The sequence below is a fragment of the Clarias gariepinus genome, chromosome 22, assembly GCF_024256425.1.
Source record: "Clarias gariepinus isolate MV-2021 ecotype Netherlands chromosome 22, CGAR_prim_01v2, whole genome shotgun sequence".
NCBI classification, from domain to species: domain Eukaryota; kingdom Metazoa; phylum Chordata; class Actinopteri; order Siluriformes; family Clariidae; genus Clarias; species Clarias gariepinus.
The window spans coordinates 23,895,326-24,039,504 of NC_071121.1; the positions used below are offsets into that span (position 1 = coordinate 23,895,326).

The 144,179-nt window shown below is 38.3% G+C and overlaps 7 protein-coding genes and 1 pseudogene across 16 annotated transcripts; 1 reads left to right on the forward strand and 7 right to left on the reverse strand.

The window, feature by feature from the left end:
• Positions 1-867: 867 nt before the first annotated feature.
• On the reverse strand, positions 868-12,909 carry selenoi (selenoprotein I). The gene is made up of 10 exons (XM_053483366.1): positions 12,779-12,909; positions 9,772-9,840; positions 9,177-9,285; positions 8,673-8,747; positions 8,097-8,359; positions 7,120-7,228; positions 6,974-7,022; positions 6,716-6,896; positions 4,184-4,366; positions 868-3,712 (listed from the first exon to the last, which is right to left on the reverse strand). The coding sequence occupies exons 1-10, from the start codon at positions 12,833-12,835 to the stop codon at positions 3,599-3,601; spliced, it is 1,209 nt and encodes a 402-aa protein (XP_053339341.1). The 5' UTR covers positions 12,836-12,909; the 3' UTR covers positions 868-3,598.
• Positions 12,910-14,008: 1,099 nt separating this feature from the next.
• On the reverse strand, positions 14,009-20,264 carry iyd (iodotyrosine deiodinase). The gene is made up of 5 exons (XM_053481880.1): positions 20,025-20,264; positions 17,875-18,069; positions 16,584-16,743; positions 15,776-15,932; positions 14,009-15,572 (listed from the first exon to the last, which is right to left on the reverse strand). The coding sequence occupies exons 1-5, from the start codon at positions 20,200-20,202 to the stop codon at positions 15,390-15,392; spliced, it is 873 nt and encodes a 290-aa protein (XP_053337855.1). The 5' UTR covers positions 20,203-20,264; the 3' UTR covers positions 14,009-15,389.
• A 10,912-nt stretch (positions 20,265-31,176) lies between these two features.
• On the reverse strand, positions 31,177-47,360 carry ppp1r14c (protein phosphatase 1, regulatory (inhibitor) subunit 14C). The gene is made up of 4 exons (XM_053483089.1): positions 47,096-47,360; positions 34,770-34,853; positions 34,628-34,660; positions 31,177-32,780 (listed from the first exon to the last, which is right to left on the reverse strand). The coding sequence occupies exons 1-4, from the start codon at positions 47,327-47,329 to the stop codon at positions 32,706-32,708; spliced, it is 426 nt and encodes a 141-aa protein (XP_053339064.1). The 5' UTR covers positions 47,330-47,360; the 3' UTR covers positions 31,177-32,705.
• Positions 47,361-55,060: 7,700 nt separating this feature from the next.
• On the forward strand, positions 55,061-87,822 carry map7b (microtubule-associated protein 7b). Of its 7 annotated transcripts, none has more exons than XM_053483177.1 (19): positions 55,061-55,129; positions 70,936-71,058; positions 71,181-71,255; positions 72,184-72,347; positions 72,704-72,818; positions 75,877-75,987; positions 77,426-77,515; positions 78,312-78,428; positions 79,197-79,369; positions 81,924-82,066; positions 82,873-83,153; positions 83,239-83,395; positions 83,481-83,652; positions 83,762-83,866; positions 83,949-83,990; positions 84,110-84,167; positions 84,827-84,959; positions 85,537-85,751; positions 85,964-87,822. In XM_053483177.1, the coding sequence occupies exons 1-19, from the start codon at positions 55,084-55,086 to the stop codon at positions 85,972-85,974; spliced, it is 2,331 nt and encodes a 776-aa protein (XP_053339152.1). In that variant the 5' UTR covers positions 55,061-55,083; the 3' UTR covers positions 85,975-87,822. The 7 variants fall into 7 exon arrangements, with proteins under 7 accessions (XP_053339152.1, XP_053339153.1, XP_053339154.1 ...); XM_053483178.1 differs by having other exon boundaries at positions 79,221-79,369; XM_053483175.1 differs by lacking the exon at positions 55,061-55,129 and adding an exon at positions 59,388-59,505.
• Positions 87,823-92,946: 5,124 nt separating this feature from the next.
• LOC128510370 (chemokine XC receptor 1-like) lies at positions 92,947-93,722 on the reverse strand (annotated as a pseudogene).
• Positions 93,723-104,117: 10,395 nt separating this feature from the next.
• LOC128509900 (chemokine XC receptor 1-like) lies at positions 104,118-108,594 on the reverse strand. Of its 4 annotated transcripts, XM_053481767.1 has the most exons (3): positions 106,407-106,473; positions 106,112-106,220; positions 104,118-105,274 (listed from the first exon to the last, which is right to left on the reverse strand). In XM_053481767.1, exon 3 carries the CDS (start codon positions 105,258-105,260, stop codon positions 104,298-104,300), a length of 963 nt encoding a protein of 320 aa, XP_053337742.1. In that variant the 5' UTR covers positions 105,261-105,274; positions 106,112-106,220; positions 106,407-106,473; the 3' UTR covers positions 104,118-104,297. The 4 variants fall into 4 exon arrangements, with proteins under 4 accessions (XP_053337742.1, XP_053337744.1, XP_053337743.1 ...); XM_053481769.1 differs by lacking the exons at positions 106,112-106,220; positions 106,407-106,473 and adding an exon at positions 108,484-108,594; XM_053481768.1 differs by lacking the exons at positions 106,112-106,220; positions 106,407-106,473 and adding an exon at positions 106,499-106,892.
• A 4,262-nt stretch (positions 108,595-112,856) lies between these two features.
• On the reverse strand, positions 112,857-115,619 carry LOC128509899 (chemokine XC receptor 1-like). The gene is made up of 2 exons (XM_053481765.1): positions 115,478-115,619; positions 112,857-114,498 (listed from the first exon to the last, which is right to left on the reverse strand). Exons 1-2 carry the CDS (start codon positions 115,479-115,481, stop codon positions 113,453-113,455), a joined length of 1,050 nt encoding a protein of 349 aa, XP_053337740.1. The 5' UTR covers positions 115,482-115,619; the 3' UTR covers positions 112,857-113,452.
• Positions 115,620-133,856: 18,237 nt separating this feature from the next.
• On the reverse strand, positions 133,857-135,845 carry LOC128510795 (chemokine XC receptor 1-like). The gene is made up of 2 exons (XM_053483313.1): positions 135,678-135,845; positions 133,857-134,855 (listed from the first exon to the last, which is right to left on the reverse strand). The coding sequence occupies exons 1-2, from the start codon at positions 135,679-135,681 to the stop codon at positions 133,867-133,869; spliced, it is 993 nt and encodes a 330-aa protein (XP_053339288.1). The 5' UTR covers positions 135,682-135,845; the 3' UTR covers positions 133,857-133,866.
• Between the last annotated feature and the right edge of the window lie 8,334 nt (positions 135,846-144,179).

Genomic DNA, 144,179 nt, shown 5'->3' on the forward strand with positions numbered 1-144,179 from the left:
TTCAACACTTTTTTAGCACCAATCCTATGTTTCGTCTAATAGCAAATGGTGACGCCTAAATGGTTAGCGTAAATTTGTATATTACTGTAAAAAAAATTATCGGAGACAATGTCCAAAAAAAAGTTATATTCAGCTTTAAGACATTCAACATGACATTTTTTTTAAAGTTTTAAGGGTGACATTCTAATAGAAACCTCTTTTTTCCCATTCATCTTCTATACTAATTCAATTTTATTTGTATAGCGCTTTTAGCAATTTTCATTGCCGCAAAGCAGCTTTACACAATCAAAAATAATTATTTAAGTTTGTAAGAAATCTTATCTTATCATATACAGGGTCGCAGGAAGCCTATCCCAGGGTACACCGGACAGCACACACACTCATTCACACATATGGACAATTTGGGAAAACCAGATATCCTAATCTGCATATCTTTCAACTGTGTAACCCACCAACACACGGGGAACATGTAAACTCCACTTACACAGACCCCAAGGCGGGAATCGAACCTGACCCCAGCAGTGCAAGGCTACTGTGCTAACCACTAAGCTGGCCTCTTTTCCAACGGTTCAGAGAAAATGTAAATGAACTATTTGGGAGATAAAGGAGTCCATTAAGCCTTTTGTGTCGATTCTTACCCATTTTAAGGGAAATCGAATCATACTGTACAGTTTTTAATATATAATTTTAGGAGCTGAAACAGATTTAGACTCATTGTCTGGGATAATTTTTTAAAGTTTAGGAGTTAGGACTTTTATGATCTAAGAAGATTGAATATTTTAAATGGTCAAAAAAAAGAAAAAAAAAAACTTTGGGCTTTTACAAGCTTAGGTGAAAAAAAATCCCACACATCTGTACAGCAACAGCCATGTTTGACAATCTGCGATCATTTAATAGGGCTTTGCAATATTGAGGGCACAATACAGTACATCTGCATTTCATCACACACTGAATATTTAGTGGTTCATACTGAGCAGTTTGCTTAAGTTAACAAAAAAATCATAAAAATAAAACTATTTGATTATCCATTTACAAACACACAGTAAGATTACACATTGAGTATTTTTAGCGATTAAAAAAAAAAAAAAGAGAGAGAGAGAGAAATGATCTCTGGTGCTCCCTGATCCAGTCATATAGAAAGGTCACATTTGCAAGGGACGATCCTGAAACGTAATGGGGGACCGCACTGACAGATCCAGCGCTTACAACCCTGTACAGAGTAAAGAGCTCCCTGTTCTATTCTCAGCAGTACAGAGTAATAAACATCGAGTTAATACTCAAGTGATGTTTAACTTGATGTCATATAATGAATCTGTAGTGTATCCATGTGACTACCATGGTTTAAAAACTTAAAAATATGAATATTTGTGTTGGGAAATAACCCCGCGGGAAAAAAAAAAATATATTACTCTCATCTCAATTTTATAGAAAGTATAGAGGCAGATATTTTCGCCTCCACTTTGAATAAAAAGTATTTCAGTGAATCGCTTTTGTGAACAATTTCGTTCAAGGAATTTGACACGTCAAGCTTTAAACCTAGAGTGCTTCAAAAAGTCAAACGCATTGTGTTCCGTGTGATCTAAACACGAAGCAATAAACGATGCGTAACATAATAATAACAATAATAAATAATAATAATAATTATTATTATAAGTGAGTAACATTGTCACTAATAAAAATCTCTTCATACGTTAATCTCATGCTTAAATTTCAGAATGTGAAACTATTTACTGCTGGACTAATTTCATATTTTTTTTTATTTATTGACTACTTTTTGACATTTTGGTGAAATTTCACATCTGCCCCTAGACTTGATTTTGATTGAGTTTGAATATATATGCGTCCTTTGTATGGGGGGAAACAAGTTTGCTAAGTTTGACATGTATAAAATTCACATACATGCTACAGATCTGCAGATGTTGCAATGAAAAACACCAAAGTTCCTGTTTAAATATGTTGCATTACATCCTGACGTTAGAACAGCTGTTTAAAAAAAAAAATCTATAAAAAACCTGACTAATGTGTGAGTAAAATAGAAAAATGAAATAATCATTAGCCGGGTATACACTAAGATACTGACCAATGTCTATGAAATAGTTGTTTAGAGGTTATACAGGCAACGTAAATGAACACAACTATTTAATCATAAATATCTGGAAAAAAAAAAAGTTAGGCTACGATTTGAGTTTGGAGGAAAAAAAAAAAAAAAAAAAAAAAAGAGAGTTCCTGCTTGTGCACTCTGGTAGGCAAAACATTTACGGTCATGCCCTCTGAACGATCTCAGAGGTTTCTCGTCACTGAATTTCATTTAAAAAAAAAAAGAAGTAATTGTGGTAATAACACATTACATTATTACATTATCAATAACAAGTATTAATTAGCAGATTTTCACAGACTGGCGCTGATCCCATGGCGACTGTACCCATTAAGTGTCCAGAGCTAACAAGATGCTCTCTCGCCCTTTTCTCACACACACATTACGTACATTATAATACACACATATCGGACACTTTGGACGTTGAGGAGTCAGATTAGAAATAATAATGATAAACAAAGAGAAAGAAAAGGCGCGAGAGAGAGACTAGCGCTTTTATTGTGTTTAGAGGACGGAGCGAGGTGCCACTCGCTCACTCCGAGTGCGCCCTCTCCTGGACAGGCTTTGAAGCGCACTCTTCATTTAAGCGCAAATAAACTCAATAAAAGCTCACTAGTGAAGTAGGGAAGAAATAGAAAAACAGAAACCATAAAAGCTCAACAGGCTGACACGCCATCACCAACATAGCACAGTAAGCAAACTCGAAAAAACAAAAAAGGAAAAGTAGGAAGAGGTGGATGAGGTTTATAGGTGATGCCGGGTCAAAGTTTAGGCCTCGTAAACCATGTGTTGATCAAAGGAGCTTCTGAGGTCTACGAGTGGTTTGTTGAAGCTGATGCTCTGCCTGATGCTCTGAGGCAGATGTCTGATAAAACACCACAGGAAAGTGTGGTTAAAGATCTAGATCAGATTTTCTTAGGAAAGATAATAATAATAATAATAATAATGTCCACTACTTTCACTTGTAAGCTGGTACACTATGATCCTGTAATGCCATAAATTAGAAATATCTTTTTTTATCAGAGTCTCTAAATCTTTCAATTCTAAAAATATGCCCGAAATAAATCCAAATAAAATGGCCCATGGCAAAAACGTACAAAACATTCATTAATGTGTTGCGTATTAAACACGTTGCTTGCTGTATGTGTTAACAAGCATGCCTCTGTATATGTGTGTGTATGTGTATGTTTTTGATAAGGCTGAAGTATGTGGATGCGTGTTTATCATTCCAGGCTCCTGCGTCTCAGCTGAAAGTGCGTTTCCGTAGGAAACAAGTGAATCTGTTCAGCGGACACTGGAAAACCCAAACAGCCTCGGCCGATCTCGTCACGCAGATCCACGTGAGACGAGGAAGAGACACGGCGTCTCCCTCTCGTCACTATGTCCTGCGTGTCCGGGCGGGAGAAGGCGTGTTCAGTCAGCAGCTTTTGGTTTCCTGGTTCGAGGCGTGTCTCGGCGGTGATAGGTTCAGTGTCGGCCGGTCGAGGAGGGCGCAGTGACTGCTTAGACCTCCTCCTCCGCCGCCGTCAGACCGATCTTCTCCTCCTCCTGTCAGTCTGAGCTGGGCTTCTTCAGTGAGAACGCGTAGATCTTAAAGTGACTGCTCAGCTGTTGCACCTGCGGAGAGACGCACAGGCGCACAGAGTGAAAAAGAGAGATACAAGAAAGATGAAAGACATAAGGACGAAGAGAGACAGGCGTGCAATCATGGGGGCAGGCGTGCAGGCACGGGGGCAGATATACATACGAACACGAAGACAAGCAGACAAAAAGACACTATGGGTAGGGAAACAGACAGATGTACGGGTAAAAAAAACAGGCATGTAGAGACCAACAGGCAGGCAGATGGAGAACCAGATAGGCAGATAAACAGAGAGCAGCATATATGGTAGGAGACATATGAGTAGATAAAATTAGAGATGGTAACACACACACAAAGACACACTCATTTCAGACATGTTGTATGTGTGATCACGCTGTAGCAGTAGCCACGTGTTACAAAGCTGTAACACAGCATTCTTTTCAGCACTGTTGGGAGTTCCTGTTTGGGGTGAAGTAGAGTGTGTGTGTGTGTGTGTGTATACGCACCACTGACACTCCATAATGTATGTGGGCGGTAAGGACCACAGCTGTCCAGACGTATAGCAGCAGCGTCTCACTCTCCTGCACAGCGCCCGAGATGACCAGCAGCACCACCAACGCCATTGGCACCAACAGCCAACTAAGAGGCTGGCAGCGTGTGTTACTCATCTGACACACGATCAGCTTACACTGCAGGGAGAAGGAGGGGGTGGGGGGGAGAGGGGGGATCAGTACAACTACAGCCTTGTATGTCTACCATGATTATGCACATTTATGCAGACCAGAGAGCACACGAAAACATGCCTACTGTAGAACCAGTGCATAATGGGGAATTACATACACTACAACCGATTGCTAAGGGGAAGAGAAAAAGCCTAAAAGTCATATTAAATATTTGACACTGTAAGTTTACTTCAAATGAGACATTTGACAGCCTACAAGTCACGTATGAGTAATTTAACTTGACCCTTTTGATCTTCCAGTTTAAATACATATAAAAGCCTAAAATGTGTAAGAACTAGGGCTGAAACGATTCCTCGAATACAAAAAAAAGCGTAAGGAGACGCAAACAGTTAGCTGTGTATTAATTTGATGAAGGGTTCTGTTGGGGGCTGCAAAATGGAAAGGAGCAATAAAAATATCAGCGAACCAAGAGAAGAAGAAAGCAGCAAGAGAAAATGGCAGAAATTGTCAGTAAAGGCTTATGTTATGCCTGAGCTGTAGATTTAAAAAAATTTAGTTCTGAAAGATAAGTTGTACAACTTAGAGTTCATGTATAATTATTTATTTTAATGTGTGCCTTAGTTTTTTTGATACTTTTTTTTTAGGTTTCTGCATCTGAGAAAAGGTTTTAAAATGAGAATGTATGAAACTGTAATGCACTTAATTTATCTTAGTCAACTTTAAGCTATTCCTTGTATTGTGAATAATGACAGTTTATTTTTAATAAAATGCTGTATGCATTTAAAAAAACTTAATCTTCGTTTCTCTTATATATTTTACATTGCTGTTTAATTAAGCAAAAGTAAATTTTATCTAATTAATTGATTACATTTTTGGCAGAATACTTCATTACTAAAATATTTGATAGCTACAGCCCTAGGAAAAACATTCTAATGAAGTAAATGAATAAAAGTGTTGCATCCAAATCCTGGTTAACATGAGGATAAAAATTCACATGAATGATTTGCCTAACAATTAACTCACGCTTCATTCAATTGCTGACCCTTTCTCGTTGAAAAACCCTCTGCAATATTACAAACCAACTTAGATTGAACTGGATTAATTTCATCTGTTAAAGCAACAAATGCATTTTTTTGGTTGAAAGCATAATCATTAAATCATGTGTCTAATTTCATGGAGGTATTTTTAAATATGAAAACAGACAGACTACAGTAGGGGAAAAAAAATGATTGAGTTACTGTGTAGGATACAGCGCCTTCTGTGTGTGTGTGGGGGGGGTGATATTTAACAGTGTAGAGACAAAGACACACTGAAAAAGAAAGCGATAAAGAGAATGGCCAAGACAAAAAGAGAGAGAATTACATAGAAACTGACAGACAGAAAGGGCCAAGTAGAGAGATAGAGAAAGGGGAAAAAAATTAAGAGGAAAATAAAAATAAAAGTCATTCACACAGAGGAAGTCAGACATAGAAAGAAAGACAGATAAAGAAAGACAGAGAGGCAGAGAGAGACAGAGCAAAAGGAAAAGACAGACAAGGGGGAGGGACAGACAGGCAAAAAGAGAGAGATACAGGGAGGCAGAAAGAAATTATTCTTATTATTATTCTTATTATTACTGTTGCAATTCTGACCCGTTTTTAGGACACTCTCCCATCAAGGCTACTACAAGCAGTCAGCGAAGGCCGAAGTAGGATGCCCTAATGTTTTCTCCGAACCACGTGACGCCAGCCGACCGTATCCTAACGAACTGGTCGCTCGTGCACCGTTGGGAGTGGCGTACCACATTCGAAGGACAGTGCTATCCGCTTCTTCTGCTTGCATGAGCTCACAGACGCCTTTGATTGGCCTTGAGTTGCGATTGATGCAAGAGCACAGAGTTTGTGTTAATTTATTTATTCTTGTTGTGACGTTGGGAGTGCCTCCCGTCCTACCCCTCTCAGAGAGATTGGTCCCCCCAGAAGCCTCACCCGGAAAACAAACTAGCAATCTCTAGATAATAGGTGGAGCACTTTACTAATCAAATGTCGACATTTGTCATGCTAATGAAGCACCTTTGAATCTTGACCGAGAGAGAGACTGGAAAAGACAGAGACAGTAGAAAAAAAGGGTCGCTGCTTTTTATGCCCTTCTACTGCTTAAAAACTTTTTTTCATTCATTTGAACTCATTAGGTAGTAAACCCTGCTCTTATGCTCTGTCCTGGAATCTGCTGAGGCAGTAATGTAACGTTACACTCACGCCAGGAAACATTCCCGAGGCTGAGAGAAGAGACTGACGGAAACCAGCAGACACACAAGAGGTCCCTTTGTCTATATGACTACGACTGTGTGTGGGGGCATGCGTGTGTTGTACTCACAGTAACATTGGCAAAGGCTGTTCCCACCATCAGGTAGAAGATCCTGGGCTGCAGCTCCAGGACGTTGCTGGGAGATAAAATGGCCCACAGGGTGGCGAGGATAAAGAGGAGCATGGGCGAGAAGAAGGGCAGGAGGGCCTCGTACATTGAGCTGTGCTTCAGGGTGTTGCTGCGGTACGCCCTGCGTGACACCAAAGTTTTAAACATCTATCTGAGACAAAATCGTAACAAAACACATTCAGAAGGTGTGACACTTACTTAAGGACGTTGTAAAGGCTCATGGGTAACGTCACAGCAAACAAACAACCTGTAAGGCAGACCAGAGAGACGCAGCGATGAGATTTTCCCAAGCTCTGAAACGCAACACGCTAAAGAGTCACGGTGAAGAGAAAGCGACATCTCACCCAGGATCATGACGATGAAGAGATCTCTGTAGAGAATGTTCCAGATCAAAGGTTTGTACCACGTCTCCACTCCGACCACGGCGGTGACAATGTACACGATAGAGATTGTCTGATAGACAGATAGTGGAAGAAAAAAAAAAAGGGAGTAAAAGGTAGAAATAAAAAAAAAGAAAAGACCAAAAAATATTAAAACATTAGTAAATACAAAGACTTTATTTATTACTGAATCGTGTTAGAGAATAATACGAGTGAACGGAATCACGGTTTGGAGAAACAAGAAATGAGAAAATCACGTTTGAGAATCAGTGACATAGCAGGCAATCTCATCAAAGATCCATATCAGAGACTTATCGGAGGAATATCAAAAAAGTTTCAAAACTAGTTTGGTAACAGAGCAGAAGGAACATCACGTCAAGGTCTTTCAAAACCTGTCCTTCAAGTCGAGGATCATTACCGGGGATGAGACTTGGGTGTATAATGCTTAGAGAGTCGTGTCATTATATAGCATCAGAATCACATTAAGAGGGGGCGGGGGGGTAATGACACAGGAAATCACATCAGAAATTTAAATGAGGGATTTATTGCAGGGATTTGCATCAAGGAATCAAATCCATGAGTCATTTGAGGTATTTATAGCTGGGAGTCACACAAACAAAACCCCACCAGGCGATCATTTATAGCAGAGAGGCACAACGAGAGATTCACCTCTGTAAATCACATCAGGTGACACAATCATGGACTCGTATTAGAGATTCATAGCAAAGAATCACATCAGGGATTTATATGCGTGAGTCACATCAGATAATCGGAGCCATTTCTCGGGAGATTCACATCATAACACCTCTGCATTGTGCAGCAGCTCCTCTACACTCTGCCTAAAGCTGTACACCTGAGCCCGTCTCCGCTGGGTCCAACTGCTTCATTTGCAATTTGGTGTGTATTTCTGCGTGTGTGTGCTGCAGCCGAGCAGCTCTTACCACTTGGCTAATGTCGTAGCCCCAGGGCAGGAAGAGCACGCCGGTGTTGTATTTCTCCCAGTGAGACAGGATGAAAGAGAAGAGGACGACCCAGAGCAGGCCGTAGAGCGTGAACACGCTGACTCCGCTCTCGCCGCGCCCGAACACGGAGTACAGCGAGCTCACAAAGAACACACATGCCCAGCTGTCCAGGCCGTGGTCGAACAGCTCGCCCAGAGGAGTGCTCGAGTTTGTCCTGCGGGCCTGCTTCCCGTCGACACCATCTGCTCACACACACAAATACACACACTTGTATGTTTCATTCCTTGAAAGTTACAAAACATTTTAAGACTGCTAAGATGCTAATCATTAGCGAGCACAGTGTGTGAACATTCATACCATCATACAGAAATGTGCGCACACACTCACACCCGCATGACAGGAACATTCACACACTGCTGTTACTATTTTCACCTCCAGCATAGCTAATACAAACACATTCACATGACATACTCTTAACAAAAGTATGCCTGTTTCTTTTTAAAAAGATCATCAAAAAGCTTTGCATTAGTACACAAACAAAACACACACACTTACCCAGTGTGTAGGCCAGAAAATTGAAGAGGCCCGCAGCAATCCAAACCCAGCTTGGCACATGTTCATGACCCTCCGCTAAAACACACACATAGAGGAATGAGTCACAAAACACCGGTTCAGTTACATATTGACTTTTGTAAGCAAAGCGAGACAGTTCAGGGTGTGTGTGTGTGTGTTTATGTTAATAAGAGGAAGATGATTCACAGGGTGTTACACTTTAGTCCGGTTCCTACAATGAACACGTGTCTCAGATACTCAAGATGAAGAGAAGGGGAAAAAAAGGAAAAGAAAAAAAGAAAAAAAGTGAAGGAGTGTGTGTGTGTGTGTGTGAGTGAAAGAGAGAGAAAGAGAGAGAGAGAGAGAGAGAGAGAGAGAGAGAGAGAGAGAGAGAGGACTTATTGTGTTAACTAGGTAGAAAACTTAAGGTAACTGGGTAGAAAACGTTGGACTTTGAAGGCAGGACTTTGTACTTATATGCCAGCCTGCACTACGTCACTCGCTCACCTGATGCGTAGAAGTCAAAGTCGTAGAAGGATAAGATGGCAAAGTTGAGCACCAGGAACATAAACCCAGTGAAGGTGATGAGGTTAGGTGCCAGCCACGTGGGCAAGATCTGAAAAAAAGAGAGACAGAGAGAGAGAGAGAGAGAGAGAGAGTTAATGTTAATGTATTGGGTGTGAGCTCTTTTGTAATTGCAATAAGACCTAAGTGGAAAACTCATTAAAGTTGCATCTCTGCACATCTATAGATAAAAGATATTAACATTGCTTAAAAAAAAAAAGTTTAGCCAAAAAGGTATGCTGGAAAAACTCAGCAGTGTGTAAACTGCCTGTTTTTACATTAACACAGAACTACAGAACAAAACAGAAGAAAAAAAAACGAGTGCCACCGGATACCAAGCGAGTCCCTGTGATTAACAGTTACGTAGAAACATTTCTTTAATGCAAACGTGTTTCTTTTAACTGTATCCAAATTAATATTAAAAGACCCTGAGATGTTTAGTGGAGAAAAAAAAGGGCACATTTGCATCGATCAGTGCATTTTTTGATGTGTATAGACAGGTTGTGGAAGCGATGAGAGGATGGCACGAAGGTCTCACCTTCACCATAGAGTTCCAGAAGGGGTGCATGATGTAGATGGAGAGTGGGTTGGTGTCCACCGCGCTATACTAAAAACACAAAGAAAAACAGAAGAAACAGATGTGAGTAGTCTTTCAAACAGACAACACACAAAAACAGCCACATAACTCACAGTATGACTGCAAAACGATTCCAGTTATCTGTTATTACTCAAATGATGATGGGTTCCCTGTTGAGTCTGGTTTCCCTCAAGGTTTCTTCCTATTGCGCTCTCAGGGAGTTTTTCCTCGCCACCGTCACCCTCAATTGGATCATCAGGGACAATTCTATCATTTTGATTCAAACGTATTTACTTACACATTTCACACTAATTTCCAGCTGCTTTGCAACAATGTTTGCTTAAAGCGCTATATAAAATTGAACTAAATGAAATCGAACTTGAAGCAACTTGAAAACAGTGGCTGTGCTGGCGATTGCGGTTTTTGCCGAGGATCGATGGCGTAACCCAGCGTGAGCTAATCTATCACTTCTGTTTAACATAACATGTTAGCGAATTTGCTTTGAATGGCTGTTCATAATATAGAACGAGCAAGATGAACATTTTCTGAACTTTTTTAAACGTTCCCTGTGTACACATCATATCTTATCTCATGCTTTAAGGTGTCTAGGTGACTTCTAGTTAGTTTATTTGTGTGTAGCATAGTGACAGTGTACAATCTACTGTATGTGTAGTGAAAAAATATATATAATTTAATATATAAACAAGGCATTCATAAGTTCAAATCTGATGAGGATGAAACTTCACTTGCATGTCAGACTGGGATGTGTGGAAGCTCTCAACAGGTACAATAGACAATATTTTGGAATTGATTTCCAGTATAAATAATTTTGTAAAAATAATTAAAAAAAGATTATATAGAATTCATTAAAAAACAAACAAAACAAAAACACGTTTCTCCTCAGAACATGTACATTATTAGATGATGGAAATAAAATTTGCTTTGAAACTTTCAGTTTGACCTTCCAGTCTATGCAAGGGAGATGAGAAAGCAGTAATGAAGCGATACAAAACGTTGGTATGATCCAAACTGCATGCAGGACATTTTATAAGCCACGTGATACCGTCTAGGTACACCTAAATAATATTTATAAAAGACAGCAACATATAATTAAGCAATACTAAGTGTGATAGTACTTTTATACAACAGTTCCACAAACACCAATTACTAACAATAGATTATGATTTGTTTCTATATTTAACTAGTTATTTTTTTAGAACCAACTAACCGCGATTGGAGGAGCTTAGGAGCGACAGGCAGTGTAATTAACAGGGTTGAAGGTAGACTCTTTAAAACTCTTACCAGTACTATGTAGCCAAAAGGTGAGGAGAATAAACCATGCAAGTGGAGGCAAGTCGTGAGAAGCTTATAAGATTTAGTTTATATTTTCACCCATTTCTCTACATTAACCTCCAGGTTCTGAGGTTGAATCCCAAATAGCGTTAAATAGAAAGCTAGGGCACTATGTAAGGTCTACAGCCCCTTGATCAAGGGTTAGAGAGCAATTTGGGATTTAGCCTTGGGTTAAGAGCCAGTTATCTTTGTAGCGGGAAAAAAATAAAATAAAAAATAGCCAGGACAAAACAATTCAGAACGACTTAGAAGCAGTTTCTAAGTAAGGAAACAGGCGGTGTGTTGTTTAAGATGACATGAAGCTATCAGATGAAGCCGTTCTTGCTGAAAGTGCTTCCGTGACTGGTTTTGAATGTGGGTTTGGAGGCAGTTGCTTTCTCCTCAGTACTGCGGATCATACAGACCTGCTTTCATCCATGCTGCAACCAACAGTTAGTGTAAATAACAATTATTAGAACATCTGGGACACAAAGCGATGCATATAGTTAAAAAGCATGGTGCCGTTACTGTCCATTATCAGCACTCGTGGAATGCTTCTCATCCAATCAGATCACTCAGTCTGAACTAAACCTTGGGCATGATCTGTGTATAAAACACAGATTATGCCCTGAGCTGGAAAATCTTCCAACTGGGCCGAAGGCTTATTGACAGTGTGCTCTAAACAGAGTAAAGATCAGGTGATCATCCTGCACAAACAACCCCCAAACACGAGAGATTCACCGTGACCGATTAAATTGCATGCACGATCACTCTCAAAGACAGAGATTAGCAAAAAATAATCTTAGTGCATAAACAAGGAGATGTTGGTCTAGTTTTCTACATTATCCATAAGTCTCTTCAAAAAAAAAAAAAAAAAAAAAACAGTTGTTGGATTGATTTATATTTAGTTAAGACATGACAATAAGGACAAAGATTTCATACATGATACTTAAAGGCATTTCTACAACAGGAGTCTCATGTTAAAAGAATAAACTGATAACACTTAGATGTAATTAAAAAAATAAATATAATACGAGTTACTGTAAAAATTAGGGGTAAAAATATGATTACAAATTAAAAAAAAATACAAAACAAAATACTTTAATGACACCCAGGATATCGCAAAAAACAAACCCTGTTGTACTAATATTACGATATCGAGATTTATATTCTTAAGGCGTGTTGCTTTCAACGAACAGGCTGTAAAGCCAGGGATGTATCTCAAACGCCTTGCTAAAGCCTACACAAGTGCCCTGCATACGACAAACAATAAAGGCTTCCACGCCCTAAGTAGTGCACTACAGTTCTACCCTTATGGATTTGAAACCACGCCCGGGGGTAATTCACTCGCGAGCGCCAGACCCAACCCAAATTTCTAACAGGCGATTATTTTTCATTTCTAAATCAATTCTAACCAAACAAACAAGCTCATTATCTACATATAACTGCTGGGGGGAAAAAATCACAAATGAACAATCGGTGCCTTTCAAAAAGCAATAAAGCTAACCGGTTAAAACGAAAGACATCACCGGGGCTCGCGCACCGTCCCATGCCGTTAAGGTTAGCATTATTAGCATTTCAGCCAACAGCTGTAGTTCAGTAATATGACATGAAACTAAGGGCAACCAAGCCTCACCTTATATTTATCAAAACCGGAGAGCTGGTCCTGAGTGACATACTCGTACAGAGCCATGGCGACGGCAGCACCGCGGTCCGGTCACAATCACCTGGAGTGTGAAGGAGGAGCTCGAGCAACACGGAGCTGCCGGCGTCACAACGTCATTTCCGGTCACGACTTACTAGTCAAGATCCGGAATTTCTCAAATAAAAGTCACGCTGCACGTGATAAAGTGTCGTGATTTTAATAATGGAAATGTTTAACGGGATCAATATATATTTCTCTAAAGCTGCTTTAATGTATTTTGTTAAAAGTGCAATACAAATAAAAATGTATAAAATTTCTCGTTCTCTTTCTGTCCCTCTCTCTTTACAGAGTGAGCTGTAAAAAAAAACTGTATACACACTTCAGGAAAAGAAAAATAGTATAATGTATAATATGTTATAATATCAATTATATATTGTTATTATATCATCATATAAACGTATATAAATAAATTTAATATATTATTTCCCCCTGTAGACTTCCCTAAAGTGTATAGAGTACGTTTGTACTAGTAGTTCAGTCACAAGCGTTCCATCACAGGAGTTCCTCACCGAATGTACCATTAGGCAGCGTCCTCACCGAATGTAACAGAATGCACCATCCCCACCAAATGTAATAGTGGTCAGCGTCCTCACTATCTGTAACAGTAGGTGATGGGGGCTAGGGGTAGCTGGGGGCTGTGTAATGAAATAAAAATGTAAGTCGCTCTGGATAAGAGCATCTGCCAAATGCCCAAATGTAAATGTCCTTAATGAAAATACTGTGTGGCCAAAAGTATGTGGACACCCGACCATCATCTCTGTATCTTTGTTGCCCCAAAATGGGAAGCATGTAATAGACAGATATCTCTGTTTGCTGTAACATTGCACCTTTTTTTTTAATAAAAAACAAACCCAAAGGTCCATAAAAGCTAGTTTGCCAAAGCTAGTACGGTAGAACTGGAGCAGACATGCACAAAATTATGTTAACAGTTAACATCTTTGAAACGGATTATAACGTGCATGAGACATCAGTGCCAGGTGTCTTGCACATGTATGACTGAAGGGACACAAATCTCCAGAGCCATGTTCTCAAAACTAGAGGCAAGCCTTCCGAAAAGAGTGAAGGTTATAACAAACACAGAGTGGGGAAGTTACTCAATAATATTTCATTGGTATGTAAAACTGTGATCTGTCTTGTGTATGAACATACAGTATACAGTAATGATTTTGCAAGTCACACATTTATTAGCATGTGATACACTTACATATTAAAGGCAGCTGTTTTATAAACTGTGTCTGTATATATATATATATATATATATATATATATATATAAGCACAGATACAGTTTAACAGATACAGTTCCAGAACCTTAGTGTTTTTTTCAAATGCAATTTTGCAAAACTCAGTTGTGTTCTTTTTAAACAGAAGAGGTTTCTCCTGGCAATCTTTCCAAACAAACCATACTTCTTCAGTCTTCTTCTAATTGTACTGTCATGGACTTTTACATTTAACATGCTTATTGAGGTCTGTGGGGTCTGAGATGTAGCTCTTGTGTTTTTTTGTATTTTATTTGCTTTTTTAAGACTATTGCTTATTTCTTTCTCTCTTAGCACTGTGTTAACATACACCTGAATGTTCCAGACCGGCAAACTGCCTAAACCTCACACATGCTGAGGATCAATTAATCACGTACTGATGATTTGCAGCACATGGCTGCATTTTCCCCTTTTAAATCTTGTAGAAGCAGTTTTTAGAAAAAAAGCTATATGTTGTTGTCCGTCTGGGGTAATCTTTGCCTAATACTGATAAGATCATTTCTATTGTGTTTTTCCACAAACAAAAAACATAGAGTAAAAAGAGGGGGCACTAACTTTTATACTTGACTGTATATATACCATTTAAGTAGCAGGATTTAAAAGGTAAGGATTAAGACTTGTCAATATTTGCTGAAGTTGTTTTTCTTTATCGGCTTGCATGGGAGATTAAGTTTAGTGAGGATATAGCCGACGTTCCGACCTCAGACGTAAGCGGTGTTCAGAAACTGCGTGAGAGTTGCACAGGTGGGAGCTTGACAAAAACAAAAGGCGTGTCTCAGGAACATTTACTTCTGAAATCAGACTTAAGCATATCAGACTTTTCCTTGCATGTTGTTAACTCAAGAGAAAAGCAGTATTAAGTATTAAGTCAGGATTTTCTATTGCAGATTTTTGGAGGCTTAGAGAAACAAAGTGTTTGTATTTAAAAACTCATACTGAACTTATTTCCACTCAAAACCAGAAAAATTTGGCAACCCAGAAGCATGAACTACACACTTTTCAGTGAGTATCAACTGTGAAACCTTTCTCTGGTCTCGCTCTCTCTCTCTCTCTCTCTACATACATATATGTAGAGAGAGAGAGAGAGAGAGAGAGAGAAAATGGTTAATCAATATATATATATATATATATATATATATATATATATATATATATATATATTGATTAACCATTTTGTTGTTTAATAAAGCAATTCTTTTTTAAAAATACTCCGCCATCACAAGTAATTTCAATCAAGTCTCCATGCCAGTCTGTACTCAGGAAGCCAGGTGGATGCTGACGATGTTACACAAACACCATGGTGTCCTGAAGTCCCTTGCGCGTGAGATCGGGCACGGTGGCGTCCGGAGCTGGGTAGCCAACAGGAAGCAGCATGAGCAGTTTCTCGTTGGCCGGGCGATGGAGGAGGAGCCGGAGTTGTGGCCCGCAGTTTAGAGGTGTAGAGGTCACCGTCACCAGACCCACGTTCTGAGGATTAGAGCAGCAGAATATCAACAAAAGCTGAACCTAGAGCAAAAAAAGCATGTTCCTTATTTCACTTACTGTGCACACATATCCCCAAAGAGGAGAGACATTTCCTCTTTCATCACAATGTTTCTGTTTAACACATACACGTAAAAAAGTGCACGAGTCCCACAGTGTAGACATTTTTGCCTAAGTGTTCTCCGCACCTGTAGAGCCGCCAGAAGGAGGCCGCATGAGATGGACACGCTAATCTCGTTGTAGTAGTGAGTCTTTTTCTTTCCACCAGGCTTTATTCCGTACGTCTGCTTAAAGATGAGGATGAGATATGGTGCTGTGTCAAGATACTCCTTCACCCAGTTAGTCCTGTAGAAGTAATTTATCGTTTAGAGCTCGGTGGATTTTTTGGAAACAGTGTCACTTTGTTAAAAATAAATACCTTGGCCAAAGAATATCTAATGAGAGTTTAGCCACAAGAGGGAGCTAGTGCTACAGGTGTACCAGGGGGAGTTCAAGTCAAACCAGGACTTTTGATTGCACAGAATAACAGAATATAGTATAAGAGTAAAAACTCCCTTTATTTATATCCTACACAGTTTTTCACTAGTGTTTGGACACCATCAAGGTAAAAAGTGTTCTCAGTCCGCTAAAGCCATGATCGGACCGCCTGTACAATGTCTGAAACGCAGGCCTCCCAGGAACTCCTTTAATGGCCCAAACATGTGGAAATAGCATGAAGTGAGTTCCTGTAATGTGCAATATATCTATCTATCTGAGTGAGACTGAAAAAAAAACATAGAAAAGGAAAAGAGAATACAAGCAGCAAGCAGAAAACAAGCAGAAGTACAAGCAGAAACCCAAGAGAGAAGGCAGACAAAAAATATATAAACCATAAGGGGAAAGAAAAAAAAGAAGAAAGAAGGAAATGAAAAAAAGCAGAGATATATGTACTAAGTGCATTCTGGCACTGACACACACACACACACACACACACAAGCGCAAATGCATTCCCTTTACCTGAGTCTGCGCAGGTCCTCAACCCATTTATCTCCCATCCTCTGTTTGTAGTTGATCTCTTCCTCCTCTTCCACAATCTCTCGGATTTTGTGTTTGGTCTCAGCGTCGGCCACCACCACGAACGTCCACGGCTCAGTGTGAGCCCCGCTCGGGGCCGTCCCTTACACACAGACACACACACACACACACACACACACACACACACACACAGAAACAACAAGCACACACACAAACTTAGCCTTATGGACTACTATAGGATGCCATGTGTGTACTCCAATTAACCTAAATATTCATTATAGTTAAAACTCTAAAACAATACATCATACATTATACCATAAAAATCCTTGTTTACTAACTGCCTGAGCAATTACTTTTGATTGCTGTCTTAAAGGGGTTTTAATTATTAATGCTAACAAATGTTATTTTTTAAACAGCAATACATAAAATGCGTTAGTTACAACTAGGGGTGCAGTAAAACTCACAATTTTGATTGCATCATGGTTTTTAAGTCACAAATAAAAGTATTTGTCAAATAATCCCAAAAAGGAGACAAATATAATTTTGCTTTTCTTTTATTAGTTTTAGAATTTATAGAATGCTTAGAAGAAGAAACTTATAAGACTCTCTGGTCTTACTGTATATGAAAACAGCAATCAAGATGTTTAATGTTTAAATAAAATTCTATTTAATGTTTAGATAAAATTCTAAATAAAAGTGCAATATGAGGCATATTACATTTACAATACAGTTGTTAAAGGAATAAGGTTTACACTTTGAATAATAAAGAATGATTAAAAAATAAGTAAAATCTTTGGCTGGAAAAATGTGTTTTGGTTTGGTAATAAAATAAGTTCAATTTTACTAAAATGAAGTAAATTCATATATAATCGAGCTGCAGTGTGAGTTCTAGTATTAATGTTATTATTGACCCTATTTTATTTTATTGAAATGGGTTTCACTACATCCTAGGCAGGATTTGTCAGTGTGATCTGGCAATCCTGGTGGAGTGTGTGAGCAAGCAAATATACAGTTTTTTCAATGCATGCAATAGAGAGAGTTTGAGGGATTCCTACTATCACTTACATTATTGCAGAATTTCAAAAAGGCTAAATAAACATTTCCTTACAGAACTGTGGAGTTTTTAAGCCGCTTATGTCGAAAGTCCAAAATTGAAATTCATGACACAAAATGACACAAGTCTTGACACAAAATACGACGTAAGAATGCGCACATAAACCTGGGTTTTGTCTTGTGGCTGAAACTACTTTCAGAGCTGTCGTGTAGTGACTACCTGCAGTGCGTATCACGTAATCGATCACCTCTCGTGGGACGGGTTCTGGGCTGATAAAGCGCACTGACCGGCGTGCGTTCAAAAGGGCATAGAACTGTTTGGAACGTTCCAGCATCTCTTCCTCGGAATAGCGATCTGGGGTGTACGGGACATGGGGGAGATCTTCAGTCCCTGCAACTGCCCAATCATCTTCCTCTACAGAACAGAAAACATTTTACTGACACATGGCCATTTTATCAGGTACACTTCCAATTACAGTATCAAACGTATTGTGTTGCTACATACAGATTATTACAATCCGTTACTGGAAACAGTAATGTTGTACATGTTTTGTACATTTCGATTAACTTGAACTTGAACTTGAACCTTAAATCCGTCTTGTAGCCGAAAGTATAAAAACAGGAAATTATTTAACAACGTATCTGACCAATCAGAAGCAATAATTTAACGATGCTGTTGTAAAAACACATTTATGACAATATGTACTCGGATGCACACATAAAAACAAATATCTAGAAAAAATGTCTATTCATGTACATAGTGTAACTGAATTAGTACTATGTACTAATTTCTGGGTATAGTGGGACTCTCTGTCTCATGGGATTAATAATGAACGATCCCTAGCGCGAAACATTTCATGGAGTCAGATTCCTTTTTTTCAGTCTGGATGACGTCTCCAAACAGTAATTTCATCCAACTTCAACGCAGTTCATTGACTTCAACTTGACTTCGGTCTGTAGTTACAGACGTCATTGTCCTCTCAGAGCTTCAGCATTCAGGTGTACAAAATTCAAGAGGTTTTGTGGCAAAAAATACTTCAGATGAACATACGGGATAGTCAGTCGTCCTTCATTCTATAATACAAACATTACTTTCTCGATTTGCAGGTCTTAAAATAAAGTGGTCAGTTTTCACCAATGGACTGCAACCATATAAATACATTTAGGATGTAATTTTATCCAAAAAGCTTTGGTGCTTAATCAGGTCACCGTGTAATTCTTGAAAAAGAAACAGCAATGACAGACTTAAAAGCTTCACATAAAATAAAATTTAAAAAAAGGACACTAAACAAATGAAGTGGGACATCTAACTTTTGCATTTGTCCAGTGCTCTTCATATAGTGACCTCTGACACAGGAAGAATTTTAAATGATCGAATGTATTTCACAATAAAACTCTTTTTGTGTAACAGTAACACCAATGACATAGTTTTGGTTTTATTTCATATTATTAATTATAATTTATTAGTGTGTAATGATTTTTGTGTGTAATAGTATTTATTTTATAAGATATTGATGTTATTGTAAATCAGATTTATTTCATAAAAAAATATCTTTAGATGAAACGTATATGGTCCCGCTTTGATGTATGATCAAAATGTCAAGATATTACTTTGAACTTGCCCTTAAAAAAAAAAAAAAACTTAAATATTGAACATTAAAGTAAGAAAAGGTATTTCATGATTGAAAGTCGATACTATATTTTCTGAACAGAAACAAGTAATGTGTTAATTAATGTTAATTAACAAAACACCTTTTTTGTAGAACGACCTGTATGCATTTTTACTTTTCTGTAAAAAAAAAAAAAAGCAATATATATATATATATATATATATATATATATATATATATATATATATATATAAATTACACAGACTCCATACAGTTTTCATTTATGTAAAACTGCACGAAAACCTGTATGGGTGGAAGCTTCATAACATATGTCGACTCTTTTTAGTGAGTCGGTTCATCTCCTCAGTACGAGCCGACTCTTTTGCGTTTAAATGAATTACTCAAAGAATGTGCATGGAAACAGCTGTTTTGAGGTAAATGAGTCGACTCCCTGTGTGTGTTCATTGAAAAGATCCGAATAAATGAGTCGACTCGTTCATAAAGGACACACTATTATGGAATTAGTTTTTCTTTCTTTCCTTCCTTCAAATTACAGGACGTGAGAATGCAGATTATGAGATTATTATTATTATTATTATTATTATTATATCTGAGTTTTTTTTTCTTTAAATGACAGTATAAAAGTCACTTAGAAAAAAAGTCACTATTTAATCACAGTTAATTATTTAATCACAGTTCCTGATCGTCAATAAGTATAAAGAAAAAGATGTAGTGCGGTTCAGGTCGGTTCGGTTCGCACCGTTTTCTCTGCCACTGATCTCGGTGTCGTCCTGCAGGTCCTCGTCCACCCAGGGCCGGGCTTCTGGAGATCTCTGCGCTGAGGAAGACTCCGACCCGCGCCGCGCTTTATACAGGAAGGCGATGACGACACACAGGACGGCCACGAACACCGGAGTCAGGGTGGAAATCAGAGCCATGACACTGAGATCAGGACACAGGACAGGACAGGACACAGGACTGAGGGTTGAGGAGAACTGGGGAAAGTAAGAGGCCTGCTGGACTGTGAGGGGGAAGTTACAGGGGCGGAACCTGTTAATGTTTCAACCTCCCTCTCTCTCTCTCTCTCTCTCTCTCTCAAGAGTTAAGACCTGACAGGGATGGACATTTGTATTGCCAAAGCTCAAATTAAATCAAAAGAAAAGAGTAATAAATCAAATAAATATAATAAAAAGAAAGAAAAAAAGTACAAAATAGTAATTTTTTATATATAGAGAGAATAATATATATGTAACACACACACACACACACACACACACACATATATATATATATATATATATATATATATATATATATATATAGAGAGAGAGAGAGTGGATATTAGTTAGCCAAAAAGTGTTCCTGAAGTATAGTATGATGTACAGGTACAGTATAATATTAATAATATTATCATATCATTATAATAATGTTCATAATAATCATATACATCAATAAAAAAATACATTTTGTATTAAAAAATATTTATAAAAGTTTTTCTTTACCTGAATAGATTTTTTGGCTCACTCTCTCTATTTCTCTATACACATCCACTCATCTAGGAACTTCTGTAGTCCAAGGAGAGACCGTGGAGCCCAATGTAATAAAATTAATAATAATAGTAATAGTAATAATAATAATAACAATAATAATAATAATAATAATAATAAGTATTTGTCTTGTGTGTGTCCTGTGCTGCTGGTGTACAGTACAGCTCTCCCTAGTGGGTGGGGCAGTTTGTGAGGGGCTCACAATAATGATATTTATAAAAGGAGTTCCAGCAATGATGAACTTGAAAGCTTTGCATAAAATTGTAAAAAAATAAATAAAAAAATAAAAAAGACACTTCTAAACAAATTTAAGCGGGGCATCTGACTTTTGCATTTGTTCAGTCCTTTTCATGTAGTGACCTCTGACACAGGAGCAATTTCAAATGATTTTTGTGTAACAGTAATACCAATGACAGTTTGAGATGACTGAAATTTGTTTCAAATTATTAATTATAATTAACTATTGTTTAATGATTTTAGTGTTTAATAGTGTTTTTTATAATTTATAAAAGTGGTATTTGATGTTATGAATTTTGTAAGGAATTCAGTATGAATGTGGTGATATTCAGGGCATTCAGTGAGGACGTTTAGCTCTATCTCTATTTTACTGAGTGTGCATGGCTGTCTCTTCTCTCAAGGCGGCCGGGACTGTCTGTGTCACGCTGTCTCTATGTCCAGACGCTGTTCACTGAGTCTGTATTTCGTCAGAAACACATTAAAACTTTTCATTTAGCTCCATAAACAGATACTGATGCTATGTATAGGATCCTCTAACGTAAATCCCTCACATCATATCTGAGAACGACCTTTTTTTCTTTATCGAGCAACATAATAATTGACTCATGTTTGATTCATGAGAGATGAGGATCAAGTCCGTTTTCTGATATAACTCCTAATCCTAATAATAGCCTTTCCTCTCAAGATCATTCCTCTTATCGGAAATGAGGTCTCTTGATACTGTGTGGTTATTGTGTTTACAATGTAAAACAATTTGACAGCTGTATAACACAAGAGCAAGGATTATATCTGTGTCTTTCAGTACAATCCAAGGATTGATTTTAGGTCTTCTATGAAAACACTGAACTATGTGGAACTTTAGTGCATGATAATGGTGGGATCAGGGATTTTAACATGAGAATTTTAACTATTTTTTTCTATAGTTCTATAGTTTTTCTATTTTTCTATAATTTGCTATAGTTCTGTTCACATGAAAGTGGCCATTATAATTAAATCTAAATTTGGTTCAGTCTGTGAAAATCTGTAAAAATCTGTGAGAAAAAAGATGTGGATGGCCAACATCCAAGTAATCTGTCCAAAAAAAGCATCTCTAAACTTCATCACCTGCATCTATCTTACCCTTAACCTAGTTTTCCAAAGACCGATGAAAAGCACCCACAGAATAAGATGCTTTCATAGCCATGCTTCATTTTTATGCGGCATTGTTCAAGTCAAACTGGGACTTGTGATGAAATTTCTGGTGAATGAAGGTGATGAGACTCTAGAGGCTCATGTCCATGTATGAAGATCCTTGCAGCCCACTGCAATCGTTTCTGTGAATATTCAGCCGGCGTGATGTCTGATCTTTGTCGGATAACTTGTGGAATAGACGCATCTGTCTGTGGGAACTGTACACACAATAACACCACTCACACATTACAGGAACTCGGCTAGAGTCATTGCTGTTTACCCCTTACAGTCCTGACCACGCTCCAAGTTAATTCCACATGTTCAGGCTATTGAAGGAGTTTCTGGGAGGCCGGTTTTATGTTGATTTTTTCTGCCTTGTCGAAAAAAATGCTACCGTAGCACAAATCGATAGCAGAGTCTATCGATTTACGCTACCGTAATTCGTACGGTAAACCTTTTCACCGGGGTAATGGCGCAGAAGATAGTTAGGAGTTCATTCACATTTATTGTTACTAAGGTTTTTGTAAATTAATAAATGCTTACCGAAATTATTGAAAAACTACACTATGGATGTTCAATGTTATTAGCAGAAGTATACAAAAAGATGTAAATGTAGTTTAAATGTTTCAATTTGAGTAACAAAGCTTCTCCACGATAGTTTTCTACTCTAAGTTTATATTTTCCTTACTGTTAAGGCTCATTCATGACAATTTATGCAGAAACTCAAATGTTTCGGTCAAAGTAAGCAAAGGAAAACGGTTTAAACTCACTGTCAACCGAAGTCTCAGCACCAAGGTAGCATGGATTTATAGGCGAGGAAACAGAGTGCAAACTTGTGGGACTGCTCATGCGCAGATACAGTATGTAGCACAACTCGATGAGTAGCATTTTTCGATTAAACACCCTGGCAGTTCAGATGTACTGTACAGCGTTTCAGGCAGTCTGATTATGACTTACTGTTTATGGATTACTCTTATAACTGTGTTCTGTTGTTCTGCACAATCAAAAGTCCTTGTTTCACTTAAACGCTCCTTATTGAATAGGGGTAAAGGGGCTAAGTGTTTTTAGCTGCGTCTGCAACGAGGATTTTATATGAAATTTCTATTCAATACTTGCTCTATTATATTAATATTTCTAGTCTCTTGCTCTTTTCTCCTCTATCCATCTCCATTTATTATTCCTTGTACCTCACCTACTGTACCTGTATATATCTTTCCATTCTTATTTCTTTACATTCTGCGGTAAATATTGGAAATTAACTATTTATATAGTATTTTACAGTATGTCCTGGACACAGAAACCGCGACATCCTGAGAGTGTCAGAGTATTAACAGCAGTTACGCTTGTATAACTGTGTAATGCTGTTGTGAAAATGATGTGCAGTCTGCTCAGCTTCAGCCCTGAGGGTGAGTAGCTGTCTGCCTGTGCTCGAGTTCATGTTTTGACAGTCTGGTCTCTCACTCATGTAGGAAGAGGCTGAAAAATAGAATGAGCAAGATGAGAGGAACAGGCTTGTCTCTGCTGTTTATGGGTTTGTAATGGAAAGCAGGTTTCTAAAGGGATGATGCACTGCGGTGAGCAGCTGCTCAGTCAAAGATGACCAAGTTGTGGTATTCAGTTTGCTTTAGAATACATGTAGAATGTCTGCATTATGCCACCATGCTATGTTTAAGCTTCATATAAGAGGTTCTTTTACTTTTTTTGTGCTTTATTTCGTTGCTTTCATGACCAAGCTAAATTATTTAATTCATTCTCTGTATAGTTCATCCTTTACAGGTTTATGGAAAGCCTGGAGCCTACACAGGAGACTTCGGCCATGAAGACGGGCGCTTGTCCACTGCAGGGTACAAGCACACACTGTAACTTTATTGGCATTGCATAGTACAGGCACTCGGCAGGACAATACAGTTTAGAACCTACTAGATTTTGGAATATTTGCATTGTATAAGTTAAATATGTAGATTTATATACATGTGTTTAATAATTAATTACTTTCTATTTATCATGCTTTTTTTAAGTTTGATATCTCGTCTTCTACAAAAAAAAACTGTGTAAATGCAATAAAATCAAAGGCTTTATTAAGCAGCAAATTTTAAATAATAACCAATTATTCACTTACATCTCGGATTATATTTTATATATACCGTATGTACACAATAAATGTTCTGTTTTAGTTTGTTAACCCATTAAGCCATTACATATTAAAGCTTTTAGCTCAAGCGGTTGATTTCTGCATTATATTATATAACACTAGGCACAATAATCATTATAATTTGGGATTAAAGGAGTTGTATACAGTTTTGTGGGCCCTCTGCTTCCCACAAGGTTAAATTGCTGTCACAATGAAATTATTGAAATTATATATACATACAATAGAACTGCAAAGTTGGTGTGTCTGTAAATTGAAGATATTAGCAGAAAAAAAAATTGGGGGGACTTGATCTTGATTGGGAGTAATAGAACACATCAAGATGTTTTTGTTTTTTTTGTGCAAATGGAAAATGCCCTTATATTAAAAAAAATCAACCTGAAAAAATAATTAGTCAATCTCAAAATTCAACAGGTGAAGCTGTAAATTTTTTTAAATATGAGTGTGCAATTAATTTTTATGCAAAGGAACATCTAGTTGATAATATGAGTAAATGATATATAAATAAATATATAAATGAGGTTCCTTTTAAGGAAAAAAGGCATGAAATTGATCAGCTTTGTTACGCACATATATGAGCTAGTTCATAAGCTGTAAACAATTAAGCAAAAATGAGATCTGTTGAATGTAAATGTTGTGAGTGCAGTTTTCTCTGATTATACAGAGTTATTAAACATTTAGTTTTGACGGTGTGATCTGATCAGACAAGAATCATTCCACGAGTGCTGATAATAGAACATAACAGCACTGAGACATGAACTACTGGATATGTAACCCTAAGTGTCACAGGTGTTCTAATAACCACTTATTTCAGTAACTGTCAGTTGCAATGCGTGTGAAAGAAGGTCGGTACAGTCCTGAGTACTGGAAAGAGGAGAGAGCAGCTGCCTGCCAAAGCACACGTTCCAAACCAGTCACAGGAGCACTTTCAGCAAAAAAACACATCTGATAATGTTACACCATCTTAAAAAACACTTTGTCTACTTAGTAACTTCTTTTAAGACTATGAAGATTTTTAGTCATTCAGGTGAGGTTATCTGAAAGTTGATTCATGTCAACTGGATTAAGAAGAACTTTCTGAATTGGTCTGAAGTTTCTCGTGTGTTGTTCACTGCTAATGCGAGGTACAAAGCTAACTAGCTTCTAACAGCAGGCCGAATTCCAAATCCCTCTGTAATCAAGTGCACTTGAAACAAGGGATTGTACACCCTACATAGTGTTCTAGATTTCCATTTAATGTTATTGAGGATTCCACCTTGAAACCCTTGGAGAAGTAAAATAAGTGGAAAAACAAACCTTTTTAGGACTGTCTAACACTTCCATTGTTTATTCTTATCACCTTTTAGCTACATAGTACCGGTAAGAATTGAAAATTCTTTTTGCACCTGTTCAAACCCCCTGCCCTCAATTGTGAGGCGCCAGTGCAACAATTAAGCCACCACCCTGCCCATGTAAACATCATAACACAAAACTACATATTGCACCTTTAATCATTAATGTATATGTCTGTCCTAGCTTCTGCACTGTTTGATTGGTTTATTTTGCCACTTCTCTGAATTGTGCCTCCAAAACTAGTTGGATGATCAGTAAATGACTTCTGGCTCACATTCAAACTTTAATCAAAGTGTTGTATTTGTGTCTGCCAATATGCACTATGACCTCACCCCCTGCAAATTAGAACAGTTTACAGACCGGTCAAATGTCCAAGGCTAGATGTCAATCAAACATTAATCACTAATAACATAAATGATGATGAATGTTGGTATTAGATGTGAACTCTATTTACAGATAAATCAACAGACAAAATGCATCTTTGATACAAATCCATCCAACTAAGCAGTGCGTGGAATATTAATTGACAGTTTCCCGTCATCTTTCAGTCTCCCGAGCGCAGCTTCAGAATAAATATTGAACCTGACAGTCGAACGTTGTTGTTGTGATGTCGGCCATTTATTAGCGATAATTAATTCACAGCCTCCGTCAGGGGATTTAATACGGCGCGTAATCTTGTTTGAAAATGCATGAGAGTTTCTGCCTGTGCACATCTCAGCGTCACATGTCTCATCTCAGCGGGCAATTTCACGCCCTCTAGTCTCAGCAAGAAGAAAAAAAACAACTACAAAAAAAGATTTAAAGTGTGTATCTGAGAGAGAAAGGTGTTGTGTGCATTTCACCGCCGCAGAACAGAAACAAGATAAAATCATTTACAGTGTGATGAGGTCATTAACGATAAACGATAATTAATTCACAAACTTATTTATTAAATGAACCAAATAATTTGTTTAAGGAATTTGTTAGCCACTTAGCCACACCAGCGCATCACAACGGATTCAAACCAGCGAATGGAAAAAACAAATAACTGCATTTATTATCCACATTTGGAGTTTTGTATGAGTTGCAGGTGAATGCTACTGTATGTTCCTGTTGTGTAGACAAATTTAAACTGTAAACTTGTTTGTATGTGTGTGTTTGTAAAACGCTGTCAAAAAATGATGGTGACCTTCCATGTGTCCTGCCTTTGGGCTTCACCACAGAACTGGGTTAATGATGGAGCATTAAATATTAATCACCAATAAACACAATGCTCTGGATTTTAGGATAGCTGCCATTGGTTACGCTCGGTTACGCCCTCTCAGGCCACAGCCAAACACACACTCACACACACACACACACACATGCATGCACAGACACAAAAACCTTGTCCGGTTTTGTAACCTGTTTTTCGCACTCACATATTGTGCCTTATGGGTTATTTATAAGCATATTTCTGAGGCCTACGCATATAATATAGACCAGTCAAAAGTGTGTACACATCTTTTAATTAAATGTTTTTGCTTAGTGAGTTGTTTTCTGCATTTTAGAATAATACTGGAGATTTTGAAACTATTAAATAACATGTCTTCAATTCCGATCTGTGTGCATGGAGTTTGCATGTTCTCCCCGTAGTTTCCTCCCACAGTCCAACGACATGCAGATTAGGCTAACTGGCATTCCCAAGTTGCCTGTAGTGTGTGAATGTGTGTGCCCTGCGATGGATTGGCACCTCATCCAGGAACCCACCTTGCGCCCTAAGTTAACTGGGATAGGCTCCAGGCCCCCTGTGACCCAAAATACGGGATAAAGTGAGTGAGTGAGGTCAGCTGTTCTGGAACAGTTCTTGCAAGAACAGTATTTTCAAGTGCATTTGCAAAACCCATCAACCACCATGATAAAGCTGGCTCTCATAAAGAGAGGAGAGTTTAGGGTCACCAGTTAACAAACATCACCAAAATTAGAGCCGTTATGAAGGCTTTACAGAACATACTGTAAGTAGCAGACACATCTTAATATAAACTGTTCTAAGGAGATAATTGCATAATAAGGGAAATTATGGACGTCCCTCAGTATTGTTTTTTCCTAAAATGTAGAAAAAAACAACAATCAGGTAAGACAGTGTAATTAGAAGGTCTAGCCAAACTTTTGACTGGTCATGTAGATGTATTCCCGTGTGTGAGTGTGTACACATGACCTGCACTTTCTGCGGATCTGAAAAGTAAGGATGGAGTCTTTTGTGCTCACTGGTTCACTTCCAGTTTCTTGGCAAAAAAATGCAATTTCCCTGAAGCGACCGTGTGCTGCAAACGTCCCACAATGCATCTGCTTCCCCTTAAGAGAGATGCCATCCCAGCAGGAAAAGCTGTTCAGCGTACAGCCAGATTCACTCCAGGCGAAATGAAAGAAACGATCGCTCGGAGTTGCATTATCTTCGCAATGTCTCACTGTCACTGAAAATGATTTCATATTATTTTGCTCGAGATTGCAGAGTATTATGCAAATTCATGCCCAACTTATCAGTGAAGTGTGTGTAGATTTATAGAGACCCTCAATCCTCCTGTACTCAGGTAGGTCCAAAATAATAATAAAATTATAAATAAATAAAGGCATGACAGATCTGAGGCTGGAAGAGTAGGGGGATGGGGAATGTGATGAAATATTGAAGGAAAGCAAGTGAGGATGGAAAACAAGACAAGAGAGGAACAAATAAGCACATTCTTCTTAGCACTGACATTAAACAACTAATTAGACTAAGACTAATAGGCTATATATACATATATATATATATATATATATATAATATACACACATATACAATATATATATATATATATATATATATATATATATATACCTGTATATTGTTATATATTATGTATATTTCTGTTTTTGGGGTCCATGAAATATCATCCCTTTTTATTTTCAGGCTGAAATGCACAGTTTATATTAACGTTTCAGTGGACAATTTGCTGATGTGCCTTTTATTACAGCGCGCATGCGCAATGGAATGCGCGTACCCGTCTTTCACGCTGCACATTCACCTTGCGGTCACAGAGCTTCGTCTCGTGAACGCGCCGATGCGCGCGCTGGAATAAGTAGGTCAAAAGATTTAAAGCGACAGCGTCCTTATATCCACACCAAGCACATTAAATTTCATGTTGGCTTTTGTTTTCACGGTCGCCTCGCACCTTCTGGGTCCGTGTTCGATTTCCACCGCCGGGTCTGTGTGCATGCTTTCCTCCGTTGTCCACCCACGGTGCAAAGAAATGCAGGTTAGCCTAATTGGAGTTCCCAAATTGCCCAGTGTGAGGCCACAGTGCTAACGACTAAGCCAGTCTGTAGTAAACATTAATAAATTACTACATCTCAACATCAGTGTTAGTCATTTAACTAATGATTTTATCAAGGTATTTTAAAATAAGAGTGTCATTGACGATAAGGATTATTTATTTTGTTAACTCTTGCCTAAGCTAGCAATTTAAAAACTCACCCAAAGTATAAGATCTTGAGAAAGCTTTGTGAAAAGATGTTTGTGGATTTTTTTTTTTGTTACCCATGCCCCTTTAAGGGACTTCACAGAAATCAATTCAAAATAGTGATTGATTTGGACAAACCTTGTAGGTGTACGTGTAGTTTAAATTCAATAGAAATTATTTTTGAGCAGTATATTTTTTCATAAAAAGAAAAAGAAGGGGGAAAAAACATTAGGACACTTGCTAAAGTTTTTCCATGAAAAAAACCCTAAGAATTAAGGAAAGAGACAATTTAAATACTTTCACACTTTGTCCATTTCAATGCTTGAAGTGGCCTTACATCAGTGTCTCAGCACTTTTTAGCCATTATAAAAACACAAGAAATGATCTCAGACTCGTCTCAAGTGACCGCCTTCAGATGTGGTCTGGGTTTGTCCCATTTGTGGTTGTTTTAGCGGCTTGTCATTTGTGCGCTGTGAAAATAAAGTCGTTGTCTCTGTCTGCTTTACATTTTGCTTAATACTTGATAAAGAACTTGAGAGTTGCTGTACTTCAGTTTTTTAAAAGAAAAAGACAAAAACTTTTCATGGCATCATGTGGTCTCTAAATAATGGCAGCGGTGTTCAGTAGCAACGACAGACAAGCTAATAGATCTACTGTAGCAGTAGGAGTCACGCTATAAAGATAAAAGTTGTTAGGCAGCAGTAATAATAGTAATGTGTCAGTGACAGGAACAATAGCTACTATCATCATCATAGTATTAGTATACAACATGTATGTACAGTAACATACAGTATGCAAGTGGTGTATGCTTGCATTTCATCTACCCCATCCATCCGCATAAGCTAAACTGTCAGTAGCAAGAGTTGATTTTAATGACTCTGAAGTTGTCTGAGGTCTCGTATGTGCTAAAATAGACTAGAAAAGCATTCAAGTTCCCTTTTGAGTCTACTTGTATTGTGAACACCAAAAGCACTAAGCAAATATGCAGCGAGGGGGATAATTCTAACCATCTTGTTTAAGCCCTGGTCACTAGAAAAATAGAAAAAGAACAAAAAGCAGGGAACATGATTTTTTTGTTTGGGAAGAAATGCACACGATACCCAAGTGTCTCAAAAAGACTAAACAGCCAACATCTGGACAATATGTCCTCTTTAAATTAAAGGATGCACACTACATACAGTACAATACACTCCATGTTAAAAGTATATACGAAGGGGCATTTAAAGTCAAACCGGGACTTGTGAATGAAGGACAATCATGGACTTGTACAGCTTATGAATGAAGGTGTAAAAACCTTTGACATTTACAAAAGACCTCAAGCACAGTACAGTGATGTGACTCTAGTAAAACATCTAAAATGGTGGAAACGTTTTGAAGACTACATCCGTGAATGACTATCCCGGCTACTGTCGTCGTTTCTATGAACATTCAGACAAGTACAGCACCTGATTCTTGAAAAAAAAGAAAGAAAAAAAAGAAAAAAAAGGCATCGCAGACTTGAGGGGACGAGATGCATCCGTCTGCAGGAACTGTACACATTTACCAACACCACTTGCACATTACTCATGTGGTCCTGACTTTGGAGTTCCTGGGAGGCCAATGTTTTAAACATGAAGCAGGCAGTCCAGTTCCGGTGGTGTGTTGATGGTATTCAAGCACTTGTGAAAAGTTGGGATAAGTGCATAAGTGTAGCAGAGGATTATATACAGAAGAAAAATAAAGTGAGTTTTTAACTGTTATCTAAAGTCCTATTTTGACTTGAATGCCCCTTGTAGTTCAACAGCCTTCTTTATCTGGAGAGTTTTAAATGGCTCGCTCCATCTCATCCACACACTTTGGTGCAGGAAAAAAAAAAAAAAAAGCATCCTGGTTACTTTACCACCAACTACTGTGCACTGATGAAAACACTTAAATTTTTGTCGTTGTAAAGAAAAAAAAAAAAAGGGGGGGGGGGTCACAACCTTAAAGCTTTGATAGACATGTACAGTATAGAACAAGAATTAAAATGATCAGAACACATCAGAATAAGACAGTCTGTGGGCTCGAATCTAAACCAACAGCATGTCCTTGTTGTTTTATTTTACTTAAAATGATGCAAATGACCATACACTACATAATAAAAAAGTACAACCATAACTCAGACTTACAGTTAATAAAAACCTTTATAATAAACATGAATATTAATAAGTATCTAAAAAAACAAAATGATATACATAATGTAAGTGTTACACTAAAGTTCCCTCCATGCCATTAAAACACATGCAGAAATAAAGACTTTACGTTTTCTTTAATGTTTACAGAAATCATAAAAAGAAATAATAGCCAAAGCCCTGAAAAACCCTGAAGAGTATCTAAAACACACACACAGAAGAGAGACCTTTAAATATTTCACTTTAGAATTAAAAACAGGCCCACAGACAGGCACGCGTTTTGTCGGATTCACAAAGATGCTCCGTCTCATCCGCTAATAAACCCCGACTCATGACTTTAAGGAAACAGGAAACACAGAACTCGGAGGACAATGGACATCTCGCTGATCCAGCGGTGACGAAAAAGGAGGAGAGGAATTTTAACCCAAGATCATCAAGTACAAACGATCCCACCATTGCTTGTTTTAATGAATTAAAAAGGGGAACAGTAACAGCACCATTGTTTCTCCATTTTTGGGGGAAAATCTGACAACTTGCGTATCGTTTCAGCAGGAATGTGACACGTGTAAAGGTGAAGACTAGTGCAAGCGTGTACGTTTGACGAGTTAGTTTGCAGTCACATCTCTTCATATAAAGTTCACCATTTTGCATTCTTTGGCAACCTACAGTACGTACAAAACCGAAGACATCAAACGAGCGTGGACTAAAATTTATATACAATGCTTAAAATATTCAAATGAAGTTAGTCGAAACCCTCCATAGCACTCGCTATACATTAGCTACGCGTCAGCCATAAAACAGGCCTTATCTCTGTGGTTGCTTTTTTTTTTTGTCTTTTACATCTAAACTGACCTACAAAAACATTTCTCTTTAGCTACAAGACAAAAGGTTTATAACAAGTTATGCATTACATAAAAAAAATAAATAATAATAAAAAAAAAAAAAAAAAAAAAAAAAAGTACACTGATATGCAAGCTGGATTTTAACATCGATGACCGCTGGGAAGACAAATCAAAATGCTCAAACTAAACAGCGCACCAAAGAATGAGGAATCCTTAACCCTTAAACAAATCCATTAACCTTTAACAAATGTTTGACATCAGTGTCCAACAATAGGGTCACAGACATAAGAAAAAAAAAAAAGACAAATTCGACTTTACAAAACACACAACGTCTCACCACATAAATGACATTATAGGCTGTTAAAAACCGCTGAGGTTGTGGTAGGCTGTGCTAAGTGAACGCTACGATCTATAGATTTCAGACGAGTCCTGTCTGGGGTCTGTGGTCCAGACAATGAGGAGGAGCTGGTTAGGGTGAACCAAGCATGGGCTGGATGATTGATTTTGAGACTTGCAGTCATTGCAGCTGGATTGTCGTTGCCACTTCGGGAGCACTTTAAAGGCTTTTTTTTTGCGGGGCGCCGAGTTTCCTCATTCCCCTTATCCTTCCGAGGAGCTCCTGTACGAAAGTCTACAAAAGAGAAGAAGAGAATACGCGAGCGAGTGAAGGGACGAATGAGAAATTTAGACAATTTCCATGAAACATTTTTATATGATTATACTACCATAATAAACCACAGTATTACCGTGGTACTTCAGACTAGACCATGTTTGACTTAAGGTATACACGGTCACTTATATATTGTGCCATTTGTTTTCTGGCATACAAATATTTGTCTTTAACTTTTTGTCTAAAATTTTTTTTTAACATTTGAAAATTAGAAATGTTTTTGTACCAATTCAATAATAAAATCATAATAGAAAAATCTAACGGACTTTTATTTTATGAAAAAAAAAAAAAAAAAAAAAACACAGGATGTTTACGGGTTTTGCACAGTACTTTTAGTCTGGTTTTGTGAAAAATCTCATGGTACAGGCAACACTGGACTATCATTATACAGACCTGCACCATGATCAAATTTCTTATGGGGCCTAGAGCTATAAATACCTTCTCTGACAGCTTGCTTTTTTTTTTAATACAGATGAATTTATATAGGCATTATACAAAAGATATATCACACAAACACGTTTCTAGTTCCATGTTTATATTATGACTTGATAATCACACATACTTTACAGAATAAGTAGATAAGGATTAGGTGGGTTAAAAAAAAACAACAACAACATTTCTGCAGAGTTGTAGATATCCAGGAGCATGGCTGGATGCCCATGACGTACACGCACTTCTAAAAATGGAACATTTTAGTCCTTGATTGCACTCTACCATACTGTAAAGTGGTATCTATCTATCTGCATGCAGGTCAGTGCTTTAGTGCATATTGCATTTAGATGGATCTATTAGGCAAATGTGGGTTTTTCTGGTCAGTGGGCTCGATCAGATTGACCCAAAATGTGTGTATTGGGGCACAAGGCCATGGCACTAGATACTGTACTGAACAAAACGCACAACTGGATGCTTTATAGCAGAAGGGGGAAAAAAAGGTGGCATGGAGGTGCATTTCTTGACTTTACCACTCAGGTCACAGTGCATAAACCTGTAGAACATCCAGGTATGTGTTCCATACTACCATATTACAGTACTGTACATGCACTGGTGTACCAATACTATGTACTATGGTAGAACCATGCACCATAGTGTGATATGCGTCAGCAAATACAGTACTGTGCAAAAGTCTTAGGCACATGCAAATAAATGCTATAGAGCCAGAATGCCTTCGAAAATAACAAAACCAAAAAAAAAGCCATGTATATAAGGCTTAGTAAACTGTGCTAGTGCATGTTACTGAGAAACTGGAAAGCTCAAAGTTCTATGTTTTGACGTCTATCTTTGGCATCAGCTCACTTTGTCAGATAGTTCATTCATTCATCTATAACGCTTATCCTGCACAGGGTCACGGGCGCCTGGGATCTATCCCAGGAGACTTGGGGCACGAGGCAGAGTACACCCTGGAAAGAGTACACAGACACAATGGGCAATTTGGGAACACCAATTAACCCAATCTGCATGTTTTTGGTCTGTGGGAGGAAGCGAAGGAGACAGACAAACACGACAGGAATCGAACCCTCGAGTTGGACGTGCGAGGTTGCGTCAGAGATGGTGTTCCAGAAGATTTGGACCGATCTCCTGACCAATCAGATTCAAGAAATCAACCATGCCATAACCTGAACAAGATTAAGTCTAGCTTATTGCAGATAATAAAATATAAATGATATTATTCAAAATCAAATGGTTCCTTCGGTTATCTTTCTAGAAAAGATAACGCTAAAATCATTAAACAAACCCAAGGACCTTTTCTTTTAAGAGAGCACGGCACAAACAGAACACACAGTAGGAATGCAAATTCGGGGTTGACTTACATCAGTAGGCTTATAGCAGTCTGTGAGGGATTCCTGGTGGGAGAAACAGAAAGATCTCAGCATGTTTATTTGAACAAATCGGAACATTTTCAGTCTATTTAAAACAAAACTAAATTCAGTCTGGGTGAATATTAGCACTCGCCTGTAATTTTACAGCTCTCTCGTCTTCACTGTTCACCTCCAGAAGGTCGTCAATGTCTATCTCGACCTCGGGCATCTCCTCGTCCTGAAAAACAGACATAAAGTAAGAGTAAATTTACTTTAGAAATAAACATCCCATTTTTGAATCATTCTTTTCTATGACTAACCAATTTCAGGTTCAGTGAGTTTAAAAAACAAAACAAGCCCAAAACCCCTCTCCCAATCGCCATTAACATGAACACACTGAGCCGCATGTGTACTGTTAGTCAGTCGCTGTGCGCCGCTCGTCTGGTGGTGTCGACAGTCAGAATGTTGCAGTTTGGTGAGAATTTGCAGAGGTGTGTCGTTACGAAACGTCCTGAACTCTTCAAAAAAAAAAAAAAAAAAACATTTTACAAGCACTGTGGAGGTGTTTGGGTCACACGGGGCTGAGATTAATTTAATACCTCATTAATCACCATAGTGATGAAAGAAGAAAACACACACATGCACGGTGAGATGAAGGCTATAAATATACGTTTTAAGTGATGTGTGGTGTTGGAAAGGGGTCTGGTTTCTATTTAGCAATCTCTCTGGAATGGAAGATTGACAAGTAGCTGTGATACTGAGAAGGGAAGAGAAAAGAACATCTCACACAGAGAAACTACAGCAAATACGCCTGCATTACAACAACTACTGTATCATAACACAGACTACACAATAAAGCACCTCATTAATCTTAACTATAACAAGAACAATAAACAGACGCAAACATGAACCCCCAGTAACAAATCAGCACCATAAACACCCCACCAACAACTTTAGGGTTAGTCCACACAAAGCCGGTGCGTTCCCTATCCGATCATTTTTTTCCCCTCGTTCTAAAAAAAAAAAAATTGCGTACACACGAAACCACTGAAAACGGTGTAGTATATATGCCGGACCAGTATGGGGCGCTGTAATTCTGCCATAGAGATACACTATACACGGAGAAGAAGACTTTGAGCATGCGCATAACCTTCACTCTGTATACGAACCAAGATGGTGTTGTCCATTATCGCTTGTTGCTCATAACAGTTGCATAGAAACAATAGATTTTGTTGTAATAAAGCTAGTAGGCTTTGTAGCAACACGAACACAATCATGTAGTCCGCCATTATTGTTGTTGCTGTTACGTGTGACGCAGCCGACACGTGATGTGATGACATCATCGTTTCAAAAAATATACGGATTGGCAGTACACTAAACCGCAAGGGTGTCGTTTTTAGATTTATCCACTTTGGGACCCGGTTTCAAAAATGGCGGTTTCAGTCTCCTAAAACGCCGGATCCGTGTGGACGAAACGCCAATACGATAAAAAATGTATACTTATACAGTGAAACGCGTCTCCGTGTGGACAGGCCCTTAAACACCAATGTGACAACAGCCACAACCTTAAATACCCCTGTAACAAACAACCATCAACACCCCATCATCAAAACAGCCACAACCATCAACACCCTTGAAACAAAAAACACAACAGCTACAACCATAAACACCTTTGTAATAATAAAAAACCCACAAACAGCAACCCCCCCCCCCCAAAAAAAACAAAAAAAAACAAACAAACAAAAAAACAAAACAAAAACCATAACACCTTCAAAAACGGCCAACAGCTACAACCTTAAACACCCCAAAATCTCCAAACCCCCAACCTGAGTTCATGGTAACATCGTACTGTTGTGTTAAAAACTGTAAAGATGGATTCACTTCATCTGCACTTTCAGACAATATATGGCAACTAGAACAACCCAGATTTAATATTTATAACAAAATATAGTACAGAGCAGCACAGTGGCCTCAGGCAGTCTCCATGTTCTCCCTGTGGTTGGTGGGTTTCCTTCAGGTGCTCCCTGTCGAACAGGCCAAAGACTCATGTATAGACAGACTGGCATAAGACACTGGCAGGTGTGTATTGCTGTGGAATAGACTCCAGGTCCCATGATAATGTAGGGAATTTTATATGCTGGTTTCCAATACGATACTTTCTTTCGGCTGCACAACAGGGTTCACGCCCTTCCTGACCCAACTCTCCCAAGGTTTAAAGATTAATCAATTGGAATATTTACAACACAGCAAATCATTGAGAATAGCATGTTAGAGTAAAAGCTTTGAGGCAATGTATAACTAATGTACTAGCCAATTAGGGAGGCGTGGCTTCTTTTGATAGGTGTCAATCAAGAAGCAGTGGATTCTGTTGTTGGGCTTTTCTGTCCGTTGGGTGGAGTTAGGGAGGCGTGGCCTCTCGGCTTTAGTGAAGACTTTGTACGTTGGTGGCCACAATCTAGCAACAAATAATAAGCAAAATTTTAGCAAATTGAAAACGTTTCTACAGTTTGTTTGACTAACCAATCACTGGATGACATACGATAAAATTCGCATAACTTGTTGAATTTCTCTTTGAACTCTGTTGCACTTGCTCTCGGGAATTCCAGGCTGTGTGTACACGTGTGCGTGCGAGTGAGTGTACACCCCATGGACATCTGCCAGATGGATATTTCCTTGCTCGTCCAATTTAATCTACACGCACGCACGCACACACACGACTGTCTCTCTAAAACAAAAGTGTCCTAACTAGATTTCAGGCATTCAAAGACAAACATTTTTAGATAAACTATTTTAACACTAGATACACAGATATACTATACAGCCGTGTGTGTTGATAAATTGAATTTACTGAGATGGAACTCTTTTGAAAATTGTTTTAGCCGAGCCAAAATAGCCTCAGGAGAACTGCCATGGTGCATTATTACAAAAAATAAATGTAGAAAGGCTGCCTTACATTTCTAATAAACAAATGTTGGTAAACCATCCTCTGGTTTTATGTAGGAAATGGGTGGAATTAAAAAAGAAAAAAAAAAAAGAAAGAAAAGTAGAGGGAGATGAGGAAGTGGGTCGGAGTAATTAGTGCCTGCATTAGTGAATGGTTAGGGGACAGCTGATAAGGGATGAGCAGGGTGGGTGGGTTGATGGGAGAGAGAGAGAGAGAGAGAGAGAGAGAGAGAGAGAGAGAGAGAGAGAGAGAGACGTGTGTGGGTGGAAAAGAAGGAAAAAGCACAGCTATGAAAAATGACCAATAGAAGAGAAAGTGAAAATCGTATAAACTCAACATCCTTTGTGGTCGAGTGTGTGTGTAGCTTACAATAAATCACCACTCCGCAGACTCAGGAGTTTTTAAAAAGTAAATGAAAAACCTTCCCCATTCATATTTAAAACATTTTACTCATGCTTTTGTCCAAAGGCATCTCGCTTCTCTACTCCACACAAGTGTGCGCGTGTTAAAGAAATAATTTATCATTTTTCAACCTCATCTCTGTGTTACAGATCCATAGAGTGTGTGTGTGATTGCAAGGAATTGCAACAACATTTTTTCTTTTACTAGAAAAATTAGCACTGTTGCCTTACACCTCCAGGGTTGAGGGTTCGATTCCCACTTCGGGTTGCAGTGCATGGAGTTCTCTGGTTTCTTCCAACAGTCCAGATTAGGCTAATCAACGTTCCCAAAATGCCTATAGTGTTAGAGTGCACGTGTGCTTCGTGATGGATTGGCATCCTGTCCAGGGTGTGCCCCGCCTCGTGCCCCAAGTTTACTGGAGCACTTAACATTTGATAGAAACACTGTCCATAGTGGGAGTTATTGTAATTTTTTTCTGTTCTTTGCTCTGTCGCTGAAAATCTTGGAGTATTCCAAGTCCAAGAACTAACCCAGCAGGAACCCCAACGTTGGCCGAGTGTTGTAATAGTTGTAACAACGTTGCGAAGACGTCCACTGTCGGGACAAAGTTGTTTTTGAAAATTACGATGACCCTTATAAAATGACGTCGAGACAACGTGGAACGAACGATCACAATGCTGCAAATATAAAGTTAAAACGATGAAATTGTAACCTTTTCTATTGGGTTTATGCCATATAACATAAAATAAAATCCATACAGCATGCGTATCCCATGCCATGCATGTCTTAGTGTTGTAATGTTACCTTTTTGGAGTTGCATCGTAGCTCTATAGGACAGATTTTCTCCAATATACAGAACTTTAGACATTTTCTACATTTCACCTACACTGAAAATATCGTGTATAATTGTAAATACTAGTCTTTGGGGGACTGCAGTGTCTTTTTTGTTGTTTGTACAATACACGTGAGCTACATCAGTGACTGAACCAGAAGTAAAACCACGGTTCGTTCGTACCTGCAGAAATTTGTAACTCGTACGTTCAGAAGTCGGGGGCTACCTGTACTGTTATTTGCAACACTGTGTAAGGAGCATCAGTCTTTCATGTAATTGTTGATAGGGTGGGTGACATCATCTGAAAAGAGTCTCCGTTGTCAGCAGCCACATGTTATGCAGTCGGTAATCTTTCCATCACAGAAAAATCATGACGTTGGGTTTATGAAGCTGCATTTCTGGCCTCATTAACCGCAACCGAAAGGAAAAATTAAACAGCGTCTGGCTTTAGTCTTCAGCTGCATGTGGATTCCTGTCACCGTTATCATTGCTCTCTCTAAGTAGTGTCAGATGTGTGTGCGTTTTAAAAAGGTCAGGTGTTTACTCACGTCTGCACTCTAATAATAACGGCCCAAACACACAGAGGTGCTGACACTTATCCAAGGCAGCTGTCCAAATACAACCCAGATGTATAAACAGAAAAGCAGGACACTTTTCACTCTCACATGCTTTGTATAGTGGTCCTGCATGTTCCTCCACCCAGAAAAACAAACCCTCGGGTCGTCCTGATTAACACCTCAGCGAGGGTAATAAATGCTCATCATGACAAAATTTCACGCACAACTTCACCTGAAGTAGAAGTGGAACATCTGAGCTTGTCATGATACTGAAAAAAGTTCTGTCCTAAAAACTTTTGCTATATAATAATTTATATACTATACTGTATAATAACTATAGAAAAGTTGTATATGTATATATATATATATATATTTTAAATGACCCATTCACATGCAAGCCTTTGAAGAAAGGTGGAGGAAACCTGGCTAACCCCGATGGACCGTTAGCAAGCGCTGTGGATCCTATTGAGAACCCTGGAGTAACGACGCTTAGACTAAAGAAATCAATCAGGGCGAGGCACATCCATCAAGATAAGCCGACACTGAAGGATTAGCCACGTGAAAGCAATTTGTTAAAGAATGTCTTACCAAGTAAAAGTCTAGATCTCGGCAACAGTCTATATATATTGGTCACGGTTAATATGTCGATGCAGGGCTACTTGTATCTCATCCCATCTCAGGGGGATTTGACATTAGTTACAGTATACACACAAATTTAACCATCTAAAACCTATAGGGGGTTGGCTTTTTGGCTAGAACTAAAAAAAACTTTAAAATACTGCAACATTCAACAGCGATTGTCAGCTTTTTACAAAAGGGCATTCAAGTCAAACTGGGACTTTTGATTGTGCAGAATAACAGAACACAGTTGTCCGAGTAATAACGTATAGACCTAAAGACCTATCCGTTTCTTGGGTATTTGGGGTAACGCCGCCCCATTAAAAAAAAAAAAAAAAAAAAAAGTGTTTAACTAATGGTACTTCTAGCTAGTAACCTAGTGAACCATTATAAGGATACAGTGAAACATCACATTTAAATTTTACATTTAAGGATTTTTCATATGCTTTTATATTTTGTGATGTAAACAAAATATACCAAAAGGTAAATTGTTCATAGTGATGAAGAATGGATTAATTATATTTACATGTACTCCCATAGAAAACTGAGTCTATGACCAAATTGGGTTACGACCAGAACTTTGTGGTCGTTAACCGAGGTTTCACTCTATATCCAATGATGGAAACAGATGGATGAGAGAGAGTTGACCAAATGCATAAATGTAACAATCCTCCTCTAGATCTGCCACACAGTCACTGCGTTTGGGCCATTAATGGAGTTCCTGGGAAGCCACCATTTCAGAAGTGAAGCAGACGGTCCGATCAGAAAACATTCCACCTTAATGGTGTCCAAGCACTAGAGAAGCCCTGAGATAAGTGCATTATATGCCACAGGGGATTATATAGAGAAATAAAGGCTGGTATATACTCTAAAAACTGTATTATGCTCAATCAAAAGTCCCGATTTGACTTGAATTCATACATCAATAGATCAGATCAAGTGTTGCTAATAATAATAATAATTAAAAAAAAATCCTACATAGGCAGAATTGACCCGATTCCTTTGTGCTGCCTCATTGTGCAAGCGAGCCGCGTTTTGTCTGCAGGCGCATAGCGGAGCAGACAGGTCAGCTTGCTAAAGGTTTACCATGGAATACCAAGCAGGCTTTAATCCTACTGAGAGAGCTTATGAGGAGTAAAGAAACCAGCTACGCACAAAGCCGACAGCAACCTTTACCTTCCCTCCCATGTAAAGCAAACACACACAGAATACCAATGTGCTTGAAAAACAGCCTGTAGTAGATAAAGTGGGTCGGGAAACCATAAAGACTCATTTTCTAGCTGACCTTGCTGAGCTTTCACCTTTACACAATGCGATTACTAGAGATGTCGTTTACTAGCGGTTCCTCTGCCTCCATCCTGTTAGTGCACATGATTTTGTTTCAGTAAATATTCATTTAGTGTTTAAATCCATTTCCTCCAATGTGAACAAATTAGCAGAAACATAAAGCAGGACAATCCTGACCAGGCAGTTACTAAGGATGAATAAATCAATGCTGTAAATGCATTGATCAATGTTAATGTTAATAAACAGGCACTTCAACTTCCTGCTTTTGAATGCTTTGTGAATCTTGGACACAAAAACAAAAGTTCACATCAGTACTTGGATCTGTCCATTTCAAATGACGTTTTCAGCAATAAACTCCACGTAATCATCCACATGCTTAAGTCTTGCATAGAGGAAGTCCCTTAGTGCTCACAGTGTGAAATGTAACCCCTCACGGCTTCAGACAGAGACAGACGCGGCCTTCGGGCTCAACCTCAAAAGACCAATCGATTCACAGTAGGAAGTGTGTGTGCATGCATGTGCCCGTGCAGACAAACCCACGATACCGAAAGCCCGCTGGCAAAGTGAGCGCACGTACGTGAAATACCATTGTGTTCAACCCCATCAGCTGCTGATCTCACTTCAAATTGTCGACCTTCTCAATGACAAGACGCACAGACCCACACACTACACACTCCTCTAGGACAAAAAAAAAAAAAAAAAAAAAAGTTCATTTCATTCAACCTTTACATTCCTCCAAAGTGGTGTTCTGTAAAATCCTGCACAGTTTGTTTTTAAAGCCCACGGGGCTACTAAAAATAAAACCTCCGAACATTTACCTTCTAGATCTGCGAGGATATGGACACAGATGTCCTTTAATCCGTCTAGCTCTGTACACCCTGCTCAAACAGATCAACTAACAAAGCTTCAAATTTTATGCTAATACAAGCATCAGCTTCATCACGCTAGTCATCTTGTAGATCAACAAACACTGTGCAGTAATTCAGCTGAACACAAGTTAGATACTTAAGACTGCAAAAAAAACAACAACAACAACAACAACAACTCTACAATAGGTGTGCTAGCAACACCGTCTCATGTGCGCATGGCTAACGTCTTACAGCTTCAAAACAACAAATTCACACCAGACTTGATTAACACTTAAACTTGCATTCAAAGTGAATACAAAAAAAAAAAAAAAAAAAAAAAGGGGTTTCCCTTGACCATTCAGGGAAAAAGATTTAGTTAAACAGTAGCTATATAAAGGGAATGGGAATCACCATACCTGGGCATCTGACTTGTATTACAATTCTGTTAATATCATGACACACACATTATACATATTTTTCATATTTCTATTGTTAAATTCCAAACAAACTCCAACCACAGTTTGCCACCAATGTGCGATTAGTTAAGAGTGCACCACCTGTAGGGTTTTAAGGGAACAAAAACACAACACCTCACAGGCTAACGTCTAAAAATTCATTTAAAAAAGAATTGCAATATTTTATTCAATATTATTCTTGAATTTGAACCATGTTGTATATGAGCCTAGGTTTCTGTCAAAAATCTACTTATGTTTGAAAACTTAAATTGAAATATAAATGATGTGGCGTTTCAGCCATTTTAAATGACCTCTATTGATTTGAAAAGCCAGAAACCATTTCCAAAGTTGTATTTAGCAAAAACTCGAGAACAAACAATGAACATTATTGCTAATAACCCAAAACCCAAACTGAAGAACATCCTTTGTCTAGCTACTGAAAAATATAGCTGGCTAGAGATGTTAGCGTGTTAGCAAAGCTAGTTTCTTATATGTGGCCATTGTGTGCCACATCGACTAAGGTAACCCTGTAGACAAATTTGCGACAAATTTCCTTAATTTTTGACGTGAGGCTCCGGGAAAATTTTTTTTTTATTTATATCATTTATATTATTTATATAAAATGTACTGTAACTGCAGTACAACATATTCAATTCATGCAGACCGAGATCAAGAGGTTCAGTTTATTGTAAATTGCGCCATTTTGTTAATTTGCCCGTAAACGTCATTTGGTTGATGCTAGAGAGGCTGGTTTGAGTACTGCCTTGCTAATAGACAGGAAAGTGATTAGAATGGTTTACACTGAAAGGAAGGCTAGAGCATCTTACACTCTTACACTATAATCACTCTTTGCAACCATGGTGAGAAGAAAAGCATCTTAGAATGTGAAACCCATCAGGCTAAGACAGGAGATTATACTATATGCTCCACTCCTGTCTATGGCTACAGGCTGACCTGATCTGGACAACGTAGATCTTCCAAAGTAAATTAGTTACTTTGGCTAGACAGGATTTGAAACATCTACATATGTACATAAAGGGGCGTTCAACTCAAACTGGGACTTGTGATTAACATTTAAACAATGTAATTTTGTCAAAGAAGGTCGTACATCGATGAATTAGGTGGCTTAGATCCCACTGCAGATGTTCCCTTGAACAATGGAGTAGAACAGGTGAATCCTTGGACAGAAAACTTGTCGCTGACTTGCGGAAGAGACATCTGTCTGCATGGCCTGTACACACAATCATTTACCAACACCACTTGCCTTGCACATTATGGGAATGACACTTGGAGTTGCATTATATTATATTATTATATTATTAGTTAGTATAATAAAGAAGTTCCTGGGAGGCCAGTATATTTCTGGGATAAGTATATTAATGTAGTACGAGATTTTATATTATATATATATATAAAAAAAGATAGCTTTTACTCTCAGAACATAAATCGAACGTTAACACCCCTTGAGTATGTGTACACAAAAGAAAAAAAAGAAAAGAAAAAAAAATCCTTTATTATTCATATCCAGTAATGAACATGATTCACCCTCATGGCCAACAATCACCTGGGGGACATTTCAGTGATAACTTGAAGCACATACAGCACCAACATCACAAACATCTCAGCATAAAGATGTCCGACGTATTTCCAGTAACTGCTTCCTTTAAACTCTATATTAGACATAATGGTTTTAACATTCATAATTAACAACTTATTCACTGCATTACACCCACAACCTTTTCAGCAGTCATGAGCAGCCACAATGGAGCGATCTCTCAGAGAGTGACCAGCTCTGGTTATAGAAGCCATTAACATAAATTCAACACACTCACACACACACCAAAGCTTCCTGCTTTGATATTTCTCTATGTGGATTTACTGGTCAGTCATCGTTACCTGACTAATGAGAAGATGAAGAGCCAGGCAAAACGGGGCAGAGTTTTGTTTCTGTTGTAGTAGCGTCGCTATTAAACTGTATTTTGATGTCAGTACTTAGTTCTTGCCGTCTACAATGGTTTGTTTGCTTGCTGTCTGTCAATTATGTGCCATGTTTCTCTCTCTCTATGCTAACGCCATAATACTGAGAACGGCACACACCTACACATCAGCGCTACCGACTGTCTAGACCTACTCAAAACAGACCTGCTTTTCCTTCTGTTCTTCTCCTTTTTTTAAACTCACCATGTACTCTGCGCTTGCTGAGACTACTGTAGCTTTGGTCAATATTCTTTAAGCTTACTGTATGTCCTCCCACCCTGTAATTTTTTTTTCTTGTGCATTTGTTCTCAGCACCATCCACCATTGCCACTAACATTCAACACAAATTTAATCCACAATCTGTTATTGCCCTCACACTCCCCCTAGACCTTAACCTCCTTCGGGAGAACATATCCCGCTGGATCTCTCGAGTGATCGCCACAGCACCCGAGCAAACACTCACGCTCATCTCCATAGGCAGCGGACAATACTTTCAGTATCTAGTATTGCAGGTGGATAAAGAACCTGTGATTACACCAGGAGTTAACCCTTCATTGGTTTACATTGTACTGCATGATCAGAACCTTTTAAGGTGAAAATAAGATGTAACCATGAATTAAAACCATATTTAAAGGCATTATATCTGCATCCAAAAAACGAAGGAAGTATGAGCAGCAATAAATCAAATCCACTGATGATGCACTGCATTAAGAAAGCACATAATACTGTACACAATACAATGGGGGTAAAAAGAATTAAAATCAGCATCTGGTTCGGTTTGAATGCGATTTTGTGCAAACGAAGATTCGCTGCCAATTCCTGACTCGCTCTGTAGATACACAGTAGAGACGCTGCCATACATATTAATTTCCTATAAAGTTAATGACCTGATGTGAGGAGGAAAAACAAAGCAAATGACTCTTTAATGAAGGCAACATAGAAAAAAAAAAAAAGGCTCCTTTAAAAGTAAAGCAAGATGCAAACTAATAACAGACCCAAAAAGCCAAGTCTGTAAAAAGCATACGTCTCAATTAAAGTCCTTTACTCTCTCAAACTGCAGATTTTCTTACTCTAACACAACCACTGATGGTTTCGGGGAGCTGATTAGTATGTGGTGGTTTGCAAACAATAGTAGGATTTTACGAAAATAATTAATTAAATCCCAGTTAGTTATGCTCATACAGGAGTTTAATTAGTAGCCCTGGGAGTCACTAAGGACTATTCAATACGATATGACAATACATACTGTAGGTGTCGATTCAGTTGGTATTGCGTAAATTATTTGCCAAGTTTGTTCATAAATAATCATTACATCGGATAACAAATACATGCTGCTCAGTTTAATGCTAAACTCTTAACATTAGTGATGGGTCGTTCATGAGCGAACAAGTAGTGTGAGTGATTCGTCCATTTTCTACTGTGCACGCATGTGCAAATCATCGCAAACCCGCCGTAGGTTATGTACAGTAAACGGAATGGAGTGGTTCTTTCTCAATGACTCTTCTACCCCGAGTCGTTTGTTCCTTTATCACGTGACTCCCATAGACGCCATGAGGTGCAGTACACAGGAAACAGAATTGAACGGTTCTCCTTAATGAGCCTTCAAGTCCCGAGTTGTTTGTTCCTTTGTCACGTGACTCCTATAGACACTATGCGGTGCAATAGATTCAAAAGCAAAACAACTCAGACTGGAAGATATAAGAGGTGAGCTACTCATTCTGTTTATTATAATATGTCCTTAGTTGCATTGAAATATTTTCATTACTGGAACTATAGGCAAAATTTGTGTACGTAGACGAATTGGGGGTCTGTTTGTTGAAATTTTGATGAACGAGATTCAAAGAACCGAATCACTAAAACGATTCAAACTTCCCATCATTACTTAGCATTTGAGGTTATTTTGTATTGTTTACAATGCTGCGCTTGGTTTTAAAGTGAGAAAACTTAATGTTAAAAGAAACAGGCTGCCTTTAATCAGTCAATCATTAAACGTTTTTTTTTAAGGTTTAAACTTGTAACAAAATCAGGGAAAATGTAATATAGAATTGGGACATTTATTATTTTTTTATCGTGATGCTTATAGAATTGGCACCGAGGTATCGTGATTATATCGTATCGGAAGATGACTGATGATTTCCATCCCTAGGAAGAATACTAACCTGAACAGAGCATCATTGTGAAATACTGCAGCAACAACAACAAAAGAAATGAACACAAAAACAATAACGTCTGCTACATTAAAATCTCAGCATCCCATGCTCATGATGGACAGTAAGGTTAAGCGCAGCCCTCTCATATTAGATAAATGATCATTTCCACGGTGTATCACACAGTGTTCAGTATTGTGAAGATGTTTGTGTTGTGATGCATGAAAGCAGTGCAAAAGGGACCTGACAAAATGTAGGTCAGATAACAAATCCTGACAATTGATGCGCCTGGAGACAGGTGCAGGATACAGCTGTGGATCTGTGCAGAGGTGCATGCAGATGTAACGCTACAGATGTGCAAAAAAAATGCGCACGCAGCTGTATCTCTCTCTCTCTCTTACACACACACTAACCTCGCAGTCGTACAGCTCGCTCAGCTGCTCGATGATCCACTCTTCCAGCACGAGCCTTTTCCGCAGCTCTTTCCGGTCGTACTTCACCGTGACTTTGCCCTGCTTCTTCTGCACCGGGTCGTCCCGAGGCACCGGTCCGTTCCCCACGCAGCCCACACCGGGGGACGTCTGGAAGAACACCCGAGCCGGGGACGTGGGGATCGGCGCGGACGGCTCGTGGCTGGCGGCGGACATGGCGCAGAGGTCACGAGCGAACAGCGGCAGCGGCGGCGGCACAAACACCTGCTATTTAAAGCACCGCGCGAGCTCTTAAAGTCACTGGGCGGGGCTTCACCGCTAAATTAGCGCTCTCAGCGCTGGTGATTGGTCAACGGTTTGGTCAACGGCTCTTATTGGCTGCCAGGGCTGTCGTTCATGAAGCATGCGCTCTAACAGGGATGCACTCAATGCCCTTTGTGGGTTTTTTTTTTATTAGTATTATTTTTCACAGAAAATTGTACGATTTTAGGAATATAAAAGCGTTTTGTGTAAAAAAAAAAAAAAAAAAAACATGAAAAAATATACATAAAAATATGTATATGTACAATACAGAGTGATAAACACATTTTATGAGAAAAATTTATAATTTCTTTTGTCCACAATACATGAATAGTATTTTTACCAAATAAACAAGTACAAAAACATAATAATAATAATAATAATAATAATAATTATTATTATTATTATTATTATAGTCGTAAAATGGGAATAGACACCTTGGTGTTCACCATACAATGGTAATAATCTTTGTCCTTCACAGTTGGATGTATTATTATAATTATTACTTCTACTATTATTATTATTATTATTATTATTATTATTAATATTAATAATTATTATTATTTATACTACTGTATATTATTATTAATGGCGACATGGTGGAGTAGTGTTTAGCACTGTCACCTTGCACCTCTAGCCACCGAGTTTCGATTCTGACCCTGGGCATCTGTGTGCATGGTGTTTGCATGTTCTCCCCATACTTGGTAGGTTTCCGCCAGGTACTCTGGTTTCCTCCCACAGTCCAAAGACAAACTGGCGTTTCCAAATTGCCGGTTGTGTGTGCATGTGCAAGCATGTGCATGTTGAAACACATGTAAACGTATGTAGAAATGGAAATAAACACAGTGGTAATCACCATTGGCCTCCACAGTTCTTAGTTGGACTACAAATGTTCCTAGATGAATGGATGATGATGATGATTAATATTATTATTGGCAGCATGGCGGCTTAGTGGTTAGCACTGTCGCCTTGCACCTCCAGGGTCGAGGGTTCGACTCTGTCCGTGGAGTTTGGATGTGCTTGCTGGGTTTCCTCCATGCACTCCTGTTTCCTCCCACAGTCCAAAAATATGTAGATTAGTCTAATCAGCATTCCCAAATTGCCTGTAGTATGTGAATGTTGTGACCGGAGGTATGAGGTGCTGTAGGACTTAAATCAAACATTTTAAAGTCCTACCGCGGTCGTACAATAGGAATAAATACAATCATCGTAGGCCTCCATGGTCCCTAGTTGGACTGCAGAGGTTCCTAGATGAATGGATCGATGTATTATTATTATCATTATTAAAGCCATGCAATTGCTTTTTACAGGTCCAGCACTCCATAAACAAGACATATAATTGCTTGTTACCACAAAGCAGTCTTCCCTTGACTGCACTGTCACGCTTGAGATCATTTTGCACTTCATTAATTCTCTCTCCACATGAACACCCTAAAGACTTGCACGAAATGAATAAATAAATAAATAAATACGCAGAGGTCCCACCCTGGCATCCGTGGACAATCTCTGCTGGATACCGGTGGATTTGTACTGCTGCTGCTGTTGCTGCTGCAATTATATGAATGAGAATAATGGTTTGTAATCTTTCTTAGAGATCTACATCTGGATTTTGTGTAGCGGGCTTTGTGTCAGAGTATATTGTTAAAAACACTATGGAAAAACAAAAGACAACAAAACGTATTTTATGGAGCTTTGAGTTTGTTCATTTAAGGAACTGTAAGGTCAAGAGTCAATAACAGAATCTGGTTAAACAGATATAATCAATGAAAAGGTGTATTCACTGGCTAGAAATCTATTTAGAGCATCATTTTTGCAAAGCTAATAATGATTTCTTATGATTAGCAAATGATATACACCTTATATAATTCATCATTATCATCACGTGCGCACACAGTCTAGCATGGCGACTGAGTAATGATGAGTGCAGCAGAGGTGTAATATTGTTTAGACGCCGAGGTCCTTTGTGTCCCTGGCTAACCTTCATTCAGTGCTCTTATCACCCAGCTGCACGTATTGATCCACACTCAGCATGATTTAAAAGAAAAAAAATAAAAAATCACACGGACACACACACACACGCACACACACTCTTGTTGAGTAGGTAAAACATAACAAGAGGTTTGTTCTTGGTCTGCACCATCTCATTAAAGGGAGTTTTATTTAAGCTATATAAGACCATACCCTTATTACTTTCTCTCTTTTCACACACACACACACACACACGTGTACACCAGGGGAGGCTTGTGTGTGAATGAGCTGGCTATACTAAGTGCCCTGTGTTTCAAAAGATATCAGTGTAGGATTTATTTTATAACATTTTCTCTCACAGATCAGATTACAATTATGTTGTTAATAAATGTATTAAAATGGATTATGTCGGATAATTCATGTGCAGCAGCACCTCCATCAGACTGCTGTAAAAAGACCTTCTAGCTCAGACTGTAGATTTATGCAGCAAGAGCATGTCAATCGTGTGCTTTTTCAGTCATGTACTTTTTTGCACCAAATACTCTTATAGCTCTCAAGCTTTTGGTTTCTATTAGACTGTTGATATACAGTAATATCATCATCAGTTGTCAGTGGTATACGCTATTCTATCTGTCATAACCACACAATATATATTTTTACCCCTTTTATTTTTATTTATTTTATTCTTTTTTTTCCTGGAGTGCCACGGTGGCTTAGTGGTTTGGACTGTTGCCAGGGTCCGGGTTCGATTCCTGGCCAGGTTCAATTCCCACCTCTGTGTGCATTGAGTTTGCATGTTCTCCCCGTGCTTGGTGGTTTTCCTCCGCGTACTCTGGTTCACACATCCTGTGATGCATTGGCACTCCATCCGTGGTGTACCATATCTCGTGCCCTACGTCTCCTGGTATAGGATCCAGGCCCCCCATGACACTGTATACAGGATAAAGCAGTATAGACAATGAGTGAGTAAATATATATTTCTACATTGATTCTATTTTATTCTGGAACTTTTGTAAATCTGCACATTTCTTAATTCCCAAATTTTTACATTTAAACTTTGATTTCATTTTTTGTAAAAAATTAATTTTTTTGTTTAATTGTATTCTCTAATGCATTTTTCTTTCCTTTTTGTTTTATTCATACATTCATTCATTTTCTATATAGCATATACAGTATAGGGTCGCGGGGGCCCTGGAGCCTAGCCCAGGAGACGTATGACACGAAGCAGGGCACAACATAGATAGGGTGCCCATCCATCGCAAAGAACACAACACACACACACACACACACACACTTTACAGGCAATAGGGGCCTGGAGCTTATCCCAGGAGGCTTAGGGCATGAGGCGGGGTACACCATGGATGGTGTACCAGTCCATCGCAGGGTGAACACATATACACGCACACTCACACACTACAAGCAATTTTGGAACTCCAATTACTGTAAACTGCATGTACTGTATTTGGAGAGGACAACCCACCAAGTAAGCACGGGGAGAGCATGAAAACTCAATGCACACCGACCCAAGGTGAGAATCGAACCCTCGACCCTGGAGGTAGGAGGCCACCATGCTACTTTTTAGTGAAATCTTTCTAATTTATTCTATATTTTTATTTAAGGTCATGAACAGTCTTATAAGCACTTCAATGAATATCATCCGGTGTATGGTTGTGTATGTGACTAGGTTTCTAGGAAAAAAATGCAAAACACACATTATATAGGTGTTACACCCACCAGTGTAATAACCAGTGTAGTTGCTATAATGTTTATGGGATATTGTAGGTATACTGTTCATTACACTTACATTAAAAGCTGCAGGTTTGTATAACTGTAGAATTGTGGACTGTTATTACACAGACGGGTGTTCCAGGCAGCTTTGCACTAATATGTGAGGTTGTGTGTGAGAAAAAATGAAAGGAAATCCAGTTTGTTTGTTTTTTCACTTTTTAAAGTAATTATCTTATCCATCTCACAGTCTGAGTTAGTGATCAGAATGCTGTCAAACCAAATCCCTTGCACGTTTATCGATTCCCAAAAACACCCCGAGATACAACACTATAACAGATGGTCTCATACGCCTAATAAATCACAGTCTTTTACTATCACTCTTACTGTGCGACATATTGGTCTGAATTAATCTATTTTATGACAGTGATCTGACAGCAAACTGTCTGTGTGATCTCATAATTTCTCAATTTTGGGAACAAAGGTGGCATGGGGGCTTAGTGCCACGTGTTAGCCATGTCGCCTTGCGCCTCCAGGGTTGGTGGTTTCCTTCTCATACAGTACAATATAGGCTTCCAATAGTTTATGCTTGGGTGTGTGAGTGTGTGTGTGTGTGTGCCCTTGTGCTCTAGGTTCCATAGGATAGGCCGCCGGCCATACATGACCCTACACAAGATAAGTGGTATATATAATGGATGAATGGATGGATAGATGGATCTAAAGTGGGGGCCAAACATATAAAGACAACATATCACTATTTAGTTCTAGCCGATCTGGTTGAGGAGTGGTGCTAATAAAAAAAAAAAAAAAAAATAGTGAACAATGTGACAATGATATTCAAACTCTACAGATATAGCCTGGGTCATCTCCAGACATAAAGCCTGGAGAAAACTGTCGTATATTTTATACCAATTTCTTTGCATGAAGTAACAAATTATTTTTATGATATTGATCATTTGAGAAAGTTTCCTAGAATTTTCCTTTCATCTCAATACTTTTGGCCATCATCTGTAGAATCTTAATGCATGGAAATTGTCTCCTAAAAGATTGTACTTAATTACAGCTTTTCGACTCTTATTCATACTGTGATCTTATGGAACATTACGCAAACACACTTGCAGTTGGAACCTACTGCTTGTTTTTACTCTTCTGCTAGTGTCCCGTAATGCTTTATAATCACATAGTTCTAAGAAATGCTAGCTAGAAACATCTTATGAGAAACTTATTATGAGAATTGTATGATGTCTTTTGTCAGACTGAGGGAGAAAGTCATGCACTAGTGCGTATGGATAACCTAGATAGAAAACTTTTGCTTAATCATTATTGTTGGGAATTATGGTTCCATTAGTGATCAGGGCAATTGGCTCTGCTCATCAGAGGGGCATTTTTTTGATTCCTTAATGTCATTTCCCCCAGGGTGATTGGTGTTTGGCTTGCCTGAGCCATGCCTTTTGGGTTTGGTGGGTTTCCTCCAGGTACTCTGGTTTCCTCCCACAGTTTAAAGACATGCAGATTAGGCTAATTGGCATTCCCAAATGTTTGAATGAGTGGAGTGTGTGTGCAGTGCGATGGATTGGCACACCATCCAGGATGTACTGCATCTAAAGCTGTATAGAGGATGAGTGAATGCTGATGGTTTGTCTGTTTTTTTTGTTTTGTTTTTTAAGCTACAGTAATTATGAGCCAGTGTTCTATAAATCCACACTGCCTATCATTTTTCGCTACTTCACAGTTGTGCGCATGCACTAGCTTGGGAACTGTTTTGTTAATTTTTTTTGATTATATATATATGATATATATATTGTCCAACAGGGTAGCATGAATCGTTAGAATTTATGAATCGATAGAATCGATAGGCCGCTGGGAAAAGTTTTTTTTTTGGTGCACGTTCAATCCCATCATGCTCTGCCCCATCGCAAGTCCAACTTTTGAGGTTACAAGGGTGAATGTTTATATCCTTAAACCCCAACACACACAGTTTGTCCTCTTAATGCATTTTGTGCCACTTATGGATTCAGTCAATTCATCACCTGCCATGCCGTCAATCAGCTTAATTTGTTGTGTCAAATATGGGACACACTGACCTAAGCAGAGACTAGATGTGTGTATTCTACTGTATGTGTACAATTAATTACAATTTGGTGGAGAAGTTGTGAACAGCATTGTGATGCAGCGCCCTCTGCTGGACACTAAAATTGTGCACATATAAAGAAATTCAGCTTAATAATGCAAAGCTCATACCTGAGGGAGAAAAAAATGACACACACACACACACACACATACACACACACCTAAAGACACACAATAACCTCATGCTAATCAACCTGACTCAGGTAAATGTAAGCAAAACAGGCGAAGCAGATGAGCACGGTGTTTCACTTTCAAAAAAGAGTCAGCATAAAGTTATCTCTAAACAGGATTATGTCTTTACACAACAAGAAAGCACTTCAAGTGTACAACCTTCAGCATAGAACATGTTATGTAATGCTTTGCATTAAAACTGGTAGGTCAGGTGAACAGTATTTTTGGTTAGAAGGATGTAGGGAAACAGTTTGGGTCACAGGGAACAAATAATGTAATCGATCAAGACATAAGTCATTTGTGCTGGAGCTGAAGTCTGCTTTGGAATAAGATAAGATCCTGGATGAAATGCTGGTCCTTGGTATAACTGAATTAAATTTCTAAAATAAAATAATGTTACCTGTTACTGAAAAAACAAACAAGTGTCATTCCATGTACAGTAGTGTTAAAAATTCATCAAATTACTGTCTTTGTTCATGTTCTCGGCGTGTCCATATGGGTTTACTAAGGGTTCTTAGGTTTTCTTCCATTTAAAAAAACAAAACACACCAGTGTGTGGATTAACAACTCTAACAGCTCTGAGCCAAGTTTCAGATCCACTGTGACACACCATGTCCACATCATGACACACACTGACAGCTTGGACACGGTTAATCTATTTTATTCATACTTTATTTTATCTGTAATAACGTTTTTTTTTTTTTTTTTACAGTATTTTCCAAAGATTATGGAATTCAAAGATTTCATTATTAGTGTTTCACAGAATGTATTAAAAATGCATTTTAACGGTTATGACCACTAGATGGCATCAGTGTTTGTTCATTCATTTATTTCTGCTCTTTGTATTTTGTGAATCGTCCTTGCAAATATTAATGGCATTTTATATAAATCTGCATTTATACAGTATTTGGCGTGTGTGTGTGTTTCTATAGCTATTTTAAAACTGTGCATAAATATGAGTTATGAATATATTATTTAGGAGAAAATGTTTTTCTCTTTAACTGCATCAATGTGGAATATTAAAACAACAACAAAAACAACAACAAACTAAAAATAAAGAATTGAAGTATACGGAAATGATGCAAGAAGGTTTTTCTGGAAGTATTTCAGAAACGCATTCAACACACATCAGTATTTAAAGATTATTTATTTGTTTTTTTCTAACCTATGTTTAAAATTTGTAAAACGCATTTAAATACCATTATAGACCTGAAAAAAACTGACCATTTTTTAGGAATAATCCTTTATGCAAACATTTATAAATGTAGTAAATAAAATAAATATAAAAAATAAATCTGCATTTTACATTTTGTGTGTGAATGTGCATTTTTATTTATTTTTTGGTATTGACTATTTTGGTGGAAAAGCGGCTTTGTTTCAACTGCACAGAGATTGAATATTATAAGCAACAACAAAAAACAACAAACTAAAATATTACCTCATCAAATTGTCTCATTCAACTTATTCATTTAAATATTATAATTATATAAAAAAAAAAAGAATTTAAATAGCATCATAGACCTAAAAAAAAAAAAAAGACTGATCAGGCTTTAAACCTGACTTTTTAATTTTTTTTTTTTTTCTTACACCTGTCCGCTAGGCGCGCGCGAGGAGCGAACCTGATGACCAGCTTTGCGCTCGCGCCCCGTAATCCATTCTCGTGACGTCGCGCGGACATGGCGGAGCGCGAGGAAAGCGGCGTCTATCGGAGCTCGAGCCAGGGTGAGTTTGCGATTTAACGCAGAACTTTCAGCCGATTATGTCAGTTTCTGCTAACGACTAAAAAAAAAAACCCGGTTTTAACCCGACTGTCTGTAGAGGCGGATATTTGAAGAACAAACAAACAAACAAACAAACATCGCAGGTGAATTTATCTCGAGCGCGAGCCGAGAACCGGAATAGCGATTGTTATAATGGTCATAATAATTATTATAACTTTTACTTTAAATGCAACTTTGTTCTACTTTACCATAAATCCACATCCGTGTTTATTTAAAGCTCTTGAGCGACTTGAAACACCTGTTTGAGTTTTGTTTGTTGTTGTTCCACTGAAAGAGGAAGCTGACACACACACACACACCAGAGACAGGTTACATTTAGTAATTTATTTTTTTAAAGCCATTTTATGATCTATTTCAGGAGTGTAATGTCCTCCACCTGACTGTATTTCCTCTCCAGTGTCAGTGCACCTGTTATTAGTGCAGCTCCTGGTTAAATAAACGCCCCAATGTCATCATCGTTTACACTGGATTAACAATAAAAGAGTCATATAAGAAGAGTTGACTCAATGATTCATTTATTGTCGCCATGGAATTGTGTGTTATCAGGCTTTGTTGGTGCCCTGCAGCCGTGGCCAAAAGTTTAGTAAGAATAAAAATCTTTTTGTCAGATGTTACTACAGTAACAGTAGTATAATGAAGTATAATTACAAGCATTTCATAAGTGCAATTAAGTTTATGCAAAGAGTCAATATTTGCATTGTAGACCCTTCTTTTTCAAGACCTATGCAGTTCGCTCTGACATGCTATCAATCAACTTCTGAGCCACATCTTTATCTGTTCTTGCATAGTCAATGCTTGGAGTTTGTCAGAAGTTTCGGTTTTGTTTATCCACCTGCTTCTTGAGGATTGACCACAAGTTCTTAACAGGATTGAGGTTCCTGGCCATGGACCCAAAATTACTGTATGATGTTTTGTTCCCTGAGCCACTTGGTTATCACTTTGGCCCTATGGGAAGATGGCCTTTTTTTAGCATGATGGATCATGTTCATTACCAAACTGTTCTTGCTTGGCTGTGAGAAGTTGCTCTCTGACGATGTTTTTGTACTATTTTTTAAATTCATGGCTGTGTTCTTAGGCAAAATTTATTTTAACATATTAAATGCTAAATAGCAATATTAATGCTAAATCCTGTCCTCCATTCCCCAATTTGCATCCAGTCGAACACTTTCCTGAACACCGTTGCCACACCCTAAAAAAACAACACTGGTTATGCTGTGGTCAGGTGTGTCTCAAGTTTAGATGTGGGGATTGTCATCACATACTATAGGCTATGCTCAAGTGGTTCTCACTCACTCACTCACTCAATTTCTATTCTGCTTTATCCTCACGGTGGGCCTGGAGCCTATCCCAGGGGCACGAGTGGAGGGAGTGCCAATCCAACACATACACACTATGGGGCAAGAACACAAATTAGCCTAATCTGCATGAAATTCAAGTGTGCTCATGCTGTACTTTCAATGCTTCTGACACTGCATTAGTCTCTACAATAGTACCAAGTTCTTACCAGACATTTTTTTTTTCTTGTCGACTCTGGTGTGGTATTCCGTATATCTCAAACCCCTGTACGCTGAAAGGATGGGTGGATTTCTGCTATTGTTCTCATCTGTCATCATTTTGTGTAATGTCAGCAAAATGTACTTTTTCCATTAAAAAAAAAAAGGAGAGCAAATCTAGGGGGTGTGTCGCTCTGTGTAACAACAAACTCTGCCACTGATAGGCTGCAATGATTCAACAGTCAGGGCTGGAAAGATAACAGCCCCAGCCTCGCTTCCTCACAGTTTATTTCACAGTTCAACATCATAGTCATGTACAGCATGACAACATGTTAGTACGTTTGTAATCAATTAATGACATAAAAATGCAACTATGTAGTGCATATTGTAAAATATGAAATTTATTCGTGCTGTCTCTTACTGGGGATTTGCACATGCACTTCTTTTCTCCTTGCATTATTGAGTTAAGTTACGCTTAAACTCTGGGAAAAGATCACGATTGCTTAAGTCACAGCCCTTACTCGCTGGTGTGAATGGATCCTGCGTGTGAGTGAGTGAGAGAGAAAAAGAGCGAGCCTGCACCTTTATTTGGGCGTGTGGATTTCTGTATGGTGTTTCTGCTGAAGGAAAATCCCCAGTGCTGAGGTAATGAGTGAGCTGCTGAGTTGCATAAACACACAGCAACCTTACTGTTATTTCACTTATACACACACATCCAGTATAGAACATTTGAAGGTGGAATCTTAGCATTTCCTTACTACAGATGTCCTGCTGCAGCCCACCCACTTCTCCACTGAGGACTGGCCTCGAACCTCCTTTCAGTTTTATTAACCTTTCGATTAACAACCTAGCCACCATCCACTTTATTTATTTATTCATCATTAGTTTGTTTGTTTATTTACTTGTCTATCATAATGTGCATTAGTGCAATGATACAGCTCCCCTGGAATCTACAGGCTCCTGCGCCCTGCTCACAGGCCCACAGTGGCATCATGGTGTAGCTGGGGTTCGAACTGCTGCCCTGCTGATTAATAACCCAGAGCCCTAACCTGTTGAGATACCACTGTTCTTAATGGCCTTCAAGACGCTATTGCTAAATATGACATCGTACTGTATTGCTGCAGATATAGTGTGTGTTGTGCACACTTTTGAAGTGTAGATGAGTGGAGATGCCCTGTCTAGTGAGATGTGAATACCTGGAGCGCCACACCCTCAAATCCGAGGCTGCCTCTTCGTCCTTGACGACATGTGATATTTAATAGCGGAGAGACTCGGAAGGCCATATGGCACACGCGGCGATAAACTACGGATGTTCGCTTGTTCAGCAGGTTTATGGTTTTATGAGGGACAGCAAACTAAAAGGTGTACTTCCTGCATGTGAAGATGAAGGTGACAAATAAAGCGAACACAAAGGCCCTGATTTAAATGGTACGATGGACGGGAAATGCTTTCAACAAAAGGCCATGGATGCGTTTTTGCATTTATGGCTTTCTGAGGAAAGCCACAGGAAGACCATAATGGAACCTGGTCTCTCTTTCTGTGTGTGTGTGTGTGTGTAGGATAACCAAAAGTGATTGGTCTCAGGAGTGATGAAATGCTCCTGTGTGCTGTTGAATTCTTATTGCCCCTGTGCTTGCTTACGTTGCTTATTTATACTACACACACACACACGCGCACACAGACTGAGGGATGTAAGAGAGGGCAGTGTGTTTGTGTGTGTCTTTCAGAAGAGCAGGAATAACTGCACTATATTTATTCCAATTTCTTCTTACTGTATGTTATAGTTTTAATGGAACTGTGTCACGGATCAGGAGCAAGTCTCGTGCGGTCGCGGCACATCCGCCTTGAAGCTCGACGTGTTTGGAGATGCTTTTCTACTCAGCACGATTGTAAAGTGTGGTTAGTTGAGTTGATAAACCTGTCAAAATGGACCAGTTGAGTTTTTTTTTGTCACAGCGTTGGTTTATTTTAAGAAGAAGCAGCTTAATCTATTGGACAGTCCGTCCATCCATCCATCCATCCATCCATCCATCCATCCATCCATCCATCCATTCATCCATCCATCAGTCTAGCTATCATTAGTCTTTTTCAGCCCCACACTGTTGTACAGCGATCATTAACCGAGTGGCTCAGCTTGCCCTGCTTCCCTCCGCACTGAATATTTCAGTAGGAAATAGAGAGGCGTGTGTGAGTATGTGTGTGAACCCGAGAGAGAAAGAGAGAGAGCGAGACAGACCGAGAATGAGCAGTACAGTAGCAGAACAGACCTTGAGAGAAAGTGGTAGCATCTCTGCGGCTTAGAGACCAAAGAAAAGAGGAAAGACTGTGGATTACGTGATCTCCTGTAACGTTCTGCAGCACGAGTTGGGCTGTTCACCTCAGGATCGACAGATTCCCTTTTTCAGTTGTTTTATCTATCTTTTTTTTTTTTTGATCTTTCTTCTTTTAGTGACTTCTTGTTCTCCTTTCTCGTCTCTCAGACACTGCGTCTTTCTGATCGCATTTGGATCAGACTTGCAGCCTGGGGGCTAGTAGTTAGCATTAGCGTGAGTAAGCGCACTGGACAGGAGTGTGCGCACACACACACACACACACACACACTTTTTCTCTCTCTCTCTCACACACACACACACACACACACACACACACACACGGACGCAGAGGAATAGGGAGAGCCAGGACGAGGGCTGTGCAGAGGGAGGGAGGATGCTGTTGCCCCCCAGGCTGAGGAAGGGGGGCAGCAGGTCGGTCATCACCTCTCTCACTACTATCACAGAGGAAGACGAGGAGCAGCGGAGCCGGCGCAAGAAACGCAGGAAAAGAGGTGAGGATGAAGTAGAGAGAGTGAGAGAGAGAGAGAGCACAAAGTGATGGACAGGTTGGGAGCAGGAAGTGGAAAAAATAAATTCTGTAGTCACCCAGGGTTCAGTTCCAGTTTCAGGTCTGATCCGAATAATCGAATAGAACGATTATGTTACCTGGATTAGAGGCATGAGTGAATTCTGGAGATTACAAGAAACAAGTTGGGGATCAGTGTGTGACGTAGGAGAAGGTCGGATTAAGTAGCCTGCTCCGGAGATACAGAAAGTTCCACAGTGAGACTCCGAATTTAGGCCAGTGGTTCAATCCTTTGTGTTTTCTTTTGGTTTGTACTGCTGCATTTATCATCTTATTATTATAAAGGTAGTGCAGTTTGAAAAGTCCTCAATAACCCGGTCACACTGTTTATAAAAACGATAATAACAGAATAGAATTGAATGCAGGTTAGATTTAGCATTTTGAATACGCACTTGTATACCCGGTGATGTGGTGGAAAAAACATGAGTGCTATCTCTTGTATTATTAGTTGAATGCCACTCTGTGCTACTTCAGTCTGCAGGCATGTAAAGACTCAAGTAGCACCTTTTCTTCAAGGTCCCTATTTTTTAAAAATGTGTTCAAGTCCCAAGGGGTGTGTGTGTGTGTGTGGAAATGCTAAAGCTAAATACACCTCAGATGATGCATGTTTCTTACATCTCAAACTCCCATTGTTTCACTTTTCCTGCAAATGCACTGTTTCAAGGGACCGGCAGAGCTAAGCATCAAGCAGGGGGAGGGGTTATTATACCTCTTATATGAGGTCACATAAGCTAAGTAGTTTAAGCCGAGTTGTTTAAAAATGGAAAGAGAACAAAAAGCAGATTTTTTTTTTTTTTTTTTTTTTTTTGGAGAACCATGTGAAATTTCAGATTTTTGTATAATAGGTGTCCTTTAAAACTTTTATTTCCAGTGTAACTGGTGTTTGGCTTGTTTTGCTGAGTGCACGCGTGTATACTGTGTGAGATATATATTTGTGTGCGTGTGTGAGAGAGCACATACCTATAGGCCTGAGGTTTTGTCTTGCTTGTATGCCACACACGCACAACCAAGACCCATTCTTTGTTTTTTTGTTGTTACAGTATGTGTCATGTATAATTTTCATTTTTCCAGGAAATGCCTTTCGCTGTAGTCTTTATCTGCTATTGTTAAATCGAACACTGGTGTATAGGACGGCACAAGGCAATTTTTTTTGTAAGTAAATCCGGGTTATATTTGGCTACCGGGAGCGGCGACGTGATCCAATAATAGCGGACACGCTCGTATGACCCGAAGGTGAAGAACGTCAGGAGTAATGACGTGACACATGCAGTCTCCCGGACAAACTGGATCGCTGGGAACGTGCCACGTGTCACGTGAATTCATGTGCATGCACCAAAAATATTCAAGCCTTCAAGCCATAGTGGTGGCAGGAAATGCTTTAATGTTTGTGAAAGAAAAAATAAAACATTTATTTCTGCATAATTACCTCCTGTCGCACAACTGAATGTTGCTGAATGGACTGTTGTTTGCTTGTAATTCTTAAATTTAATAAGTCTGAGTTTAATCGGTGCGGTGATGTCAAAACAGCAGGAGCCCATCTCGTGCAATAAGCTCATGCTGTTACGAGTTATGACATCACAGCACAGATTAAACTTATACTTATTAAATCTAAGAATTACAGCAACATTCTGTTTTGCGATATGAGGTAATTATGCAGGAATAAATTGGTGCAATGGTAACAAGTAGGGATGATAATCATCAAGGACCTTCTGATCTGTTTGAACACACCTTGTAACTCCATGGTCTTTCCTGGTTTTTATTTCTTTTTAAATTATAAAACAATACTGAACGCGTCCAAAATGCACAATAATCTCCTTTAAACAGTTGATATTGAGATGTATCTGTGCTGTTTTCTGCTCTGTAAATCCATCATAATGGCTCTAATCTGAGGTGCTGGTTGTTAATTGGTGATTTCTGACGCTGGTGACTCTAAATGAACTTCTCCTCTGCAGCATAGTTTCGTTTTAGTCTTGCTTTCCCGGCAAGGTCTTCATGAGAGACAGTTGCATCATGGAGCTTGATGGGTTTTGCAAATGCACTCGACAATACTGGTTTTGCAAGAACTGTTCCAGATCAGCTGACCTTCATGTCTTAAAATAACAACTGACTGTCGATGTTGTTACTTAATTACCCAATGCCATATGCTTTTTTATAGTTTTTAAAAATTCCAGTATTGTTCTAGAATGTAGTAAACAAATCTCCAAGCAAGAAACACAGAATTGTAGGGTGTATCCAAGCTTTTGAGTGGCACTGTATTATAAAAATAAAAAATAAAAAATTTTAGAGTACATGAACGACTATTAAAAAAGGAATTGCGATGCATTACAGAATCAGTTTTTTTTTTAGTCTTTCTCTGGAATCAAGAAAGCTGTCCACATAGCTAAACTTGGTGTATTTGGGGGTATTGTGGTACATTTAAAAGGTTTTTCTATTTAGAAATTTGCTATATTATGCATGTTCAAGTATCTGTGCATTTAAAAAAAAAAAAAAAAAAAAAAAACCAACAAAAAAAAAAACTTTTTACCCAAAAATGAGTGTTGTTTTTGGTAAATTTAGCATTTTCTCCATCTCCATCCGGGTTTCTCCAGGGTTCTTTGGTTTCATCCTGTCTCCCAAAAACAGCCCAGTATGTAAACTACATCTGCCCTGCCCCCAGGTCTGTATGTGTGTGTCTGCGCGTGATGCACTGCAAGAGCACCACAGGGTGTGGTTCTGTGTCACACCAAATACTCCCGGTGTATTCCCTCCACCCTCGTGGATCGAGTGCTGAAGGCGAGAGATGAATTATTGAGCCCTTTCATTTTCAGTCCGGCCCCAATGCCGAGTCATACACCAATCAGAAACACCACCTGACACTCTAGTGTTCTGGTTAAGCATGATTCAGTTCATGCACTTTTTGACTGACTGATTGATTCCCTAATAATTAGCTTTCAAGAAAGTGCTAAAGAGCTCAAATCATGGATTCTCAGGTGAATAAAAAAACTATAGTTGCTCGCTTTTTAAAAAACTAAACACTTAGTCATAGCGCGTGACGGCGTGTATGCGAACAGTCGGACTTCGTCCTCGATTGAGCAAGTGTTCCCCTGCACGCTTTCTCAGATTAGCACACGATGATGCTAAGCTGCTCAGATCCGGATTCTTATCCTATCCACGTCACACAACACACGTAGACACGAATCTCCAGCTCTTGTCTCTCTGGTCTCTTTCATACACACAGTACACAAACGCACAATGATATTAAGCACTCACTCTATGGTGGTCATGTGTTTGAGTTTAGCTAACACAGAGGCGGGAGAGAGAGACTCTAATCTGACCTTTGACTGTTGAACAAAGGCAGTGAGGTGAGAAGTACAGAAAAACATCATGAGGACATTTACAGTGAACCTTCTGTACCGTAAAAGCTCACTTAGTTTCCTTGTGCAAAGGTGTAATGCTAAAATGTTTCACAGCCAAACAAGCATCATGTCACGTGCATATCCAGTGCTAGTTTACACACACATGAGTGAGTGGTAAATTAGCTGCAAGTATTTTATTGCAAGTGCTATTTTATAACTTGTACCAAGAAGCTAAGAAGCTAAGAAGCTAGCCTGTGTGGCATAATAGTGTATCAGGATTAGCTCGATGCATTAGAGGTGTCCAAAAAAAAAAAAAAAATCTTGTTTGAGACATCAACAGATTTATGCATACAGTCTATCGTTTATGCACAAAAGAATTATATCCGTGAAAATCCTGCTTCTACGTGTGTGTACATTTAAACAAGTAACTAACTAATGTAAACCCTAATGTACTGCCTTCAAATAAAGGTTATGATCACATTACAAGCCACAGATGTTTGTTTGTTCATTTATTTTAGGTCAGATCGTATTTGCATGTCATGACTGTTTACATTAATAATTAGAAGTGGATTATCTGACTTTAATTTGACCTACAACTTCTTTGCTTGCATCAAGCTACTCTATGTTCACATTGCCAGCCTGAAGTGACTCGAATCCAATGTTTTTTTACCTTTTTGTGGCATTTATTTATTTATTTATTTATTTATCTATCTATTTTTAAGGGATGTTTAAATGCACAAATGTGCTGTTTTTAGATGGGATATGAGTTCTTTCATATGCGGTCCTAGATTTGGATATACAGTGGAACTTTGGATTGTGATTATAATTAATTACGGAAGCGTGCTCATGTACTGAAAGCAAAATAATGGTCTCATGGCGATTGCATTTCCATACTAAACATATGTTTGTTTTTTTATTTATTTATTTAATAAACATACTTACTTGCAAGGCTCCTTACATGCATAACTTATTGAAGAGTTTCATCTCTGTGATCTCTTTCATGGACACCAGGTTGACTTGGACTGCTTATGATCCACTTCACCATGCACTCTCGGTCACAAAACTGATTGCTGCTTTTTGTCAACTTACCATGCAACATGCAAATTAATGTTCTAGGCCCAAGTAAATAAGATTTTACTAATTCTACATAGTAAACAAACATAGGAAAGTTATATGGAGGTCATGATACTGTCGTACATGACAGTGTATGGTAAAAAAACTTAACCCGGTGCACATTTCTCTCTCATTTATTATTAATTAGTAACGATTAATCGATTAGTAATTGTTAACGTGTTCGACTGTCTAAAAATTACAGCCCTACATAGAGGAGATGCGAATGAATTGCGACACAAAACAATCGTGATTACATACTGAACCAATACTTATCTCAAATCTTATCATTTGTGATGCTGCATTTATTTCAAACAAACAAACACATTAAATATTTATTAGACTCGTTGTCCCATACAAGGAAAACACAGTGTGACTGTTTTTAGAATTTGAAGGTGTTTTTACACCTAACATCTGATTGATTACTTTTTATAAGCGATCTGTATCAGTTGTGTCCATTTTTATTTTTTATTTTATTTTTTTTTACGTGTGTGTAAGTTCACTGACAGCAATTTGAGCACCCTGAGAGAGGATGTTCTGCTTAATCCTCCTTAACCCAGTTACCCTGCACCAGGAATAGATCCCTAAATGTAATGTAATATTGGACTACATTTTTAATCTGGCACACACTTAGGGTCTCGTGTAGCGTCCCGTTTAGCCCTGTTTTGAGTTCTCCTATTTTTTTTAAACTGGCTTCTGTTGCTCTAAAAGTTCAGCTCATCATACAGACGTAACATCATTTTTTTATTACTTGAATAAATCGGTTGCTCCTGTACCTGAGTGATTGAGGGGAAGATGATGAGGCTGCAGCTTTTCTATTGATTCTGAGGGAATTTGAGAAGCAAGATAATATACAGTAGTGTTTCTGCGTTCATCTTACCGTTCTCTATTCTTAGAGAAATTTTAAACGTCTTCATTTAAAGCAAATCATTGTTTTTAAATATGAGAAGCGCAAAAGTTATTATATATTTTCCGTTGAAATCATTATTATTGCATCAGAGGCTGAAAAACTGTTTAACTACTAAAATGATTAAAGGTAAAGTTGCATAAAGGTCTTTGCATTGACATGAGTAAATGGTGACATTATCTTCCCCATAATACTTAACCTTGAATGATTCGCTTTTAATAACCTTCTAATGTCATTAAATCAATATAGATGCTAAAGATTGCCTTAGTTACATCAATACTGGCAATTCATGTATCGCCACTCTGAAAAAAATAAAAATAATATATATATATATATATATATATATATATTTATATATATTTTTTTAAATCTTAAAAATTTTAAATTTACTTTTGATTGCATTTGAGGTGGTTGTAGTTTCCTTATAATCCCACATCCAAATCATACAATGCAGCATCCTGTGTGGTAGGAACAAATTACTTGCCGAATTTGTTTGCAATAGTACCAAAATCCAAGACATTTTCATATCGAATCAGAATGTTTTTAAGATGGTGATATTTACAGGATCGCAATACGAATGAAATCAGCACCTGGGTATCGTGATCATATCGTATCCAGTGGTTCCTGGAGATTCCCATCCCTATCCCTAATAGATACCCGTAAACATGTTTTATTAATCGATCGATCAGTCAGTCAATAGATTTTATTTACAATTTTAAATTCTACCAAATTTAGAAACCAAGATAACGGGGAGATTAAACACTTATGGTGTCTTAACGATGTTTTTATTATTTATTTTTTGTAAATCAAGAAATTGCACTGTTAAAAACACAAGTCTTTTTTTTTTTTACGTTTTTAAAAAATGCAAGATGTTCAATGACTCAACAAGGAATTGTATTAAATAATCATGATCTCACAGTTATGTGGACCAAATATAACCGTGAACAGTTTGAACGACGCAGTTTAAGTACTCAGCTTATTTCATGATCGGATGACTTCTGGTGTAATACGACATTCTGGAGATACCGTCAGTCTTCCTGGCAAATCTGTAATAATACTCCGTACCCCAGTAACCCTAAACTTACCTCAGGAAGAGCTGTAGGGTACGCAGTATAGAGTAGTCCGTCATTATTCCTTACCCAGTAAGTCTCTACAGTGAATTAATGCATTCGGATTATATGTCTTGATGAGATCTGTGTGCTTTTATTATAAAGAAATTTCCCACAGGTGTTTCTTAGGTATAACCAAGACCAGGTGACATGAGAGAGTTTTCCTGCTTGTTCTCCATTTCATCGTATTTCTTAAGGGAGAAAAACTATTGTTTGTGGATATAAAGGGCTGGAAATTGATAGTAAGTAAATGGGTCAGATGAGATCAGGGCTTTTTGGGTTTCTGGAGCAGAAATGGATGTTAAAATTGTTCAGGCTGTAAGAAAAAAAAATATGCAGCAGGACCCGTGTATATGTATAAACCATTATATACTCACTGGCCACTTTTTTAGGAACATCTGTTCAACAATTTAATGCAAATATCTAACCAGTCAATCACATGGCAGCAACTCGATGCAGTTAGGCATGTAGACATGGTCAGGACGATCTGCTGAAGCTTAAACCGGTCACCAGAATGGGGAAGAAATGTAACTTCAAACGTGTCATGGTTGTTGGTGCCATCCGGGCTGGTCGGAGTATTCCCAAAACTGCTGATCTACTAGGGTTCTCTCACACTACCATCTCTAGGGTTTACAGAGTAAAGGAAAAAGCATCCAGTAAGTGTGGGTTCTCTGGGAGAAAATACACTGTTGGTGCCAGAGGTCAGAGGAGAATAGCCAGACTGGTTCGAGCTGGTAGAAAGGAAACATTAAATTTAAATTACATCACGTTACAACCGAGGTCTGCTAAAGACGATCTCTGAAGGACCAACACATTGAACCTTGGAAGCAGATGAGCTACAGTAAGAATAGGAAACTAAGGCAGTCATTTGCATTGATTCACCAAAATTGGACCATTAAAGATTGGAAAAATTGTGCCTGATAAGTTCTGATTTCTGCTGTGACATTCGGATGTAAACAACGTGCAGGCGTGGATCCATCCTGCCTTATATTAACGGTTCAGGCTGTGGCTGGTGGTGTAATGGTGTGGGAGATATTTTCTTGGAATGCCTTGGACCCCTTATCATGGTGTAAATGCCACAGGATCCGAAGTATTGTTGCTGAGCGTGACCATCTCTGTATGACCACAGGATAACGCACCATGTCACAAAGCTAAAATCATCTCAGAATGGTTTCTTGAGCATGACTGTGCGTTCACTTTACTCCGATGGCCCCCACAGTCACCAGATTTCAATCAAGTAGAGCAAATTGGGAGGTGGTGGGACGGGAGGTGCACATCATGGACATGCAGCCGACATATCTGTTAATAAGGACCAAAATCTCCAGGGAATTTTTCCAGCGCCTTGTTGTGCCTAAAGTGTTCGGTTGGTTCTGAAGGTGAAATGGGTTCCCTGCATAGATATATAGTATATATATGTTAGAGAGAGATTTTCATTATCCTACAAATGTTGGCTCATTCCAAATGCACTCATTGTTTGTTTGGATCTGCACGGCATGTGTGGCAACTTTCAAAAGAAAATAACATTACTCACATTACACTCCTGCAGGTTATTTTTGATTGGCAGCATAAAGACTTTGGACTTGATGTGGAACTTGGAAGAGTGTGTGTGTGTGTGTGTGTGTGTGTGTGTGTGTGTGTGATGACTTGCTCTCAACCATGGATTTAATAAACATGACATGACCACTTGAATTGTGCACGATTTATTAATTTCATGATTCAAATGTCATGCATGCCTTTTGATCCTATTTTATAATTACCGTGCTGCATTAAGTATTCTGGACAAAACTACAACTTTGTATAACTATTCTAGATTTTCTTATTATGGACTTTTTACTAATAGAAAGTATTACAAGGGAGAGAGGATACAACCTTTATATTGTGGGAATCAAAGGGAATAAGTCTAGATTTATATCTGACAGATTCTGACACTATGATGTCATTTGAGGAGTCGAGGATCAAATTTAATCTTAAGAGAAAACATTTTTTCAAATATTTACAACTAAGAAGTTTCATAAAATCTAATCAGGAGAATAATCTTGATAAACCCTCACTTTTGTCATTAGAACAAATTATAACAAGGGATAATTTGAGAAAGGGCATCATATCTGAATTTTATGAATTGTTGACAACTAATTCACCAGAAGGTTCAAAGTATAAGTTAAATGTATGGCAGGAAGACTTGCAATTTGAGTTATCAGATGAAAATTGGGAAAAAGTTTGTATTAAGGCTCAAACTATGTCCATGAATACGCGTCTCAAACTTATTCAGTATAAATGGATAATGCGGACGTATGTAACACCGGTGGATTAAATAAATAGAACAAAAGTATACCAGACATATGCAGAAAGTGTATGGAAGATAGAGGAACCTTTTTTCATTGTATTTGGCAACGTAGAAAAATCCAAATATTTTGACTCATAATTGAAAAGATAATCTCAAAAGAAATAGTACTGGATCCAAAGCTTTTTCTGTTGGGTTTATATCCAGAGGAACAAAATTATAGTAAAAAAGAGCATTTATAGACCTCAGCTCGCTTTATGCCAAGAAATGTATAGCTCTGTTGTGGATAAAAACAAACAGACCAAGTACAAACCAATGGTTAAGACAAATGTTATCAAGCCTTCCATTAGAAAAGATAACTTACATTTTAAAGACTTAACAGAATGTATTTGAAGGAATATGGAGACCATTTGTAAATTACATCAAACATTTGAATATAATGGATGCAGAAGAGGAAGATTAATCTGGGTGGACAGTGCAGCTCTGATTTTGTTAGTAATAATAATAAAAAAGAATAACAATAATAATAATAAAAGGATTTAAAAAAGTTTTATCCAGCTTTGAAACTAGTAAGATTACAAAAGCTTACCATGTGTTAAAACAAGAGGAACATTTTTCCTTCTTGTTGTGTTTCTTTTGTTTTTTTGTTTGAATATTTTGTTAAAATTGTTTGATGTGATCTTCTAGAATGCAGCAATTTCTTTGTTTATGGGAATTAAGAAAGTTGTGCATGATTGTATAAGGCTGTACTCCAAATGGTCAAAATAAAAAAAATAATGGGGGGGAAGAAAGTATTATACGATATTGTAGCATCATGCCCATAACCCCAGAGTCAGAGAGCTCACTATAATGATAACACTCATGTAAGATAGATGTGGTTGTGAATATATTTAATCGAGGTTGTATACACACACAGGGTTGTTGATTGCTTTTAAAAATTAAATCAATATGAAAGTCAGCAGGAGCAGCGTGACCTCAGTAACTGGTTGATAGAATGTCAATATCCAATATAGCGTGAAGTGGATCAGCAGTTTCAGAACAGGGTGGGTTTCTGACGGTCTGTATTCATGTTGTACTGTAAGTCTGTCATGAGTTGCATTAAAGCTGATTTAGAGGCCAGCTAGGCTCTTTTTAAGCTAAAGTTAGAATTCTTTGGTTTGGAGGATTATCAGATTGTTGATCTGATGTACAAGTATGTGACATTCAAGAGGAAAAGTAATACAGATTTGATCCAGAATGTGCACATTACTTATTTAGGCTAAAATAAAATATGGAACCAAAACAAAACATGCTGATCCGTGATTCATATACTGTATTTGGTTCAGCGCTCATTTGAACTACTGATTAAATCGAAAGGTTTAACAATTACGATACAAAATAAAAGTTTAATGCAGCTGTATGGTGTTGTACTCTCTCATCAGCATGCTGTGTTTAGGCCAGGGTTGCCAGATCACACCAACAAATCTCCCTATGGGGATTCTAACTGCTGAAATAATAATGATAAAAGTTCTAGAATTGGCACTGTTTTTTAATTATATATATGCACATAAAGTGTTTCACTAAAATTAGCCTAATGCTTTTACCAAGATGATAAATAGCAAAGAAATAATTGTTGTTGATTGTCCTGTTGATTATGCAGTAATTGTGCCACAGAAAAAACATATTCTGTTTTTTAAAACACACCTTCATTTAACGTTGTTCGTCCCTCAAATCCAGTGCAATGTTTAAGCTGGATCTTACATCATGTTGTAAAGTCATGATCTGAACAAGGCAGGGTGAGGCCCATGCAAATAGACTTCAGAGAGAGAGAGAGAAAGAGAAAGGGAGAGGGATGATTTTCCTAAGAGCTTAAGGCTAGTTCCTGACCAGGAAGCTCTCTGTAATCTGAATGGGTTTGAGGATAATGTATTGAACTGAACATGTAGTTTGATTAAGTCTTCACTCCATGTCTGTAATTCTCATTATGGACGACAGAAAATCTGTCCCTGTGTTGCTCCAGTGTCGCTCCAGACATGAGCAGCAAACACGACCGCAGCAGATGTTTTGGATCGTTTTTAGATCTGTATATGAACGAAAAATCTGGGTTTGTTAGCCAAAGAGGCATGGCAGGGTCAAAGTCAGATCACAGAAAAACAAGACAAGGAATTTAAACAAGGCATTCAAATCAACTGCATGAAAGGCCTCGCGATGTAAACAACATGCCGCATGTACACACTGATGACTGTCCGTCTTCTCTCTGAATCGATACCCTGTTAGTACAGTAGCTGTCTTTACTGGAATATTAGGGTCCACGTAATCATTAAAAATGCATCATGACCTGAACCGCACCGACCTGAATAAATACATTTTCCTCCAGTGGGCTCCGAGGCCAGGATCGTCATTCACGGACGTACAGTTGTCTTTATAAATCGTTGCACCATTCACATATTTTACTGCGGCTAAGAGACTATCGTACTATGCGTGAAGTCTTCTGTATGTGTCATTCATTAAGAGATTTCATCCCAAATCTCGGATTGTCTTAAGCACACCTTTCTGCGCATTTTTGCCCCAAAATTATATAATGTGAAAATTTTATTTTCATTCCTTCATTTATTTATTTATTTTTGTCTTATAGAGTCTGACCCCCATCTCCGATACGACGTGAAGAAGCCCGTTAGCAGGCCCGACTCGACAACCTCTGGAAACAGCACGTACATCATATCCAGCTCTCCAGATGTACACAATGCAGGAAGATCAGGTGTGAGACACACCCACATGCAATGCATTACTGAAATCTGCATTGAACAGAATATAACATTACACATTTTCCATTTTCTGTTGATCAACTAAACGTTGCTCTGTGTGTGTTGGTTTGTTCAGAGCCGCTGGTGCTCAAACTGGATGAGAGACAGAGACTGGCTCGAGAGAGGAGGGAGGAGAGACAGAAGCAGAGCGGTATGACACACACATTTGATCCCAAGTTGTTAGGATAATGAGCTTGCTGTCATTGCAGCTGCTAAGCTTTTAAAAAAAAAAAAATTATCCAAACCTTTTTAGCCACAACATTCCTCATCAGCGAATAAACCCTCTTGCTATTATCATTATTATTATTATTATTATTATTTTTCAGATTTATGATGGGCATTAAGTTTTATTGGAGCACAGTTGACTAGTGAGACTCGCAGGTTCTCTCGCCGATCATTCTTCTCTTGCCTGGACATAAAAGCCTACTTAATTGCTAAATGTGAAACTTGGCTTTGGTTCATGTCTACATTAGGAGCTCAGGAAAGGAATCGTTTTTCACATCGGTTAAATTTACTGTCTGGGAGGTTAACAACGTTTTATTAGAAATCCTTGTCCTGACTTCATCCCGAAATCAAGTCCCTCACACACTCACTCTAAATTTGCCTCCAGTTCTATTATAGGTGGTAGATGGAGTGTGCATGGTGTGGATTTGTGTGCATGTATGTGTGGTTTTTAGCAAAAAATCTAAATAATAAATAGGAATTAATAGTAAATTAATTGAAAAAAATAAGCGTAGAGAAAAACAGAACTCTTTCTAAGAATCACAGATTAAACCGCAAACACACACACTCACACACACTCTTTCTGCATGATTAGGTGAACGTGGCAGGTTGCTCTGGCGAGGTTTAGTCATTATGTAAACTTTTGGTGGCCCGGTTGCCATGGCACCCTCAAAGAGTTATGTAAAACCTGTGAGTCATCAAGCGAAAGTTTTGGTCTGATAGATTTGTTTAATTTGATTATTTTTCTAATAAATAATGTAAAGGCTGACGTTTTAAACCATGGACAGCAGCTCCGAGGTAGCATTTGGGCATTGTGTGGCTAGTTGAACCCGTAGGCTCTTTTTATTTGTGTGTAGCTGTACGAGAGGCTCAGCTGATGGAGCGTGATGAGAGGGCCAGGCTGTTCTATGAGAAGCAACTGGAGGACAAAAGGAGGCGTCTGGAGGAGCAGAGGCTTAAGGAGGACAGGAGGCGCGCGGCCGTGGAGGAGAAGCGACGTCAGAAGCTAGAGGAGGAAAAGGTGATGCTCGGATCTTCACCAAAACACTTTCCTTACTTTTTCACTGATATCTCCACAAATGAGCTACTTACAAATGTGTTTGTGATTACTGAAAGTGTATAAGAATGTTTGTGTATTTCTAAAAATACCACAGGATACAGAAAAATGTATGCAAATGTATCGAAAAGTTATGCAAAAGTGTATTTGCTTATGCTTTCAGATGTACACATGCAGTATACTTGCAGATTAATCAAAATGTATTTGCATTTGAGTATTTGCATTTCTCTTGACAAAATTTCTGCAGTGCTATTTTTAAAGTGTAGTTGTTTTTAAAGTATAAAATAAATTTGTGTTTTTTTTGTGTGTGTGATATCAAGGCTCGGTACGAGGCGGTGGTGAGAAGGACTCAGGAGAAGAGTCAGCGAGTCAGACCGAAGCAGAACCGCTGGAGCTGGGGAGGAACCCTGACCTCCAGCACCTCACACAATAGCGGTGAACATAACACGAAACAATAAATACCACACACTATAAACACTAGATCACACCACAATGAACATCACAACACGCATCACAGCAGAGTAAACACCACACAAGACCACACCACAATAAATGCCTCACATCAGGAAACACCACACCACAATAAACACTCTCAAAAACACACCTAAATAAACACCACAATGAATAATTCATCTTAATAAACACCACAATGAATAATTCATCTTAATAAACACCACAATGAATACTCCATCTTAATAAACACCACAATGAATACTCCATCTCAATAAACACCACATGAATACTCCATCTCAATAAACACCACAATGAATACTCCATCTTAACAAACACCACAATGAATACTCCATCCCAATAAACACCACAATAAACACCACACACCTTAATAAACACTACAATAAACACCACATACCTCAATAAACACTCCAATAAATACTCCATCTCAATAAACACCCCAATAAATACTCCATCTCAATGCCTCACATCAGGAAACACCACACCACAATAAACACTCTCAAAAACACACCTAAATAAACACCACAATGAATACTTCATCTTAATAAACACCACAATGAATACTCCATCTCAACAAACACCACAATGAATACTTCATCTCAATAAACACCACAATGAATACTCCATCTCAATAAACACCACAATGAATACTCCATCTCAATAAACACCACAATGAATACTCCATCTTAACAAACACCACAATGAATACTCCATCCCAATAAACACCACAATAAACACCACACACCTCAATAAACACTACAATAAACACCACACACCTCAATAAACACTCCAATAAATACTCCATCTCAATAAACACCCCAATAAATACTCCATCTCAATAAATACTCCATCTCAATAAACACCCCAATAAATACTCCATCTCAATAAACACCCCAATAAATACTCCATCTCAATAAACACCCCAATAAATACTCCATCTCAATAAACACCACACCCACCCTAATAAACACCACAATAAATACTCAATCTCAATAAACACACCCACCTCAATAAACACACCCCACGTCCACCACAATAAACACCACAATACTCCATCTTAATAACCACACCCATCTCACTAAAAACCACAATGAATACCCCATCTCAATAAACACCACAATGAAAACTCCATCTCAATAAACACCACAACGAATACCCCATCTCAATAAACACCACAATGAAAACTCCATCTTAACAAACACCACAATGAATACTTCATCCCAATAAACACTACAATAAACACCACATACCTCAATAAACACTCCAATAAATACTCCATCTCAATAAACACCCCAATAAATACGCCATCTCAATGCCTCACATCAAGAAACACCACACCACAATAAACACTCTCAAAAACACACCTAAATAAACACCACAATGAATACTTCATCTTAATAAACACCACAATGAATACTCCATCTCAATAAACACCACAATGAATACTCCATCTCAATAAACACCACAATGAATCTCCATCTCAATAAACACCACAATGAATACTCCATCTTAACAAACACCACAATGAATACTCCATCCCAATAAACACCCCAATAAACACCACACACCTCAATAAACACTACAATAAACACCACACACCTCAATAAACACTCCAATAAATACTCCATCTCAATAAACACCACACCCACCCTAATAAACACCACGATAAATACTCAATCTCAATAAACACACCCCACGTCCACCACAATAAACACCACAATACTCCATCTTAATAACCACACCCACTAAAAACCACAATGAATACCCCATCTCAATAAACACCACAATTAATACTCCATCTCACTAAACACCACAATGAATACCCCATCTCAATAAACACCACAATGAAAACTCCATTTCAATAAACACCACAACGAGTACCCCATCTCAATAAACACCACAATAAATACTCCATTTCAATAAACACCACACTCCACCACACACCATCTCAATAACACCACACCTCAATAAACAGCTCATAAGATCTGTATTACACTTCTTCAGTTATGTTTGCTAGCCTTTATAGAATTCTGTGCTCTGTATGTATGTGATTAGGTTTTGAATGATTGTGTGTCTGTGTTGAGTGTGTGTGCAGAAACACATCCAGTTTGTTCTCTGCATCTCTCTCCACGCTCTTGCTGACTCAGGGCCCTGGTTCATTTGCCACTCCCTATTGTTTCTTTCTGTTATTTTGTTTTTCTCTCTCTCTCTCTCTCTCTTTCTTTCTCCATATCCGTGTCTGACACACGAATATTTCCCATCACTCTCTCTCAGGATTTGATGACTCTGCTCTCCTCGTCACACTGGACCTGGCTGGACTCGAGCGTGACAGTGTCCTTAGTCTGGCGCGTCAGCACACGCAACGTGAATATGACTCCGAGTAGAGCAGTTCGCTTAGCCATCAGCGTCCTCTGATGTAGCACGTAGTATCAGGCTGTAGTGCATCACTAGTGACATGGTGAAGGGGATTGCGTAAGACTATTTGATTTAGTTCTCTAACTTTGTGCATGTTCACCAAGTCATGTAGCGGGCTAACTGATCCTCCAGTGTTGCCAACATCAGTGGTAGCTGCAGCTCTGTATCTGTATCTGACACACCCTTATACACCTTTATTATAACACTAAATCAGTGGTGTGGTCTAGTTTGACGGATTCTGTAACCAGTTCCCATACCATACAGTTAATTAGCCAATGCTGGTTTTACATAACTGACTTTAAATGGGGTGCGCTCTTAAGCTCTACGCTAGTTTAGCCTGCTTTTTCTTTTACCCAGTGTTATTTCTCAACAGATATATTTTGCGTGCAAATCACTGCAAATCACTGCACAACTGAACATACTGTAGTGCAAGAGTAGAGAAAAAAAACCCCACAACTTTCTGTCCTTCCCTCAGTCTTTCCTTTCGTTCAGTAACTCTGCACTCGATTAATCCTGCCCGTCAGTGTTTCTTTACTGGGCTCTCTGTTCATGTTATTCGTCTTTCAGTTTTGTGTCTAATGTTGCTTCATGTGTCTCTGTGTTGTAGATGCTAATAGAAAGTCCGTCTCCACCATAAATCTGTCAAAGCACATAGACCCGGTCATAAACAAACGTCTGTCTTCATCTTCTGCTACACTGTTAAACACGCCAGACCGAGGTAAACACCCACAACTACACCCACAACTACACCCACAACTACACCCACAACTACACCCACAACTACACCCACAACTACACCCACAACTACACCCACAACTACACCTACACCCACACCCACACCTACACGCACACCTACACGCACACCTACACGCACACCTAAACACACACACCTACACATGCTTGTCCATCACTGTTTTTACCAAAACACACATTTGTACCTGGTGTCCTGGGTGTGTTAGTTTGACTTGCACTTGCAATATACACTTTTAAAACTTTTGTAGTGTTACACCCTGGAACTGGCATTGTTGGGAAATATACTGTATATGCAAGCACAGAACATTATATAGACCAACAAGCTATCATAAGTCATATAAAAGTATTTACAATTTGATTATAAAGAAAGTCAAAAGTCAGAAAAGAAACCAACAAAACTGGAGTCACTTCAAAGGCACCGGAGAGATCCACCGCCCAAATGCATGAATCTGGTTACTAAACAAATACAGACTTAGTTAATCCACAAAGCTGGATAAGAAAATCGCCAAAACTTATATGTAAGAAAGACATATTGGCCTGTTATGACAAAATGAATGTTCTAACCCCTGCAGGGAAGCATGGTGTCGGATACATCATGCTATGTAGATGCTTTTCATAAGCATGGACTGGAAAACTGGTTGGGGTTGAGGGTAAGATAGATGATGAAGCCATACAGTATGTAGAATCTTATGCAGAAAAACCTGTTCCCGTTTTCAGATTTTGAGTGTTTGCTTGGTGCTGCACAAAGTAAAATCAGCTCATACTACCCAGTACATGATCTGTCTATCTACCAGAATTATCACTTGTCACTTGTACAGCGGCCACTATGCATGATGCTTGCATCACTTCAGGTGCTTCCCTTCTTACCCTGATGTGCCCATCACTCTGGAATAGGGTCAGTCTGGCCTCATTTAGTTTTTCATTGCTCCAAAGTCCAATCTTTATGCTTCCTAGCAAGGTAAAGAAGTTTTTTCTTGATTAGTCTCACTAACAAGTGGTTTTCTTATGGCCATACAGCTGTTTCGTCCCAATCCTAGGAGTTCTCATCACATTGTGGATGTGTCTGTGATCTGGTTTATACTGGCCATTCTAATTCATGATTTTTTTATTTATTATTATCATTTTTTTTTTTTTTTTTTTTCAAACCCAATCTTCGGCAAAGTTGATGGTTCAGCACCATCAATGCAGATTTTAATACTGCATTGAACAGTTCATAACCCAATCCCAGTCTTTTTAAATATCCTTAGTTGTCCTCTTTGCTTCTTAAACGGTGACTTTTTTTTTTTTCGCCAGTCAATAAATAACTGTAGGAGGAATTTTTAAACATTTGTCTCCGTCTCAGTCCAACACAAAATGCAAGTTTAACACATGTCCGGTTTTCGTTTTGTACTTTTGTGGCTTAGGCTTACAGAAGCAGACGTCCCTCTCCTCTTCTTGCTTAGTAAATAAAGCTCGAGCATCCAGAGAGAAGATCCATCAGGACAGACCTGCAGGTTGGGTCCGCCGCACAAGACAAGGATTTTATTTTTCCCTTCATTTCTTAACAGGAAACGCATTCACTGTATGCTACTACCTGGAACCTTGAGGCTTGAAACACACTTAAGTTTAGGTCTGGTGGAGAAATAAATAAGCTAGTAGACTTGAAATTGTTTTTGAGTAGACCAACAAACCCAGTCCTCAGCCCGGGTAGTGTGTGAGTGAATGTGTGTGAGGAGTTAGTTCGGGGTGAACTAGCATGGTTTGAAAGCCTGGTTTTGGGGTCTTGAAAGTTTGCTAGAACTCATTCCCCTCTCGTCTGGATATAATTTATTACTTTACTTTCTGTTGCGATATTTTAATCTGAATGCGTTAAAGGAGCGGTTTGTATTTATTTCAAAACCTAGATGAAATGTTGTTTCAAAGACTCTCTTAATTCTTAACATTCTTCTTTCCCCTTGCTACTGTATCAAATCCACACTTGCCTAATGCCTCTCTCATGAGGTAACTTGAGTAGCATTATTAGCACTGTTCCAGGTGACTTTTTAAAGACTTTGAGACACTTTTACAAACTGCACCTTTAAGAGTAGTGACTTGAGCGGCGCATGTATCCCTACGGCATGCTAATGACCTGAGCGGTATGGATTGGCACGGGAACAGAATCGTTTCTGAATGTGCGTGCACTGTCACTCTTCTGTGGTGTGTTTTGGCTTTGGCTCTTCGTGCTTGTCATTATTAGTGAATAATAAGAAACTACAGCAGTTAAGAACTCATAAGGTGTGGGTGGGTGTGTGTGTGTTTGTGTGTGTTCAGGTATGCGACGTTTGCCTCTAACTCTATGGGAGAGCAACATGGTCAGTCGCTTACAGACACCAACGCACTCGTACCTGGCCAGAAGCCGAAGTGCTGTATCTTTGTCTGGAGACGCAGGTAAATCAGTGTGTACACACACACACACACACACACACACACACACACACACACACACATTTATAATTGCACACAGATACTTACAATCCACTTTGTGACAATTTGGTAAGGATTTTTTTTTTTTCATTAGTGACCTCAGAAAGCATGGATATTAAAATGTGTGTGAGAGAGAGAGAGAAATGTTAGAGAATAGAACTCTGGCTGCTTTTGCCCTTTCTCTCTGAAACAAAATGCCTCTTTCAGGGTTTTTTCTCTCTTTAAACTGTTTCCAGGGTTACTGTCGGCTTGCTTTTAGATCAACCGTGTGTGTGTGGCTTTATTTAAATCTCATGGACAAAGGCTGCATGTGAGAGTAAACATTAAGTTCTTATGCTACTTTTATTTCTTTTGTCATCTACGGGCCCGCTGTCGTCTGCGGGCTCTCTCCCTCCCTCCCTCTCTCTCTCTCTCTTCCTGTGGTGTATTCTTATTTTAAACTAACACACACAACAGGATCATCGCTGATTTCGATTTCTGGAGAAACAGGTTTGCTAGGCCACACTCCCTCTTCTGACCACAATTTCAGCTCCTCCCCCTCAGAGATGATCATAGTCGCCGTGTGACCTTGTACTGCTTTGTAGATGCTGACACACGCTTTCTCTGTCTTTCTTCTCCTCCTTTCTTTTCCATTCCGCACTCACATTTCCTCGCCCTGCCCGCTCATCCTTCTGCTCCCTGTTTATTAACCACGTACTCCACGCGGCCTGCACGGCTACTTAACCGGTTCAGTGACCCTCGTTTGTCCTCGCTCAGCCTCCTGTCACCACACCTGCTCCCTGGCCTTCAGGCCCCTGCAGTCACGCAGTAGCGAGCGACCGGTCAGAGCCGGCCTCAGTCTCGAGCGAGCGACCAAAGCCGGGACGGAGACCAACCCGGGCAGGAGGTCCATCCCTAATGTGCTGGTAAGAAGAAACACTATCATCGGTTCTGTAGATGTAAGGAAAAAAAAACACCCATATATGTATTATTTAAGACCCGTAAAGTGCACTGACTCACTCATCATCTATACCGCTTTATCCTGTATTCAGGGTCGCGGGGACCTGGAGCCTATCCCAGGAGGTTCAGGGCACAAGGCAGGGTACACCCTAGACAGGGTGCCAATCCATCGCAGGGCACACACACACATTCACACACTATGGGCAATCTGGAAACACCAATTAGCCTAACCTGAAAAAAATGAGCCAGCATAAGGATTTGAGTGACTTTGAAAAGGGCCAAATTATGATGGCTAGGCAACTGGGTCAGAGCAACTCCAAAACTGCAGTTCCTTTGGGATGTACCTGATGTGCAATGGTCAGGTCATATCACAAGTGATGCAAGGAAGAAAAACTGGTGACCTGGCGATGGGGTCATGGGTGGCCAAGGCTTACTGATACACGTGGGAAGTGAAGGCTGGCCCGTGTACCCTGAGCGCTAGTGTCGATCAAATTGAGGAAAACATCAATGCTGGTTGTGATAGAAAGGTGTCGGAACACACAGTGCATCACTGTTATGTTGGCAGAGGGGGACCTACCTAATAAAAGTATAAAAGTCAAGTGGTTATAATGTTATGGCTGATCAGTGTATGCAAAAAAAAAAAAAAGAAGGTGCAAATACTTTTTCACGGCACTGTCAATAGTGTAGTGATTTTGTTGTAACAGGTTAGCTGTGGTGTTTTTGTTTGCTAAAGGTATTTTATATTTTCTGAATCGTTTTAGCTGCATCATTTTAGCTGCTGCGTTTTTAGGGTCATCATTTAGCTGTGTCATTTTAGCTGTAGTGTTTTGGTGTGGCATATTAGCTTTATTGTATTAGCGCTGGTATTTTGGCTGTGGTGTCTTAGCTTTGTTTTAGCTCTGGTGTGTTAGCTTTGTAGTTTTAGCTCTGGTGTGTTAGCGTTATTGTTTTAGCTCTGGTGTGTTAGCGTTATTGTTTTAGCTGTGCCATTTTTGCTCTATCGTGTTAGCTGTATCTTTTTAGCCTCATCATTTTAGCTCTGGAGTTTTAGCTGTATCTTATTACATGTGGTGTTTTGTTTCTGGCGTTTTGGCTTTATTATCGTAGCTGTGGCTTTTTAGTGTTATTATTTAAGCTCTGGCGTTTTAGCTTTATCAGTTTATCTGTGACTTTTTAGCTCTGACATTTAGCAGAGCTGCTTCAGGCATATTGTTTTATTTATGTGTATAATTTTCGCTGTAGCAATTTACTTGTACCATTTATTTAAAAAAAGAGAAAGACCTAAAAATATATTTGTGGTGTCTTTTGTTCTTTAGTTTATTTTACTTTTTCCCAAGGTGACTAGAGAAAGTCAGTTTGACCCTTTGGGTTTTATCCTCGTGCGCCAGCAGGAATGATAATGTTGGACTTCACTGTGAATTATTGTCTCTTATCAGAGCCTCAGAGATTGAACTTGGTGCACTACAAGGCTACTGCTAACACTATGCACACGCTATAGAGTCTGTTAGAATTTAGGAGACTGTAGGATTAGCAGGAATTCAGTCCTACTGTCTTGAGTAAAAAAAATAAAAAAAATAAAAATTAATGAAAAAAGGAGATGTATCAATTTCATAAATGTGAAATGTTATTACATCTTTCTTTTTTTTTTCTTAGATAAATAACTTTTTACAGATACACTCACAACGACATAGCTTCTTTTAAATTTTTTAATAAAAATGAATACATTTAATAAATACTTTATTATTTTTATTTTTTTTTAAATGCGGATATACTTTCAATCAGTGCAAGAGTTAAAATGCGTTTTTAAAGGAAATATCTTTTGAATCTTGTTGTTGTCGAGTGCTTGGATTACAGTTTAAGCTTCACCAGCTTTGGGTAGTCCTGGTTTGTCCTGGTTTGTCCTGGTGGACACACACAAACAGTTTGCCAGGGGCTTATAGTATTAAGGACTTATGTCCGAGACCCAGAGCCACTGACCTGCATTACACCAATTCAGTCTGTTACACAGGCGTCAGTGGCAAAAACACTTGCTGCTCAAACCATTTCTTTACACACACACACACACACACACACACACACACACACACACACTAGATGGAGGTGGTAAACTTTGTCCGGAAAGAAAGAAAGAGTTTGTAATGAGTAAATGTGTACTTTAGTACGACGTCGTTTATTTTGCAACATTTTTCCTCTCAATAGTGCCATCTGCTGGACACACGCTCATGTTAGTTTGTACCATTATAGATTCCTTCCACATACAATACATGAGCATTTCATATGGGGTCTGCTCATCAATAACATCACCGTCATCAACTCATGAGTCAGTATTACTTCTGATCATTTTTGATTAAATAAAAATCAACACAAGGTGCTGGCTGTGTTACGGTAGTAACGTTTGTGAGAGAAATCGTTGCTGCTCATTTATACTATAAATGATTGAAGGAGTTGCCTGAGTCTTCTCTTCTTAAGGTTTTTGTATTTGCTTTGTTTATCTAACTGTGTGTGTTTTTGCATGATTAGCCTGATAGGAAGGATAAGGACTACATGCGCAAGTCCTGGACCAATCTGTCCTGTCCTACACCAACGCTGAGCCTCACCACCATCAAAAGAGCGCCCTCTCCTGGCAGTCAGCGTGCTAAAGTCAGCCAGGCATCATCTGCCAGGTAATGATCTTGTTTTTAATCTTTTCGTACAAATCCTGCCAGATTCCCAGGAGCTGATTTTCATTCTTTCCAATCGTGCATATTTACACCAATCTGCCTTTTATGGAAATTTTGTGGAGTGCTATAGCTGAGCTATAAAGGCATGCAGCAAAGTCCTACAAAACTATACAGTACATGATAAAACAACTTAATAACTTAACCCATAGTCGAACACAATAACATGATTGATTAATCGTCAAAGTTTATTATGGGTATTGATAATCGCATATTTTTCTCGATTTAAGTTTATTTAAACAGTTCTAGCACTGAGACAAATTAAAAAGTGAGAAAACTTTGAAACAAAACAGAAGAAAACAAAATGTGGAAAATACTGCTTACATCTCTGTCCTCACGTGAAAAACAAGCTCACTAAAAATCTTTCATGTTGCGTACCGAACACCTAAACTTCACCCTCTTGTGGTACACAAAACAAAACAAACATTTGTTAATTAATTTTAAACAATGGTAATCGATTGATTATTAATTAATTACTAACATCGCTGATTGCAGCACATTGCCTCAGTTACCGCTGACACGCCCTTTATCGTTTACAGGGTGCCATTTCTTGTTCCATAAATAAATAATAAATATGCAACTGCAGGCTTTCACCCAATATTCATTACATTTAATTTATTTATAATCAAAAGATTTGATGTTGCCGGTATGAGTGTGTAGAAATATTACTGTTATACGTTTCTACAGTGAGCAAATTTACACAAGTTTTCTCTTCCTTACTCTCTCTTAACTCTCTGGCTGTGTGACTTTAGGAGTTCCACTAAACCACCTCAAAAGTCCCCTGCATCCAAAAGATCTAGGTCTCCTCCTCCATCTTCCATGCCCTTATCTCCTAGCAACCCTTCCCTGTTGCCTGGGAACCTGCGACCCAGCCCGAGAGTGAGTCCGGAGGTTGAGAAGAACCTGAAGCAGGAGGAGGAGGCCAAGAGAGATAACGCGGAGGATGACAGGGCAGAGGGTGAGGAAGCAAAGCAGGTGCAAAGTCCTGCAAAAGCAGCAGCTGAAATCTCCACGAATAAAGCTGAGTCCAATGGTTAGTCACTGCTACTGTTCTGTACACGTGCACACACGTGTAAACATTGTGTGTTTCATTCTAAGCCTTTTCCTGATGGTGTCAGGTGTAGAGCGTGTGGCGAGTCCACCGGCAGTCAGATCCAGCACAGGAACTACAGACCCAGAGGAGGCGTCTCGACTGCTGGCTGAGAAACGACGCCAGGCCAGAGAGCAGAGAGACAAAGAGGAGGAGGAGAAGAGGCAGCGGGAGGAGGCCGAGAGGTTCGTCTGCACCAGTTACAGAATTCCATAATGAATTAACGGTGCACCCAAAGTTTTTACGCTGTCTGTGTGTATTGTCGAACAGACGACACAGAGAGGAGATGGCACGGAGGATAGCTGAGGAGAGAGCGAAAAGAGAAGAGGAGGCCCGGCGTCTGGCCGAAGAGAAAAAACTCAAGGAGGAAGAAGAGAGACGCTCAGAAGAGGAGAGACTGCAGAGAGAGAGACAAGAAGAAGCAGAACGCCTGCAGAGACAGGTCTCGCGCACACACACACACACACACACACACACACAGAAATAAATGATCACATGGGTGAACGCATGATACACACAAGTCTAACACGGGTGTATGTGTGTGTGGACAGAAAGAGGAAGAGGAGGCTCGTCAGCGCGAAGAGGCAGAGCGATTGCGTCAGGAGAGAGATAAACACTTCCAGAAAGAGGAGGCGGAGCGACTTGAAAGGAAAAAGGTACTTTTTTTTTTTTATTTGTTTTTTTTTTTTTGTTTTGTTTAGTTGATCAGAAACTTACACACACTCTTCACTTCTGTAGCGTCTTGAAGAGATCATGAAACGCACAAGGCGCTCAGATCAGGTACTGTAACATACACACAAACGTATTATTACATATACATATAGAGAGAGAGATTTGTTGCACATTTCTTTTGTATACATGTTCTGTTTTAATGGTGTGTGTGTGATGTGTTTTAAAAGAGCTCCGGTCAGGCGCAGAGCAAAGGAGGTGCGAGTCAGCCGGACTCTGAGCACACGGGTAAGACCCAGGTCGTGTGTGTGTGTGCGTGCGTGTGTGTGTGTGTGTGAGAGCGTGCGTGCGCACACTTTTGCCTCCAGTGTTAGCCAGGTTTCTGTTACATACAGGGGTTGATTATGAACCTTGGGGGAGGGTGGGGAGGGGGGTGAAATGCAGAGACGAGACAGTTCAGTAATAGTTGTACCAATAGCGGTGCAGCATTTAATCTGTAGTGATGCGCGGAAGGGGCGGAGTCACATGTTCCTGCTGCACACGGATTGGACAGCTTGTTAAGGAGCTCCTACTGGGTTTAAAATATAAACTGTTTCTTTCTGATCATTTTATTCCTCTTTTGATGTCTCTCTCTTTCTGTCTATCTGTGTATGGGTGTCTCGTTTCACACAGTTTCTCTGTCTCACTGTCTGTCCTCCCTCCCTTCCTCTCTTGCTCTTTTCCTCTCTCTGTCTTTCTTTAACTACTTCTTTAACTTTATCTCTCTATCTCCTCTATTTCTCTTTATGACTTTCTCTCTTTCCCCCTCTCTCTCTCTCCCTCTCTCTCTCATTGTGTATGATATTGATCTTTGCTGACAGTATGCTAATTTTTTTCTTCTAGGTGCATAAGCAGCATATTCTCACTTTCTCTCTCTCTCTCTCTCTCTCTCTCTCTCTCTCTCTCAGTGAATGTGGCCCCTGTGATTCCCTCCATTACTGTATCAGCTCCGCAAATCTCTCTCCCCACAGAGCACAGTGACAGTAACGGACACACAAACCCTGACCTCGACTTGCACACACTGGACCCCATTGACCACGAGTAAGTACTGCATCTACAGCTTACACATCTACAGCTACCTCACTCCTCAGGTCAGTAGAGGTAGAAAGGAGAGACGAGAACCCTTGATTAGATCCATTAACGGATTCAAATCCTTCTGAATCAACCACCGAACAGCTCAGAGCCTCATGAGTCCTTTGAATCATCAGTCAGTTGTTTCCTATGATATTCCACTAGAGGGCGCTCACTGAATCCCAAGAATCCACCGAATCCTTGGACTCATGAATCAAAACCGCTGAATCCCACCGTTCAGATGAATCAGCCAAAACGCGTCTGGTATACCATAAAATATAAGTAAATAAAAACAGAAGGATTCGTGAATCACGAGTCGTATAAAGAATCTGGTAAATTAACACAGATGAATCCAGATTCGCTCATTTACCTAGAAAGGTAGATTAGGTTTGCATTTCTGTACACCCTTCACAAGGTTATGAAATGTCAGTACAAGTGTCCCAGCATCATTATTTAAAAAAAGTATTAAATCTGGTCCAGTCTTGTGTATTGCATTGATTGTAGACGATAAAGACTTACAGTTAGAGCTGTGGTACATTTTTATCAGAGCAAGCACCGAAGCCCAGTTCCAAGAAAACGGCATCATCATGGAGACCCCACTCTTCGAGGAGGTGATCGAGGTGCCCATGGTGACCAAGCTGTCCCGTCAGGAGGGCGACGGAGAGGAAGCGGACGAGAGGAGGAAAACTCCGCTGCTGGCCTTCAGTGAGAACGGAAGCACACACGACCTGAGCACATGGGACGAAGTCCAGCTCCAAACAAGTGAGCCTTCATCAGCCTCATCCTCACTTTGTCTTGTAATTGTTTCTTAGTTAATTCACAGGGTTATTAAACATTGTAGATAAATTAATACTTTATACTCAGCATTTTAAAATGTCAAATAATGAAACACTATCAGGGTTTGTTTGTTAAGTAAGTAAAACCAACAAATTTTCTATGCTTGTTGTTTTTAATTACATTCTCTGTCATTACAGGTGATGCCTAAAACTTTCAGAGAGCATGATGGGAAATAAGTGCGACTGATACCTACTAGGTTTTTCACCCTTTTCCACATAGACACCTGGTTAAGGAGAAACTCCCTACTGTATAACACACTCTTTTAAAGTTTGGACGGCTCTCTAAACACTCATCCCTATGCTTCCTCCAATGCAGACCCTTCCTTCTGAGCCCCTCCGCATCCTCTTTTACACTACAAAAGTTGTGTGTTCCAGGAATCTTAGCACGGATGTAGAGAAGCAGTGGATTCAAATCAGCTGTAAAGTCAGATCTAATACTTGAAGTTTTTGGGGTTTCGGTCGAGGTCAAATTCAGTGAAGTGATTTACAACAATGAGGGCATTGTTTTTGACCAATGCCTTTTGGAATGTTTAGAAAAAGGTGTGTAAATCAGAAATGCACTGAACGCATTACGACTTTTACAAGAATGAAGAAGAAAGTATGAAGAAATTGTATTTTCCTACTTCTTTATAAAGCTTTAATATACATTCGCTCTATTTAGACAGTGTTGCACTGGGGGTCTTAATAGAGATGCGGCATAATAAAAAAAAAATGTGTAAAAATTCTTGCCCGAAATATGGCACATTTTTCTTTTCTTTCTTCTTCTTCTTCTTTTTTTTTTTTACATACCACCTTTTCTGAAAAATGTAAAATAAAGAAACTTTTGTCCAAGGTAGGTATGTTTCATCAAGAATATTTGTTTACCCTGTAATAGCGTTATATTAATTTATGTTCTCAGCATAGAGTTTTGAACTGATATTCTATTGAATGCACAAATTATTGTTGTTATTATTATTATTATTATTATTATTATTATTATTATTAAGATGCTCCAAAAACTGACAAAAAACATGTTTTGATTGAATTGGTTGCACTTTTTTTTGTAAGGAAATAGACATGTACCTTATTATTTTTCCCTTATAAGATAAAAATCTTTTTTTCCTAATTCTTTGACTTCAGTTTTCAGATCAAAAATGTATTTTTTTCCACCTCTGAGTGAAACCCTAATCCAAAGCTCTCACCGCTTAAAAAAACAAAACAAAAAAAACAACAACTCATCTACAGTCTAATGTTTGGAGAGGGTTTCAGTTTCACTCAGGAGCAGAAACAGTAAAGAAGAGCGCAGGACGACACCTTAATAATGAATGAAATAATAATAAAAATAATAACAAATAAAATGAAGAAAGTTGAAACGCTGCTATGTGTAACTTCCCTATGCCTTATCAGATCAGGAGACGTGTGTTTGGGGTTCAGGGGCTGATGATCACCCTCATCATTACATTTCATTTCACATTAAACAGCCAGTTTCAGAACTCTGAGACTTCATCTTGATTTGCTCAGTCTGTATAACTGCACAAAAACTGCTGGATTACAGTCCAGGTTCGCTTAAGCTCGGAGTGTTTGATGGTGTATTCTGATGCTGTTGTAATGTAATGCAAAACTATTACAGAGCTAAGCTACTGTAAAATGTGTTCGTTGAAAACGTAATGTAAATCTAAATTTGTGTGTACAGTCACTACAGATATAACTATATTGTACAAAGACAAGACAAGCATGACACTATCTGATGTAAAACTCTCTAACTTGGCATCTGTACCAGCTGGAGGAGAGAACTTCTCGTATCTCAGACTCATCAGTAACGCTCAGTTCTAGTTTGGTAGAGTTTCCAAACTCTGCTCGTGCTTACAGTAGATTTTTTTTCTGTCTTTATCCATGCTTGTTTTTCATCTCTTTACAAATTCTTTGTTCTCATTTACATCTCAATCAGTGACATCTGTATAGCATGTAAAAAAACAAAACATATATTAAAATCAATAAATAATTTCGTTTGAACAAAAAACAAAACCGAAAAGTCCAAGTCTGTTTTATTTATTGTATAGTGAGAACTTGTTAAAAATAATGATTATAACAATTATAACAATATAATTGCTATTAACATTACTATTAACAATAGTTTCTGTTATGTTGCATATCAGCAATTTTCTGTTTTATTAGATTTTTAAAAGATAAGGCAATAAGGATATATTTATTCATCAATACCATCAAAATCACACTTTAAACACTTTTATGCATCGCACTGTAATTGTTTTTGTTTTCTAGAAGAAAAAAAAAGTCTGAGGCGTCGACTCTACTGGCCAATATGGCATAATGTAGTCATTCACAAGAGAAAAGTAGCTCTAATTCGGAGTAAAACTGAACCTGTTTTTAAAGCATTTAATTACAACTTTGAAGCATAACTTGGGAAAATTAACCTTGCACAGTTGCGACAAATCGTGTTTAATGAGAATTACATTTTCACATAAATTTTTTTGGTATTTTTTACTGAATTAATGAAGAATCAAAGGGTAAAAAAAAAAAATTCTAAAGATGCAAATCATAAGAATCAAATCCAAACAACATTTTGAAAACTTTTCCTACTCATTCACACACTCATTTTGTTTTATTTTTACTAGACTGATTTTGCCATATTTCTTTATATTACTGATTTTCCCAATACTTTTGTTCATTTTTTCATTCTGGTACATTTTTACAGCATGGGGAGGTGGGTTTTGGGGAGGCGGGTTTTGATCTAGTAGACATTTACCTTGCATCTGATTTACATCCATTTAAAGTGAGAGGTGCCCGAAAATTAGAAAATTATTTTTAAATTAAAAAGTTGACGGTTAACTGTTAGAATGGTGTACTGCCAGCTTAACAGTAATTGATTTTAAACAAACAGGAAAAGTTTCTGTCTGTATTATTAAAAAGGTTGTATTGTTAAAAAGTCCTTTTACTGGACATTAGATGGGGTGACTCTAGACCCTGTTCCTAGATTAAGGTATTATTATCCTTGGGCACTGGATATGTGAGTTCCTTCTCTTGCTTCCTCTGTGTGCACGCCATCCTGTTCTGGATCATTTGACTTCTCAGGTTCTTGAAAAAGCCAGCAACAAAACGTTTTAGTCAGTGGAACTATTTTATTCTGTTAGCACTATTGAGTAATCAAACATACTCATTTAATAAATGTTGCATCAGTAAATAAAGGAGATGTGAAATTACTAGAATGGCGTTAAGAATTGATCAACAAATGATTAAAATCTAAAAAGTTAATGCTGAAAAATTATGCATGAGACTGCATTTATTTTACCAACTCAGTGACTCAATTTGGGTTATTTTCCCTAATGTAACACATTTTAGGGAATTTTAGATCTTTTTAGGGCTGTCTGAATTCAGTAACCTGATGTTTTTCAGATCAGATCTAAGTCTTTTTTATATGCTGTCCTAGATTGGATACATATCTGATACATGGTCATGTGAATTTTGGTCACTGTGTGTGTACGTCAGAACCGGCAGCACAGGGACATGAGCGAAGATGTATCTATGTGAAAATTCTTCCTGTTTAAGAGGACAGACATGTCCATGTTAGAGTAATTATAAATGTGACCTGTCATGACATGCAAATTTGATCTGAATTAAAACAACAGAATTGAGCAATGTGACTTGTAATGTAAATGAAGCCTGAGAGATCACTCAAATACTTCGTAAAGTTGCATTGTAAAAAAACATTATTAATTAAGTTCAATTTTATTTGTATAGCACTTTTAACAATTGTCATTGTCGCAAAACAGCTTTACACAATCAAAAGAATTATTTAAGTTTGTATGAAATGTGAATTTGTATGAATCAAAATGGTCAGTTTGTCCCTGGTGAGCAAGCCGAGGGCGACAGTGGCAAGTAAAAACTCCCTGAGATGGTAATAGGAAGAAACCTTGAGAGGAACCAGACTCAACAGGGAACCCATCCTCATCTGGGTAAAACAGAAAGCAATAAATGATCTGCATTTATACAGTGTGTAGGGTGGGAGGCAGTTCAGCTATAATAGCTGATGTTAATTGATGTTAATATGGAGTCCAGGTAGTTGTAGAAGACCCAGGTAGTAAGAAGTTCCAGTCCTGAATAATCGAACTGTCAAGTCCCCAGAGAAACAGTTGCCAACACCAGTCAAGGCCAGAACCATTTTCTAAGTAGAGAGAATCATCCCCAGACACCAGACGCATCCCAAAGAGACACACAGGGCATCCATGTGACGAGATCTCCAACCAGAAGCGGGGCACCAGGATGGGTCAGACAGGTCGGAGGGCAGAGGGAGTCTGGATCACTGGCAGCTCGGGAACGACGTGTGTAGCTCGACAAAGAGAGAGAGAAAGAGTAAAAGGGGGAGCCAGGAGGAGAGAGGAAAGAGAAAGAGGGGGGGAAAGAGAAGAAGAGGAGAGATGGCAGTTAGGTATGGTCACAGTCACACAATGTATAATGGGAATGTATATTAACTGTAGAGTGCAAGCAGAGACTCCGGCAGGACTAACTATGACAGCATAACTAAAAGGGAGAGCCAGAAGCAAACACAAACCTAAGGGCTTCCTGAGATGTAAAGCAAACAATCACCTCACCGTCAGCAAACCTGAGTGATTAATGAGAGTGAGGAAGACAGCATCTAAACATACCATAATACTCTACGTCCATGAGTCCCCCAGATCTGCTCCCTTACCTATGGCAAATCTATTTATAAAAATGCTTGGCTAAATAAATAGGTTTTTAGCCTGGACTTAAACACTGAGACTGTGTTTAAATCACGAACACTATTTGGAAGACTATTAAATAATTTTGGGGCTTTGTAATAAAAAGCTCTGCCCCCAGCTGTATTTTTCATAATACGTGGTACTGACAAGCAGCCTGCATCCTTTAATCGAAGTAGGCGTGGCGGATCGTAAGACACTAGCAGTTCGCTCAGGTACTGCGGCGCGAGACCATTTAATGCTTTATGTCAATTAGAGATGTTATTAGAGATAAGAGGGATGTTTAATAGTAAAAGCAAGAGCATTTTCATACACATAATGTAACAAGAACTCTCAAGATTGGAACTAAACAGTTCTGTGGCCATAACAATATCTGTTTTGTGCTTTTTTCTTTCTTTTGTTTAAAAACCATGTTTCATTCAATGAATGTAAAAAAAAAAAGTCTGACTACATAGCACAAAAATAAAATAAATGAATGCAAATACACAAAGCAACACTTACTGTATAAATACAAATATATACTTTAACATGCAACTTTTATAAATGCAAACATCTAAACGGCTTCTTCCATGATGTTGATTATAAAGTTTATGTATAAGTTTGGATATTTCCTAATTTTATATCCAACAAGATTACCGTTATGGAGTGGCCAGCCCAATCCCCAGACCTTAATCCAATAGAAAACTTGTGAGCTGACATTAAAAATGCTGTCTCTGAGGCAAAACCAAGAAATGCAGAAGAATTGTGGCGTGTAATACAATTGTCACAGATGTGAAGCAGTTCTCAGAAACCATGGTTATACAACTAAATATTAGTTCAGAGATGCACAAGAAAGATTAAATTTCATTACTCAATTTTGTAAAGATGAACTGATTCATCTTTAATATTTGTTTTTCCTCACTTACAATAAACTAATAATACATTAACACATTTTTCTTCATGTTGTGATTCAGAATAAAACGTGCAGGGTGTCCAATGTATTTGTGTTATTTAAATTAAAAGTTATTATATGGATATGGAGCTTTACTCACTTTTTTCAACACACTGCTATTATTTTGAACACCACTGTGTGTGTGTGTGTGTGTATGTGTGATATATATATATATATATATATATATATATATATATATATATATATATATATATATATATGTGTGTGTGTGTGTGTGTGTGTGTGTATATATATATATATATATATATATATATATACTTAGAATTGTATTTCAATGTCAGATGCTTGATGATGATCTTAATCATTTAAGTGTAACAAATATGCAAAAAAACAAACATAAATAAAAACAAGGAGGGCCAAATACTTTTTTCCAGCACTATACAATATATGAATATTCAGTGGACAGACAAGTGCTAATTGAGATGTGCGAAGTTTACAATTACAAGTGACAGAGGTGCAGGAAATTAATGCAGATCATGGCACTCGATAAATCATTAAATAGAACTGGGAACAGTGAGACTACATATAACCTAGAATGAGTAGTGCCTAAGAGAACATCTGGACCAATAATTCCAATCACGTCCCCTGCATGGTAAAGGGATGTTAAAACAGTATTGCCACAATTTTAACAGTTTTATTTATTTATTTCAGTAAAACACTGTCAATTTAGACCTAAAAATGTATACAATTTTCAGACAGAATAAGTTAGAGATGCTGTTATGTTTTTTATTCTATGCTTCACACAGCTGCATTTATACTACTGTACCACTTAGGTTAAAATCAACCATGGACACATACGTCAAACAACAAATATTTTTTCTTTTTTTTGAGATGTGAGTAACGGAAACTTTTTAACCCCTCCTTCCCCACCCCTGATTCCTGGTAACAGCATTTATTGTAAATTCTTATACATCTCTAAAGAGCAAAATTGACTGACAGTGAAGTCTGTTCTCACTTTACTGAGCCACATGATGGCTTTATTTTGCCAATTTCCCAATTAAATGTATGTAACTACATTCCAGTATGCATAAATTAATACATACTGTACATTCATACTGTACTGATTCTTCAAACTGTACTGTACTGTTCTTTTGTTTTTGTTGTACACTAAATGCATATACCTGAGTAGGTTTGTAACCAAAACATGGATATAAGATAATCGATCAGCTTAGGTTAGTAAAAGCATACAGTATAAACAGCTTGTCTTAAAATACATAACACTTAAATTTGGTTTCTTATACTTTGCTTGCAATAACCGAATCTCGCCAGTGTCCCACCGACATCACCTAAACTAGTACATTGTTTTTTTCTCATGCTTTACAGAGCAGTCATTCTCAATTTAGTTAAGGTCAGATAATTAACTTGACTAGTCTCTAACCTTTCACTATTTCTTTTGATCAACATTGTGGTTTCATAGGACTTTGCCTCAAAATTATTTATGAAGAGTTTGGGGCAGGCTACCTTTGGAAACTCGCTCTTATTTCTTTATGGAATTTTAATCAAATAAGCCATAGATCAGTGGATTAAGGCAGCATCGGCTAATCCCCAAAAGATAGCAGTTGTGACTGGCATAATAGAAATGTTCTGAGAAATGGGTGAAGCTCTTAATCTGATGATATTTCAGGATGTCCAGAAAACCCATTATTTTATTAGGAGCCCAAAAAATAAAGAATGTAACTACGAGAATGAAGGCAAATCCAGTAATTTTGTGTTCCTGGTTTGTTGGTGAATGGAAAATGGTTTGCACAATCCTGATGTAGCAAAAACCCATGACCAAAAAGGCACACACGAAAACAATGTTGTCTACATATATAACACCAATGGATGTGGTTTCGCTGGTGATCACACAGTCACTTGCCAGAAATGCTACAATGTGCACCGCCGCTGCCAAAATGCTCACTACCCATGCACCGAGAAGAGTGCATATGATGCAACATCTTTTCCTCCAGCCTAAATTAGGGTGCACCAGGGCCATGTAGCGCTGAATGCTCATGAGCAACAGGAACACGATGTGGCTGTAAAATCCAGCTGCAAAAGTATATGCAATCGCTTTGTACCATGCGTCCTCAAAAGTCAAATTCCAGATGTCTTTAGAGACACTGAGCACTAGTCCAACAGTGAACAGCAGGTCTGACAGAGCCAAATTGAGAATAAAGATGCTGGTTAGTGATCTGAGCCTCATACAGTATACACTGATCACCACAACCAGGATTAACCTGAACAATTTTTGCATGTCCTGGTCTCAACTCAACAGAAAGTCAGTTATTTTGGGTCGTTTGCCAAAACACACCTAATGGATTTTGATACACTCTTCCTAGGAAATTAATACGATCGCCACCAAACCGGGTCGATGTAATAAGACATTGAGGATGCAAAATTGTAGAGGGAGTTTTGATATCTCAAACATGCTATCTCAAATATGCTAGTACATATTTTTATATGTGTTAATATATATGGTATTTAACTTTGGCCTGCTTCTGTAGTTTTAGAGCGTGCTTAGTGTTTTAGACTGAAGTTAGCTAACGGATTTAGCCACGTGTCACAGGTCCACTGCATATATTTCAATTATTTGGCAAAAAGTATATAAGTATATAATTATATATAGTAATAATTGTTATCTTAACTTATATCTGTGGTTTGAACAAAACAACATTGTAATAATGGGGCCAGGGGTAGCTCAGTGGTTAAGGAATTGGACTATGGTTCGAAAGATCCCAGGTTCAAACCCCACAACCACCAAGTTGCCACTGTTGGGCCCTTGAGCAAGGCCCTTAACCCTCAACTGCTCAGATGTGAATGAGATAAAAATGTAAGTCGCTCTGGTGGTACATCGGTAATTATACAGATATCTTTATTAAAAAACAGTGTTCAGGTATGGAAGTATAATAGTGCCAAAATTCCTCAAAGCAAAATAGCAGGTTGAATTACATGAACTGAAAAAAACGTGTTGCAATAAATATGTTTGAATTTTTCTGCATTGCAATTTAATCTGAATTGAAAAAAATCCTCAGAGCATTTACAATGTTTAAAATTTTTGCCACTGCAGTTTATTGTGGTTGTATATTTCAAGTGAAAATGTAATCCCAGCATTTAAAATTCAATGCAAAAATATTCAAGTTACTGAATTGCAGTTCAAAAATAGTTTCAAGTGTTAAAAATACAATCTTCATTATTTTTCAATCTTACAAATTCAGGTAATAAAATTCAGGTAACAAAATTCAGGTAATAAAATTCAGGTAACAAAATTCAGGTAATAAAATTTAAGTCGCTAAAATTCAGGTCTTCACATCAGGGATATCACAGGAAGAGCAGTGGAGAGCCGATTGCTGCTGTCCGTGCCGCAGTGTACTTTAAAGTGTGCTTCCTGCTCCCTGTGCAGTCTACTTCTCAGAAACTACTTACCGATCGGAACGCAGCCCTCTTAACTAACAGGCCGGGTTGCCAGTTGCACAATAAAGGGTGTATGTGTTAAAATTACTCCTCTGCCGTAAACGCTATATTCAAAGCAAAGCCAGCGCTCTTTCATTCACACGCGAGAGCGATGGGTTTCCCGCCCCTGCACAGGGAGCAGGAAGCACACTTTAAAGTACACTGCGGCACGGACAGCAGCAATCGGCTCTCCACTGCTCTTCCTGCATTTTAGCGACTTGAATTTTGCAACCTAAATTTTATTACCTGAATTTTGTCGACCTGAATTTGTAAGATTGAAAAATAATGAAGATTGCATTTTTAACACTTGAAAATATTTTTGAACTGCAATTTAGTAACTTGAATATTTTTGCATTGAATTTTAAATGCTTGGATTACATTTTCACTTAAAATATACAACCACAATAAATTGCAGTGTCAAAAATTTCAAACATTGTAAATGCTCTTAGGATTTTTTTCAATTCAGATCAAATTGCAATGCAGAAAAATTCTAACATATTTATTGCAACATGTTTTTTTCAGTTCATGTAATTCAACCTGCTATTTTGCTTTGAGGAATTTTGGCACTAATATACTTTCATATTTATTCGAGTCTCCATTGTTCCAATACACACACACACACACACACACACACACACACACTATATATATATATATGCATACATTTAACTGGAACATCTCCCTATCCCACCAACATCTCACCAAGAGCAGTTATTTAACATGTTCTAAAAAATAAACAGAATTTCTGCAGTATTTATAGGTACACTTTAAATTGATCTGAAACTTGTGTATAATTACCAAATTTTGAGATACCATGAATTAAACATTGGCCTGTTTTTACATGTTTTTCTGGACCAACCTTAACTCATTCTTAGCGTAGTTTTAACTCTAGACGCTAGTCGCCGCCACTGAGCAGCAGTCTTTTCTCTAAATCAGCGGCGTATGGAAGCACATTATGGCACGTTATCAAAGTCGTATTAATGATTAAATATACTGTAGGCTTGTTTAAGAATTTTATTTTATTTAATATCAGAACTAATAGAGTGACTTTTAATTAGCCTATTTCATAATGTGACGAATGCATTAAAATTGGCGATCACTTTTAATATTAAACAGGTGGCAAACAATTTGGCAGCGATAGAGCGTGTTGTTGTGCTAAACTGAAGACGGCGCTGTCCGTGGAGCCGTGTGGTTCATGTACATTTTTTCTTTAGACAAAACTTCAGCCCTTTTCAGTTTTCCCTAGGGTTTCAAGGCAACAGATTATGGAGCTTCTTGACCTGCTCAGACCTGCACTTGCCAGGCCAGCGCGTCGGACTTACGCTCCGTGCACGTCCCGATGTCCATCTGATTGTTGCTTTTTGTTTCAAATATGTTTCATTGGTCATTAGCCATTATCCATAACTGGATGGACTTTTCTTTTGACATGTTTTATTTCATTAAATTTTATTTATTTAAATGAGAAAATAAACTTCAACCTTTAATCAAACCCCGCATCCATTCATTTTTCTGAGTGATTGTAATGCGTAATACACCTATCTCACCTATGCGCAGTGGCCGTAAGTACGGTTCATCATGATTCACCGCGGGTTATTGAGCAGTGATTACAGTGTTTCCATCTTTCCGCGTGAAAAAATAAACGTTAATTTCTTTTTGGGCGGTACTCGTGGAAGCTTGCAGACCATGCAGAACGTCTCGGAACATTAGCGGAACGTCGGCGGGCAATCGCGGCAGCTCACGGTGCCTAACACTGCATCTCACCGTGAGTCAAAGCGCATAGAGCCGCCTCGAGTGCCCGCCCGACGTTCCGCGAAGATCTGCAAGGTCCGCGAGCTTCCGCATGTTAAACATGTTTAATTTTTTTGCGTGGTAAAATGAAAACGTAATCACGGCACCAAAACTCGCGCTGAATCATGATGAACTGTACTTACGGCCCCTGCGTAAAACCGCGTGAGATAGGGGTATTAAACCTCTTCTCTGCCATCTCATCGTGCCCAACCACTGACATACTTCACATTGTTTCTAAGAGTGTTGTCAGCTGTTTGTCAATCAACTATGATTGTATACACGGTTCGTTTCACTGTCACTACAGGTTGCATAAAAATATTAGCGACAGTTTGGTGATTTCATTTATATATGTGTCTATTATGGCATGCTATTGATAAGTTAACCCATGTCGAAATAAACGTTATTAAAAGAATTTAGTGCCATGTTTAATTTGCATTGAAAGTGCCGTCTTTCTTAACGCTGTCATGCAAAAGGAGTAAAAAATCGATTCCTGAGCCACCGATGTCAGCTAATTCAGGACCTTCACTGTAGACAGCGCCTTGTAACGTCGGACGTAAGAGGCAGCGACTTAAGAAGACTCCTAAGTGACATTTCGAGAAACACAATTAGAAAAGTTATCACTTTACGTAAGATATATCTTAAGAGTCTTCTTAGCTCGCGAATAATGTGCGTTATCGAAAAACCGGGCCCTGGTCCTTAATAAAAGGTGTGCTTTACTCGCAACAGGTAAGATCTACATCTACTAATGGAAATCAAATTTAAATTCAAATTAAAAAATTTATTTGTCACATACACAGTCATACACAGTAAGATATGCAGTGAAATGCTTGTACGACTGCCGGTGACCTTAAAAAGAAAATAAAAACTATATATAAGGAATAAATATTAATAAAAAGAAATGAAATACAAAGGAAAATATGTAACTAGTAAAATGAACAAACTGTTCAAATAAGGGCATGTAAAAATATCACAAAATATAGAAAATATGGGGTATATATATATATATATATATATATATATATATATATATATATATATAAAATATAAATATATAAATATACATATATAAAAATGTTTTAAAGTCGCATTAAAATGTTTTAAAGTGTCAAAGTGTCAAATGGAAATCCTGTTTCTTACATGACATTTCCTTTGTTAGTTCTGAGTAGCTTGTTACTTTTTATTTAGTTTTATTTACGGCATTAGACATGTGCCTAATTTCATGGTAAAATGTTCACTCACTTAATAGGATTGTATTAAGTATATTAAGTACTGTTTTTTGTTTGTTTGTTTGTTTTAAGAATGCAACTGTTGAGAAGAAGAGGGAGTGCCTCATCAAGGCAATTTGTGTCTACCTAAATGAAGATCCGGACAGTCTCAGTATTCAAAGAATATCTGGTAGGTAATGCTAATGATTACTGCAGAAGTAATGGTATCATTGGGCTCTTCAGGATATCACAATATCCATTTAGCCTTCTTAAATAATAAGTTAAAGCTGCTATTAAATGGCATCAGATTACAGGTGGAAAGTGCTTTAAAATTTGTGAGAAATCAGTGTGGACCAAATGTTAGTGATTAAAGACTAAAAAAACAACTACAGGGGAAAAATGCAATGCAAACAGGCTCTTTGGAATTCTGTATTAGTCTAGTGATTTCATTTTTGCTTTTTTGTGTATCAATAGGATACAGATGGCCGTGCTGCAGAGAGGATCTTGAACATGTTGTATTTGGCATCTACAGCATCAATGTTGGAGGTGATGCCACTACCTGTCCAGCTGATGTTGGAATTGTTATTGAGGGTGTTGAAGTGCTTCATGACTTGGGAGACATCGCTACTGCATGTGCGGTCTTAATGTCTCTAGTTACCCTCAGGAACTGAAAACATTCTCTAAGGTACTGCAGAAGATCTTCCTCCAGCTGGATGCTACCAGACTTTCACCAAAGGTACAGATGCTTAAAAACAAACTTTAAGTATAAACCAACATCGAGCACCTGAGTTGAGTTCCCAATAAAGGCCTTTTTTGCACTTTTTTGAAAATGTTTGGATGTTTTGTTTTGGATGCAATATATTTAGGCTTTATTTGTATTTGATAGCAAAAAATAGGGGTAAATGATCTTAATTTTGTTAATATGGTAAATTAACAAATGTTTAGTTCGTATTATTAACCTTAAGGACAGGGTTGTGCATTTTCCTTTAAATTTTTTTTTTGAAGATTCATACAGTGAGAACCTCTTTTGTTCTCTATTTTTTTTTTTTGTGGGTGACATGATTTTTTTTTTCTTATGTAAAACATGTCCAGAATACTGTTTTAATGTTTTTTTTTTTTGTATCAAACACATTTTCCCCCTCTTTAAATGTGACAAAGTTAAAGTTGGGGGAAAAAACGTTATAGAATATGTTGCATTTTGTGTACAGTTTCTTTTGTATTGTTGGACCATAATATTCTCAATTTCTTGATCGCACGTTGTGAACATATTTGCATGGCTTGTCATGTCAAAATAAATGCCCACTGCAGACATGTCGAAAAGGTTTAGGATAAAAGAGATGATTGCCTTTACAATATACTAGAAAGACACCTGCTTAACTCTGATTTCACAATAATATTAAGCGAGTATCTAGCAAACACAAGTGTCTCTTTTATCATAAACCCCTTTGATGGATCTGCAGCAGACATGTATTTTCACAAAAAAAAAAGACAAAATTGATGATTTGATTTAGGTTTGTATAAGAGTATTCTTAATAGTTTCTTAAAGAAAAAATCTGAATGTTTAGCAATGTAACTTCTATCTTTTCTTGCTCCCAGCTTATGTGATAAAATGGTGCTTTCACAGAATGGCTGAATGAATTCACTTATGTTCAGTTTATTTATATTAAAAATAAAAAAGTTTTTTCTTCAGTTTAAATAGTTTTCTGTCTGCTTTGTGAAATAATTATAGGTTTTAACCGTATTTATTACAACATAAACCTTTAAATTAGACAGTTCTGAACTGTAAAAAAGATGTTCATGAACCGTAAATATTACAGTGTAAACCCTGGAATTTGACGGGTATAAACTAGCAACCTAAGTATGTTAATTAGACAGTTATAAACTGTAAAAAAAATTAAAATCCGTAAAATATACAGTACAGTGGTTGCAATCCGGTAAAACTAATAACGTTGCTACCGTATTTTTGACGGTAAAGTTCTGGCAACCACAGCTGCCGGTTTTTACCGTAAAATTTACGGTTTATTTTTTACAGTGGGTGCTCCCTACTCACTGCTCTTATTGCAGTACAAGTCGGTAAAGGAAACGTTCCTTAACAAAAACTCCATAATTCGGAACACTGTAGTCACCAGCGCTGATGTCACTTTCTCTATATTATTATTATTAATAATAATAATAATAATAATAATAATTGATTAAAACTGAGATGTATTTATTTTTTACAAAGATAATATTAATGATTTCTTGACTTAATTAAAGTTAAAATTATTGTGTCATATTATTTAAAATTATGTCTTCGTCGATAATAATGATAATGAATATATTAACTTTTTTATTTTTGGTTGACAGCTGACACGATAAAAGGACGACGGCACACAGAAGCAGACAGCATTTTAGGTTTGCTGCAGGTGGATGTAAGTTCGGCCTTTTATTTCAGAAATACGGAGAGTACAGAGCTGCCCAGGGGTCATGTAATACAAAAAAACAAAACAAAAAACAAAACAAGTGCATGGATTAATAAATCATGTGCACGGATTAATAAACCGAGGAGGACAAACAGACGTTGAGTATTTTATTTGAAAGTAAGAATTCGTTTTCTCTGTAGAAGTTCGTTGATTACATACATGCAGCGCACTATAGTTTTTCATACATAGCATAAAGGTAAAAAAAAAACAACACACGATATACAGTATATAGTGTTATCTTTTATTATTATTATTATTATAGATGTCAAAAGGGTTTTGTGGCTCGCTGCGTTTTCTTTTCTGTGGGAAATGGCTCCAAATGGCTCTTTGAGTGTTCAAGGTTCCCGGGCCCTGGACTAGACAATTTAAGAATGCTATTTTACAAAAAACAATATATGAAATTAATGGCTTATTTGTTTGTATGCAACAAATTTACTGACAGTAGTTTTATTGTATAATGTCAATAAGACTATACTGTAATAAATAAGTGAAAGACATGACCCTAGCTGAATCAGAGATAAATAATCAAGTTTGTTAATTATCATCAATGCTATTAATGATGCAATAATTCCATTTGAAATAAAAATTCTTACCCATTTTCTTTTTCTGATCTGATTTAGTAATCAATGACAACTGATTAACGTAAAGTAAAAAAAACAACAACTGAAGTTCCTTTTCTTGACAACAGCTTACACAGTGCTTCGTGCAGCTGCATTTATACCACCACAAAGGTTAAGCCACCTGCTTCAACCAAAGTTTTTTTTTTTTTTTTTAGTTGAGGTTTTAACGTCTGGGTAACTGGAACTCCTTAGTAACTTCTTAGCACTAGTTGTGGGAAAGTTTTATGCACATAGACAAAAATAAATTCTGACTCGGCTGCAAGACTCTTCCAGTGACAATTGCTTTAAGTCCCAATTATAGAGCTGTGCAAGACTGTCAAATTACTTAATTGATTAAAATTACTTATTAATTGATTAAAATTACTTCAAAAGGCGAGTGAAACTAGAGATAGGATGAGACTGTTTTGCTTGTAGATGAGGTAGTAAAAATGTGAAGAAATAATTAGAGTAAAATTCTGCTGAATTCTTACAGTAGATCTAAAGATAAAATTAGTGAATGGATGGCAATTTGTGAAGGCATCAATGCCACCTGTGAGTTTGCTACACATACCCCTGAGGAGTGTGAAAAATGGGGGTATGCAGTGTTAATGAAGTGCTGTAATGAATTTTCAGCTGATTTCAGACAATATCAAAAAACATTAAAAGATTAGACTACATACACTAAATACCTGCAGAATACATAAAAACACTCTAAATAGATGATCATGTTGCATCCATAACTACAGTACTTGAGTGGTAAAGAAGCTTCCCGTAAGCCTGGTTCACGTAAGCCTCCTTCACGGAAACCAACACTATGCATGATTTTACACTGGTAATGAAGTGGATCTGTGATCTGTGCATGACTGGCGGTGCTGTAAGAGCAAAGTTTGATTTATTACTTCTGCTGTTACTAAAAAACATATCAAGCACCTTAGTTTCTATGGACACAGGGTATGAAATGTTTCTTAATGAACCAGTTGCATACCGCACAAAAATAAAAAAAATTATCACAATTTTGTAAAAACTAATCCTTAATGTTCTTATATTTTTTGGTGGGGATACTGTAGGAGTTATTTCCAATTTTAAGAATGTTGATATATTGCTCTTACTCCTACTCCTTAAAGTAGGACCAAAATTGCATCACTCTAATAATTTTTGAAAACTTAGGAGCGATTTCCTACCCCTGGATGCTTGATAAATATAGGCCCTGTACTCACTTTACTGAGCCATATGTTGGCCCTATGTACTGCCAAATAAAACACGCACACCAGAAGCTGTACTATGGTTTTAAGAGCAATATTGAAACTGAAATCGTTTATTGAATTAGAAACAAATTAGTTAAATGTAGTTAAACACGTTACTCATTTGTACTGTTCATGTAAACAAAAAGGACTAGTTAAAAGAATTCTTCCTTGTTATCCTTTCCTGAGTTATGACCTGGTTTACTGACTTAAATAAAAGAAAACTATATTTTTATTTACTGAAGTTACTTTCTGTTTTGTACTGAGAACCTGTAGTATGAACCACACTTGTTAATTTACACTTTCTTTTTGCCAGACCACAAAGCTGGGGTTCCCCTTAATGTTTCAGTTCCCATGCTGCGCTGCTTTTCCAGAAACACTCTGTGTGCAGTTTTGAGGTTTTAAACTGAAAGCACAACACATATTTTTCCCATTGTAATTATACAAGTAAACATGCTTGAAATACCCTTAAAATATACTTCAAACATTAAGAAAGCTCATCTACTTACAGTAACTTTGCTGTGACATTGATATTGTTTGGATTCTTTTCCAAATTTGAATCATGTACTTGTGCCTGTGTATCATGTACCTGTGACGCTTAAGTTTTAGGGGTTTTAATAAATTATTCCTGAATGATTCTGGACCCCACCCATGTGTGATAGTCATGTGACCAAAATATAAATACCCACTCATATTGGGTGTGCAAGAACCGGGGCAGAAAGAGCTGCTGAGACAGTAATGGATCCTATAGAGTAATATGCTATGATATACTTTATAACAACAGCCCTCAATTTTTTTATAGTGCACTTTGCGCCTTTGTTAATCTTCTGCAACATTATGTAAAGTTCTTATTTATTGTATTACACAAAACAATGATCATCTAGAATTAATTTAACAGAATGTTTTTAGCTGTTGGAACAGTTAGGCAAGTGCCGAAAAAAAGTGATTATTACATTCTTACACAAACTGTACCATACCTTATTTGTATTAAAGTTAAATTGGTTACCAATAACAAAATTACAAGAAAGAACATTAAAAAAACATAATCAGGATGTAGCTGTAGTTGCATTTTATTAAAAAAAAAAAAATCAAAATATGTGATTTATAGTGTCTTCTGTGAAATTCCATATACAGCTGAAGCTTTTGTCAGACCAGTAGCAGTGTGCTGAAGGGAAGAACTAGTTTTTTTTTTAAAGTTTTTTCTTCCCTGGTGGAACAGTCATATTCCAGGACCCAACTTGTGAAAGTGTGGTTCTGGGGTGGTTTTCCAGATAAGCAGGGGTGAAAGTAGTTTAAAATTCTTGCCAGTGCTATTTAGGTGCTATGTCAGTGAGGAGAATAAACCATGGAGGTGGTGTACCATCCTGTCTCCAAATTAGAATAGCCTTAGCTAGCTAATTGTTCCTTGGCGAATATCAAATATTATAAAAATGGAAAGCTGGTGCACTATGTACTGTAGAGTGTAGAATATTTTGTTCCATGCACCATGTAGTGCCCTTGATCAGGGGTTTGTAAGGGATTTGGCATTAAGCCTTGTGTTAGAAGCTAGTACTTGCTACGACCAAAGTAGTGAGGTATGTCATAAACTCGTACCGTGTTCGTGAAAGGTCTCGCTCACGTTAACTAGCACTAATGAAAGAATAAAACACAACACAACACAGATGTTTCAGAGGCAATTTACAATATTTAGAAGCAATTACTAAGAAGACACATTGTTGTTTAATATGACATAACATTATCATGCATCTTGTCTTTCTGGAATTGCTACAGTAACTGGTATTGAATGTGGTATTTGACAGGTAGCATGTCTCCCCTCTTTACAGTAGAGGGGCCTGTACTGACCTACTTTTACCCATGAACGTCAGGTGATTGACACGGCCAGTCTTACCTGCCACTTTTTCCCCTGATGTTTGTCCTGAGTAGTTGTGTCACATTGTTTGTTTGGGTAACTGTCTGGCTGACTTATGGACTTCCTTCCTAGTAGATTGATTGATGATAGATTTTCATCTGCTTAGTAATTGTTACTAATATCTAGCCTTGAGAGTCAAATTACAGATCACAACAGTTGTGATGTACTTAAACTATTATGGATTGTCTGATGGAAATTCCTCTTTTGGGTTTTGTTCAGCTTCTGTAATTTGAAAGATCTCATTCATTTCCTCACGAAATTTGACACCAAATAAGCCGTAGCCCACTGGGATGAGAAAGCACCGGGTGATAGCCAGAATAAAGCAGATGTATTTGACATAGTAGAAAAGATTATGTGCAGAAATCCAGATCAGATGATAAGCCAATATGTACAGAAAAGTCATTAGGATGTGAGGTGCCCAAAAAATAAGGAATGTAGATAGTAGAAAGAATGCAAGTCCAACAATTCGGTGTTTCTGGTTTGTTAGGGAATTGAAGAGAATTTGAAAAATCCTGATGTAGCAAAAATCCATTACCAAAAAGCCACAAAGAAAAAAAATGTTGTATTCATACATAATAGCAACAAATGCAGATTGGCTGCTCCTCATACAGACTTCTGAGTAAGAAAGTGCTGCAGTGTTCACCACAACTGGCAACGCTGCCAAAGTGCTCCCTATTAGTGCACCAAAAAGTGCTCTTCTGGTACATAGTCCTTTATTCCAGCCTAAATCAGGGTGCACCAGGGCCATGTAGCGCTGAACGATCATTAGCACCAGGAACATGATGCTGCAGTAAAATCCAGCTGTGAAAATATAGTTAAACCCTTTGCACCCTGCGTCTCTGGGAATCAAACCCCAGATATGTTCGTAGACCCTGAACATCAGTCCAGCGGTAAACAACATGTCTGAAAGCGTTAAGTTGAGAATGAAGATGATGGTCAGTGATCGGAGCCTCATAGAGGATACTTTGATAACAACGAAGATGTTGCCAATGAGACCAAGGAGGATCATAATGCTGAGAATTATGGAAAGTTCAGTGTGTCCATCTTCAGGCGTCGATCCTTCCTCATTTTGTTTAATATATTTAAATGAATTGTTAGACACGTATGGAAAATGGAAAAATATACTTGGAGTCTCCATTGGTGTGCTGGTCTCTGAAAAACAAAAAAAGAGAAAACAAAGTTTTTTGAGGATAAGCAGTGTAGATAACAGATGTATGCTCAGTAGTGTGACTGACATTTTCCAATGTAAATACTGTAGTGTGGTTTTCTGAAATAAAATGTTTCCTTTGATGCAAAACTATAATTTTATAATCTGATTTAACCTTAAAACCAGAGATATGCATTTTAATATTAACCTCAAATTTCACAGAAAGATGCTCTACCCATCACTACATTCATAAAATAATCTACTTATAGACTGATTTAGGCAATGTTCTCAAATCCTGCAAAAATAGATATTTTTATCCTAAGAATATCGCAGTTACAATATATCCTGTAGGATATAGTGGAGTAAAAGTAAAAAGTATCCTCTAATCCTCTAGAACTACTCAAAATTCAAATTTTATTTGTCACATAAACAGTCATACGCAGTACGATATGCAGTGAAATGCTTATACGACTGCCAGTGACCTCAAAAAAAAAAAAAGAATTAAAACATAAGAAATAAATATGAATAAAAGAAATATGATAGAAAATTAAATTTAACTAGGATAAGAATAGAGATTAAAATAGATATACTGTACATAAAAATAAATATAAAAAATACTCTAAATATACTTTACTCAAGTAAAGTATTGTGCATATATGTGAAGTGCAGTACAAAAGTTACTTTCCACCTCTGCTTATAGATCATGATAAGACAAAACAAACAACAAATAAGAAATCAGAAAGAGCAGAAAGTGTCCTGTTTCCTGAAACCTTTTTAAAGGCAGAAACTTTTTTGCATTCTATGTTAACATTCACAAAATACATTCTTTTTTTACAACTTACATTATATTAGCAGCTACAAACTGTCAGTCTCTTACAAGCAATCCTTTTTTTGCTCTTTCTTGGGGCAATTAAGACAAACAATCCCTGGGCAGTAAATAAAAACATCTTACTGAAAATGCAAGCATATAAAATTTGGTGCTTAAAGGTTTATAGGCAAGAAATATAATCAACAAAGATTTACTGTAATGAGGAAGTGATAACATGCTCACTACTGAATCAGAGACAAATCACTGAAGTCTGTTTATCAACAGTGCTGTAAATAGTTAAGGAAATTTAAGTTCAACTAAAAACTTACCCATTTTTCTTCCCTAAATCACGACCCGATTTACTGAAAGTTAAATGAACCTATAGATTTAATCACTAAAGTTGATTTCCTTTTATACGCACAGAGTAAGATGATCTGAAAGATGGTCACAATTTTGGAATTTCCCTTTGTGTTCCTCTTTGCACAATGCTGTCACGAACGAGGTGTAATGGCTGGTGTTGATCGCCATGGGCGAAAAGAGCAGGCATAGAGGCAGAGGGGTTGTGTAACCAAAAAGAGTCTTTTAATGACAGTAAACACAAAGGTATAAATAAAGACTCGACAAACAAAAGGAACAACCAAACTCAAACAATACTTAATAACTTTGGGTTAACCCGGGCTCTCTGGCAGGACACAGGCAAAAGGACGAATACCACACGTCCTGTGGCGAAGCAACGGCAGGAGGACGAAACACGGGAAAGAACACACCTACTACGCGTGGAGCCGAGACTGGACACAAGAAGACAACACACCCGACGAGACTGGAGAGAGAGAGACGGGACTAGGGCTAAAAGACATGGCAATCAGCTAGGCATGGCTTTTAGCTAAACATGGTTAAGCAGTACTTAACCATGGCAGTTACACATTCACCTAGCTAAGCATGTCTTTAGCCCAAACATGCACTAAGCTACACTTACCTAATAGCTCCAGACACACTAGGGAATTGGGGCACAGAAACAAAGGGACACGGGATACCCAGTGGCTAGGCTAGGGGACACTAAGGAGGCAGGAAACACAGAATAGCTAGAGACACAAAGGGGCTATGGCTAGAAGCATGCTGGTTAGCTCAACCTAGATTTTAGCTACACACACTTCTAGCCAAACACACACCTAGCTACTTACCTGGCTCTAGCTAAACACACAAGAAACAGGAGGATAGAACCACAATACTCACATACACATATGACATGACTGAATCAGCTACACACACACTCACACAGAGAACATATACAGAAAACAATGCCAAACTGAGAGCCCAAGTCAACAAATCTTAAATCAAAATATAAACTAAACAAAGAACAAAACAAACCAAAATGCCCACACAAATGACATTAGGTGAAACCAATAATGCTCCACCCAGTTTCCCAGACTAAACAGCTATTTATAGTTAGATTAATGGCTACCTCGGCTCAGGTGTGCACTCGCATCACCTGACCGAGGTGCCTTCTGGGAAACTGAGTCAGCCAACAAAAACTAATACCATTAGTTGAAACTCCACGGCACAAATCACTTTAAATAATGCACAAATCACTTTAAATAAGTCACTTTACAAAGTCACTTTTTATGCATACTTGCACACCACAGCTATTTAAACATTCAAAATCTGTTGACAAATTTCTATTTTCTTTCTATACTTTTATACTTGATATATTTATAATTCGCTTTTTTATAGATATCTTGTTCTTATTTGTAAAGTTTATTTTACTATTACTTTGTACAGTACATTTGCACTAGTTAATCTTATTTTCTAACGTACGTCTCTTATTACAGTATATTTTACTTTGTACAGCATATTTTACTAGTTAATTTTATTTTTTAAAGTATTTCTTTCATTCCTATTATTTCTTATGTATAAGCTTGTACTATTCTTTTCCTTTAAGGTCACTAGCAGTTGTATAAGCATTTCACTGCATATCGTACTGTGTATGACTGTGTATGTGACAAATAAAATTTGAAAACTACAACTAAAAAACAGCGACCTCGGGTGGTGGTCCCTTACAAATGCTCTTACCCGTATAACAACATGCATTTAGGGCATGGCAGTCAGGTTAAAACTGAAAGTTTTTTTTAGTATATATACTTAAAAGTTTGTAGAAATAGTTAAATGGCTAAAGCTAAAAATAATCTGATCAGCTTTAATTTAATCAGTGATATTATTTCAGGTTGAAGCCCAAAGACATGTCTGTCTGTCTTTTCTATAGCAAAACGGGACGGGACTAGTTTAACGGGGTCATAAGAGAAATTTCTGTTTCACAGACGTACTTTGTGATTTTAATCCCGCCTGAATCCGCCATGTTTGTCTTTCTCTTACACGACCTCCGTAAAAATTCCAGAGCAAATTACCTACTGTTTTTTTAGTAAACTCGACGGTCATCTGAGAAATTTAATCCCGTCCGAATGCGAATGTTTGTGATTGCTGATATTTTTTTTTTTCCAAAATGCGTTTCTTTTGTGTTTCTCTAATGCGCAAGTGCTGTGTCAAAGTTGGTTCCCCCATCAGGATCCTTTTTTTTTTTAGCCCCACCCCCGTGAAAACGGCACAGGGAACGCGCATTTAGGAGAAGGCTCGCCCGCGGAGAGTAATGCACGAATCAGTGAAGTTCTACGGAGCGCGATAAAGGCCAAAAAGGCGCTTTTTAATCCCTGAAACGGAAAAAACGGCGAATTTCACGTGCCTCAAAAACGAAACTTATCATAACATGCGTTGTATTTTTTTTTCTGGTATACGCTACCTATGATTTATTTATGCTATTTTACCAAGGGAATATATATATATATATATATATATATTGCAGCGTTTTTACGCCGGTAAGAATGCTGGAGAGACGAGTGAGCTTATTTGCTGCCCAATGCAAATGGCTGGGAGTATTTTTTTTAGCAATGGCACGAAATAGCACACACAAACACTTCCCACCATTACTAACACATCTAAAACATACACACATACCCTGACCAAAGCCACTAACCCAAACACCTTTTCCCAACAGGGTGAACACATAACAGTCCCATCCCGCAAAGCATGATGGTTCCCAAGCGAAACCCCGCCCACGCCACAATATATATATATATATATACAGATTTGACTCTTTTTTTTTTTTTTTTAATAAATAAAATAAATGGACCACTACCAGTGCTGATACTTTTAATATACAGTTTGGGTTTATTCAGATTGATGTGACCTAGTGAGTTGACATCTCAAAATGCTAATTATCCTGCATTATTATTATAATTATTATTGTAATTAAAAAAAAAAAAAAATAATAATAATAATAATAGTAATTATTATTATTATTATTATTATTATTAATATTAATATTAATGTCTTGAGACTGTATCTGACGGGTCTCTATTCTGGCATTATGGTTTTGCTGAAAAGACGTCTGAGAAGAAATATCAGACAAAATCTCGCAAGTGTTACTGCTGACTTGTTTCCCGACCACAGGAAAAGTCTGTACATTGTGCTTTGTCACTGTCAGATACTGTTTCCCTTATATTTTCGTGTTCTCATACATATCAGACTGTTGCTACTCATTTGTTCCCACACCACAGGTGAATTAGCAGAGTTTTATCCTTCTAAATGTGTTCATTGTCAATGTCAGATACTGATTTGACTCTGTTTTCTATATAAATAACTTCCCTTATGTATTAGACTGTTACTGCAGATCTCCGATTTATTTTTATCGTACTGTACTAAGTACAGTATGTTCATATGTCCATGTTCTAAGTAAATAGTAAAAGTTCTGTTAATGCTCACCTGTTTACACAGCAAAAGTAAATCTGATGATTTAGTGAAGTTTGAGCATTCTAAATATGTCCTTTATAGCAAGGGAAACTGTTCCTGATGGTTACAGTTCGTGCTATCAGTTAGGTTACCCCTCTACTTTTCACATACAGATGTGTCCACAGCTGTCAAAATGGTACTACTCACTTGTTTACAGCCTACAAGTGTCTCAGCTGAGGTTCAGCATTCCAAATGTGTCCATGATAGTATGGGAAACACATCCTGATGGCTAGAGTTCATGTTATTGGATAATGTTTCCACAGCTGTCTAAATGGTACTGATGGCATGTTACAGCTACAACTACCACATGTGAGTAGTACCATTTTGACAGCTGTGGACACATCTGTATGTGAAATTAAAAGGGGAACCTTATCTCATAGCACGAACTCTTGCCACCAGGATGTGTTTCCCTTGCTATCATGGACATATTTAGAATGAACCTGAGTCACTTCTAGGCTATAAACATGTCAGTAGTACCATTTTGACAATTGTAAACTCATCTGTATGTAAAAAAATAGAGGAGGAACCTAATCTGATAGCACAAACTCTAGCCATCAGGGTATGTTTCTGCTTCTATAAAGGACATATTTGGAATGATAAACCTTGTATGATATGTATGAGAACTGGAAAATATAAGGGAAACAGCATCTGACAGTAACAAAGCACAATGTACAGACTTTCCCTGTGGTCGGGAAACAAGTCAGCAGTAACACTGGCGAGATTTTGTCTGATATTTCTTCTCAGACGTCTTTTCAGCAAAACCATAATGCCAGAATAGAGACCCGTCAGATACAGTCTCAAGACATTAATAATAATAATAATAATAATAATAATTATTATTATTATTATTATTATTATTTTAAATAACAACAATAATAATAATAATAATAATAAAAATAATAATAATAATGCAAGATAATTAGCATTTTATCCGCGTGATGTCAAATCACTAGGTCACATAAATCTGAATAAACCCAAACTGTATATTAAAAGTATCAGCACTGGTAGTGGTCCATTTATTTTATTTATTAAATAAAAAATAAAAAAAAATGTATATATATATTCCCTTGGTAAAATAGCATAAATAAATCATAGTTAGCTTATACCAGAAAAAAATACAACGCATGTTATGATAAGTTTCGTTTTTAAGGCGCGTGTCCGCAGCAATCCAAAGAGAAGGCATGTAAAATACCCAAACTGAGAGCCCAGTGTCATGTGCTAAAATGGCCCCTAGCACGGATTGCTCCATAAATAATCACTATAAAAAAATCTATTACAACATAAATTTATCACGCAAAACTGGCTGGACAAAATTTTAAATGTTATAAACAGTTATGTGGCGGAGTAATAATCTACTTTAAAATATGCTACTAATAAGCTACTTGCTCAATGTAAAAAAAAACAAAAACATCTGCACCGATAGATATCAATCAGCAAAGCTAAACTGAATATTTTTACTGGAATTAGTTAATATTTTCCCCTCTAAAATAACAGTGTTGAAGTTGTATATGTGATTTTTAACACGCTGGAGTCATTTAAAGACAAAACTTAATCTTTATCCAATCTACTTTCTTGATTTCTCATTTGTGATTCACTCTCTGATTTCCAAACAGGGAGTGTATTTGTAAACTCTACAACTAAGTACAACTTAGTGTAAACAAGGCATATAATACTCAACCTTACAACTTTTAAATTTTTATTGTATTAATAAATTAGGCAGAGAGGTCTGCTGTACAGAAAGACAGACAGACATACTGTACGCAGGCTTCAACCTGAAATTAAGTAAATGTCTGGACACTTCTGTACTTTCTTTTTTTGTCTTTAGGAGATTTAGTTGCAATTTAGAAGGTACCAGTCACAAAACGATCACATAATAAATTTGCAGAATTCTTTTAATGATAATATTTTTTTCCACAGTGAATAACATTGATTATTTTGTTACAGTGGCATCTGGAAGTGGGTGGACTATATTAGGCAGCAATTTAGCCCAATATTTGGAGTGGCTCTGATCTGGATGATGAGGCTAGATGATTGGATCAGAGCCACTCCAAAACTGCAGCTCTTGTAGACAGTGGACAGGACATACCGAAATTGGTCCAAAGAAGAGAAAACAGTGAACTGGCGACAGAGTCATGGATGACCAAGATTCATTGATGCATGGGGGAGCAAAGGCTGCCCTGTGTAGACTGAATAGAACAGCCTTAATACTTAAAATTGCTGAAACATGTTTATGCTCGGTCTAAAAATATTCCAGATACTCCAGATCTCAATCCAGTTAAGAAGCTGTGTTGATGCTGATGTTGTTCTGGGAGTAATTATGGAGGGCTGGCCAATTTTCTTCCTATTTGTGGAAAAATAGTGGTTTGCTGAAGTCACAAAGGCTTAAAAATGGCTCTGTAACCCTTTCCAGACTGATATGTGCCGATATCCGTTAATTACTGTACCTTGTTTCTCATCTTTTATTGAGCTTCTTTAGATCCCGGCATGATGCGAGATATTTCTAACATGCTTTACTTTGTCAGACAAAAATAAATAGCTTCTATTCATGTGTTTTTTTGTGTAATATTAAAATGTGATTGATGACGGTAATCATTTTAATGTTAAAATCAGTAATGGGAAAATATTTCCCCAAAGCACTGTACAGGATAGAATTTGCTACTGATGGCTTGATACCAGATACTCGGATCAGACAAGATTCAAATACATAAGTACCTGAAGCAAGGCCATCCCAGTAGTTTTGTGTGTCTGGTTTGTTGTTAATTTGACTACGGTTCGCACAATCCTTATGTGGCAAACACCCAGGAACAAAAAGGCACACACAAAAGCAGATATTTTAAAGGGCACCAAGACTGGCAACGCTTCAATTGTGACATCCATAACCAATGCTCTTTTATCTTCATATTTTTTAATCATTCCTCCGTAACTCATGATTAAGATCATTCATAATTCAATTTCAATTTTTATTTGTATAGCGCTTTTAACAATTGGCATTGTCCCAAAGCAGCTTTACACAATCAAAAGAATAATAATTCAGTTTGAATATTCTCTATTTACATTTTTCTTATACATTTTCCTTTAATAATACATCACTGCAAAAAACTACAGTGATACCAATTTTTATCACTTATTAAAAAAAGAAACAGAAAGAATATATCTTGCAAGAAATTGAAAAAAAAAAACAGCATTACTTCGCACGACCCCATACAGGATAAGCAGTATAGAAATTTAATGAATAAATTATTAGTTGCTCCTATTAAGGTGTTACCATGTTAATGTGCTGAAGTTATATTGTATTAATGTTACAACATAATTATGCGTGTGTATCTTTTAGTAACATTGATGAATTTACAATCATTGTTGTTGTGAACCAGTAGAAAATGCCCAAGAGGCCCAGATTGTGGTCTTTTAGGTCCTGAAAAAAAACTAATCCATTATTTTAGCTGCTAATTATCAAGTAGTACACACAATATCAACTTTAATGTTTTCCTGTTGTTGCTTTGTACACCATAAAAGTGTTGGTATCTCTTAAGCAAACTTAAGAAAGAGATTGTAGTTCATGGAAATCTTGATTTATATCCTGCTCTGGGACTTGATTGTTTAAACTGTCCCGATCCTGGAGAGGAAGTTCTCCAGTCTCCATTCGTGCAGAGTGTACAGGAGCTCGCCTTAAATAAATCTCTCGCACAGACTTACGATATTTGAGGCCAAACAAAGCATAGATCACTGGATTGAGACAGCATCGGATAAAGACCAGAAGATGGCAGATGTAGTTCGCGTAATTGAGATGTTCACTGAACTCCATAGCAAAATTTATTTGGTAATACGTCAAGGTTTCCAGGAAATTTACAATGTTATAAGGAGCCCAACAAATAAAGAACATAACTACGAGAATGAAGGCGAGTCCAGTAGTTCTGTGTCTCGGGTTTGTTGGTAATTTGACAATGACGCGCAGGATCTTGATGTAGTAAACACTCAGAAACAAAAAGGCACACACACAAATTATGTTTTCTTTATACGTAAGAGAAATATGTACAATACTGCTGCTGTACATACAGAAGTCTGATTCAGGAAATGCTACAGCGTGTATCATGACTGGCAGCACTGCCAAGAGGCTCACCACCCATGCAAAGATAAAAATGCATGCGACCCGACGTCTTATCTTCCAGCCTGAGTGAGGGTGCACTGTGGTTGTGTATCGCTGAACACTCATCAGTACCAGGAACATAATGCTGCTGTAAAATCCAGCTGAGAAAGTATACTGGATCACTTTGCACACTGCATCACTGGGATTCAAACCCGAGATAAGGTGATATACCCTGAGCACCAGTCCGACAGTGAACAGCAGGTCTGACAGAGCAAAGTTGAGCATGAAGATGCTGGTCAGTGATCTAAGCCTCATACAGCATACACTGATCACAACAACCAGAACATTACCAATAAGACTGAGCAGGGTCACAATGCTAAGAATTATGGGAAATTCAGGATGTCTGGCTTCACGTTCAAATATTTCATTGTTCAGTATATAATAATCAAAATAATTCCACGTATTTAGATATGAAGATTCTGTTGTTGTGCTGATTTCTGAAAAGCAAAGCAAGTATTGCAACTAAATATGAATAGTGAATGAACATCGAACAGAAAACATTTCTAAAATAAATATCTCTGGCTATGTTCACATTACAAGCCGCATTGCTCAATTCAGACTTTTCGGTCAGATTGCATTTGTGTCTCATGACGGTTCATAATTAATAACGAGTGATTGTTTTCTGACTCTAATGTGTAACACGTGTGCACATGGATATGTCTTTGGCCTTATGATCTTGGTTAAAACACATTATGAGTAAGTGTGACTGCTCACCAATTTCAAACAATGTTTGGGATTTTACTCTGGAGGACGGCTAGCAGTTAATCGGCTCTACTTGTTGACGTCCAGGAGAAGAAAGAAATCCGACTGACTCATTCAGGTCTCATTCTGGTGGCATGACCGTGTAATAGATTTGTATTCACAATCTAAGACCACATATTAATGTCTGAAAAATATTTAGTTGGTGCATTCAAACAACCCTAAAAAAATCTGATCTGGGGTTAAATAAAAATAGAAATTGAGTCACTTTAAGCTTGTATTGTAAATGTAGCCTTAAACCTTAAATGTAGCCTTGTAACATTAAATCAAACATTTTAATACAGAACCAGTTTTATATTAGATGGTTATGTCCTTTCACAATGAGATTACTCTTAATATGTGATTAATGTTTTTAAGAAGCGCATTAATATAAACCTTCCAATGTAATCACAGACAGAACTATTGTCAAAGCTGCTAATGTCAGCACCTTTAGATTTGAAAAAAAAAATGTTTGTTTCAAATGGAACAGTATTTAAGATTAATGTTGTTGTTGTTTGCATAAAACTGAGTGTAGTTTTATTTTATGGTGTCAGTAAGTATATATTGTAATGAGGAAGTGATCACGACTGACTCAGGGAAAAAAATATCATTTAATTTGTTACTTTTCAGTAGTTTTTATGGTGAAAGAACAAATCAAGTTGAAATAAAAGTTCTTACCCATTTCCCTGGTCCTGGATTATGACCTGGTTTACTGGCTGAAGTCAAAACAGTTACTGAAATAACTTCAATTATTGACGTTCCTTTGCTTTTATTTGTTCTGAGTAGCTATAAAATGATCACACTGTTGGAATTCCCCAGTGTCTTCCTCTTTAGACACTGAACAACTGAACAAGAAGCTGCATTTACAATGACATGGTTTTTCTGCAGTGGGAGGTTTTGAAGCATGAGACACTGAAAAGTGTAACCTCGCAGCCGACCAACAAACATTTTCTGTTAAAACTTCGGTGCCTCAGTTTGGGTCAGAATATATACAGTTTTTCTAACTTTAATCTTGTAGCCATTAAAGCTCAGAGTATCTTAACCATTACTTGTTATTCTGTTTACATACCACAGTTCCGTGGTTTGTGTGTGTGTGTGTGTGGGTGTGTGTGTGTGTGTGTGTATATATATATATATATATATATATATATATATATATATATATATATATATACACACACACACACACTACCGTTCAAAAGTTTGGGGTCAAAAATTTCTTTGCAAGTTTTTGTTTTTGTTTAGTGATTTATTTTCTACATTCTACAACAACACTGGGGATTTCAAAACTGTGACAACAACAAAAACAACAGTTAGTTGTTATTTTAAGACACAGAGGTCAGCCTTTCTGTAATAGTTTTTGTATTGTCAAGTGCATTTGCAAAACCTTTAGCATTCCTTTAGAATGTAGAAAGAAATAAAAATCAGGAATGATCATGGAGTTATATATATATATATATATATATATATATATATATATATACCACGGATCTGTGCCGCTAATCAACTATAATAAATAAAAATACAAAAATGAATCACATAGGCAAAGAAGTAGCACAGATACACATGATAATGTGTTTTATTTTTGTTTTCTGTTCTTTCTATTGTCACAAACGGGGTGTAATGGCGGATGTTGCTCGCCGTGGGCGGAGAGAGCAGGCATAAAGGCAGGGGGGTTGTGTACCCAAGTCCTTTAATAATGGTTGTCACCGAAATAATAAAGACACAAAAACAAAGGAACAAACAAACTCAAACAATACCTAATAACATGGGGTTAAGCATGGGCTCTCTGGCAGGACACAGACTAAGAGACACCTACAGGCTCTAATACCTGTTACACCACGTTTAAGCTCTGTAGCGAAACACAGGCTGAAGGATGCCTAGCAAACGCCGTGTGGCGAAACACAGGCGGAAGGACGAAACACGTGACAGGACACACAAACTACGCGTGGAGCTGAAACAGGACGCAACATGACGAGACTAGACACCCAACGAGATGGGAGAGACAAGGAGAGACAAGTAGGGACAAGGAGAGACAAGAGACTAGGGCTAAAGACATAGCAATCAGCTAGACATGGCTTTTAGCTAAACATGGTTAAGAGCACTTAACCATGGCAGTCAGCTACACATTTATCTAGCTAAGCATGTCTTTAGCCCGACATGCACTAAGCTACACTTACCTAATAGCCCAACACAACACTAGGAAATTGGAGCACAGAAACACAGAGACGAGGGATACCCAGTGGCTAGGCTAGGGGACACTCAAAGGCTAGGCTAGGGGACACTTGGGAGGCAGGAAACACAGAAAGGCTAGAGACACAAAGGGGGTATGGCTAGCAGCATGACAGTTAGCTCAACACAGATTTTAACTAAACACACTCCTAGCCAAACACACACCTATCTACTTACCTGCTCTAGCTAAACATACAAGAAAACAGGGGGACAAGAACCACAATACTCACTTTACCACACATGACATGTCAGAATCAGCTCCACAAACATAGACACACAGAACATATACAGAAAACGTTGCCAATATGAGAGCCCAATCCTATGGAGCGATATTTGATTTAACTTAAATCAAAATATAAATGAAAAAAAAGAACAAAACAAAACAAAATGCAGAGAAAGTGAAAACGCAGACGTTATCATTGATTTTGCTATTTAAATATGGCAGGCTCATGACTTGTAAGACATGGGAAATACAAATGCAAATGGACTTTTCTTTTTTATTTGAAATTTGGCAGTCAGTGTGCGTTCATGAAGGCGAAACAGCAAACGGTAATGCGAAGTTTGCAATTACATTTGAATTATTGCATACTTTGTGCGTCCACATATGGGAAACACACTTGCAAATGTAATTTGCATTTCCTTTTGAATATTGTCCGGGATATCGCTCCATAGAATACTACTGTATTTTTACTACTTATATTTTTTGCCCTAGTTTTATTTTATTTTTTCGCGGTTTTATGTGTTATTTGTATGTGTGTGTGTGTGTGTGTTTATGTGTGTGTGCGAGAGATAGTAAGAGAGCGTGTGCACGATAGAAGGTATATATTGTGCTTTGTCCAAGGTTAATAAAGCCTGGCTTACTACGACAAATTAAAAATATTTCAATGTAACCCATAGGTCTCAATCACAAAATCAGCCAACGCTGTAAACACATAACATAACAAATTATATATTCTGAAATGTTTATTTGAACATTTAAAAATATTTACAAAAAAAAACTAAATATAAGAACAATCAACTATTATTGTTAAAGTCAGCCCGTGGCTGTTCCGAATCAAGTTCACGGGGCTTCTCAGTCTTTCGTTAATTTTACTTCTGACTCGAAACCAATATGGCTTATTTAAGATGCACTGTTTTATTGGACATACCTGTTTTGTAATGTTCAGCAAAATAAACACTGTCTATGGTTCGAATATACTGTGAACATCTCAAAGTCATGATGTAATAGAGACAAGTCTCTTTAGATCCTTCTGCACTAATGTTATCGTGGTGTAAATTATTATAAGACCATGTGTCTGTTCAGTATTGATTTTAAACAGCTATGTTCATAGGTTTAATCAGCTATTTACAAGACAACGGTTCAAGTGCCACAGATGTGTTTGTGCTCCTGCATTCGTCAGGTTTGTCTGAGCCTGCTTTAACACAAACACATTTGAGCGCCGGCAGGACGAAAGAACCCATCTTAGCACCATCTAACAGTTAGTAATGGGGGGAGTCAGAGATGCGCATTCACACCTCTGACCGTCTTTTGTCTTGTAAATGAGGTATCCTCATTTACCTTCCAATCGCCCCGAAGCGCACACACACTGTAGCTATGTTTAGTAGGGCACTTGGTTATACACAGTACTTTAATGTATGGAACATTTACTTTCTGGTTTGTTTTATTCTAAATATAGCTTATTACCTTATTCCACAAATAAACAGTGTTATCATTGTGTAAATTTTTAACGTATTGATGTCTTTTAATTAAGGCTTGTGTTTCGGACTGATGCTGAACAGCTGTGTTCATAGGTTTAATCAACGATTTACAAGACAACAGTTAAAGATTTTTGTGGATTGAGAGGTGTGTGTGTGTGTGCGCGCGCTCCTACATTTTTTCGTTGGCTTTAACACAAACACATTTGCGCACAGAGAAGTCTAAAGGACCCCTCCCCCCTAAAAAACACACAGAGCAATAAGCGCCGTGTCAGTCAGTATTCTCACCTTCCACTCCTTCTAAGTTTGTCTTTGCTCTTTTGATGGATTTCTTAAAACCCAAAAATTTCCTATACTGAGAAAACATGATTATGTGTCACATAATCACAAACACAAACTAGCACAGATACATATGATCAAGTGTTTAACTGTTGTTTTCATTTGTTTCTATGACCAGTAATAATATGAATAATAATAATTATTATTATTAGCCCAACTCTTTGACTATTTAAAACAAAGTCGTCTCCTATTTTTTGCCCATTGAAGTAGTTGGTTCAAGTAAATGTTTTTTTTTTAAATACACAAACAATCCCCCAACAATTAAAACACACAAACATGACCTTAAAATAAAATTTGTTCTTCCAAAAATAGTCAAAGTTAAAACAGTAATTTGTATGAAACAGATGAATATATGTTGTATTTTTTCTTAAAGGTCATTTACTGTAAATACCCATATAACACCAGCTGCTTATCAGTCTCTATCCGGTTCTTAAATATTAAAATATCCATTTTAAAAACTATTAAAGATGGAACAGTTTAAGCCTTTTTACTACAGAATGTGTTAAATACTGTTTTGGAAAATCTGAAATGTAAATAAACTCCCTGTGCTAATGTTAACCATTGTACTTTGTTAGCGTTAGCCACTTTGTGTCTGAATTATTGTCTGCATTAAATTAACCGAGAATTTACTTAATGCGCTTTTCATACAAGTTAAGCGATACTGTATGTTGTTGTTGTTGGTCTTTCGGCCACAGCAGAATATCCGGTCCGCACAACAATAGGCACAGGTTTTACGCCGGAAGCCCTTCCTGACAATTTAAGCGATATAACACTCGTATATGAGCATTAGTTAATCTCAGAAGCCAGACCATAATTTACCAAGTACTGAAGCCCCCTACAACACACACACACACCACCCCGCACTCCTTAACCGATAAACACTTTAGGGTTTTATCCAGCTTGTTCACTAAGCACTTGCGCTACCGTGCAAAGTCACAGCCAAAGTGAGAAAAATATAAACTGGTTATGAGCGTTTAGCTCGCTAACTCCTGTACATCCACCCTCAGCTTGTGTCCCTTTTGAACTGCATTAGATTATATCCACAGAAATAACCTGCAGATTAACACTAAAAGCGCAGAGTACCGGTCATTTGACCGCAATGGGGGAAAAATACTTTACACTCGATCAAATTCCAGGACCCTAATTTCATGACTTTTCCTAGATCTGTGAGCTTAATCACCCAGCATGATTACATTTTCAAAATTGCACCAGTAAAAGCCAGTATAAAGCTATTTTGCTTTTATTTACGTGAAATTGCTTACAGCTGCGTGCCGGTCATGCCTTTTCCAACCTGCAATTCTCATTTCTCTCAGCAGATGGCACAAGGGATCGCGCATACTAGCTATGTGTTTATATATATATATATATATATATATATATATATATATAAATGTGTGTTAAATAGAAATAAAAAACTAAAAGATACATCAGCAATGCTAAGATCTAACTTTAAAGCATTTCTAGATGCATATTTATACTTTGATATTTTTCTTAATCTCAAATTCCTCATTCTTACTGTATGTCCCCCCAAGAATTTTCAACTGTACATCATTTAAAATATAATTAATAAATATATATATTTTAAATAAATACTGACATGTCCGCCTATTTTTTTTCTTATAGTGGAAAAAGTACACTAATCTATTATCCTACATAAAATCTTATCCTACATGTCAGTGAATTATTCTCTTATTTTATATTTTAAAAAGGTATAGGAAAGAGATAGAAAAGGAAAGAAGGGAAATTCATTAGTCATGTGTCAGTGACTTATCTTACCAAAGATTCTTAAACCTAAAAGTGGCTGCTAATTTTATAATGAATGTCTAGAAGTATGTCAGAGTCTGGACACTACAGTACTTTTTTTTTGCTGTCTTTAGGAATTTTTTTTTTGTTGCAATTTAGGAGATATAGACCAATCACATATTAAATGTTTTGAGAAGGCATGTAAAATACCCGAACTGAAAACCCAGTGTTATGTGCTAAAATGCCTGTAAGGGTTCTCCACTAGAGGTAATTGTTGTTTTTTGTAATTTATTTGTGTTTCCCAGAAGGCACATCGGTCAGGTGATGCGGGAGCAATCAAATAATCAAATAATTCTTTTGACTATGTAAAGCTGCTTTGCGGCAATGAAAATTGCTAAAAGCGCTATACAAATAAAATTGAATTGAATTGAATTGAATTGAATTGAATTGAACTGAGGCAGATCATTAGATCATCTATAAATACCTGGTTAGTCTGGGAAACTGGGTCGAGCATTGTTGGTTTATAATTACTGTTGTGTAAGTGGGCGTTTTGTTTTGTTTTGTCTTGTATACTTTGTATTTTCATTTATATGTGAATTTAGGTTCTGTTCATTGTAGAGTAAAAGAGGCTCAAGTGAGTTTCAGTGTGGGTGTGGACTTGATTTGGTGTCGTAAAATGTTATGTTTTGTGTTAGAATTTAGGTAAGTATTGTTGAGTGTGTTTCCCCATTTGTGTTATCCTAGTGTGTTTAGCTATAGGTAAGGATAGCTAATTGTCTGTGGAGCTAAGTACATGTTTAGCTAAGTTAACATGTAGTTAATTGCCATGTGTAGCTACTAGCTATGGTTAACTAGTTATCATGTTTAGCTAAGTGAATGTGTAGCTAATAGCCATGTGTAGCTAAAAGTTATGGTTAGCTAGTTATCATGTTTAGCTAATAGCCGTGCTTAGCTGATTGCCATGTACCTAGTCTGTGTCTCTCGACCCTAGTCTGTGTCTCTCGTCCCTAGTCTGTGTCTCTCGTCCCTAGTCTGTGTCTCTCGTCCCTAGTCTGTGTCCCTCGTCCTTTGTCTCGGAGCCGGCCTCTGGTCCCTCTGTGCCTCTGTGCTTGTCTAATCCTGTGTCAGCTCTATGCCCAGCTTGTATGTTCTGTATGTTACGGCATAGAGCCTGTGTTTCGCCATAGAACCTTTGCACCTCTGCTCGTGTTGGCTCATATTAAAAGGGAGATGAAAAGTGAAAGTGTGTACCAACAACATAACACAATTTATGTGTGTGAATGGCTGAAATGTGGTTGTGAATAAGCCTTTTAGTGAATGTAAAATGTTCGCGCGAACCCACAGCGCATATGTGCGCTCTTTCACTTTGCCGAGTTTTGATCTAACGTCAGATGAACGCGCGCGTCGATATGAGAGATTTATAAGAGATTTCTCTTTCCCAGAAATACAACAAACACAAATTTATACGTGTTCGGCGCTGTGCGAAACGCGAGCCGATGTGAGACGCTTTATTTCGGTCATAATATACTAACATATTTTTGCTGTGTAGAGGACGGCGCGCACAAACTCTTGCGGGAAACACTGCACCGGCAAAAGTAGACTAATGATTATGAATGCATCAGGGAAAACAGCAAGGAAACTGACTGGCCAAACAAGCACTAACAACAGCTTAAGGGCTTGTAATTTTTTTTTTATTATTTAGAGTAACTAATTAAGTTCACTAGCTATCGATTTTATTTGTACAAAGAATGAACTGTTATATACGTAGCTTCTGTTTGTATCAGTTTATTGTTATTATAAAAGAAATTACATTTAAAGACATAAAAATTTAAATATAGAAATAACTGGGAAGATAGACCTTTAGAATAGAACATTAAAATAACAAAAAAAAACACTTTTATCTTTGGTATAATATGGTTATAGTATAATATATCGTGTGATGCACCCTGTACTCTGCCTTCCAGACTCTTTGGTGAAAGTTGTTGATTTTTATTTTATTTATTTAGTTTTGTCTTTGATATTAACTACACAAAGCAGTGTCTTCCCACCTGGGAGTTTCTCCAGCATACTGTATATCAGATTGATGGACACGAGCCCTTATCGGTTACATTTTTGGTGACAACATTTTTTTCAGCACACACTTAATATTTTAAAAAAGTTTGATCCGGCATTATAATTCTCCTCTTTAATTTTCTACATAGTCTAATCAGCGCTCAACCGCACACACAAAGTTTTCGAGAGCGCGGAGAAATTTTGTTGTACTAAATAATATTTATGCAGTATAATCAGGACCTCTTATTTCTATGTACTTTAGGTAGTTGTTCTTGCAGTGTTTCTGTGTGTGCTTTGCAATGTCAGACATGATCAAATGCAAATAATACACCCTCCCCATGTGTAAATTAGCTGTTCTTACCTTTACACTCTGAAAAACATGGTTTCAGCAAACTCGGGAGGATCTTGGATCTTGCTTCAGGCCGCTTCTTAAATTTAAAATCTTCTGGATTTTACATTTTAAAATTAATATTGTTACCGTTTTTAATCCCTGGAATGCGATTTTTCCTATCATAACATGCATGTTTTAAATTACTTTATAATGTTTTAATTTTAGATTTTATTCAAAAATAAATAAATAAACCAAATTAAAGTATTCCATTTGTATTTACCCTTGTAAAACAGCATTAAAATGATAAGTTGTGTATCGAGTGATTAAAAACAATATAAGGCGTGTTATAATAAGGAAACTTTCTATCTCTTCCATTCCAGTGATTAAAAAACGGTAAAAATGTCAATTTTGGAATCCACGCTTAGGGGTCCGAGCACAACGTAATAATCTCTGTATGATAAAATGACTCGTGGCATGAATCTACATGAAGCGCTTGAGTTTCAAATAATCATTCAACGCTGAACTCAAACAATAAAATAACATGATAGTAATAATCAAAAGAATAATAATAATATAATTATTATAATAATAATTTTTTTTTTTGCTGTTTACGTCCACCATTTAATAATTAATTAATTATCAATAGTTAAAGCTGCTCACATCGTGCTCACAAAAAACCTACATGCGTAGCTTTTCTGATTACAAATAATAAAATCTAAAGGCTCACTGTATTAACATTTACTTTGCTTAAATTCATTCCTAATAAGATTTAATTTAACTTAAATTCTACATTTGTACTGTTATTTCAATACTGTGATTATGAATTTGTTTAACTACTAAGATAAGAACTAAGATCAAAAGGCTGATAAAAGCGTGCGCAGATATGAGCAGATTTATCGATACAAGTATAGACTACAGACATGAAATGCAACAAACAAAAATATGTGCTACTCGCTTAATACAACGCGACAGCACGCAGAATCCCCGGGCTTTGCCTGTTCTTTCTCCATTCATTAGTACTGTAGTAGTACACAAAAAAATTATACTTCAGCGTAGTAAAAGTACCCTAGCATGAGTTATATATAAAATGGAAATATGTATAAAGAAAATATAATTTATATATTCGTGTTTAATTAAATTCTTAACATTTTAATGATACGTGATTTTTGCAGGCATTCACACTATTTTTTGGGGAAGAGCTTGGCTTGTACAGGCTACTATACACTGATCAGCAGTCGGCGCCCCGCTGTAAGCAGCAGATCAAAGGAGCAGTTATCCGCTATGACACGTAGCCTCCTGAGTTTGGAGGCCAAAGTTGGTTGGTTGGAAGCACGTTTGAAGGAGAAGATAACGTCACAAATACACACACAAACTCTCCATGCACACACACACAATCTCTTCATGCAGATACACCATGCAGAACTAAACAACAGGTCTTCACTTCGTAATATATCAGTCCATAAATAAAAATAAATAATTAGGCCTAAAAAGATGCTTTAGAATTCATATAAAATTCCTTCATGTGTATAAACCCGTAGCCTTAACAAAAGGCAGCGTTTTAATCAAAAGGATAATAAACGCATGAATGCAGACATAAAGGACTATACTCGACAAGAATATAGAGAATAAGAATCATGTTTATAATAAAATAATTAATTAAATGATAAAATTGTATCAAATTAGAACTTTATCTAAAAATACAAAAGTAAATACTCTTTAATATAGTTAGCCCAATACAATATTGTTTCCAATGCTAAAGCAAACATTATTTTGTTTTAGTCTTTTCTCTGAATACAACGCGTCAGCCCGCCCTGAGGTGACAACCACAAAAACCCAGTTACTGTAATCCCTCTTCTCAAGTTGAAGTTGTCAAACCGGTTTCGCTTCTGGGGGAATTCACAGAATTGGAGGTTCTAAAACAAATTAACAAGACCGAGCAAATGTCTAGTTTATGTCTTATGGTGTTGACTCTTTTAGTGTTCATACAAATATTTACACATTTAAATTACTGAATGTAAAAACAGTTGAAAGTCAGAGGGCGTTTCTTTTTTTTGTTGAGTATATATACAAAATCTCTCTAAGTACTGTAAGCCAGTGCCCAAACCCAGCCACTGGATGCAGTCCCGGTCCCATATATATTATTATATAAATAGTAAACAAAATCTCTCTAAGTACTGTAAGTAAGCATGATAATAAATAATAGGACTGGGACTGCATCCAGTGGCTGGGGTTTGGGCACTGGCTGCGAATCGAATCCGGGCCTTCCGCACTGCCGGCGAAACACCTACCACTGAGCCAGTGGTAGGTGTTTCGCCATATATGATATGACATATCATTATATATTTTAGATTACACGCACACACACACACAATATATATATGTATATATATATATATATATATATATATATATAATATCGTATATTCGTGTTTAATTAAATTTTTAAATCCTCGAGGTAAACAGTTGTGGTACTGATTTTTCTACTGACTTTATTTTACATACTGACTTTATTTACCGTGTTTTAATAAATAGTTACTGTATTATACTTCAAGACATCCTTAATTTGAATTTTTCTCCTAATTATATGTCCACAAATACTTTGACAACCTACACTTATCTGTCACGCTCTCAGCGTTTCGCGCTGATCCAAGACCGCACCTGTCATTTGACACTTCCGTTCCCACGCTGTCATGCTCTTCACGCCCCCCAGTCCGCCCCGCTCTGCACACTGGTTTTTCATTCAGCGCTGATTTCCCTGAGTTTATAAGGAAGCGCAGCGCACCATGTCTTTGCCAGATTATTGTGTATTTCGAACCAATTCTCTCACGTTTATTTTGATAGCCACCACGTTGCCAAGTTTTTTTTCCCCGATTCTCGTTTCTCTTCGCCTCGCTTTCGATTCTGATTTGTTTGCCACGCTGACGGATTTCACGGCTCACGACCCAACGCGTGCTCTCTCGACCACGGCTTATCTTCACGTCTCGGCACAGACACCACGTTGACGGATTTTACAGCTCTCGACTCAAGAACAGTCAACACCTCGTTCCTGCACCTGGATCCGCCTCTGCGAACCGACGGACACCACGTCCCTTCTGACAGAATAATCTAATAATAAAATAATGGATCCAGCAGGATTAGACAGGATAAAACAGGCGCTGGAGAATCAAGGCGCTCTTTTTGGTAAACATCAAGAGGAGCTGGTCACCATCAGGCAGATGCTCGCTGATGTCACCGCCCAAATGCAGCACCTCCAGATGCCTACAGCACGGTCCACACTAACGGACCTCCCGCGAGAGCCACGCCTGCCAGCCCCTCCCACTTACGGCGAAGATTCAAGTACATGCAGATCCTTTCTGTTTCAATGTTCCCTGATAGTCACCCGCGAACTTCCTTTCGACTTTCACGAACTGATGGATCTTGCTGGGAGGATTGACAGTACGGATCGGAAACTGCACCTCCAGCACCACCACACTGAGCACTGGGGCCCCACAAGGCTGCGTGCTCAGTCCCCTGCTGTTCACACTGCTGACTCACGACTGTGTAGCAACACACAGTTCGAACCACATCATTAAGTTCGCTGAAGACACGACCGTGGTGGGTCTCATTAGCAAGAACGACGAGTCAGCGTACAGAGAGGAAGTGCAGAGGCTAACGGACTGGTGTAAAGACAACAACCTGTCTCTAAATGTTGACAAGACAAAGGAGATGGTTGTTGACTTTAGGAGGACACGAGGCGACCATTCTCCGCTGAGCATCAACGGCTCCTATGTGGGAATCGTCGAAAACATCAAATTCCTGGGTGTCCACCTAGAGAAGGACCTCAGCTGGTCCCTCAACACCAGCTCCCTACACAAGAAAGCCCAACAGCGTCTTTTCTTTCTGAGAAGACTGAGAAAGGCCCAGCTTCCACCACCGATCCTGACCACCTTCTATAGAGGAACTATCAAGAGCATTCTGAGCGGCTGCATCACTGTCTGGTTTGGGAATTGTGCCATATCGGATCGCAAAACCCTACAGCGGATAGTGAGGACAGCGGAGAAGATCATCGGGGTCTCTCTCCCCTCTATTGAAGACATCTACATCACACGCTGCATCCGCAAAGCCACCAGCATTGTGGCTGATCGGACACACCCCTCTCACACACACTTCACACTCCTGCCATCTGGAAAAAGGTACCGAAGCATTCGGGCACACACATCCAGACTGTGCAACAGCTTTTTTCCACAAGCCATCCGTCTCCTCAACAAAAAGGGACTGGACTGATAAACACACACACACACACACACACACACACACAGACACACTAACACAAACATTATCACACAGCTTAACTCAACTACCTCAAAATATTGGGACTGGACTGACTAATCAACACAAGTGCAGACACACTGACCTACACCACCAAATTATCGTACGCACCAACCTGTAAATGTTTCACTGTTTATCTTTTGCACAATGATCACTACTGGACTAATTTTTGCACTAATTCCTCAATTCTTGCTGCTGTTTTTTAAAGAATGTTTACGTTTACCCACTACCTCAACACCATATTTTATGTTCTGTTATGTCGTGGTTGCGCACTGTCACTTTGTTGTTGCTCTTGTTTGCACATTTGCATGTGCACTTTATGTTGTCTGTAAAAATAGTTATACTTAGCTAGTTAGTTTTTGTTAATTTATGTTGTAATTTATGTTAGGTCTCTCTGTCCTGTCTCTGCTAGCCAGTTAACTAGGCCTCTTGGTTAGCTAGTTTAGTGTCTCTGTTAATTTATGTTGTAAATTTATGTTGCATGTAGCACCTTGGTCCTGGAGGAACGTTGTTTCGTTTCACTGTGTACTAACTGTATATGGTTGTAATGACAATAAAACCTACTTGAACTTGAACTTGAACTTGACTCTCGTCTTTGCTCAAGGCAACCAACCCGGTGGTCACCCCTCGCCAGGAGACCTTCACCCCCCAGCTCACCCCATTCCTCCTCTCCTTGCACGCAGAGTGATCAGGAGGAGCCTATGCAGCTGGGCAATACTCGCATCTCCGATGAGGAGAGATGCCGCCGCCGCATAGGAAGAGCCTGCTTCTACTGTGGGGGCACTCCTCCCGATAAACTCCCAGAACCCCACCCATCGATCTCTGTAACACTAGTTATTAGCGGCCGACCTCACCCCATCCAGGTGCTCATTGACTCCGGCTCCGATCGGAATCTTATTAGCTCCGCGACGGCCAAGGTGTTGCGGGTCCCCTGCACTCCGCTAGATCATCCACTGCCTGTCCAAACCCCTAGATGGAAGCCCTCTTCCAGTCATCACCCACAGAACCCTTTCACTTACTCTAAGAACATCTGGAAACCATTCTGAGAAGATCCACTTCTTTGTCATCAATAAGTCTCACGCGCCTTGGTCCTCGGTCTTCCATGGTTAGCTCTTCATGGTCCCCAGTTCAAACATGTGATCACGGGTTGGAGCCCTACTTGCGCCACATCATGCCTTTGCTCTGCACTCCCTACACTCCCTATCACAGCCAAGGCTGAGTACAAACCAGATATCTCCAACGTCCCCGCTCATTATCACGATCTCCTGCAGGTTTTCAGCAAAACCCGAGCCATGTCGCTTCCTCCTCATCGCCCTTACAACTGCCCCATCGACCTTCTCTCGGGCACCTCCCCGCCCAAAGGCCGACTGTACTCCTTGTCTCGCCAAGAGAGAGAATTCATGAACACATACATCACAGAGGCCCCTGCCGCCGGAATCATTCGCCCATCCCCCTCCCCTGCCGGGACAGGCTTTTTCTTACTGAAAAAGTCCATGTATTGATAACAGGGGCCTCAACGAGATCACCGTCAGGAACCGCTACTCACTTCCACTCATGGCGACCGCCTTCGAGCTGCTCCAGGGGGCCGACACATTTACGAAACTCGACCTACAAAATGCTTATCACCTTGTCTGTATCCGTGAGGGAGACGAGTGGAAGACAGCCTTTAACATTTGGTGGTTCCCTTCGGCCTTGGTGGTTCCCTTCGGCCTTACCAATGCTCCCACAGTCTTCCAAGCCCTCATTAATGATGTTCTCCGTGACTTCCTCAATTCATTTGTATTCGTTTACCTGGACGACATCGTAATTTTTTTTTAAGGATTGGAGGAACACCACCACCATGTTTGTCAGGTTAACCCTAGCGGAGAGAAACTATGACGTGGGGGACCGAGAACTCTTGGCCATCAAGCTAGCCCTGGATGACACTGGCTAGAGGGTACTGAGCTCCTATTTCTAGTGTGGACTGACCATCAGAACCTGGAGTATCTACGCACTGCCAAGAGACTCAATGCTCGCCAAGCCAGATGGTCATTATTCTTCTCCAGGTTTAATTTCACCCTGTCCTACCGGCCAGCCTCAAGGAATTCCAAGCTGGACGCCCTCTCACGCCAGTTTTCACCCTCCCAGGAGCCCACGCCATATGACACCATCCATATGGCGTCCCACTGCCTCGTCGTTGTCATGGAACTGGACATTGAGAGCAAGGTTCGGCAGGCCCTGGCCCAGGAGCCCGGACCTAGTGATGTTCCACCTAACCGTCTCTTCGTTCCCCCTCACCTGCGCTCACAAGTTCTGGAGTGGGCCCACGGATCCAAGCTATTCTGTCACCCAGACGCTGCCCGAACTCGCTTCATCGTCTAACAACGATTCTGGTGGTCCACGTTAGGGGGGGGCATGCCCAGATTCGTGGCAGCTTGCAACATCTGCACCCGTTGTAAGAATGACAACCGACCAACGGCTGGCCTTCTTAGACCCCTACCGGTTCCTCAACGCCCTTGGTCCCATATTGCGGTTGATTTTGTCACTTGTCCGCGATGGAGGAAGAGGATGGCACGATTGCCGAGGCACGTAGTCCTCTATGTCGAGCTGAGGCTGAGGTAAAGGAAGGGCTGTTCCCTCCGTATCAAGCAGAGGAGGCGACGGAGGAGGAAGCGCGTCGCCCTCGCTGTCTAGCCGAGGTGCAAAAAGCAGGTTTCCTCCATATCGAGCAGAGGAGGCGGCTGAGTAGGAAGCGTGTCGTCCTCGCTGTCTAGCCGAGGTGCAGAAAGTGCTGTTTCCTCCATATCAAGCAGAGGAGGCGACGGAGGAGGAAGCGTGTCGTCCTTGCTGTCCAGCTGTGAAAGCGCGACTTCCTCGTAGTCCAACAGAGGGGAGAAATGGAGAACACCACGGCTTGCAGCGTGGCTCTCACGATCCTGGACAAGCAGATTTTGGAGTTGTTCTACTGGCTAAACGGGCAGATATTTCTCGTTCCATTCTTCCTCTATTGCCTTTCAGTCTGGAGTTCCTCTTCCCTCTTGCCACCATCGTACCTGACCTTCCCGGCCCGTACCTCTCTGCTGGTGCATGGGATTCTGTCTCCCCCTGGCTTCCTCACCTTTAAACAGTGTCCGCCAGATGACGAGCCTGCAGCCTTCCAAGCTCTGATGTGCTACTTTGCTCCTCGAAGTCGCCCAGCAAGTCCGCTAGCTTGGGCGAGTTGGTTATTGCTCCCCCCCAACAAGCATCTAGGGAAGAGGCCTCCGCTATGCCACTATAAAGGTCTAGCTTTCTGTCACAATCTGGGTGCCGGCGTCTGCGTGGCATAACTGCAGAGGCAAGATGACGGTTCAAGATAGTCTTTTTATTGATATTTTAAAGCAAAAACCAAAACAAAAGCTCTTTTATTAGAGATCCTGGAAACTTTAATACAATACTAGGGCCAGGGGTAGCTCAGTGGTTAAGGCATTGGACTATGGTTCGGGAGATCCCAGGTTCAAACCCCACAACCACCAAGTTGCCACTGTTGGGCCCTTGAGCAAGGCCCTTAACCCTCAACTGCTCAGATGTGTAATGAGATAAAAAAATGTAAGTTGCTCTGGATAAGAGCGTCTGCCAAATGCCCAAATGTAAACGTAATTGTAATACTTTCATGAACACAACCTTCATAACTATAATTGCAACAAACACAACTATAACAACAAAAGCTAGACGCCAAACAGAACTTAAGACGGGCTATTTATAATCATTCCCTTAACTACTCGACTCGGTTCAGGCGCTTCCTTCACCTGACCGAGGTGCAGTCTGGGACATGAGGTTCCCCACTAAACATAATAAAAAAACACAACAGGTCTGGGCGTTTGTCGCCCTCTAGGGCCTATACCTGCTCGTTTGTGCCCACGGCAACTACAACAGCCAAAACCACCCTATTCATGACAATGCCCTCTAGCATGGATTGCTCCCTAAATAATCACTATAAAAATTTATAACGCAAAACTGGCTGGACCGAATTTAATAAAACTTTAGCTGTCTTTAAATATTTGATTAAAATGTTATGAACAGTTATGTGGCGGAGTAATAATTTACTTTAAAATATGCTACTAATAAGCTATTTGCTCAATGTAAACAAACACCTCCACGAATAGATATCAATCAGCAAAGCTAAACTGAATTATTTTACTGGGATTAGTTAATATTTTTACCTCTGAAATAACAGTGTTAAAGTTGTATATGTAAATTTTAACATGCTGAAGTCTAGGATTTTAAGAAAAAAAACTTAATCTTTATGTACTTTTTCTGATTTTTCATCTGTGATTCACTCTCCGATTTCCAAACAGGGAGTGTATTTGTCTGATGATGGAAGTACAACTTGTAAACAAGACATGTGATACTCAACCTTACAACATTCAAATTTTTTTTGTATTAATAAATTAGGCAGAGAGGTCTGCTGTACAGAAAGACAGACAGACATGTACGCGAGCTTCAACCTGAAATAATAATATCACAATTCACAAGGGTCAGGGGTAGCTCAGTGGTTAAGGCATTGGACTACGGTTCGAGAGATCCCAGGTTCAAACCCCACAACCACCAAGTTGCCACTGTTGCCACCCTTGAGCAAGGCCCTTAACCCTCAACTGCTTAGATGTATAATGAGATAAAAATGTAAACGTCTGCCAAATGCCTAAATGTAATGTGAAACTATTACAGATCTAAGCTACTGTACAATGTGTTGTTGTGTACAGTAAATACAGATATAACTATATTATACAAATCAAGTTAACTTTAACCTACTGTAGCATCTGTACCAACTCAACCAGAAAACTCATCATATTAATAAATTCTGTATGTTTTAGTAATTAAATTCTCCATTCTCATTTCCCCCCAAACAGTCCCGTCTGTACAGCAAGTCCAAAAAAATCAATCCATACATAATTTGATTTGAATTAAATCCTGACATGTCTGCTTATTGTAACATTTTTGTAATGTTTTATTTTTATAGTGAAAAATAATTTAATAATGATCTCATGTTGACAAGGAATCTTAAAACTGAAAGGCTGCCATACCTAGAAGAGTGTAAGTGACATACTACCTAGGAATAAAAAACTGGCGACAGGGTCATGGATGACCAAGCTTCATTGATACATGGGGGAGCAAAGGCTGACCTGTGTGGTCTGAATAGAAGAGCCTCAGTAGCTCAAATTGCTATTAAGTAAATATTTTTGGAAGAACACAGCTCTGCTTCCAGATTCTCCAGATCTTAATCCAGGTGAGTAATGTTATAGATGATCAGCATGATGTTCTTCCATCTCCATTTATTCAAAGCTTAAAGTCTCTTGTGCTTGACAAATGTCTCTTACTGCTTAAAGGGAATAAAAGACCAAACAAAGCATAGATCACTGGATTTAGGCATCATCGGGTGAAGACCAGAGGATGGCAAATGTAGCTTGTGTAATTGAGGTGTTCAGGAAAAAACTTTATTTGAAAATAGGTTAAGATGTCGAGAAAATTCACTATGCTATAAGGAGCCTAACGTACCTGGTATAAGGTAAAGGTATAAGTACCTGAAGGAAGGCGATCCCAGTAGTGACTTCGGTTTGTTGGTAATTTGACTACGGTTCGCACAATCCTTATGCAGCAAACACCCAGGAACAAAAGGGCACACACAAAAAAAATGTTCTCCTTAGGCCTAAAGTAAAAAATTCTGTTTTATAGCTCTCTATACAGTACAAAGTCTTGAGTAAGCAAATATTTTAAAGGGCACCAAGACTGGAAACTCTGCCATTGTGACGTCCATAACCAATGCTCTTTTATCTTCATATTTTTTTTAATATTCCTCCATGATTTACTATTAAGATCAGTTTAAATATTCTCTATATAATTTTTTTCTCATACATTTTCCTTTAATAATACATCACTGCAAAAAACTACAGTGATACCCATTTTTACCACTTATAAAAAAAGAAAGAAAAAAGAAACTATCTTGTAGAAGTAAAAAAAAAAACAGCATTACTTCGCACGACCCCATACAGGATAAGCAGTATAGAAAATTATATATACAGTATATGAATGAATTAATAGTTGCTCCTATTAAGGTGTTACCATGTAAATGTGCTGAATTATATTGTATTAATGTTACAACATAATTATGCGTGTGTATCTTTTAGTAACATTGATAAATTTACAATCATTGTTGTTGTGAACCAGTAGAAAATGGCCCAAGAGGCCCAGATTGTGGTCTTTTAGGTCTTGAAAAAACTTTATCTATTATTTTACCTGCTAATTATCAAATAGTACAAACAATATTAACTTTTATGTTTTTTCTGTTGTTGCTTTGTACACCATAAAAGTGTTGGTATCTCTTTGGTAAACTTAAGAGAGAGATTGTAGTTCATGAAAATCTTAATTTTATATCCTGCTCTGGGACTTGATTGTTTAAACTGTCCCGACCCTGAAGAGGAAGTTCTCCAGTCTCCATTCGTGCAGAGTGTACAGGAGCTCGTCTTAGATAAATCTCTCGCACAGACTTACGATATTTTAGGCCAAACAAAGCATAGATCACTGGATTGAGACAGCATCGGATAAAGACCAGAAGATGGCAGATGTAGTTGGCGTAATTGAGACGTTCTTTGAACTCCATAGAACGCATTATTTGGTAATATGTTAAGGTTTCCAGGAAATTTACAATGTTATAAGGAGCCCAACAAATAAAGAACATAACTACGAGAATGAAGGCGAGTCCAGTAGTTCTGTGTCTCGGGTTTGTTGATAATTTGAAAATGACGCGCAGGATCTTGATGTAGTAAACACTCAGAAACAAAAAGGCACACACACAAATTATGTTTTCTTTATATGTAAGAGGAATATGTAAATAATAACTGCTGTACATACAGAAGTCTGATTTAGGAAACGCTACAGTGTGTATCACGACTGGCAGCACTGCCAAGAGGCTCACCACCCATGCAAAGACAAAAATGCATGCGACACGACGTCTTATCTTCCAGCCTGAGTGAGGGTGCACTGTGGTTGTGTATTGCTGAACACTCATCAGTACCAGGAACATAATGCTGCTGTAAAATCCAGCTGAGAAAGTATAGTGAACCACTTTACACACTGCGCCACTGGGAGTCAAACCCGAGATAAAGTGATATACCCTGAGCACCAGTCCGACAGTGAACAGCAGGTCTGACAGAGCAAAGTTGAGCATGAAGATGCTGGTCAGTGATCTAAGCCTCATACAGCATACACTGATCACAACAACCAGAACATTACCAATAAGACTGAGCAGGGTCACAATGCTGAGGATTATGGGAAATTCAGAATGTCTGTCCAGTTCACTGTCCAGTTTGAAGTAATTATAATGATCCCAATACTTGGTTTCTGAAAAGCAAAGCAAGTATTGCAACTTATTATGAATGGTAAATAAACATCAAATAGTAAATTAGTATCTCTGGCTATGTTCACATTACAAGCCGCATTGCTCAATTCAGACTTTTTGGTCAGATTGCATTTGTGACTCATGACGGTTCATAATTTATAACGAGTGATTGTTATTTGACTCTAATGTGTAACATGTGTGCACACTGACTCATTCACGTCTCATTATGATGGCATAACCGTGTAATACATTTGTATTTAATCTTAGACCACATATTAATGTCTGAAAAATATTCAATTTGTGCATTTAAACAACTCCCAAAAAAAATCTGATCTGGGGTTAGATAAAAATGGGAATTGAGTCACTTTAAGCTTGTATTGTAAATGTAGCCTTTGTAACATTAAATTAAAAATTTTAATACAGAACCAGTTTCATATTAGATGGTTATGTCCTTTCACAATGAGATTACTCTTATGTGATTAATGTTTTTAAGAAGCACATTAATATAAACCCTACAATGTAATCACAGACAGAACTATTGTCAAAGCTCCTAATATCAGCACCTTTAGATAAAAAAAAACAAACAAAAAAAACCGCTTGTTTCAAATGGAACAGTATTTAATATTAATGTTGTTGTTTGCATAAAACTGAGTGTACAGTAGTTTTATTTTATGGTGTCAGTAAGTATATATTGTAATGAGGAAGTGATCACGACTGACTCAGGGAAAAAAATATCATTTGAGTTTGTTACTTCTCAGTAGTTTTAATAGTGAAAGAACAAATTGAAAAGTTTGAAAATAAAAAGTTTAAATAAAAATTCTTACCCATTTCCCTGGTCCTGGATTATGACCTGGTTTACTGGCTGAAGTTACTGTAAACAACTTACAGTAAACAGTTACTGAAATAACTTCAATTATTGACGTTCCTTTGCTTTTATTTGTTCTGAGTAGCTATAAAATGATCACACTGTTGGAATTCCTCAGTGTCGACCCCTTTAGACACTGAACTTCAACAAGCTGCATTTACAATGACATGGGTTTTCTGCAGTGGAAAGTTTTGAAGCATGAGACACTGAAAGGCATAACCTCAGAGCCCACCAACATTTCCTGTTAAACGATATTTAAAATGGGTCACATAGGCAAAGAAATAGCACAGATGCACATTATAATGTGTTTTATTGTTGTTTCCTGTTCTTTCTGTGACAAAAAATAATTAAAATCTGCACATTTTGACAGTTCTACATAGTGACTGGGTCACTAGTTGCTTACTGGACTTTTTATATTTGTGTACATACACGCGCAGTTACTCACAAATTGTTAACAAACAGAGGTGTCTGAATGTACTATGAAGCTTACTGCTGCTACATACAGTACAAAACGTCGACAATACAGACCCTGCAGTCAGCAAAAGCAGTTTTGGACTAGAGATGAGCGAATCCGGATTCATCCGGGTTAAATCGAACCCTGTTGAGAATAATTAATTCTTTACCCAGCATTGGGTATAGTCCAAAATCTTTTAAATTAGCAGTTATTAAACCAATTATTAGGAAACCTGACCTTGACCCCTGTCAGCTGTCTAATTACAGGCCAATATCAAACCTCCCCTTTATCTCTAAGATTCTGTAAAAGATAGTAGCGGAGCAGCTATCCTCATACCTATATAGAAATGGCTTACATGAACTGTATCAGTCAGGATTTAGGCCTCATCACAGCACAGAGACAGCACTTGTTAAAGTAGTAAATGACTTCCTATTAGCCTCTGATCAAGGTTGTGTAACCATGCTTGTATTACTCGACCTCAGTGCAGCTTTTGACACCATTAATCATAGTATTCTTCTTCACAGATTAGCACCCCATAAAAGGACCACGAGTGAGACCCTACGCTCATCCGAGCCATCGAACCCCCCGGCCCACACGAGCGCAGATATTCTACCACAGGACCTGGCACTCGACACCGATGACATGTACTATTAACTGTGTGTATTGCACACCTGCATGTTTAGTAGGATAAAACGCCGTATGGCTTTGAACTGCAGTTTTGTCTCTCTGTGTCCATAATTACCTGACCCACTACGTGCGCTACATTGGTGGAGAATGCAAGCAGGAAACATGGATCCAGAGGGCAACCTCACCCCGGAACACTACCTGGGACACCTTCTAGAGAAATCCCCAAAGCAACCGACTGTTGTAGTTCTGTTGTAACAGAGTTACAACAGCTTGCACAGGGACTCCAAGCCACAACCCAGGAGCTTACATGGATGCAACAACGTGAAGGACGAGATGTACCCCTCCCTGACCCTAGAAAGTATGCCCAAAATCTGCTCTTAAAACTGACGCCCCATGACGACCTCAAAGTGTACCTGCAAACCTTTAACCAGACAGCAGAGTGTGAAGGCTGGCCAAGGCGTGAATGGAGCACTATCCTTGTCCCCCTCCTGTTGTGGCGTAGGGGGGTGGCAGGGGATGATTCTCGCATCTGTGTGGAGGAATATAACGAGGGGGGCTTCGGTCCGTGAATCTTTTAAAACCACAAGAGAAGAAAATCGAGGCAGTACGTAAGTACCTGCAGCCAACATCAAAAAGACAGGTACGTGGTTTCCTGAGGCTAGCCAGTTACTATAGACGGTTTGTGCCTGATTTCTCCTCTATTGCAGCACCCCTCTCGAACTTCCTAAAAAGGGACAGCCAGAGGAACTGCGGTGGACACAGAAGGCAGAAAACGCATTCAAGCAACTAAAAACCCCCCTCACCGGCTCTGCCGTCCTCTGTAACCTCGACAACCTTCAACAAACCATTTATGCTGCACACAGATGCATCGGAAATGGGGCTCGGAGCTGTCCTGTCACAGGATTTTGAAAAAGAAGAACACCCCTTTTTGTATGTGAGTGGAAAACTTTCACCAGCAGAACAAAAATATGCTACAATAGAGCGAGAGGCCCTTGCCATTAAATGGTCTATAGAGGAGCTAAAGTATTATTTAACAGGATGGCATTTCATGTTAATCACTGATCATGCTTCTCTCCAATGGTTGGCAAGAGCCAAAGACACGAACCCTCGCATAACACCCTGGTTTCTCTCACTACAAGTTTTCTCCTTTTCAATACAACACAGGGCAGGTGCGCAGCATGGGAATGCAGGCGGACTGTCCAGAGCTCACACGTTTTTCGCATCTCCAAAGACATGCTCAAAGCTTGGGGGGTTGCTCATAGACAATGCGCCCCGGAAAAAAGCCCAGCTTTAATCTCATCCCACGGGAAAGGCAGGAGATACGGATTCAGCACTTCGGAAAGCACAAAAGGCGTAAATAAAGGGGTTGGGCGTCGCCACTCACAGTCATTCACGGCAGCCTCACCATCTGCCGGTCCAAACTTGGTTGTTTTTAACCCAGTATTTTTTAGGTTGGAGGTAAAGTGCAGTTTCGAGTACTGTAATGTTGCATTCATCATTGACAGTCGTGTGAGTTGTGTGTGTGTGTGTGTGTGTTGTTTAAAAATACACTGATCAAGGAAATGTTTATGCACGTAATCAACATCTAAATCTTTGCAAAATAACTGAAGATTTGGGATAGAATAAAAAATAGCAAAGTCCTTTTTTCCCTTTCTTTTCTTTTTGGTAATTATAAACATGAACATGTGTACAATTAACAAGCCACTGTTTGGAATATTTGAATATAATATATATATCTGACAGTAATTGTTAGGTATTTAATAAAAATCAATACAATGAAATTAAAACACACAATGAAGAAAGTTAATAGAAGAGGGGAAAAATAGCGAGAAATGAAAAAAAAAAAAAACTAAATACTAAATCTTATATATAAAAAAAGTAAATATAAAGTTTATTGTAAGATGCAAAAAAAAGTTTTCCTGAATCATGATTTATGAATGTAAGAACAAAAACACGCCCCTTCCGGCTCAACACAAGTTTCGAAGCTTTTATGTCATACTTTAGTAACATCACTGTCATGCACACTCGGAACGCGACCGGCACTAGGACCCGGAAGTTAAGCGGTCGCGAACCAGGAAGTATAAAAGGAGTAAACAAACCATAGCATCTTGCTCAGTCATTGAGTTTGGCCCATGCCTTGTCGGAATCGTTCGTCAAATCGTGAGTACTCACTTTATTAGTCTTGCTTTCTGATTGAGTGTGCATTTATAGGACGCGGATTAGATTGTGTCTTTGCCTTGCTCCCCATTCGTGAGAGTCCTTAGATTAAATAGCGTGATTATCCTGCCTACTCGTGTTCTTCCGCGTTTGGGTTTACTATTCACGCTACAAAGGGCTAACCGCTAAGCTAAGTCTTCTGGTCACCTCAGGTTAGTTCTTGACAATCACTAATATTTTGATTTAGACTCTGATTAGTTATTCCTTTGACAATGCGAATTATGTACTGTACGAATGCATATGAACTGCAATAAAAGTAGCTTTTGCCAACTGCCTCACGCTCACGTTTATTTTTGTAAAAATTGTTTTCCCTTGAAGCTAGCTCGAGCACTCAAATTTGGTTTCATCAAAACTACCATCTAGAAGCTTGTTATAATGAAACATGCAGTTCAGCACACCTTGTGAAGTTTCCTCAGTCATTTTATTAACTTTGTTAAACGTGCCATTATCACACACAGCCAGGTAACCACAGCGAATACAGAAAGCCACTAGAGTCAAACTATATAGCCTACAGTATATACACCCTGACAAAATCTGGATCACTGGCAGCTCAGGAGCGACATGTATAGCTCAAAAGAGAGACAGGGAGAGGAAAAGAGGGAGAGAGAGAAGAAGAGAGAAAAGAGGAGAGAGCAGAAGAGAAGGAAAGAAGGCAGTTAGGTATGGTCACAGTCAAACAGTGTATAATGTGGTAAAGGTGTCAAGAACTAACCTGAGGTGACCAGAAGACGTAGCTTTAGCGGTTAGCCCTGTGTAGCGTGACTGGTAAACCCAAACGCGGAGTGACACGAATAGGCAGGATAATCACGCAGTTAGTTTAAGGACTCTCACGATTGGGGAGTAAGGGAAAGACACCATCTAACCCGCGTCCTATAAATACACACTCAGCAGGAAAGCGAAGCCAAAAAAGTGAGTACTCACAGTTTGATGACCGTAACCGAGGCGACATCGGGCAACTCAATGACTGAGCATTGTACTGTGGTTTGTTTACTCCTTTTATACTTCCTGGTTTGCGACCGCATTACTTCCGGGTCCTAGTGCCAGTCGCGTCTTGTGTGTGCATGACAAAAGGTACTGACAAGCAGCCTGCATCCTTTGGTCGAAGTAGGCGTGGCGGATCGTAAGACACTAGCAGTTCACTTAGATACTGCGGCACAAGACTATTTAATGCTTTATATGTCAATAATGGTGGTATTTTAAAATCGATGCGAAATTTCACAAGGAGCCAATGCTAATAAGATAAGATAGGTGTGATGTGCTCGTATCTTCTGGTCCTAGTGAGGACTCTCACTGCTGTATTCTGGACTTACTGAAGCTTGTTTATGCGCCTAGTTGAACAACCAGACAGTAGGGCGTTACAATAGTCCAACCTACAGTAGAGGTGATAAAAGCATGAAATAGTGTTTGCATCGTTCAGTGACAATATATTCCTTATCTTGGCAATATTTCTGAGGTGAAAAAATGCTATCCTGGTAATATTATCTACATGTGCTTCAAATAAAAGGCTGGAATCTATAATCATACAGTACCAAGTCTTTGACTGTTGCACTTGATAGAACAGAAAGGCCATTTAAAATTACAGTGTGATCAGAAAGCTTGCATCTAGCTGCTTGTGGTCCTATGACTAGGACTTTTGTCTTATCAGGATTTAGCAGAAGAGAGTTAATTAACATCGAGTCTCTTATGTCCTGCACACATTGCTCAACTTTAGTAAGCTGGTTTTATTCATCTGGTTTTGCTGAAATGTATAACTGTTTATCATCAGCATAACAATGCAAACTAATACCATGCTTATGAATTATGTTGCCCAGTAAAAGCATGTAAAGAGTAGGCACTGTGGAACACCAAACTCCACCTAAAACATGCAGAATGGTCACCATTTAAATCTACAAACTGATACCGATTAGTTGAACAGGATCTGAGCCACGAGAGGGCCGTTCCCTTAATTCCTACTATATTTTCTAATCTGTGAAGGAGAATACTTTGATCAATAGTGTCAAAAGCTGCACTGAAGTTGAGCAACAGAAGTATAGTGACGCAACCCTGATCAAAGGCCAATAGGACATAACTCCTCACCAGAAACCCCTGTATCTACATCTCCTGTTTGTTGAATTCTCTCACGCAGTGGTCTCAGTGGCCAAATTAGTGGTCAGAAACCAGCATTAAACAGAAGACAACTAAAAAACCGTGTTGCATTTGCCAAGGCCCACAGGTTGCAGGAAGGATGGACTGTGGAAAAGTGGCAGAAGTTTGATTTTTCTGATAATTCATCTATTGAACTGCATCCCAATTGTTGCAAATATTGCAGAAAACCTATTGGACCCTCATGGATGCAAGATTCACACAGAAAACAGTCAAGTTTTGTGGAGGAAAAATCATGGTTAGGGATTACATTCAGTACGGGGGTGTGCAAGAGATCTGTAGAGTGGATGGCAACATCAACAGTTGAGGTATCAAGGCATTCTTGCTGCCTGTTACATTCCAAACCACAAGAGAAGGCAAATTCTTCTTCTTCTCATATTCACCCCTCCACATCAAAGTTCCTAAAAGCAAAGAAGGTCAAGGTGCTCCAGGGTTGGCCAGCCTAGTCACCAGACATGAACATTATTGCATGTCTAGGATAAGATGAAGGAGGAGGCACTGAAGATAAAACCATAGAATCTTGATGAACTCTGGGAATCCTGCAAGAATGCTTTCTTTGCCATTTCAGATGACTTTATTAATAAGTTATTTGAGTCATTGCCGAGATGGATGCAGTTCTCCAAGGTCATGGGAGTCATACACAATATTCATTCTTTTTCCACTGCACCATGACTTTATGTTCTGTACTGTACTGTTAAGTAACGAGACTTTTGTTTAAGCAAAGGACTTTTGTCCTAATTAAATAATTAAAAATCACGGAAAGATTTTATTTTGATTTTTAAAAAAAAGCGTAATCTAGAGGCCTTTCATATAAGCCACCTCTAATTCCAAATGATCAACTAAAAGTCAAGATATGTCTGCTTAATTTAAACATTTTTGTAATTTTTTATTCTTATTTTGGACACTAATCTATTATTCTACATAATATCTTATTCAGTGATTCTTATGTCAGTGATTCATTCTCATTCATTCATGTTATATTTTAGAAAGGTATAAGAAAGAGAAAGAAAAGGAGGGAAGGGAAATTCATTAGTCATGATCTCATTTTACCAAAGAATCTTAAAGCTATATGTGGCTGCTAATTTTATAATGAACGTCTAGAAGTGTGTCAGAGTCTGGACACTACAGTACTTCTTTTCTGCTGTCTTTAGGAAACGTTGTTGCAATTTAGGAGATATAGATCACAAACCAATCACATGTTAAATCTGCAGTTTTAATGATTAATTTTCAGCATAGACCTGTACAAGATCTGTGTATGAACAGCCATCACCTTAAACCACAGGGAGGTGAAGTGAAAAACATTGATTAGCTTGTTGTGATGGTACCTGGAAGCGGGACCAAATTTTGATGACTATATGACTGGGTCAGACCGTCTCCAAAACTGCAGCCAATATTAGGTGGGTGGTCATATTGTTATGACTAATTGAGGTAAAACAATGGCTGTGGCCATAAAAAATAAGTCAGATCGATTCCTAACAGTAATCTTGTTGAGGGCCTGGTAATTGATACATGTTCTAAGACCCTTATCTTTCTTCCCCACAAACAAGAAGCCTTTCCCAGCTGGAGAAGTAGGGGCACAGATAATGCCCGCAGCCAAAGTATCCTTGATGGAAGTGTCCATTGCTTCATGCTTAGGAGAAGACAAGGAGAAGATCCAACCCCTGGGAGGGGAGGAACTATGGAGCAGGTCAATGGCGCAGTCATAGGGGTGATGAGGTGGTAAGGAGGTGGCTCGGGACTTGCTAAACACTGCCTTGAACTGGTGACTCGAGAGAGGTTTCCTCCTGCTGGTGTCGAAGGATTTAGCAGCACCTGAATCAATCATGGCCTTGACTGGAATCTGGTGACCCTTCCAGGCCAGAGTGTCAGGAACAGCTAGGACGGAATTAGTGTGAGGAGCTCTAGTTTTCCACATCCCCCATATGCGGAGGCCCCCATTTCTCAAGAGCTCAGGACAAGAGGAACAAAAGTGGCCAGAAGGTCCACAATAAAGGCAATGCTGCTTTCGCATGCAGCATTCCCTCTTGTTAGGGGAGATCCTGGAGTGACCCAACTGCATTTCCTCCGCGGAATCACAACACTGTTCAGAGACTAGGGACCCTGCCAACTCCAGCACACCAACTGGAGAAACAGACATGCTCATGGGAACTAGAGAGGGAGATGACCTGCGATGAGCAACCTTTCTCTCTTAATGTAATGAGGGACTTAAGGTCATCAGCAGGCTCACGGATAGCTAACCCATCTTAAAGGAGCTCAGACAAACTTTTCAACAATGTTGAAAAATAAATATTTAATTTATTAATTAAATGAAGCAATGGGGATACTGTTTATCTCTAATTGTATTATTACCATAATGTTTCTCTCACATGAAATGTATCTTAATCTTTATTTATTTATTATATTTATTTATTTATATATTTTTTTTCGAGCTCAGGTAGTAGTTATATAGTTATATACCCTGACGTGAGCCCAAAGTGTTTTAAAAATAATAAAATCCAGGATATGTGATATAATTCTATTTTATATGAATGAAATTCATACGATTTGTTTTTAATCAAGCTTGCTCATTAGTTATATCCTCTGGCTGGCCAAATGACATTTTGACCTCTTTATGATACTGTTTATAGTTTTAAAAAAAAGGTTATTTTTGGCTATAAAAGAAAGGTGTGAAAACCCACAGTGCATCGCAGCTTGCCTTGTATGCACTATGCTCCACTGTGCACCTTATCGTGACATTGGTTGGTGTCTGTTGTTTTTCTGGTTTTAGCCTACAGTAGTGGTTTCGGTCCTGACCCATACATCATATTTAAAAACTCCAGTTCTTTTAACAACACTTTAATTTTCAGTGCATTTAGATTTGTGTAATCTTTAACCAGCGTCCTTTATGCGTACTGTATGTGAAAGGTCTGGGCCCGGTTTCTCGAAAGCTTCTTATCGCTAAGTAGTTCTTAAGTTGTACCTTAACCTCTCTCTAAACGTTATGGTGCAATTCCCGAAACGTTCTTACACTAAGTATATCTT

Excerpts from the sequence above, each read along its gene's own strand:
- map7b (XM_053483175.1), top strand. The coding sequence starts at position 59,388 with ATGCTGTTGCCCCCCAGGCTGAGGAAGGGGGGCAGCAGGTCGGTCATC. Across the intron at positions 84,168-84,826 it reads GCCGGACTCTGAGCACACGG|TGAATGTGGCCCCTGTGATT; the intron begins GTAAGACCCAGG and ends TCTCTCTCTCAG. Across the intron at positions 84,960-85,536 it reads CTGGACCCCATTGACCACGA|AGCAAGCACCGAAGCCCAGT; the intron begins GTAAGTACTGCA and ends CATTTTTATCAG.
- ppp1r14c (XM_053483089.1), bottom strand. The coding sequence starts at position 47,329 with ATGTCCGCCGCCAGCCACGAGCCGTCCGCGCCGATCCCCACGTCCCCG. Across the intron at positions 34,854-47,095 it reads GCGAGCTGTACGACTGCGAG|GACGAGGAGATGCCCGAGGT; the intron begins GTTAGTGTGTGT and ends TCTGTTTTTCAG. Across the intron at positions 34,661-34,769 it reads AGAGAGCTGTAAAATTACAG|GAATCCCTCACAGACTGCTA; the intron begins GCGAGTGCTAAT and ends TTCTCCCACCAG.
- iyd (XM_053481880.1), bottom strand. The coding sequence starts at position 20,202 with ATGGCTCTGATTTCCACCCTGACTCCGGTGTTCGTGGCCGTCCTGTGT. Across the intron at positions 18,070-20,024 it reads GATCAGTGGCAGAGAAAACG|AGGAAGATGATTGGGCAGTT; the intron begins GTGCGAACCGAA and ends TCTGTTCTGTAG. Across the intron at positions 15,933-16,583 it reads GAGGACCTGCGCAGACTCAG|GACTAACTGGGTGAAGGAGT; the intron begins GTAAAGGGAATG and ends TTACTTCTACAG.